Here is a 116746-nt window from a genome sequence, read left to right on the forward strand (position 1 = left end):
TACAGAAATATGAGGTCCAGGCCTAAGCCTGTAGCACTACTGATTTTTTATCAGTATATGCATAAAACTAGGCTACCTACAACGTTTTATGTCTTGGCATCAGTTCTTTATCTATGTCGTGATCTCTTTTAGGTATTTAGTAAAACCTTAAATGCTAATTAGCAATATTTAAAAAAATATGAGAGAGAATGTTGCCTGTGATAAAATCGGCTTGATACAATGTCTGATAGTGTTTTGACAATATCTTTATTGAAAGTTGCGACGGGAATTAAATATGATTAGTAGTAGTCGTTCTATTGTAGGTGATCAGCCGTCTGGGCCGGTTCAAGGTGGGTCGACATGCCGGTTTCCTTGAGATGTTTTCCTTCACCTTACGAGGAAGTGTTGAACGTTTAGTCAGAAAGACCATTGGTGCACAGAAGGGTTTTGAATCGACCAAGGGATGAGTCACACGTTGAGGACACTAGACCACTGCTCCATGATCAGGTTAGATCGATTCATAATCATTTAATTATAAATACAGTTGTTGATTACTTCCTGATATGGCCTAAATTAGTAAACAAATCGTAAATTAGTTACATTATTTACCGTTAGAGGCGCTGGAGTAATGTTTTGTTGGCGCAAAAGGCAGCACAGATTAGGTACACACATAATTCTTTTTAGTCCGTACAGATAGAAAACAGGCTTGCCAGTTATACGAAATAATATAATTCTAAAACGCCATTTCGTTAACAAAATACTTTTTTATATTATCAAGATGACTGAAATACAATGACGTTGTGTTATAAAAAAGTTAATTCAATACTTCTGCGACCTAAAAAAATTTAATACGTTTTTCATATACCAGGCATTTCACGGTCGTAGAATTTGTTCATATTAGCGTTAATCAAACCTATATAATCTAGTACGAACGCAAATATATACGTAACATTTTTTTAGGAGGTTTATTTATCAATACGTGGGCTTTCCTTCAAAGCTAATTGATAATAAAAAAATTGTACATCACTTTGCTGTTGCTGTCCGCATTAAATGAGACTACGAGCCGTGACTAGCATATAAAATCTTTTTATTCTATTTTTATATCAGGAGGCTCGCCTAATGATAAGTCATACCGCCCGCCCATAGGCCGCCCGCACATTGCCAGAAGGCTCGCGAATACGTTGCCGTTGTTGTCTTTTTAAGAATTGGTACGCAATCCTTGACCCTAAGTCGAATTGGTTCGGAAATACTTCAGCTGCTTCCACATAACGATAGTGAAATCTATCAGAATGATGTGTCTTTAATGACAACTGTTTTTTGTATAATATTGTAAGGAATAAATAAAACGAATGAATTTTAATATATATTTAATGAGATTATATACAATATTCAATTACTTACGGGATTTTGAGATCAATTACAGAAGAAATAGTGAAAATATTTTTTTTTGTTTTTGCGTGATCTGTATAACTCTCTTATACGGGCTTTAAATATGCAATTATTTATTGTACTTTAGTTGCTTTGTTCATAGTTGTATCTGAGATTTTTTAATTCTTTTCATTGTACGAGATAAACACACAAGTACTAATTAAAAGGGATTAAATATTTGAAGACACTTAGATCTAAAACGAAGAACATCTAGACTCAATAGTCCAAAACCTCCAACTTTGACTTGAAAACGTTCTCAGAGCCGTTAATTAACAATAAAGTCAATATTGAAGCTCACCTCAAACTATCGGTTTAGTTAACGACATTACAGGTAATTGACGACTCTGAGACGGTCAGGAGTCTAATTAAATTCCCTGTCTGGTAATAAGGCGGGTGCGACCAGGGTCCAAACGTAGAGGCCCACGCAGAGCCACGACGAAGTGACCTTGATCCACATTGACGCCACATTCTGCTTCGACAGTTGTGAGCTTGGACTGAAAATATTTTTTTTTAATTTAACGCAATCCTCCAAAAGCTATAATAAAAATCACGTATTAAATTATATCCTGGCACTGGTACACCTAATAAACAACCATAAATAGAATGTGTAGCGCAAGGACTCGTCAGTACCAATCTAGTCGGTATTATGAAAAATATACAGGATAGCATTGCCTTTGGTTAACATAGCCTTTACACATTGAAAGAAAATAAATTTTTAACCGGATTAAAGCTATTTGTATTATTATAACCTTGAAAAATTGTTTTCTTTCAATATACAGGATGTAGATTTTTAGTAAAAAACTCAATTTTCTTATAAAAAGCAAAATAAATGATAACTCTGCAGGGGTTGAGCTGAAGGACCTCCCGTAGAACATTATTTGCCGCTGATGACCTCATCTAACCTTAAGTTGCGTTTGATCGACGACTTTTTGGCCACCTTGTATAATAAAAGTAAATCAAATATACATACTTGTACCAATTTGTGAGTGTCATCATGACGTAGAGCGTTGCCATTGCGAATACGAAGTGGAAGAAGCTCCAAGAGTAGGCCGTGTCCTCTGCCTCGTTGTCGTAGACCTTCTCCTCTGAATCACCAGCTTCCCCACCGTCTCCCTCTATGGAATCATAACCTGGGCTCAGTGAGCCAGCCGAAATGCATCTATTATGCGATGGTTATAGCATAAATACTGGTTAGCAAATAGCTTTGCCTTTGGAACTCTCTTTTGAACTTAACTGTCAGAACTCAAATCGCCTTTCGCTATAATAATTGGCGTCCTGTCTAGTGTATGCGTATTTAATATTTTTATACAAAAAAAATTACAAATATATTACGTATGGCCAAAGTTCATAGCAGTTGACCTAGTGCATTCAGTTTCTCTCATCCCTGAGGTTATAGGTTCGATCCCGGGCTTTGCACCGATGAACTCTCTGTCTTTGTGCGCATTTAACATTCGTTCGAACGGTGAATCGAAACATCGTGAAGAAATCTTGCCTTAGACGCAAAAACTCGACGGCCTATATCAGGCACAAGATACTGAATTATTTATTATTATATATAAACTTCAAATTTTTCTTAGCATTTACTATCATTTAACGAAAGGCGATATAAAGTTCTGCCAATTAGGTTCATTATTGGTTTCCTCGTGATATGGGTGTCGCAGTAAAGTAGTTAAATCAGAGAGTTAATTGAATCTCTAGACAGTTAATTAAACTTCGATATTCAATCAAGTCGTTAGCGTTTTGATTTAAATAAAGCAGCGTCGAAAACATTTAACTATCTGTCTGGCCGAAAGCCAGCGTGTTGATTAACAATGTAAAACAAAACTCCGCCATTATTATTTGATTTGTTATTGTTATTTCGGTTTGATCGTGAATAACTGAGCTTGGAAATTCCGTGTTTTGCTTTATTGTTAATAGTTAGGTTAGGTTGGTCTTGTTGCCTAGGAGCTTTTAGGAAACTCGTTAAACGTTTCGTTCATTCACTTGTCTGACGGAACTTTAGCGACTTGATTGAATATCGACATATAATTAACTGTCTAGAGATTCAATTAACTCTCTGATTTAACTACTTTACTGCGACATGGGCACTGCTATCGTTATAACAAGCAACGTTTGTGATTTCAACTACGGGCGGGAAGGTAGTTGACAATTCTATTGTTTTTATAATGACATATTTGAAAATATATATTAATATATATTTTTATATCAACACCTTCAAGCTGGTAACTTTAATTTCTAAAGTAGCTAGAATATACTAACATTGCATAACGTCGATTCTCCTAATTTAACTTTGCTGTATATATGTAATACCTTATTACCAATAAGATGGAGGTCATATTGGATATAAAATAACCCTAAAACGTCATAAAATACTGACAGGAAATAAAAATTTATTTGTTTTTTTATGTACAAACTTTTTGGTCAAAGATGTAAAAATATTTTTAACAAAAACCAAAACGGGCTGAGAGAGCGTTCAAGTATTACGTCATGCATTTTTTTTAGATTCTTGACGGGGCTCGGGCATGAAACGCAACGCAACGAATTCTGAACCAAATAGTAAAACGTTTCGTGACCACCCCCAGTGACTCTTTATACCTAAAAGTGACCATTATATGGTGTAAAGTATAGGAAAGTCGAAAATAATATTAACAATGACAAATATTCAATCCCCGTCCCGCATCGTAACGGGAAAAAAATTCGTTACATAATACTTGAACGCTCCCTTACTGATCAAACAAAAGACGAACGCGTCCTAGCCCATGAACCTCTGACTAAATGAACAAAGCTCCAAGTCAGTGGTAGAACTAATGTATACATCTCGAGCAATACAATAAAAACCCTGCATTTGGTAGCTGAATTATTTACATATAGCAACACTAAGTATACATATACATGCAAATTGGTATGACATTTGAGACATTATTAATAGAGTCAATTTACCGACATTCCAACAAATACTTCCTTATAATTCAAATGTTCCATACTTTAACATAGACCACGCACAATCAAATCGACCCTACACTTTGACAGATGACAGTGACAATCTATAATGACATCTCAAACATTGTTGCCATTCAAATAAACAGTTAACCCGCAATATGGCGAGGTTTTTTGTATTCTATTGGGTGTTTTTTCGGACACCATTACATCTATCGCTGTTAAACTAGGAGAATCGAACCTAAGCAAGGCCGTCACCACTACGCTGGTACCTTACCTTCATTATCAATAAGACCTCCTCAGCCGGGTGTAGCGACGCGATATGCGTAAATTAATGTGTGTTAATACAAATATATATATGTCGCGGCCTACTAGCTTTATTAGCCGCTCAATGCCGCCTAGGCTTTTTAAAAACTGCACTGTTTTGAGGCGCCTAAATGATATTTAGCCGTTTGTTAATGTTATTGCATTCAATTGACTGGCTTATGTCGAGTCATTCGTACCATATGACAGGAATAATAAAGCTAAAATATCTGATATAAAAAATTATTGATTGGTCTGGTAGTATTTGTACAGTAGAGACTTATAGGAAGATATAGATAATATATGTAAAATATAACATATTACTATTCGTACACTAAGTGGTAGATTTAATACTCTTTCGTACTATTTTTTATTATATAAAACCATTATGACATTTGATGTTTGCCGACGCTTTTTATAAATTTGACAAATATCGATCCTAATCCTTGGGATTGATTTGCTCCAGTTCAAACAATTTGTATGACTCAAAACTCAGCGATTAAAAAGAGTGGCGGAAAGTTTCTTGCCAGTTTTTCTTGCCCGCTCTACGCTTTTGACTTGCGAACTGGCAGTAAATGTAAATTAAACAATTTAACATCTTTTCTGACGTTAATAAGTATATTTGTTTACTTATATAAATAAAGTTATTTTGCCTCCTACTTATATTGACAGTTTGGTTTAGAAATTGGAACTATATTGAACACGATAGGCGAGTAACGTAACGTCATCGATACAAGTCATATGCCTAACTGTTTGATCATTCAGACCGCTACTTAAACGCTGTTTAGTTAACAAGGCTGTTGATTGAACGGCTAATTAAGCTAGTTAGTTGCGACATATATATGACAACTACAATTTATAGCAAAAAACATAAATTCACAGGTTTTGTGCGTCATTATCATTGGACTACTTCTAATTGTACCAGAGCAGCGAAATTTTTAAAGTTTTGATTACGGGTCCAGATATTAACTAGAGAATGGTTCTCTCGTAACTACTCTTTTTTATCTAACAGGAGGTAAACAGGAGGCTGTCCTGATGTTAAGTGATACCGCCACCCATGGACACTCAAATTGACAGAAGGCTCATAAATGCTGGTATTTTAAGAATTGGTGCAGATACCGGCAAACATCTTGAACAAATGTCTTTGCCTGCGCAGAAGCGATTTTTAGGTATCACTTGAGAGTGACGTGTCGATCGCGTGATTGTCAAATCAGTTGACGTTTGTGTCCCGCGTCGTGTACGATGCGCAAACTTCCCCCACTCCCTCGTTTAATGCTCAAGAAGTTTGCCGGTATCTGTACGCTCTTTTCTTGAAGGACCCTAAGTCGAATTGGTTCGGAAAGGCTTTCAGTGCCTTAAGAATCCCTCAGAAGAATCAGTTGTTGAACGATCACTCTTTCTCTTTCTATTTAGTAGTAGGTAGGTTAAGTGTTAACGCATTAAGTACGACTCACGTTTGTCAAAGCGTGCATGACATAAGGGTGTCAGAACCAAGTCTCGATTGTGAGTTGTTAATTATTTTCTTAAAACATTTTTTTATTAAACAGTAATTCCGTGTATATAATGCTTCTAAATTATTATTTTTTAATTTGGATATGTACACTCTTAAGAAGAAACTTCTTTATGACCTTATTTTTCGAAAAATGATCTACTATATGCAACTTTACAGAAATTGGTTAAATAAAATAAAATTATATAAAGTTTAACCATAGGCTTTTATTATCATAGCCATTAGTATCATTGTTAACGTTGTTAATAATAAAAATAAAAATATTTTTGTTAATAATGGCTTCGAATCTCTTCGAATCAACCGTGGTAGGGACAAAAAAAGATGGCGCGTAACCGAAACATGTGACGCGTAACCGAAAAATGTGACGTTTTTTTTCCAAAGGCAAAAAAGAAGTTTCACTTCAAAAACAAATGGAGTTTTAATATTTATTTAACGAAACGCGATGCGGAATGTAATTTATATGGCATATTAAACGAGCTTTTCGTTAACCTTACAAATCTTACAAAAAGACGTTTCGGAGCCCCAAAAATAATACATTTCTATCAAAAATCTTATTTTTTTTTAACTCTACCTTGCTGCATGGGCCTGAACGTGTCAAGACGGCCTTAGACATTTTTAATTTAAAAGAAATCTGCTCTGGTTAATTCAGATATATTTTAGAAAGATCTATAAACCTCGGTAGTTTGTCTCTGGTATATTTATTCCTTATCATTCACCTCACCTAATGTTAAATGATACCACCATAGACATCAATTCCAGCGCTCGCGACTGCATTACCGGCAAAGTTCTTAAAATTCTCAAAGAATAAATATTATATTATATGTTTACTAGCCAACCCGGCAAACGTATACGTTATAGGAAATATTTTTTTTCCATAAAAATAACTATCTACTATAATAAAAAATGGGGCTCGATCGTAGATGTAGATAGTTGTATGTATTTTGAAAAAAAAATTTGGAGTGTAAACTTAGGGGTTTGAAATATACATATTAGCAGAGTCTCAGACTTACTTAATATGAATAAAATAATTCTTAAAAATCGGTCGAATCGTGACACGAGAATTATATATATATATAGAGATATATTATATTATTTATATTAATATAAATTATTACCTTCTTTCTTAGCCAAAATGTGACCGGACATTGTGATCTTTGACGAAGAGGACGCGGTGCGTACGCACGAATACAGCACGCTGCCCACCCATATAATTAATCCAATCACAGACTCCTTGTCGAATGATGTCTAGAAAAAAAATCGCGTTGAAGCGAAAGTTTTGATATCACTTACTTCGACATAGCTTGGGGCAGCTATGACCGTATGACAAATGCAAAACGTTCGACATACATATGAATCCATTACGAAAGGGATGAAGCCAAAAATGTCATAGACAAATTCATATCTGACAGCTTTTGATAACAGAGTTACGTTCTAGAATTTCTAGATTCAACTCAGGACGACATACACGATAGTTAAATGTCTTTAAATCAGCCAGGTAAATCTTCGTTTAACAGGGCTACGAGTACGAAGTAGTTTATATAAAAAAATGGATCGAAGGACCATTTTGAGTATTTTTTATTATTTCTTGATCTGTAAGCTAGGTTGCTATGGAGAGAAAAATATTGAGTGCTTAGATTTTATTCTGGATAAGCTAACAGTGGGGTAACATATCAATATGTTCTATATGTTGGTATGTACTAAAAGGGTGGGCTAAGAAAAAAAATATATGGCGAAACGTTTACGGTACTTAAGGGAAAATGTGCTAACAGGAATGTTATCAATAATATTTTGTACAATTTCTTTGATGAAAAATACATTCAGATATTAAGACTTAGCGCTGATGTGATGATTGAAAATATAATTAAGTGGAAATGGTCAAATGAACTTTTAAAGAGATACCCATTTTAAAGGACATACAATGCAGTTCCTTCCAAGTAGTTATATAGAGTTAACACTGTATATTACACTCTTGACACAATATGTGATTTAATAAGAAATGATTTTGAATTTTCCGTACATACCCAAACTTCTTTAGGGTCCTTGTGTTGCCATATTAAAATATTAAATATATAAATACATAGTATATATAAAAGTTCGTCAATAGACAAAAATTATATCCTAGAAAATCGGGAATCGAACCAGATCAAATACTAAATTAATTATTTATGGTTTGTAAAATTTAAAAAATCATCAAATTTTTAGGAGTTTGAATTTCCTTGAAATATATACATTTATGTTGAATACTAGTATAGTGACAGATAAACGAATCGATCAGAAATCTCCAATGGATTTATAAATATATTTTTAGTTAATTTAGTTTATAGTACTTCGAAAATTAATCTTAGGATCTTATCAGTAAATTCATATTTTGTCCCTCTCACACCCATGGCACGCGAACGAGACAACTCACATCTTCTGTCCCTATCACACCCATGGCACACGAACGAGACAACTCACATCTCCTGTCCCTATAACACCAATGGCACACGAACGAGACAACTCACATCTTCTGTCCCTCTCACACGCATGGCACGCGAACGAGACAACTCACATCTTTTGTCCCTATCACACCCATGGCACACGAACGAGACAACTCACATCTTCTGTCCCTCTCACACCCATGGCACGCGAACGAGACAACTCACATCTTCTGTCCCTATCACACCCATGGCACGCGAACGAGACAACTCACATCTTCTGTCCCTATCACACAAATGGCACACGAACGAGACAACTCACATCTTCTGTCCCTATCACACCCATGGCACACGAACGAGACAACTCACATCTCCTGTCCCTATCACACAAATGGCACACGAACGAGACAACTCACATCTTCTGTCCCTATCACACCCATGGCACACGAACGAGACAACTCACATCTCCTGTCACTATCACACCCATGGCACACGAACGAGACAACTCACATCTTCTGTCCCTATCACACCCATGGCACGCGAACGAGACAACTCACATCTTCTGTCCCTATCACACCCATGGCACGCGAACGAGACAACTCACATCTTCTGTCCCTATCACACAAATGGCACACGAACGAGACAACTCACATCTTCTGTCCCTATCACACCCATGGCACACGAACGAGACAACTCACATCTCCTGTCCCTATCACACAAATGGCACACGAACGAGACAACTCACATCTTCTGTCCCTATCACACCCATGGCACACGAACGAGACAACTCACATCTCCTGTCACTATCACACCCATGGCACACGAACGAGACAACTCACATCTTCTGTCCCTATCACACCCATGGCACGCGAACGAGACAACTCACATCTTCTGTCCCTATCACACCCATGGCACACGAACGAGACACCTCACATCTCCTGTCCCTATCACACCCATGAGACATGAGCGAGACTACACACATCTTTGTCCCTCTCATAACTTACCTCATTTGTAGCAGAAATACTGGGATTGCACTCCCCAGCTGAGTTGGAAAGGGCGGACCAGGTCAAATACATGACGTATAGAGACACGACAGACGACTGAAGCAGACCAGAGCCTGGTTGGTGTTCCTGAACTGATGGTAGGATGGACACCACACTGGCTATCACCATCAGAATCAGGTTGATTGATATGAAGAATTTTGATAGGTCACATCCATCGGGCTGAAAAAATTAAACGTCTATTAAAAATACCATAGACTAAACTAGGCATGCATCGATAGGCCTTTTTGTCGATACGATACCGATACCTATTGAATAAAAATAAATTACGGTAAAATATATCAAGTTTGATCAAAGAACACATTGCGGACATAAGACATAGACAACACACAAAATCAACGGTCTGTGAACACACACCAGATAGGCCTAATCATTACATACGCTTTGACCAACCGAAAGTACTTGCGAAAGAAAAAAGATTCTTCCCAAGATTGGTACGAAAAAACACCCCAATTTCAATAGAGAAGACGGCCTAAACGGTTGTGTATACTATCGCTAGATGGCGTTATACTAAATTATGCATTCGACTTTTAAGAACTTGGTCTGTTCTTCTTATTTATGATAATTGTCAGTTGTCAATCAAGGACTTACGACAATGTCAGTTTTAGTTTTCGATAGGCGTGACCCACAAACGACTTTGTATGGATATTGTCACGTGACAAAGCATTCTGAAGAATTTTTATTAATACAGAACATTTTTTGTTAATATTACCTTAGTGTAGAAGATAAAGAGAAGTGTAATCCCAGTGATGGTGAGGGCATAGCAGGCCAGCATTCCCAACACGAGAGCCGCGTACCAGCCCTTTGATTGGCTTTCCTCGTAATTTGCTGAAATTTATATAAATTCCTTATTAAAAATATTTCTTAACTATAGAATATTTTTAATAAGGAAACTATTGACAATAGAGCAAAGTGATGTACTACAGTTTTGACAAAATTATGTAACAGTCTTCAGTTTCTTACCTGCTATTTAATATAATAAGCATATTGTATTAGTATAGTTTCTCATATGTCTTAATGAGAAATAAATATCTTAAACCGTAATACTTTTCAAATACAGTGTAAACTCTATATAACGACACTGAAGGAACTGTGAATTTTATGGAGTTATAAAGAGTGATCCTAAAATGGAGGGAAGAAAAACGTATAGATAATCCATGACTCCTACTTATTAGTCATGGCCAACAACAGTCTACTCGTGCAAGCAATCCCAACTTGTAAACAAAGTTCACTGATTTTGATGTTGAAATTCGAGTTTATTGTGGGGTTAGGATGATCAAGCAACAAAAGAACGTACACTATTGCGCAGTTTTTACTAATTTTAGCAAAGTTAAAAAGTACTTTATTACTCAATTGTTGTCGTTATTGAGAGTGGGTGTGATGCTATATAGTGTATCATTGTATGGAGGACAAGCTAATCCAAGCAAAGCGAATTGATTTCGACATTATATATAGTTTGCACTGTATTATATATGTGCATGATTACATAATAGATTTATTCTGTTTGTTCATCATGCAAATCATAAAACATTTACAATACTGTAATAATATCTCTGATTGTAGTGTATCTTGACAAATTTGTATATAATCTGTAATCTGAATTATGTAATACGTAATTAGTTTATAAGCTAGCCTATGTACTACTTTCTATAACTAGTTATATACACTCTCGTAAATGAACGATGTATTAATATTATGTATAAACAGTTTTCCATATAATGTATGTATTGTTACAAATTGAGTTCTAAGACGTCGCAGATATTATTTTATAGGCAAATAGCTGCAGCGCCTGACCTGGGCTTTAGTTACCTCATCCTATTGGTACACAGCACAATTAGACATTTTTTTTTAAATACTTACAAACCCATCTCTCAGCCCAGGAATGTGCAAAATCAATGATAAGTATTAATTGAATGATGATGAAACAGAAGCCTCCAATCATTCCAAACACCATCCATGTCGATGCGAATTGACCTTCCGGTATAAAGAATGCTCCTATGATTCCACCGATCACAACCAGGTATTTTATACCCCAGAAACTGAAATATTTTAAGAGTTTAAGATTAAAAACAACTAGCGCTTATGAAAGATGTTTAAAATTAAATACTCAGTATAAAAATATCACCTAGGACAGATCTTCATAAATAGATAACAACCATTACATCAGTATTCTAACAAAACAACATCATATTTGATCTATTTGTTTAGGAGTTACTTTGCAGATCCGTCAATCTTATTACATGGCTTTTGTGAGGAGGTTTAAAAAGATACATTACGCTCACAACAAATACTAATTAAATAAAAATATGACTTTGAAATAGGATTGTTATACCCAGCAATTAATCCACCTGAATGGTTATAACGGTTTATGGCCAAAATAAAAGGAACTTCGTAATTTTAATCAGTTCAGAGACAACAATCAAATGAATATTTCTAACAATTAAAAATTTCAACAGTTATCACTTCTAAAATTGTGGTTATATTAATGTTGAATTATAATTACCCATTTTGTATACCAGCTCTAGGATCCTTGGAAGACTTGACACCAATTGTCAAAAGCATCATTAAAACGAAAAATAGGCATGTTGCAAAACAAATCCTGGAATATAGTAGAATTCGATTAATTTAAATGTAATGTGGCAACTCCTAGGTATTTAAATTTTAAAATATAATAATCTGCATGAAATGCTTATATGCTCATTAAATTGTATTTACCTGTAAACAGCAAGATATCCAACAGCTTGATCACAATCAAATTTAATATCGCCAGGTATTATGCCTGTTGAATTTTCACAGAATGGCACCTGAAACACAATCAATGTACTAACTAACAAAAGAACAAGTTAAATTATTAGATAATATTTTTTCTATGTTGTTCCTACAATACTATTGACAGCACAGGACAGAAAAAACAGGATGGAGAAAAGGGAAACAAGGTATTTTAAATTTCTATAAGTTGTTTAATATATATAAATATAAGGCTATACATACAAAATTTTGTTCATTATAATAGAAGATGTTACCAGAGAATAATTAATAATTTCAGACATGAATGTCCTAGTTCTATTGTCTATTCTTTTCTTATACAAAAACAAATTCTAAATTTTGATTGTATAAGCTCCACTTACCTTTTTCATAACATCATGTAACCCCGGAGCAAGTGTGATACATGCAACTACTGTCATCAGTAGTAACATAAGTGTATACATGAGACGTGTAGATGTGGAATTTGCACAAGAAGGACATGCTGAACAGCACAAGGAGCATGCTGCACTTCCACAGCAACAGGCCAGCTGTTAATATAATAGAATAGAGCTTATACATCTACGAATCTTTTTATTTGTTTTCTTTTTTACATAAAAAACAATTTAACAAAATACATTCTTAATAATTTGATATTTTAAGACATATTTTGCTAAAAAATAATAGATTAATTGCTGGATTATTCTTCATGAGAAGGAAATTATAATGTAGAATGAGAAAGTCAAAACTGTTTTCTTTTAAGAGACGTTGTACGTAATGAGTCATTGATATCTTGTGTAAGTATGTAATGTAACTTTTACATACATAATATATATTGTTAAGTACGTAGCTACTTCAGTTACTGAGTTATTTAAGGTATTTATATATTATTAAGAAAATCAATAACTATGTCCCTGAACCAATCGGACTCGGTACTATATATAGGTTTTAAATAGGGGCAACTTACCTGGGCTGCAGAACAAAGGCCTAATACGGCACCCATTTTTGTAATTACTTAAAACTGAAAACGTCAGAAAAATTACTTTATCTTTTGGTCAACAATAATTTTTAAACACATAAACTTCGTCACCCGAGGTTTGAACAAAGAAAACAATTTATGAATTATTTCATAAATGACGATTGACATTTGAAAACTATTAAGTTTCAATGTCAAGTATCTGACAAACGACAAATCCTTAAAATATGTTATGTTATTTTTTTAAACATTGTAGCTACATTGTTACATTTTTTACTATGTATGTAATATGTAATAATATTGTTGCATTACAAAACCAGTACAAGGTGCTTTTTAAAAAACAAGACAATATTTAAAAACCATTTCAATTTATATGTGACTATAGAACCTATAAAAATTAATGTTTTTAATGCGGCATCAAACATTCAAATTAAATAATCATAAATTCAAGAATGACATTTTAAGACGACATTTTTGCCGATATAACCGAAGTGCCTACACCTATTCTTACTCAGCTATTTCCTAATCCATCAGAAAATAATTATGACGCTCTACCCTCAATTTCATTTTTGCCTTCAAATCAATCTCCTGCATCCACACCTGCCGGCACACCTTTGACGCACGTTAAAAAAATGAAACGCAAAGCTCCTGCCATCGTTGCTTGAAAAACAAAAAGACAATGTACTATGTACTGTTACAGCAGAAGAATTTATCTTTTCGTTGGCAAAAAGCACAATTTCAACACAAGGCTGTAACAGCAGAACCTAAATTTTTGGTCACCTTTAGATTATTTTTATAGATTTCTTAATGAAGATTTATCAGATATGACTACCACTCACTCAAATTTATACAGCATACAAACAATAGGAAGATCCATAACAGTTTCAAGGGAAGAAATACTAGACTTTATGGCAATAAATGTCATGGGTATAGTAGTTTTGCCATAGTAGATTTTCCAGTAGGAAAAAGTCATTTCGTTATGCAAAGGTAGCCGATATAATTTCCCTAAAAAGATTTGAACAAATCAGGCTATTTTTACATTTTAACAATAATTCTGAAGCTGATACATCAGATTGATAGATATTATAAAATACGTCCTGTAATTGACCACATTCGAACACAGTGTTTATACGTAGAAGAAGAGAATCCTTTTAGAGACAGCTCCACCAAGACAGTTAATGTTATTTACAATAAACTTTTGGTATATGTTAAAAACTACCAGAAACATTCTAACTCTATATAGCAATGAATAATATACATTCCTAAAAATGTGATTATCACTGTACGTGTAGTAATGTATAGAATATTATACATCTTATTTTTCCAACATTTTCATATCACGATTTTTTAATTTATTTTTTTAATGTAATATGATTGTATATGATTGTAATGAAACAGAAACTTATTATAATAGTATTATGTCTTTCTTCGTAGTAAAATTCATTTAGCTATCTATGGGCTGTGTCATTAAACATCAGATGAGACACCTGGCCCACTTCCATGTAGGAAAGGGGCCTGTAGAAAATTCTGTCAAGGAGCCCTTGGTTTGCTAAGGTTAGGTTGTTTTGGGTATTAAATAAAAAAACTGTAACAAATAAACTTTTCTGGATTTAATATGGCGAATTTAGGGATAATAACACTCTCAATATAGACTTCTTTATGCAATCCTGCACCATATTGAACAAGACGTTCTTAGCCCATTGTGTTCCTTTATAAAATTTTTATACGTTTTAATGTTGAATAAGAATGATCGCCACTGCAGTTAGTGATTGTGAGTGAAAAGTAAATGCGCAAGACAATTTCTATGTTTGGAATCTTAATAAAAATTAGTAAAAAAAGTTAATTTTCCACCACCTGTTAAGTTGACCACCTAGTGTCCGATATATATATAATAAAGAAACATGCAAAAATCCCATCGTCATAGTAAAGCCAAACTATATTATAGAAAACTAAATAATGTAAGTAATGTTATTTGTCCCTTTATATAAGTAATTAGGTATGTTGCATTGCGGTAATTATAATACTAGTATTTTTATGGGAATCGAACCCACAACTTTGTGTGTCGCTTTCTACAATCACTATATCAACGAGGCGGTCTTACGTTAGTCCAACTGACTTTTAAATTGTAATAAAATTGATTCAAAATATAGATATATTCACTTCCAATTAAAATTTTATAGTAAAGTCCAAAAAAATATTGTTCCCGTGCAGTTAGCAATGTATATTATCAAACTGCGGCATTGTGTAGTATAATATACGTTAAAAAACACGACAAAAACATGCTAATAATTCTCATAGTGACAACAGCATATATATAAAAATATGTAAGAACAAACATTTAGACATGTGTATTTTATAATAAACATGCATATTTAGGAGTAAACACATAAAAATAAAATAAAGCTAAAAGATAAAGCTGAGCATTTTGACGGTTATTATTCACAACTGATTAAAAATTATGACAGATAAACTACTATAATTATGAAGTATAAATAAACGTCTAGAAATGTCATATGCTTATTAAAAGTAAGTGAACAATTATTTTATAGTGATCACATATTATTATAAAGTTGTAGGTTTGGTATACTATACAAAATGAACATAAGATTTAAGCCGGAATTACATTACGAAATTAGTAGGATGAAATTAATTTCGTGACATAATTTTTACCAACAGTTTCACGTGTAAATTAATATTTTCGTAATGCAAATGAGTTTCGTGCACTGCGCGATTGTGGTGAAATTAGTTTCATTCATGATGGAGATGTGACGTGAAACTAGTGTCGCGAAAGCGCCTGTGCTGTGAGGACGTGTACGTATTTTGCGCGCGCTTCCAGCGTTGACAATGACAAACCAACGATGGAGTGCAGATAAAAATATACAATTCATTAATGAATATCAGCGAGAAGAGTGTCTCTGGGACCCGAATCACCCACAATATAAACTTAGGGATGCCCGAGATGCGGCCTACAAAACAATTATGAAAACTATGGAGATGCAAAATATCAAAGAGGTTGTTGGTAAAATACGCTCCCTTCGAAATACTTACAACAATGAGTTGTTGAAGGCAAAAAAATCTCATACTACGGGTATGGGAACTAATAAACTGTATATTTCTAAAATTTCTTGGCTGTCTCATTTGGATTTTTTGAAAAAAATTGACAGCAACACTAGAGAAAAAACAGAAAATGTAAGTATAATTTATTCTAGAGACTATATTACAATGGATGATTTGCTTTCATCTCCTTGCGTTTAAAAAATCATTCTGGCTTCCATTCTACACGCCCAACTCCAACAAAACGGTCAGTTAAACCTTGTCATATATCTTATGATAGATTTCTAGAATAATTTTTTATCCACATTGCGGAGTGGGTAAAAAGCTTTGTGGGTTCCAGTCCACTATGTATCTTCCACTACTTCTCCTGTTTCTGGATTTTCGATTTTCGTTTCGGAATCAAACCCGGTTCTACATAAATTGATGAAATAGCTCTCAACCAATTATGCAGTTCCAGCATGTTGTTATTATTTTGTCAACAGTTTGTGGCAATTCCGGGACAGGCTTCTCGAATATCCGAAATTTACTAAATAGGACAGCAAATGTATTTTTATAGTTCTTCGAGCAAGGCTTAATCTGTCGTTGAAGAAGAAGAAATACTCTGTTTGATTGATAAGTTTCATCGACGACCTTTTGGTGTCATAAGATATTCGGTTATGGTGCAAGCTTGATCTCCAAACAATTCCTTTAGGAGCCTTCAATAAATGTTCCTGCAATATTTTTTTAAAATTTGATCATGTACAAATTCTCCCATCAGATACACGCCAATAATGACGTTAATTGATTAAACTTTTAAATTACTGACACAGACTGCTAGAAGGATTATATTGAAAGTTCACTTGTTCATAGTAATCGCTGCCTAAATGTGCTGGACAACGGAAAATTACAGTTGTGACTGAAGCCATCAAATGTCTCGCTTTAAGTTTCCTCTGTGTTTGTCATCAGTAAAGAAAAAAAAATTGTTACAGGCACCAAATACCCAGGCAACTTCTACTTCAGAATCCGAGAGCCAAGATTTTATCGTACCATTAATACCTACAAGAAATAAAAGAAAAATAAAAGATCCTCCACCGAAGGCCGTACATGTATTAGAAAAAGCAACACAGCACTTTTCAAATGCTACTAATGATGAATTTGATCTTTTTGGACAAACTATAGCTGAACAGTTACGGCAACTTCCTCTAGAAATGGCTCTGGAGACAGAGGAAATGTTATTGTCAACAGTACGAAGGCAACGAATCAAATTAGCAAAACAACAGACGTCAACTCAACAAGTTCGCCTTCCAGATTCTTGTGCATAAAATTTTGGTTTACCTTAAAAAAAATTCTTCGAAGACTATATCCAGGATCTACTGCCACCCTGTATTCCTATGATAAATAAAGAGAAAAAATATTTATTTATTATATTATTTATGTTGCTGACAAACGCAGTGTAATTTGAAGATTATTTTTTTGCTGGTAAAGCTTCCCGGCATATCGTGTCTTATTTAGATATTTTGTTAGACACTCTTCTCAGTAAAGAAGTAAAATTATCTTCACTCATTCGAAACTTCATTGCACCCAAATGCTTTCTTGTTAACCATCCTCGAACCCAACAAAATCTTTTGACGTCTTATAATTCGATCCAGCCGGTTGCACCTGTTACCTCGCTTTGCGGTGTTACCTCGCTCTGAGGCGTTCCATTTAAGCGCGGAATGATCGACAAAGAGGCACAAACGCGAGAGGAACGCTCGGCAGCGTTCGACATCTGTCTCTTTCCTACTTGAGTGAGAAAAATAATTGACAATAGTATTTATGTGTACAAATAAATGTATCTCGTATCAATTCAATTGTGATTTCCATTTACCTACTTCTCTATATCCATACAAAATATCTATATTTCTTTTTAAAATCCATTTCATCAGTATTTTCTTATGACGTTGTCATGTTCAACTATCGTCAGTAAACCGACTTTACAGACAATCGATTTTTTTAAATAGTCTTTCTTTAAGTTAGATAGAGAAGCATCTCTTTAGCTACAATATAGAAATAATAGCTTTGATGGTTATGGGGCTTATATGGATACTGTAGAATTCAGAACACTAATTATTATACGAAATTACTTTAGCATGTAACGAAACTACTTTCGTAAAACTGATTTCACATGCATGTAATTTCGTAATGGAATTCTGGATTTATGCACGGTCGAGGTTCGCCAATCCAGTAACTAGATTATTACGAGTTATTTTGATGTCTTTTTCATAATTATCTAAATCTGAAGTAGGTATTAAAACACATGTATTAGTTCTAAATGTATATTTGTAAAATAATAAATATATTATATAATATCGTAATATAACATATCCAATAAATTATAAGATCTATTGCTTAATATAATATAATTCTTTACAATTTTTGCAAATCTCATAAAACAATATCGAGAGATAGTACTACATTTTAAATATATTTTTCACAATTAATTTCGGGAAAATTCAATACATTGTTCAAAATTAACATAATCTGTGATTATAATGTTTTATAATCTGTGAAACAATGTATTTTGAATGGCGTTTCACAATTCGACTATTTATAGAGAGCTGAATGTACCTTAAGGAAAATCTTTAGACCGTAAAACGGGGCTACCATGACGTTTTAACTGACCTACTTCACTAAATATGACTTCTGTCATCTGTCAAAAGGCTGTTGACGCTGTCATACGTAGCACTGAGTCTTGACTTTGAATTAGTTCCAATACCTCTACCAGGGGTTTAGACAAGATGCTATGACAGTAGTGTATGTAGAAAGTCGAAAACTAAATTTGTCTGAAAATGACAGTTCGTGTCGACAAATTTAGTTACAATTACGTTTAGTTACAGTACTGTTAAGGCATTTTGTCTATGCCCTCAGGAGTTTGATATGACACACATCACACACATGCGTTATAAAAGGGTACTGTATACTAATTATGTCAATTAGCAGCAAAGCCTCATCAAGAAATCGGTAAGGTCATCCTTATCATGAAGCCCACTTGGTAGGACAGGTTTCATCTATGGGACGTATTCACGGTAGACCCTCAGTTATAATTATTTTTATTCAAAATTTGTTACAAATTGAATCTTTTTCCATAGATAATCTATGGAATGTAGTTTATATATCTGAAAACGGTTTAAGGCTTTTAGGAGGTACTATTTAAAGTAACAATACTTAGCGGCTAGTTCATATAAAAGGTTTAACACAATATTTCATCTACTATACATAAAAAAAATTATAAATATCACAATAGATGAACTGTCAGCAGTTTTGTTTAATAAAAATTGAGGGCAGACAAGCGTGATTATTTGGCATTGTTTTGGTATCTACCGCCAAGGGCCTTAGGGTGAGATTAAAAACGAAACTAAGTATGAACTATGACAAAAATCCAATAAATTTTTGACGTACGGGAGCTGAGCGTTATGTCTCGTCTTTTTAATATCTCCCTGACAAAAACTTACGGAGTGAATAACGATCGCCAATGCTTTTGTTTGGAAGTGGTACGTGACCAGGCGTAACCCATTTACTAATAGGCAATCAACCTTAATGGTGAGGCTGTCTTTAACTATTTTTGACATTATAAGCAAATATTGCAACCAGTCCCAACCAAAAACCCCTCCTCTGACCTCAGTCTGTGTGCACATGATTTGACAATTGACCTTGAAGTTTGGCCATAAACATTTCGCGCCAAAATTCTTACGTATTATTTAAACAGTTGATTCACGAATAAATGTAATGCTGACAGCGGGTTATGCACTTCTGTGATATTGACAATAACAATAATATGGAAAAAGCCTACATAATCGAGAACGTATCGTATCAATGTTCCGATAAAGACACACAATTCTTACATCTACTGGTAACCATCGTAAATATATTAATGATACATTGACGGGACACGCCCAAAAAACTAAAATAAGATAAAATATAAAACAATTAACTACTTAAAAATATGTCATCGTGAACATTGTCTAAATAAATAGAAAATTTAATAATACTAATTATACAAATCAAAGAATAAAATATGAAGACGAATTTCCGAGTTTAACAATTTAAGGTACTTTGATGTAATGCGTCTAACACATAGAACCACACCTATTTCTGTTATTACATAAATTTAGGAGACATATATTCATAAAATTATATTGCCCACAACAATTTACAGATTGTAGTTACACAGATTATAAGCTTACATATAAATACAGATAATAATAGATAAACTTCTTGTTCAAGTTTACCTTGTCTATGGAACGAAATCGGAAATCTATTGGCCGATTAAAGCAATATTCTAATTGGTATATTCTCTCAACTTGTAACAGAAGTCTTATCGGGAAGGTACTTAAGTATCAATTATACATATTTACATTTTTCTCTTATTATATATTATCTTTAAGAAGAGGCACAGTAATTTACATATAGTTTGTATGACAGAAAAGCGGTGATGGGAAACTGTATAAAAATATATGAAAACTTTTTACAGTTGATAGTACGTAAGTACCTTTAGTCTACTAAACAAAAATTATTATTGAGTAATTGTCACAACGTGAATGTATGTCACTAATAAAGATACACTCGAAAATAAAATCTGTGAAAAAATGTTTCAGAATAAGACTTAGTCTAGACTAGCGTTCGTATTACTAACATTATTTTTCGACGATCAAAACCGCCTTTATGATATGAACGCAAGCCGCCAAGTCGGCAATTCACAAATAATTTTTGCGCATTATTATGCTCTTTGTACTGCTATTTTTATTATGACTTTGGTGAGTGTACATTGAGCAAATTCGGCTAAATAAATAAAAAATAAAATCTAATAATACAAATATAAAACTAATAAATAATATTTTTGTAAATAAATCTAATAGCTTCGTGATTGTTGAGATCGGTTTGATTCAGCAAAAGCAGTTCGAGCACCATAGCATTTTTACCATAGACAAAACATAGAGCAACATCGAAATTGTCAAGAGGAACAAGAGAAATATTTGCACGTTATGAAGTTTATTGTACTTAATTAAATACTACTCTATGACTTCCAGCTTAAGCTACTCTATACTGTTTCTATTCCATAGATAACTAATTTCTTAAATTATGGCAGTTGATTAAACGCTAGCTGAGTTGTTATCCTAGCCTAAAGGGGATCATTTGGTTTCTCGCGCACGGCTTTCAACGTGAATTAAAATATCGTAATTTTCATTACAATAATTTGTATCACAACCTTTGATAATAATTGTTATATTTGGTAAACGGTGCAGGCCGTGTTGAACTGCAATTTGGCAAGATAAGCTGAAGATAAGTGTGGCTACAAGGCGTTTGGCCACTACCACAGCTTGTCGCGCAATATATAAAATTCAGTGTGCGTTTTGCAAAAGCACCAATAAGACATTAACACTCTTGAATAAACATTGTATTGGCACTGTTTCGAATTTAACTTAAATGGTAACACCGGAGACATGGAAATGCCGCGCTGATAAATGATTCAATAGACTATATTATTCTTAATTCATAACTTTAATATACTTCGTGTCTATAAAATTATCGTTAACAATCACATTAAGTAACGAACATAAATATTTCACTCCAGGTACCTTATATTACGATTGCTTTTGGTACCTATAATATATACTATTTACATATATATAATACTTATTAAATAATATTGCATCATGCAATAGCCTTTCACGTCCGTTTTCCTTCCTTGAGCCGATCGGTCGTATGGGAAAAATATTCTTAATGAAATTATTATTTATTCCGTAATAAAATCACGTTAAAATGTATTTACGTGTCATACAACGCCTTAGTTGACACATTACATTCCATTAGGTCATGAGTAGGCAGAGACCCAACTTCATAGACAACTGTTTCTAGACGCTTTTTAATAACATTGCGCGATTAATCCGTCATAAAATGTCTTTATCAAATTCGTAACGTAGATGTCAGTTTAAAGCAATTATTATTTATTGCGTTAAGTGCTAATTCTGCCTAAAACTTATTTAATCTATTGGAATATATAGTCTGTAGTGACAGGAAGTGGAAGTTCAAAGTTCAACGAAAGAATGCGTCACATATTTGACATTAGCGTTTGCTGTCAAAGTCGTTCTGTTATCTGTCTGTATTTAAGTTCGTCAGAATTAGCACCAATTCTACGTCACATCAACCGACTCTCCTCCTACAAACTTCTATCCTCAATCCTGAGTATTGTCCTTCATCTCCAGGACCTACATGTATACGTACAGATATGTTTAAAAATTCCAATCTAAATTTTAGTCTTTTAGTCAAACCTGAGAAAACTTATATTAAGTATATTTTCTAATTCAGTCAATACATAAACATATTAACCATTCGTGTATATTTCGACTGGAACGATGGTCACCCCGTCGATATAGATTATAATTTCGCAGTGTGAGAACATTTATTTACTGCGCTCTGTGAACGCGGACGGATTTCACTGACATGTGTCAACTGTCATACGCAAACTTAGTCAATCATCAAAGCTCGTAAGCGACAAATAAATTTGATAAAAAATACGACTAGTTATTACGCTGTTTGACTTTTAGAAGTAAAATGGTCATAAAATATTAATTTCTGCATGTGCAATGTGCTGTACAGGTCAAATGTGGTAGTGAGATTAGGATGTCCAAATGTTTTCACACTAAGCGAAAGTCAGTCTAACATAGGCTTATTTCTAAAATATTCACAGTCTCTGTTCAAGACATTACGTATCCCTAGAAAAATAAGTGGGCAATGTCCGCTGTGGTCAAAACATGAGCCACAGGAAAGGAAATATATGTCTCCAGTAACATTACTTACATTAAAAATATCTCTTAAAATACTTAATGTCCGGATAACCCGTTCCACCATCTCAAAGTTTGGTGATCCCTGGCATCTGTTCTGGCAGTAGAAGTTACTCGACGCTTAACCACGTATGGGAAGTTCAGCGTTTAATCACCAAATCGCGTGCACGCTTTCTTCCATTTGCACTGCGTGCACCATTGGTCACGCTGGTCCATTCCGTACACCTTCCTGCACTTCTTGTTGTCGGAGCGAGGTCTGCGGCCTGGGCTACTGGGCGATGCACCTGATGCTGATATTTTCATGTGCTTCTGAAATTTAATGGTTTTCTTATCTTTCGAGAATTTTCTGATGAATATGCTTTTACAAAGGATTTATTCAGCATCTAGCAGGTATGTTGAGAAGAATTGTCAAGTTTTAGCTAACTTCAGCAAGGGTACTTTAAGTAATTACTTCGTTTAAGAAAAGATCGTACCAATACTTGAAAGGCCGGCAACGCACTCGCGAGCCATCTGGCATTGAGAGTGTCCACGGGCGGCGGTATCACTTAACATTAGGTGAGCCTCCTGCCCGTTTGTTCTATAAAAAAAGGGGAAGACAAAACAGATTCTGAACTGTCTGAAAATTTTGTCTCAAGACCAACAAATACATACCGGGGAGTGTGAGTTAGACCAGGAATGCGTTACGGGAATGCTTATGGACCTCGCTGATATGTTCTGCATAGTTGACAGAAGTCCTTGTCTGGAAAAAAGGATTTATGTGATAAATTTTGATTTTTAAATATACTGTTCTAAATATACTAATATAATAAGAGCGTGCGACTCTCATCCCTGAGGTCGTAGGTTCGATCCCCGACTGTACACCAATGGACTATCTTCCTATGTGCACATTTACCATTCGCTCGAATTTTGATGGGAAACATCTTAAGAAAACCAGCTTGCCTTAGACCCTAAAAGTCGTCGTATATCAGGCACAGAAGGCCGATCACCTACTTGCCTATTCGATTGACAAACAATCATGAAACGCATATAGAAATCCGAGGCCCAGCCCTAAAACAGATGTAGCGCTGCTGATTGATTTAATTATAAGGTTGATTATGATGCTGTGGTCTTCACATTTAACTCTTATCTGTTGGGAGGAAAATTTTGAGACAAACGACATATCATAGACAGACAGACCTCAACGTCCGACGTTGAGCTGCTGAGCGTTTTTACGGAAGTTTTTCCCGCGAGCCACTGGCCAGGAACAAGCTAAATGCCCTTGAGAGCCTTCTGGTATTGAGTGTCCATGGGCGGCGGTATCAGTTAACTATACTTTACTAAAATATACCTGTAAGATCCAACAATCTGTCGTTGATAATCAGGATCTTCATGTGGAGGCCTGCACATGTCTCGGTGGGATAAAGTTGGTGGCGGGGCTGGCGTAGACACTTCACGCTCCGTGTAATAGAACTCCTCTTCATGATCGCTTTCACCTTCTTTCTTTGGCCTGTAATAATAATTGAGTTTAAAACCTCCGCTCAGTTATGAACACAATTGCCACAGATCAAATGTTTTTGTCCAATATGATGTTATCTATATCTCAAAATGTCAGTCTATGAATGACATTTGACGTTTGACATTGGAGTGCTTTTTGTTTCTATTTTGGTTAAATTGACGTGATTTACGTATATCTTATATTTAATGGTAATATTAGCTTAAATCTACATTAATTTAGACTTCCATTTTCGCTTCGAGATCCGGGTAGAAAATTGTTTGCAAAGTGACATTCCTACATCAATATTTCTCATGGTACGTCACTGGAAGTCAGTACTTACGCTTGGTGATGACATGAGTTATGACTGATTCGCTTTTCTCTTGGATTTAATAAAGTACAGGGTTTTATCGTACATTAAAAAAATCTTTAACTTTAAAGCGACCGCCATCGATTGTCACCATAGAAACTTCAACAATTCTCAATGTTGTAAGTTTGACAATGTCTAGTACATTTGTTAGTACGTTTACAATACATTTTTTTTACAGATGATGATGTAGTCGACAAGATTGCTATTTAGTTTCTAAATTGTTGGCAGTTTATGTCACGATCTAGATAAAAATATCTGTTGCAGCATGCAGTTACATAATTAGCGAGGCACACGACCTTGTCCCAGAACGTGTTAGCTAAGCAGCATTATACCAATAAGCTTCGTTGCAATTCTGTTTCCGGGTACAGATTACTAGATCCATTGGAAACAGAAAAGATTTGACCTATTTGGTTAGAATATATTTATTTTTATTAAAAAGATATAAAGTCACAATGATTTTTGTTTTAATCCAAAATTTCGTGTCCATAATAATTTAACTGCAATAATGGACGCGGTGGTTAAATAGTTGTTGATGCCCATAGACAATATTTTATTGCGGGTCTTTTAAGATATTTCCGTAAAGTTTACTCCAATAAGTGACCAAGGTCTTTGTAATTCTGTTAGTTAATTTAATTTAAGATACGCCCTAAGCTTTAAGTACTTTATACTATTTTTAAAAATATTATTTATTCTATGATCTATGGCCTATTAACGAATGATACTTACCCTAAGTGTGTCTGTCTGATATGTGCTTCAATAGAAAAACAGGTGTGTGTGATGTAACCACATCCTCTCCAGGTGCATTCAAACACGACACTGTTTATCTGTAAACAAAGAAAATTCCAATTTAATCTGTATGTTTTTATAATGTGAAATAATTATTTAACTTAGAAAAGATTTTGTGCTAAGGCTGTGTCAAAAACGTGTTGGATTTGACAAACGGAAGACATAGCGACCGTTAAAAGATTGTCAAACAAAGGTAGATTTACAAGAGCTGTCAAACAATTTTATTTTGAAGTTTGACATTGACATCGTAACACGAGCCTTAAGGATTATATAGGAACAGATTTTTATCGTTAAAAAAGTGAAATAACTTTTTGCGCTTTTATAGACATACCATTTCACTTTAGTGATGTGGTAGATCAGTAAATAACCAAAACTGTCAGAAACCTCCATAATGACGCTTAGATGTAAAATTTTCAAACAATTTAACTACGTAGGAAGTTATTCATATGAAGGTGACTAGTACGTAACGCTAGGCCACGGCCTCGTGTTTCCACTTCGCTTTGTGCACACCACGCCCTATTGCATATGCACTGTAGTTTTATAATAAAACGAATACTCAGTGACGTCAGTGAACAAAAATTATCAATGTGGTTTCAACGAGAGATATAGGTCACATTCAAAGTTAGATAAAAAAACAACGAAACGTGTTACTAAGCGACAATAGCAAATTCTTTGTTTAAATAATTGTCAAATAGGATTGAAGTGCGTGACTGCGTGACGTTGGCTCGTGGCTGACGTCACTCGTGTGATATGTCAGGGACGCGAATTGGGTTGCTATCGGACCGACAATGACGCGGCTGTATCAAGTGCATTTTGAACTAGGTTAGGTCAGGGGGGTGCGGCGGGAGGGGAACTAGGTCTCGTACCACGGCCAAGGGTTTGCGAAGGTTGATTTATTTTTCTTTTCCACATAGAAACAATTATGTGAGTGGTGTTTGCAGGAAATGAATCATTTCTCATAAGTGAGTGTCAATGATGTGCCCTTTGTACTCAATTGAATGTGGAATTTGGTGTAATAAATATGGTATGTACTAGATATAGCTTCCAGGGGAGCCGGCGTCCCAACCCTTATTGCAGCACTGACCTAGTTTAGCCCCTCGATTGTAACACATAAATAAAAAGGCTATATACTTTGTTCCTTTAATCTGTGGTTTTATTCCGTGACGTTATCTTAAATTCCATATTTAAAGTGACATAATATATTAGTTATCAAAAAACGATTGTCTTGTTAAAAAAATTCTGTATTAAATTAGTCTAGATCATTGTTTTTACACGCAAAACGCATTAAATAAATGCAATATTGGCTTTAAAATGTTTTATATAATAAACGTCCCTGAGAATCGTTGTGTGCTATCTGTACGAGTTACACGTGCCGGAACTTATGTATGTGTGCCGAGTATTGCAGTATGCAGTATATTAGTGTGCAGATGATTTAATTCGAGTTGGCCGAGTTACAGACTACTATAATATAGTTATTTATGTAGACTGTGTAACTATAATGTTCTATAGTTACTTTTAAGTCATTCCTTTGTTTAATTGTTATAATTCGAGTCAACGCTTAATTGTGTGTGAAATGTTATGAATACGAAGATATGTTAACAAAAACACTGGAACAAAGGGGTTTTATGTAAGAAAATACAATATATAATAAGGTGCATAATTGCGTGCACGTAAAATGCCGGTTTGTTGTTGCGCCATCTCTTTCTACGATGCGAGATGACATATTGATTTGTTTTCATTCTGTCTCGCTCTAACGTATGGATGCAATGTGTTTTTGTCTCGCGTATGCGACCTTCCTTATTTACCTCGCGTATCGAGGCTAGATAAATTGTTTTGGTGTCATCTCGTTCTAACTGTATAACCAGGAAGCTCGAATGTACCGCAATTAGTGAATATCAAATACAAAGTCCACAATAAACTGGTTTCTGACTTCGTTAATATATTAAGACGAGTTTTGCGGATTCGATTATACACATATAATAGTTTTTTCGACGAATATACCTATAAGGTTACGCGTGGCTAATACAGTGTGTAATCACGTGTTGTTTTGCCTAAAAAATTGTTTGGAAAACAAAGCAAGGCATTGCCTTCTAAAAACTAGTTTTATAGTCTTGCTATGTTTAATTTGTTCAAATATATCTTACTATGATATTAAAGAAATTAAATTTAAGAAACATTATTTAATGATGTTTTTTATGGCGGGAATCGTTTGGACATGTTGAAATGACAGTTGACAATTGAAACAAAAACTCTATGGTTATTGCGGAATGCACCCCGGTGTCCCTAGTTGAGGGAATAAATACAGGTCAATGCACTCATGGTGGAGGAATTCTTTTGACCGCTTAACGTTTATTAAATTAAAATCGTGTCATTAATTTACAATACTACTAATTAGTACAATCAAAAATTGAAAATTAATATTGCTTTTAGAAAAATTGATTTTTAAAGAACTGAGGCATTTGACGTTAAATAAAAGACATTTGAGAGAGAAATTGTGTACCGACATTTGAAGTATATTATATGTAATAAATAATAATCATTCATCATAGATAATTTAAACGACTCTGAGGGCTGTTATAGGATAAATGAATAAAAAATAAGCACAAAACAGAATTCTTTGTTATGTTATAATATTTCTATCGTACGGTTTGAAGTTCGATACGTCTAGAGGTGCAATAACCTGGGCCTTTGCCCTCCGACAACAAACCCTTGAGTTTTTTACATACACCCATACGTTTTTACAGAGGTATTCAAATTTGACAGGAAGTGTAGAGCGTTGGCCCATTCAAATCACAGAATAAAATTCCATTCGATTGCCGAAACAGGTGATCGATATATTCTGTAGTGTTTGCGTCAGTAATTAAAAATTAAAATTTATATTATTGACTTATGAAAACATCGTATTTTTATGGTATTATTTATGTACAATAGTTTATATATACTGTGAAAACGTTTTTTTTTAGAACAGACTAACCTTGTAATAATATAAACTCGAAAGTTTGTAGGTATGAATGGATGTTTGTTACTCTTTCACGTTACAATAATACAGCTTATACATCAGAATAACAAAACACTGCCCTGCCAAAACCTACTCCTATATAAGCTACACGAACTACTGCTGCGCAAACGAAGTCGCAGCCACCAGCTAGTAAATTATAAATCTAATATTAGAATACTTATACGTCACAATAATATTTTTGGACTAATTACGATATTTCTTTTGTTGGACAATTCCTTTGTCAATAATGAGTCACTGGTGTCAGCGAAGGTGCAACCAGCGATGATGAATCAGCCAGCCAGTAGTCGCCAATCGGGGTACATGCCTGGTCAGTGAACTCAACTGGTTCTGACTTGTTACAGTTTCACTTTTTCTAACTGCCGCGAACCCCTCAAAGGTTTTTATAAAGCAGGTAGCATACAATACATATGTTGTATGGAATTATAAGGGCGTCGCTTAGGCGTTAATACAATAAATAATAAAAGTTTTTTTATACAAGTCTTTAGTACAGCGAGACAACTCAAGACTGATAAAATCCGAGTTCCAAGTGCACCGCTTATTGGACATTAATGTTGGCGCGAAGTTATGCCGATGTCCACAGAGTTGGTGGGTTTCTCGCTTAACCAATAATTATCGCAATATAGGGATGAAATGCCGGCATTACACAGGGACAAAACTTTTTTCTTTTTATTTAACTTTTAATTAGTACTTTGTTAGTCTAACCTTATTTCCTAATTACTACATACAGTCTTTAAGGGGAAGACACTTATATATAAAAGTCTTAATACATAAGACATAATAAAATTAATAAAGTATAAAATTAATATATAATAGTAAGTAAATTTTGTCGTATTGAATGGAAAGAAGTTGAAATTTAATGTTGATATATAAATGAAAACTGACAATTCAAGTCGTAATTCCTTAAGGATCAGTTTTGTAAATACCTTCCTTTTTTTGTTTTTTGTTTAGGCGTTACAATACGTGGATCCTGTGTACTTAAAGCTAACTTTTTAATTAAAACATCACCCAGGAAAGTCGGATATATTTTTATATACGAAAAATAGTTTATTTTGTAACTACCCTCACTACCGTTTATAGCCTATAGCCTGCTAAAGTAATGGACCATTCAAGATCAATTAGATAATCAACAAACAATATAAGTATAGACTATAGATACGTCCAACTGTCACCTGATTTTGGCAGCTCTTCCACGATAAACTACGTAATTTACAATGCGTTACAGATTTGATGTCGCGGCTTATTTTACTTGCAAAATAGGTTTGTTGAACCCGCGGGACAGCTCATTATCAGGCATGAACTTGCGCCATTGTTTTGTCTATGGCATGAATTGTCAAAATCTATGATTTTAAGCTAATAATACTACATTTAATTTTAATTTTTAGTTTAGTTTTTATGAAATTTTTTTATCGTCAATATTGCCTTCATGAGCATGAGCAGCGCTTTTAATCGAACCTAAAAGGACTAAAAATGACACTCAAAAAAGGGAGAATTATACTATATAGGGGAAGACCAGTTGGCCTAGTCATTAGTGGTTTCAGCGTGCCACTCTCGTCCCTGAGGTTAGTTTGATCTCAGGCTGTGCACCAATGGAGTTTCTTTCTATGTGCGCATTGAATATTCACTCCAACGGTGAAGGAAAACTTCGTAAGGAAACCTGCTGGATTTAGACGGAAAAAATCGACGGCGTGTGTCGGGCATAGATGGCTGATAGACGAACCTATGAGATTGACAAATCATGAAACACATACAGAAATCGGGGGCCCAAAGCTCAGGCTGTGCACCAATTTTCTATGCAAATATGCTAATCTAATCTATATATCAAAGACCGTATATAAAGAAAATTAAATGACCACAAATCTTTAAAGGGTTTAATAATTAGCTGATTAGTTATCATTATCTATTTATGTTTTATGCAAAATATTTATTATTTCCGATTCGGATAGCTACCGGTCATATTGACCAAAATGTATTAGGTACTTAATAACAACGTCATCGGCTGTTACTATTAAATTAAATTATTAACACAAAAACAATAAACATGGTCAGCAATAACAATCGCATAATTTTTGACATAGCCTTTTCTGTACGGAGTCATCAAGGTAAAGGCGATAACAAATAAACATTAAATGATCCTACGAGAAACATTTGAACTGTCAAGAACGGGCACTGCCCCGATCTTGGGAGTCATTGCCCCTCGGGTGCCGGTAAAAAACCTATAGCCCGATGACATTTGAGTCATACACCGGGGAAAATGGAGCACGCATCACACACGGGAGATTTTTAATCTGTATTTTTTGTCTCATTGTAATCTGTGATCCTTGTTCGATTTTTGAATTAGCCGTACGATAACCATAATTTGAAATATTGAGACTTGAGGGGCGCTCTTGGTGGTGTAACATGCAATATTGCATGATTCGGTTTGTGCATAACAGTAGAAATAATACGTTATATAGGATTTATAGTTCATTAAACAATTAAAATTAAGCGCTAATTCTAACGTTAATAATGCTTTCTTATTATGAGTCTTAAATTTTAGGTTAATCCAATTAGAACACAAGTCACAAGTAAAAAAGAGGTTGATTATATATTCGCAAATGTTTGGTGTTTAATTCCTGCCATATTTAACAAACAATGCCACATCGTGATATATCAAGCGATATCCACGGGGTTATTAGTACAGGGAGTAGCGTGGTGGCGGCCGATGACCTGAAGAGCGAGATAGAGAGACAACAAAAATGAAGTTCGTGCGTGTTGAGCGACGCCATTTCGAATACCGAAATTTTTAATGCAATGAAGTTCGTGCGTAGCTTACCGACGCAGCTTTGAACGTCCAACGGCGGCAAAACCGCTCAGATTCAAATGTTTGATTTTGTTATCGATATTAAATTTAATTTTTGAGATCAACGCTTATATGCTTAATGCTATTTGTTATTTTAACTATAATTTTAGTAGTAAGGTGTATTGTAGCAGATATGTAGGTCTGGTCTGAAAAATTTCCAGGATCAGAACATTTGCCTGTCTTATATGTATATTGGCGTAATCTTGGCTCCTTTAAGGCTCTCGGGTAATTTACATTTACTAACGCATTGGTAGGATATACTAGAATTAGCAGTTAAGCGCGGGAATCATTAGGTTATAGAATATTTCTATATCATTATTATTTGCTATGCGTAATCTCATTTTTTTCTAATAATAATATAATCTAAGTTATATACTTAGTAGTATTATTGTCGTACTGACTTACCTCTCAATAGAACAAAAAGATAAATCAGCGCTTCCTATAAAGCCCAAATCTCACTAAAACTGTCTTTCCGCGCACTCTTATTTAAAACAAACTTTTTATTAGAAACAAAAGCGAATTTATTGCATTATAAACACGACAATAGGCATTTTGTATAAATACAGCGTAATATTGCAATTATTTTCGCGGCAAGATATGACATATTTCAATAGACTAATCTGTCAACTTGATGTGTCAGTCTCGCTGACGTTTGAAAAACGGCAATATATAAAAAAATCATACTCTATAGTTTATACTGGTTTAATTAACAATATTTTAAACTGGCATAAAGTTAAAACTATTGCCATTATATATAAAAATACAACTATACAAAAAAATAAAATGACAACATAGAGTTAATTTAAGTTATAGGTTTTATTTCAGGATGTTTCCTTTGACCGTACGTATTACTACACAGAGGATATAGGGCGTTAGTAACCTATTTTGCGATTGCACAACATAAATAGTTAATACCTTTTTCATCAATAGTCGCAATTATGAGAACCATTATGGCGGGTTTTGTACTAATGGTCGAATTCTAGGTATTGTCAAGAATAGGTTGGAAAATTACAGTAAATGTGAAATATGAATATAATTTTACTATATTTTGAGAGTTTGAGTTTATTTATTAAAAAATATATTTCTTATAACTCAATACTCCTCGTAATTAGCTACTACTTATATGTATTAATTGTGAGTCAATTAACCTTTGGCAGAACTTTTACATGTCTGTTTATAAATATTATTTTATTAATTTTAATTAAAATTAATTATGCACTTCTTGTACTTTACCTAAGTGTTTATTTTTTTATCCTCCCATATTAGGGTTGCCTGAAAGAAATCGCTTGTTAGCGATAAGGCTGCCTGTTGCCTAATAACTTATGTAACCGACTTACTTTTTGTTTGTGTAATTATGTATATTATGGTAATAAAAATAAAAAAATAAATATTAGTTTTTGTCGCCGAGAATTGGACGCAATAAAAATCTGGCGACTCAGTCGGGGAGGCAATTAGCCAGTTAGTAATAATTTTACTCATAAAAATATCTTTGATCTATCCATTATCTATCCATTTTCCTTTGTCTCTTGTCTTTGTGTCTTTAAAACACATAAAACCCTAACCGATTAAGACAGGATTTATATAAAATATAAAGTGTGTTACTGTAGATCTTCTGAATTTTTTAAATTATATACATCTTCAGCGTTACAAAATAGATGGACTCTTTTATAATAAAACGGTAACCATAGAAACGAACATGGTACAGACCAAGTTTTTAGAAGCCATATTTTCTTTTATAGGCTAGCGGAAATTAAAACATTACTGTATATAGCGATCGTGCCTATGAAACTAACTGTTTACGGACTCCTGCGCAAGAAATCTGCGCGTCTAACACAATGTCTTCCGTATTTTAAATATAGAATATGAAGGTCGTTTCATCTACCCGTGTACAATACACAACCTTGAAGTCTTAAAGCAAATGACATTTTAATTTTTATCACTGCTGGGACTGATTCTAAACAAGTTATATAGTAGTCCATAATATACTAATAGCCAGGTTGTTGGACCAACTAAAGCTGACGAACTTCGCGACTTTCAGCACTTTTGTTGTTTATTCACTTTCCGGTCAATTTTACGACATTACTGCCTTGGTTTGTGGTTTTACGAATTAATTTGCCTTTAATTTCACAAGTGGCAAATATATTAATTAGCAACGGCCTGACGCAACATTTTTTTTACCACGAACTCAAATTGACAGATGACAGTTGACATTTAATTGACGTCTTAATTAAAATGAATTTCTTCTCGTGTCACGTCAGTATTTAAGCGGCAAAATAACTGTATGATTTGCAAGTCTAATTAGTCTCGTAATTGCTCCGACCGTGAACACGCGGAAGTTTTGCTATCCTGATAACAATTGGCTTATCATTGCTCAACGATAAAGCGGCCTTCAAGTACGCCTTGGACCTCGTGACATACAAAAACACGTAAATTATTAACATAATGTAAGGCCAAGATGTGTAAGATAGAACTGCCATTCCTAACTGTCAAATGTTTGAATAGTTTCGTTGTTGTATATATTTTCTAATTGCAAGTTACAAAACATTAAGGAAATAGGTTTGAATTGATTAGCTAGTATTTATTTTTTAGTGCAACTGTAAAAATTTTGGATCTGTCAAAACTAAGACAGATGCACAGACTTCAATTGGTGGTTTATGTCATTGTCAACAAGATTTATGTCACGTTTATTTCTATGTAAAAACAGTGGCTAATATAGTTTATTATAATAAACGCAGAATAAAGTAAAATGTGGAAAAGTACGAAGATACCCACAAGGTTAAGATCGAGAGAGCTAATTCTTGATCTAGAATGCAATTGTAAACACTAACGATCGTTATGTAACTAATATGTAAAACAATTTACGCATAGTTGTATGTTTTAAAAAAAAATTAAGAATACCAAAGGTTTACTAGTAGAAAAAAACCAGTGGCGCTTCAATCCTTGACCTTGGCTTCATGTTTCTGACTGTCTTGTCATAGGCAAGCATCACTTCGACGTCCGTCGTTGCTGCGTTTTTCAGGCAGTTTCAGGCACTACCGCTATGTGGAACCAGCTGCTCACTGAAGTATTTCCGAACCAATTCGACTTAGGGTCCTTCAAGAAAAGAGCGTACCAATTCTTAATGCCGGCAATGCACTTTATCCCCTGTTATATAAAAAAAGAAAGTAGTTGATCAGCCAATACCTGAAAAATGACTTTGGGTAATGCGGTTGTCTCATGATGATTTCTTTCGCGTTATTACATTTTATTTTACAATTCCTCTTTGGCCTTGTTACAACTGGGCCTGGGGTAGTACTGTATCCATGGTAACGACCTTTCGTTTAAATGGTAACCATAGTAACAAACTCGGTTTGTGTTAATACTAGTTTTGTGTGGGGGATCTATATATCTATGGATTATAGGACTTCTGGCGTTCAGATATTTTGTGACAGGATTACAACCGGAAATATTGTGTCAACGAAAATGGAGCCTTTACGTAGCTTGGCTATAAAAATATACAGTTATCAATCTTAAAGGATTTTATTTAAACAATTTTCTATGGTTGTAAAGATAAATGTTTTTTTTTATTGATTTCTACGCGTTCAGATAACAAGTGAGGCTTGCTCGTGTTTAAACGTCGTTGTTACCATGTCGTTAAGTTACCATAATATTATTTATAGTTTTTGTCACCGGTCAGCATCGGTATTCTGTAACTTTTGTGTAAATTGACTACTGCGCTGGCGTATATGTTTACGTCTCTGTGTGACTATGGCACGCCTGATCCGAAGGGGCTAAAATAGGCCATCATTAAATCCTGGTACATAACGTCCTCCCAATAAAATCATCAATAAAATGAGGTGTACCGCCACTATATCATATCGTTGTGATCGTGATGTAATATTGTGCACTTGAAGCAAAATTGACGATGCGATGACGCGTTCCACGTACGTCATCGTGACAGATGACTCAATGTGCATTGTCAAATATTTGGTTTCTTCCGGTGAATGTAATTTAAAGACTAATTTTTATTATTCGTTTATTTTTTTGAATTACTGTTCTTATTATAACTAAAATATATATTTAAAATGACGACGGGAGTGATAAAACAAAATTTTAACATTCATAACGAAGTTAGTTATTCGAGCACTTAAATAAGCCTTATTTATCATAATTAAGCAGCTGCAATATCAAAATAGGGCATAAATCCTTATTAGTTTCAAATAATTATCAACTATGGTAAGTGCCATAGATACTGGACAATATGCGTTGTTTTAACCACATATAATACCGCAAATGTAGCGCATTATATACCGCAAACACAATTTGTGTGAATTGATGCTCGTTTCCTGCTACGGTTGGGCTGCAAGAACTGGTTTTAAGTTAACATGACGTGTCAGGCATGCGTGAGTTCGGTGAACCCTTGGATAATCCCAGAACTGAGAAAATAAACTCCGATTAACTCTTAAGTGGAGCAAATCAACTGGAAAATTTCGTATCACCTTCTTGAATTTCATTAATTACATTAACATGTGTATGTTACACTATACTTGAGAAGTAAATATAATTTTTATAAAAAAACATAATGCCTAACCGTGCGCAAAGGACATGCCGCTCAAATATAAAGACAAAGGAATAAAGTCAGCGTTTATTTTTAATCTATGAATTTCTACCACAGATACAATATAGCGAGGATATGCTGCCAGCGTTCAAGGTGCAACAGGGACAAAACTTTTAAATTTGTTTTAATTTTCTATTTGTCAATTTTTAATTATTATTATTACAATGTAGGTTAAGAATATTGTAAATACTGTATACTTGTGTATGGCAATTAAAGATTATATATGTCAAACTGATATGTACCTAATATCTACAGTATATGCTACTGCTATATCTTCTAAAATACATGACATATATGTTAAAAAAGTAAAAATAATAATAATACACTAGATTATTCGATTTTACTTATCAATAATTACTAGCAAAACAATTAGTATGAGATAGGAACCTAACAATGCTTTTTTAACATTGTACAGCCCACTTCTGTATATTAAACCCTGGATTATAATTATAATTAAATTAACAACGTCAATGCGAATTAATTTGTAAAGCTTTTAAAAATAAAACTCTGGCAATGCGTAGCGATACAGGAGTCATCGAACTTGTACAATTCTTTGCTATCAATATCCAAATGATTTTCAAGACTTTCAAGACACAAAGGAAGAAGTTCAGTAGGGTTTTTTATAACTGTCCTTACGGAAAGGCCATATTCTTCATGGACCACTCGTGTTAGTAGTACCTTGAAATACGCCCTTTGCTAAAGTTGGGAGGCCGTCCCAAGTCAAACTCCACTGGAAGTTGATTCCAGTCGCCTTGGCAAACAGAAACTCCTAGAGAATTCCTGTTTGGTGTGTGTGTGTTTTATTTTAAGCAAACTATTACGACTGGGTTCAGAGGCGAGATTTTTCGAACACTATGTCAAAAATGTATACGTTTTTGACATATGGACTAATTACTTACATATGGCATACTTTGCTAAGTCGTATATCTGAATCAGAGGCCCGTACTGTCAAATCATTTTTTCTGACATTTGACAGTTTTAACAGGTTAAATTACATATGGACAAATAGTAAGCGGTAAGTCTCTACTTTGATGGTCATCTTTTAAAGTTCAAGACTGATTTTTTAAATGCCGGCAACGCACTCGCAAACCTGCCGGCTATGTGTCCATGAACAGCGGTTCGTTTATAAAGGTGAGCCTCTGCCCGTTTGCCAGCGTTCTGAAAAACACGTTCTACCTCTTTTTAGTTAATATCGGAACAAAAAGTTACATTTAAAAGTACTCGTGTTATGTTAGTAATATACCCGTTTAAATCCGTTAAAGGTTTTATTTAAATACTACGAATTTGCATTCACTACGAGCAATTACGTTTATGAGTTAGCTCTGCCCACGTTATCTGGCGTATAGACAAGGTTAACATAGACACGCGTGGGTATTATTATGAAATATTTGGCGCGGTGTCTTCGGAATTATTTGAACGTAGGAATGGGCTATCCATAGAGATGTCGTTGTATATACAATAGTATTTATATTTTGCAAGGACAAAGGCAGATAAAAACAACTATTTTTTTTAAATTTCGAACGTTATTTACTTAGAGAACGATTATTATTGAAAACACTATTCTGGAACTGCGCAAAAGATTTAAAAACAGAACTGCGATGTGTTCTAGTAAACAAGTGACGTAATTAATAATCTGTGGTGGAAAACAACATAGATAAGTGTATTTTAGGCGGCAAATGTTTAGAATGAAATTCAAATAAAGCGTCTTAGTCCGTCCGATTTGGATGGTTGTATTACAATCATGAATTGATTATAAATTATCATAAGACATACCTTGTATGAAATAGCTGACTCGTAGAACCTGTCGAATGGCCCCTTTGTCTATTACATTCAAGACCAGGAATCAGATTCAAATTAATTTTAACAGTTTCCACAGATTAAATATTAAATTGCAAAACTGACAGTTCACAATAGCGTTGCATAATGCAAGCGCAGTGCTGCACCTTGACATTGTACGACAAGCCAGCCACGTGTATCGTTAATCATAAGTACTTTGTTATATAATGTTATTACGAGCGTACTTTCTAGTACATAAGCGAATTATATTGATTTAAAAATTATTTTGTATGTCATTGATCTCCTCCATGACCTTGAAATGTCAAGTCCATAGTTTGATTAATATTTAGACAATGAAACGTCAGAAAGTAAGTTGTGATGTTTTGTGTTATTTGAAGATAATAGTCAAAAGACCAATTTTGATACAGACGACGCTGATTCAAGATTATATCAAGGCAAAATATTTGTCAAATAATTATCTGTATGATTGTTTACGATTTTTATATATAGCAACACTGATTACGTTTTTTAATACCACAGACTAAAAAAATAATAGGAGTTAGTATAAGTTTTACCAAGCTTTTTTAGTTATTACGTATTTTATTTATGAGCCTTTTTCCTGAAGGGGCAGGCATAGGCCACGGATCTCCACTTGCAAGGGGCAGTTACCTGGCTCGCTTCCACTTGCATGATTCACCATGCTCGGTTATGGGTACTTTTCACCTGTCCCTTCTCTAGTACGCCCACGGTCCAGGTATGACTTGCCCGACTTCACTATACGCTTGCCTAGTATTTCCCACTTGCCAATCATTTATCAATATTTGAACTATTCAAATTCTGAGAAAGGCTTTTATTGAGAGAAAAATATAGGTTTCACTTTAGTTGGGTAGCATAGGAAAGCGTTCTACATATTGGCACGTATTAAGAAGGTAGTAAAACATATTAAAGCGAAACGCGAGTTAACCTAACATTAGTTAAGTTACATAAACGTATATATATATATATATATATATATTAGTTACTAATTTAAAGAGTAAACAAAATGTAAACAATAACACACACTTGAAGCCAAATTGAGTCCTTTAGTTTTTACTACACTCGTAAATTGTAAGTGTTTTAATTGAAGCCACCGAACTTAAGTCTCGGATATATAATATATACATATACATTACCTAAGTACAATAAAAATAATGTAGGTTTATAATTTTAACATATATAGAAATAAACTTGCGTGAATAAGGAAAAGGCCTCTATGTAGTGAAAGTTATGCAAGGCCGACATGTCAGTTAATGCATACAAAACATCTGTGCTTTACTTGCGGATATAAAATTGTTTATCTGCATATAATTTTGACAGAACAGAATACGTAAATGTCAAAATTATTAAATAGAAAAAATACATTTAAAAAGTTTGGTCTCTGTGGCGAATATTAATGGCAGGCGATGTATTGCGATACTAATTCGTTGAGCGAAAGCACCAGCTCTGGGGTCACCGATACTTACAGTTATATTATGTATTATATTTACAAACTTTTATATATATTTGTGTCAATATATGTAAAACATGAGCAGTGATTAGTGGACAAGTTTTCCAGCTAAATAACGAACTGTTTGAACATAATCCGTGTAAAGTTTACTATACGAATACGATCTTGTTTTCAGTTCCAAATAAGCCCAAAGTTTGTCACTATTAATTTTTGAGAAAGTCAGATAAATATATACGCGACTTATATTGAAGAACGTGTTAGAAACTTCGTTATAATCCTTACCAATAATAAAATTATTTATATTAATGCCCACGATATCCTCAGCGTAGATAACCTAGAACGAAATAAAACTCACTTAGCTGTGACCTACCTATCATACAGTATATTATATATACGCCTAACGTTATAGGTAATACATAAAAATATTCGTAATTCATATAATAATATACATTGTATTCGTAGTTTAGACTATGTACTGATCGTGAACTCGAATAGTTAACGTAAAAACTTTCGTTTACGTTAAGTTCCAAATACGCCCATTTAGTTTTCCATTACATTAACTATTCGATACTGCTGAACATGACAGGTTAAAAGTTTTATTAATGATTTAACGGTATTTATAAACCTACGATAAACTTTTAGTTAGTTAGGCAATAGTTTGTTTATTTTAATGACATGAGTATAAGTAAGAACCGGATAAAAACGTTTAATTATTATTAAATTCGGTTTAATAATATAATTGTAATAATTAAGATTGTTACTAATTTAAAATTATAATACATGTATGTCTTAATCAATAGTTAACGATACCTAAGTTAGGAAGCGTTCAAGAAATACGTCACAAATTTTTTGGAGATTCTTGACCCCCCCCCCCCTCCCAATGAAACGCGTCGTAACGTTTCTGTTTCAAATAGTAAAACGTTTCGTGACCAACCCCAGAGACTCTTTATGCCTAAAACTTACCATTATGTGGTGTAAAGTATTGGAAAGTGGAAAATAATATTAACAATATCGCGTAATTTAATCCCCGCCCCGCATTGTAACGTTTTACAAGAGGACCCCCCCCCCCCAAAATTCGTTACGTAATACTTGAACGCTCCCTTAGCCAAGAGACGTTTATAAGTAATACAAAACATACCCTTTTCTTGCGTGGATGATGATCTTCATAGTCCATAGCAATGCCTTCGTCGCTGAATGAGGAGGAGACAGGAGGCGGTGATGGAGTACCAGAGCGCCATGATGAGCCGGAGCTGCTGCTTGCGCCAGGGGACACTGATGACCGACCGCCCCATGCGCCTGTGTGATTTATTACTGACATTAGATAGATCTTAAACGTATGAGAAAAAAACTTACACCGTGAGTGTCTTATCTGAGCCACGTCATCATTATTTAAATTTGTTCTCCGCCTTGGGCTGTATAGTGCCGGATAAATGCTTAACGTACATGGCGGGCACGGAAGAATTTCAAACGGACGCAGTGAGTATATAAAGGTAGACTGTGAGGTGGAAGACCTAATGTATCAATACGATCTAGGCCCGGGGTGGAACTTGCAATAACCACACTTTCACTATTGCTAAGATAAACTGTAAAATTTAGCGACTTTAAAATTAAGCCATTGGAACTGATAAAGTGCTTCCGTTAAATTATGTATATCTAAACAGTCAGCTGTCAAAAGTGAATTGTCAAGTTCTCTCTGACAAGTCATTGACAACGATGTAACTTGTCAGTCTAGAGTTCGATGGAATACAGATTTATTTACAATTATAAATAAAATTTAAATACATTACATTAATACAGATTATTGCAATTGAGATAGCAAGGCACAAAAGTAATTCACTACAAAAATATATGAGATTTTCAAGTCCAGAAAGATGTTATCTGATGTTAAGTTATACAGAACACTCACCAGAAACCTCGCCAATGCATTGCCGGCCACTTATAGCTACGCTCTTTCTTGGAGGACCGTATGTCAAAACAGAGCGGCAAAAATGTCTCGTGGCACGATGGCATACAATGGGACCTGTCTCTCATTTCCAGGAGTATATTTCAAATTTCATCACCTCTAGTATTATTACTGGATCAGTCTCACTTGAATAGTGTTAAACACCGAATACCTGTCTAGACAAAGTCTAGACCGATGTCTAGACTTGTATTCTTACCTAAATCAGATGTAATATTAAATTTAGAATATTCTTCTCAATGAAAGTGGATAGTGGTGGGCGTGGTCATGAACCAAATATACATTATGCAATGGTAACAGGACTTTAGGGAAGCAAAAATTAACTTGAAATTACGAAGCATTTGATTAGAAGAGGAACAAAAATAAAAAATAAAATTGTATACTAAAAATCAATTATAAAATTTTACAATATTTTAAATATTTTTTATTATATCTAACCTAAAACATAGCAAAACTCGCCTGCGTGTTCTGTGATGTTTTTACATAACGAGGGCAATCAACCTGACGTTAAGTGACGCCACCCATGGACACTCAATTCCAGCAGGCGTTGCTGACCGAATGAATTGGTACTTTTATTGAAGTCAAACTGGTTGGTAGCTAAATAGTAACTTCAGTGAGTAGCTAGTTCCACAGTGGTGGTGCACGGGAAAAAACGCTCGTACGTTGAGGTGATACGTTCGTTCGTTGGTGAAACTCAGCTGTAGGTATTTATCCGAACAACTCTGAACTCTCTCCATGGCAAATGCGGTAGAAGATGCAGAGAGACTCCGCGTCTCTACACAACTGCATGAGCAGCAATTTTGTAGTGATAGAAGACTTGAAGCAACGGCTTATTTAATTCGGTAATCGATTAGATGTCCTTCAATTAATGAATTATATGTTATATTGTAAATCTCTCATGGTCTTCTTCATTTTCAGATATACTTTAAAAATCCCTTGGATTTCTTTTAAATTTCCTTTTTTTTATTATTTTACGACAAACCCATTTGGTCCTTCGGAAATTCAGTTTCATTATTTATCTAGAATTAATTCTTATATGCAACAATCTACATGAAAACATTACATCAAGCTAAGTCCTGTTTGTTAAAAACGGGACAAAGGAGGAGTGTTGTCCTAGTGAGTTCAACGTTATCCTCGGCTGTGCTCCGATCGACTATCTATCTGTGCTTTTAACACTCGCTCGTACGAAGGAAACCTTGTGAAGAAATCGACCCTTAGCACAGAAGGCTGACCCATACTTGCCTATTAAAAAAAAACTAACACCAAATAGAAGATTTTAAACAAAATTACGTACTTGGTCGTGGTGAGTTTGGTGAGCAGCTCAGAGACATCAGGACCAAGGCGGCATTGCATTCATTCATCTGATCGTCGCGTTCTCCATAGCCAAGGTCATATGAGCTGCTGGGGCCACGTTTGCGAGACCTGGAACAAAATTTGTGTAAATAACTTGGCTTAGAGCCCAAAGGAGATTCCAGGCGAAGTTATGCAACGCGCAGGTCTTTCGATTGTGGTCACAAATGTTTCCTGTTCGCTTGTTTCATTGGAAAGACACGGGACTTCCATCTATTGGTTGCCGTTCCACCATTATGTGGAATAAGCTATCCATAATAAGGTCCTTCAAAAAAAGAGCGTACACATTCTTAAAATGCGAGCCTGGCATTGAGTGTTTATGGGCGACGACCTCTTATCATGTGAGCAAGCTGCCCGTTTGCCCCCATTGTATAAAAAAATATGTATCACATGAAGTTTTCATCAGCTGCCCAAATACATATAAACCGTAATAACAAGATTTCAGTTAATATTTATGCCACAGTTTAAATATAAAAGTCAAAGAAATCTTCCCGAACAATCCTGAATCATTGAACTCTGTAAAGTTCAATTGCCGATTGTGCCCCGTCTGGGTCTATTCGGTTTTGGATATTGCGTAAGTACGAACGTCTGGCCGATAACCTCTTCAGTCTGAGGTCATAGACTTACAAGTGTAGGTCATGAAAACTCTAGTCTATTATATATACGCATTAAAACCTATCTGAAAGGTAACATTTTTTCGTAATTTAAAATTCAATCTGAAATTCCATATTTGAATTCTTGTTTTATATTCAGACCGGAAGTAGTTTGAAATTATTGTCTATGTCCATAACTTCTTCGTGTTGTACAAATACATTAAAAAAATCTTTGAGTTGTACAAATACATTAAAAAAAATGCGAATCATTTGTCACTTCGATATAGGGTCCCCGTATGTTTGAACATAGACAAAATCGAACGGTAAACTTCTTCCTAAAAAAAGTAAAAATAGAAAATAATCTATGATCGTTTTTGACACATAAAATTTAAATTTTAGTTTAAGCTACATTTGGCGTTTGAATGAAATTTACACAGATAAAAATCAGAACGATTACTGCAATACAATATTGTAGATAACCTTTTTCTACCTTTTGTTTTGACTGATAAGACCAACATTGCATTTGATATTTAAGGTCATTGTTGTTGTGCATTGAACCATATTTTAACAAATGATAAACTATAACGTCATACTAACTTTAAAAACATGTTATTGACTTATTTGAGTTAGTATTTGGCATAGACAGTGAGATAAGGCGATAATGTTATGAAAAACCACTTTTAAAAAGGTCTCCCAACTCGCACTGAGACTTGGGAAACTTGGGAGACTACCCTAAAAAGTGAGATCCATGTAATGACCAAGTCGGTTAATTTTTCGGACCCTACTTAAGGGACATTCTAAGTAATTACGTAATTATATAACCTAACAACATATATATAGACCATATTTTATGTTTAAAGTAAATTGATTGGCAATCGCACTAAACAATCGATTTACATGTGTTATCATTTATTTAAAACATAAAAGATTTTTAATATTGAAATATTTTAGTTCCTAAAAAACTAAACATTAATTGCATTTTTCTATGTCCTCTAGTTTTGATGATTTGTCAGTCAGTGAATGACAAAAGTATAGTTTAATATGATTAGAGGGTTCAAAAATGGCTGGAACTGTTTTGAGATACCTTTATTGCTCGATTTGGCAATGCCGTACCCCCAGATTGCGATTTTTAACTACCTTAATGCCCTGCCTGTATGGTGATATTTTAGAATCACGTTTTTTTGCAATTTCGTAGTTCTCTCAGTATCCAATCCCACTTTGGAAGGACAAACTCCCGTTTGTCAAAGTTCAGTACGTTTTTGACATACAGAAGTCACATAGCATTGAGTTTCTGAATCTCATTCTAAGCGTTATCAACTATATACTGGTTTAATCTTGTTTAATCTATACAAATATTCTAAAGAGGAAACATTTGTGTTTTTGTATGTATGTTTGTTATGTTCATACAAAAACTACTCGACCGCTTTCAAAAATTCTTTCACTATTAGAAAGCTGCATCTTCACTGACTATATCAAATTTTCATTTTCAAAATATAGATAAAAATATGGCATCGTGTGCGCTGTGGAAACTATTGATGACAAAACTAAAAAATATTTACAGTATTATAGAACGTATATATCTACAACAAATATTTTACCCGTTAGCAATTGTATGTTAACCTACCCCGAGTCAGAACTACAATGTTGTGTATAGGGAAGTTCTAAGAAACTGAAGTTCTAGAAATAAATCTCTTCTTTAATAATACAGAAGAAAGGTTTGCAATTTGAATTTTTGTTTTTATTTATAAGAATTTATAAAAATCAACCTAAAAATTATTTCATTACCTACTTGAAATCATTCTTCAATACCTTGTAGAATATTTTGGAATTTACGAATGTCAAACATTCTACGTAAATGTCGTTACGAATTTAAAAATATATTACATATATATTCGTTGTAAATTAAAATCTTTATATTGATTATATTATGAATGCAAGTGTGTATACAATAATCTGAAACTAAGACAACTAAGTATAATAAAACTTTTAAGATAACAAAAATATACAGTATACCTCTGTACATATATATATTTTTTTTATGATATATAAATATTTATCCAATCAGAATTCCAAATTATTTGAAAACGTTAACAAACTGGTCATGCTTTAAAAAACTAAAATTATTCGCGTTCAAACGTCTATTTTTTATACTTATAGTATATTTATGTGTGTGTAAAGGTTCATTGACACACAGATTACTGCATATAGAGAATAGTGACCGTAGAGTTTTATTTATAGATGTAGGCTTCTACTGGAAAAACAACAAACCGGCTTTGTATAAAAATACTAGTCTTACGTTAATACTAAAACATTTACAGAAACAAAAAAGCTGTACTCAAACTCTTGATTTAAATCTAATCTTAATTTAAGCCCGATTCGTCTGAAGAAAGCTAGCTATAATTTTACTTCTATACTTTTGGAAATAAATACATACTATTTTACTAAAGCACAGAGCTTTGTAACAATTAAATAATTTTTAAGAGGTCTGGGCCTCAGATTTCTGTGACTGTTTCATAATCAATTTGATTGATTTGTCAATCTAATAGGCAAGTATGTGATCAGCCTTCTGTGCTTGATGCACGCCGTCGACTTTTTGGGTCTAAGGCAAGCCGGTTTCCTCACGATGTTTTCCTTCACCATTCGAGCGAATATTAAATGCGCACGAAAGAAAATCCATTGGTGCACAGCCGGGGATCGAACCTACGAAGGTCGCACACAGAAGCCACTAGGCCAACACTGCTTAAAGAATCACGCCTTTAGTTGTTTGTATTCAAAGAAAACATCTTTATATTATTGATTTTAACTGCGGGTGTCATAAATGGACTACTAAACTATACAAAAATAAAGAATTAATACGTCCTTTAATTATTAAAAAAGGCCCTATATCCCTATACTCTACAGACAGGCCTAGAGTACTATTAACATTATATATATATACATATATATATAGATCGGCTACCGAACTGTGGAAGGTCGTTCTTGGGGTGAACACTCTTGGGGAGCGCAGATCGTTCGACTATATTATTTGTGCTTGAGTTCAGTTGTTTTTTTTATGATATATAACATTCCTCTTTTTATTAAAATAATATACGTGACATTTGAGCGATCACCATGTTTTTTGATGATCCCTTTTGATGCAGAGAACTGTTATTTTAATTTTATTCATACAATTTCAGATAGTTTAAATCTGTAAAAGTGTAGATTTAAGATTTTCATTAAAGATATAAGTTGGATGGTAGATAGTGCCTGTGAATCCAGAATCAGTTTCCTTGCTCAACTAATCTGTATCGCAATACAGTGAGGAATTGCTGCGAAAACATTTGAAATTTATTTTCTATTTATCAATTTTTAATTATTATTTTTACTATATAGGTTTACTAATTTTGTATGTGTGTTGGAAGTATATGTAGATATCGTTATGTAAATACGGTTATTACTAATATGGAGTAACGTTATAAATGAAAGAACATATAGAGAACCAAGAAATAGTTTCACCGAAATTCTTGATACACAATCATGTTTCTACGAATATATTTAACTATGATGTAATGTCCCTTTAACTGAAGTCACTCAAAATAGATTTCACGTTCGCGATCTTCTCAAATAACACGAATATATGGAAAAGATTATAAAATGAAGTCGAACGCAAAAAAAAAACTCTATTCTAGGCGCATCGGTCCCGAGGTCCTCTGATCCTGCGTTGGAAGGAATATTCCACAATTGCTGGACCATGGCTTCAGGTGACTTATAAAAAACAAAATGTTTGTATTTATCTGCTTCTATAGTCATATTAATTTTAGTAGTGAAGGCTGGAACTGGGGCCAAACGGGCAGGATTCTCACCTGATGTGTTACCGCTGCCCATGGACTATCACTGCTCAAGAAACTAGAACTATCACGCAAGACCTTTTAATAATTGGTACGCTCTATGAAGGTTTCTAATTCGATTGGTTCGGGAACAGTGGGCAGCTGTGGAACGAAGCTCAGTTGTGGAACGACGGACGTCGACGTCGATACTGGAACTATGTGTACATTAGCTGTGTTGCATTATAAAATGTATGTTAAATAAATCTCAATATAATCTTACGACCTCGGAAGCAAGGTTCTAATATGTTCGCCGGTTGCCGGCCGGCAGCTGTATATACCTCGTGACGTCGCTCCCACGTAACATTGAAATCAACCTTGCAGCCTGTTGTTGAGTTAACGCTTTCATATCTCATTAGAACAATTATGACGTGTATGAACTCTAATTACAGCCCTTTTACAAACTAAATCAATGAAGAATAGTTATTTGGTACTTCGTTGCAAGCAATACAAGTACGAATAGGATGATAATCGAATCCAATTTGGGAAATTATAAGTAAGATAACTTAGATGTATTGATAAAATGGTACTGAGGTACCAATTCTTAAAAGGCCAGTAACGCACTTGCGAGCTTTCTGGCAATGTACCCATAGTATCACTTAACATCTGATGAGCCTCCTGCCCGTTCTTCCTAATATTAAAAAAGGTATTTTTTTATATAACATGTATGCCAATGAATACATCATCAATACATCACGATACGAGAGTGATTTCTCGATGTCAGTATGAAAATTAGGGATACAATGCGGATACGGAATGGTACAGTAGAAATTTAAAGAAAGAGAAGAACTACGTAATTAAATGGTCATCATCATCACGCAGCGTAAATCATCATAGATGTCTACTAAACACCGAATACGAATGAGCGTTAGACTCTAAGAAAATCTTCTAGTAAAATGCCAGACAGCAATGGAAAGAAGAAACTAAAAACAAGAAGAATATATCAAGAAAAAAGCGAAAAGATGAAAACGAAAGCATTGCATGATGCCATAAAATTTAAGTGGCATTGGGAATGTAGCAAGAGGCACAGATAAAAGATGGATTTTAAAGACAAAAAGAAAGGACCCAGAGGAAGAAGAGAGCGCCCTAAACGTGAAGAGAAGATAAGATTTAGCTGGAAGAAAGCATATTTGGTCAAAGCTGGAGGAGGCCTTTACCCGTGAAGGGTTCTTGTACTGAAGGATGAGTATGAGAGTGAGATAAGTTAGAGTATCGAGTAACAAGGAAAAAAAAACAGTTTATTCAACGTTTGTGTAGTTTTTTCGTAAAGCGCATTTATTTATTGTGTTTCGCGCCTGGTAATAACAATGCTGTCATCACCTTACGTAATCTGTTATGCGAATTGCGATAAAAATACTGACATCATAGATCTAGTATTCGCAAAAAAAACGATATATTGTCGGCGTTATTCAAATGGAGACTAGTTGAGGCAGGTCATGTAAATTTAGTCACAGTCTAGATTATAAATAGGATTTTTTTGTTACACAGATTATATCTACATTTTTAGATTTATCTATGAAAGGAGGACTAATCAGGGGAGTTGTTTCGATTAATACCAGCAGCTGAGTTTCATCATCAGATGTCGTGGCAGAAATTCCACCAGTATCACCTCGACGTTCCACAACTGGGCGTTTTCCGGGCCGGCAACGCACTCGTGAGCCCTCTTTTACTGAGTGTCAATGGGCGGCGGTATCACTAATCACAGTCTCCTGTTCGTTGGCTCTACATAACACTGTTACTAACTAATAAATATCTATCATTTATTATATATTAGACGCTGTTAATGAAAAATCACGTTTATTGTTAAAAAAAATTAATTAACTTTTTAAATCAGTTTTAATTTATAATATATAATTATTTGTATTATTACTATGTACGTTAAGAAAATTGTATACTGTATGAATGCTAATAAACTTAATATTTATTATACTAGTCAAATACAAAAAAAAATTATATGTATGTAATTCTAAATAATCTAATTATCGGGGTTGCGTCATGTTATACATTGTATTAAGAAACGAATATAAATCGGATTATGGCTATTTTTAATTTAATCCAACAAATTCAAAGGCTTAGTATGTTCAGCATATAACATCAGGGACTCCCAGGGGCAACTTAAAAGCGTCTTCAAACGAATTTCTTACACATGAGATGATCTAGGGTGATCCCCAACACTTCCCCAATATTGCCTCTGATTTTAGAGCCGTATAGACGCTTTAGGACTCCTAAGAATGACGAAAGATTCACGAAATACGAAGTGAACAGGGCGAAAGCTAAGATCACGGATCGCTAACCCACGCCTTGCAGCTGAAATAGAAAATGACAGGCCATATTGCAGGGCAAAAGATGGAATGTTGCCCGAACACCACAAAAAGGTTCGGGGGAGGTTTTTACCTAAAAGGATCCATATTGAACATGAAGTAATGGAAATAACAATAACTAACGTTGACTAAGTGTATAAATACTAACACGAGATTTGTAGTATAGAGTGAAAGTGGCTTTATTTTTTAATTACTATAGAACCTAAATAAATAAATGGAGAGTGTTCAGAGGAGTTGTTCGGATTAATACCTGCAGCTGAGTTTCAGCATCGGACGTCGAGGCAGAATACAAAATTCCACCCGTATCACCTCGACGTCCGACGTTCCACGACTGAGCGTTTTTCAAGGCAATTTTTGCCGCGCACCACCGCTATGTGGAACCGGCTGCCCGCTGAGGTGTTTCCGAACCAATTCGACTTAGGGTCCTTCAAGAAAAGAGCGTACAAATTCTTAAAAGGCCGGCAACGCACTCGCGAGCCCTCTGGCATTGAGAGTGTCCATGGGCGGCGGTATCACTTAACATCAGGTGAGCCTCCTGCCCGTTTGCCCCCTATTTTATAAAAAAAAACAGCTATTTATCATTTTTTGGCTTTAAAAATTCAAAAGTTAACATTCCCAATTTAGGCCGCCAAAACGCTTCTCTAAGCAAAATGGCGCGTAAAACGTCAAAATTTATTTTGATTTTAAATATTTTAATTTTGTTGCGAAATGAAGCAAAACATTCTAAGAATTAGATAGGTCGTATTATTTTGTAAATTAACAAGTTAATGATTACAATTTTGAAACAGTGGTCTAGGCTTTAGCGTGCGTCTCTCATCTCTAAGGGTTCGATGTTCTGTGCACGAATGGAAAACATCGTGAGGAAACCGGCTTGCCTTAGACCCAAAAACGCAACGGCGTGTGTCAATCACAGAGCCTGATTACTTGCCTATTATATTTAAAAAACAGATACACTGATTTATTTATACAGACTAATAGATTATTTTTCATTTTATTAAATAGGTTATTAAACCGCTACAATCATCTTTTGACAGAACTAATTTTACCCGTGTCAAGTACGTCAAAATCACTATTTAAATATAGAATTTCGAATGACATTCATACTGTTGTCCGGGCATAGAGGGTAGAGTGACCTTCTATAATACATCAACCTGTAGCAACTACCGGTAAATGATTTGAGTCTTTTTAAGTATTTAGTACTCAGAGTTGTTCATTAGTTTATCTGTGATTAGTAGCTGAGCTGTATTACGCCTTTGTTAGTGAAATCAACGCTAATTATGTAAGAAACACAAACTCAATATTGAAAGTTGTTGTAGGCACAACAGCTATTATTTCGTAGTTTTTTTAATATAAATTACAATACTTTTACACACCAACTTTATGAATCTTTCTGTCAAATTTATCAATGTGATTTTGTGCCGGCCTATTAAGAATTGGAATGCTCTTTTCCTGAAGGACCCTAAGTCGTATTGGCTCGGAATTACTTCACTGGGCAGCTGGTTCCATATAAAACTGTCTTTAAAAAGGCTCTGTTGTAGAATGACGGACGTTGGGGTGATACGGGTGGAGTTTCGTATTCTGCCTTCCGCTGATGAAACTCAGCTGCAATAGCAGCTGTAATACATAGAATTCAACCGGGACCTTTAAATTTGGTTATGTTGTTCTAAACATGGTGAATTTTTGAAAAAATGTATTATTCAATAAATGATTATGCACGAGAGACACTGTAGATATGTACGATACAAATAATAATAATAATGTAAAATGTAAAACCTCCTTTAAAGACAAATTTGCGTGCCATTGTATAGCAGAATATGCGAACTTACTATTGTACCACCATTTTGTACCATATTCTTGCAATCAATTATTATTATTATTATATCGTTGTTAACGATTTTGACTGTACATATTACCTTAATCAGCAATTATATAACTTCAAATGTTCCTTAAGCTAATGAACAAATGTGACTGCATCGCTAAAATTTAGTAGGAATTAAAATGCGCGCGTAAATAAATTGTTAATGAGTTATAATTCATTAGGGTTAGTGACTTTAGTTCGACCGATGGGTTATTCCACCTTCAGAACAAAAACGTTCATCAATTATTCTCAGAAATTCAAAGTTTTTTTTCTTCTACGTAATTTATGTTTTGAGCTTCGATTATATTGCATGAGCAGTGTTGGCTTTAGTATGCGACTCTCATCTATGAGGTTCGATACCCGCCTGTGCACAAATGGACTTTCTATGTGCGCATTTAATATGCGCTCGAACGGTGAAGGAAAATATCGTGAGGAAACCGGCTTGCCTTAGACCCTAAATGTCGGCGTGTGTCAGGCACAAGAGGCTTCACTACTTGCCTATTAGATTGAAAATGTATCATGATATAGATTCAGAAATCTGAGCTGAGCTGAGTAACCTTGGAGTTTCTTTAACGCGGCCATGTAGGAACTACCTGAGGTGATTTTAGTGGGTATCGCTAACCCAGTCTCTGAATAGCAGAGATACCACATACCCAAGATATATTAACAAACAATTAATTGTTCTGTGTCTGATAAACGACAAAATTTTCGTTTTTCCTTTTAACGGTAAAATACAGGTGTTCTGGCAATATTGGGGTTTTAATAACCTCTTTTATAAACGACACTATGCATATAGAAAAATCTAGGACCCAACCAAGGTTTGAACTGGGTTGAGCACTCTTCTTATGTATGTCGCAGCCAACTAGCTTAAGTAGCCGTTCAATTAACAGCCTAGCCGTTTAACTAGCGGCCTGAAAGATGTTCAGCCAGTTGATCAAACAGCTAGGCAAATAACTGGGATCGATGAAGTTTCATTACTTGCCTGTGGACTGTTAATATAAATTTAGTTCCACTTTCAGCCACTCTTAAACTCTTCAAACTGTCAATTGGTCGTCGGTTAACCACAACTTTGATGGTGTTTACCAAAGTTCCATGAAAAACAATACGTCAATTCAAGCGTGTGTTGACAATAATAATGTGAATTTGATTTAAGCAATTTAATTTTAAAAGAAATATATTTTATGTCATATGTTTAATGCTTTTTAATTCTGCCAAAAAATGACTGTATCGTACGAATGGCCTAAGCATTAGCCAGTTTATTAAATGTTGTAACAAACGCTACGGCTGAATATCTTTCAGGCCGTTAGTTAAACGGCTAGGCTGTTAATTGAAGAACCAATTAAGCTAGCTGCGACGTATATGCGGTATAAGTTAAATGAAATAGAAAACACTGACGTATAATGTATGTGCATATTATGTGTTTTGGTGTGCATAATTAATGTAACACTTTCTATACGCTGTCTGCATACACCTGCGAAATTGTAACGGAATTCCAGCAAGAGAAAGAGAAAGTTACATTCTCCGTACTTTAAAAAAAAAAACTATCGAAGTATGTACTACATATTATACGTTTAAATGAAACAGGCCAAACAGCAAGTTTGTGCAGATTCCAACCGTCACTTAATGTGTGATATTAGCGACCAGTTGATTTCATGTTCGCAATCAGTGGCTGTCTTCACACTATACGTATGCGTTTTGCAAGTTAGAATCATTTGAATTGGAATCATTACGACATGGTTCACAGTAGGTTCTTTAGTATGTGGTCTACTTCATGAATACTTGACTATTCGTCTGTTTTACTCAATTAGTATTTAGCTGTAATGGAAAGGGATATACAGTACTGATTTTAATAATTATAACAACTACTAGTCTAAGACTTGTTTTAATATCTAATGTGGTTAAAAGCAACATTAAAAAGACGAAAGACATTTAAGACACTAATAAAGCTGTTCAGAATGTGTATCCCAAAAATTATTTAGAATTATATAATAATTTCGGCTTTTCACTATGTTTTGAAAACTTAGTTCCTACGATTCTTTATCAATTTGCTAGTGATCTCAACTTAAGTGGGCAATCCTTTTAAATTAAAAATTATATATGTTACGTAGAGGGGGCTAAGGGACAAGGCACAAAATGGTTGAGAAATTGAGAAAAATAACCGCTATAGATTTATGCAAATAAATTATACGATAATTTTTAATCAAGGTTCTGTCCGAAAATAATGTCAACTTCATAGCTATTTATTGGCGCTTTCCTAGTGTGTTGTGTGTTTCATTTTGAAACTAGGTTAGTATGTCATGGCGGCAGCGAGCGCTGCGCGACAGGGGCGCCATCTTTATATTTGTTATTCAACGAAGCATTATCATTTTTAAATAACGTTTATTGGTAATCACAATCAAATATACAGTATTTACAATTTTCTTCTACATACTAATAATATATATAATTAATAAAAATGAAATTAAAAGAAATTTATAAAGTTTGTTTCTGTGGCAGTGTTTCGTCGCTGCATAATACATTTTAGATGTTAGAAATAATTTAATATTACGTATTTAATTATTTAAGATTTAAAATACTTTCAAGAACGTTAATTTCGAGTTTGTTTGTTAGTGAAGGAAATACCTTATAAAATAATAAAAAAGGGTGTTTAGTTACAAGAAAATATTAATGATTTTAGGTACTCATAATAATTTCTACATAGCACAATATCTGTTGCACAATATGAATATTTTCTGTTTCTATATGTCAGATTGATAATGTATAAATGCTTGAATCGATAGTGAAAATTTAGTTGTTTTGGGTAGATATAATGTTATTTAATTATTATTATTTTCCGTTATTTATAACAGATTTGTAATGGAGATTTTATTTTAGAAAGTCTTTAGTAACATCTTATTAACTTTTACTTTCATCACGTCAAAGTTTGCGATAATCACGACGGAATCGAATGAAAGTGTCTTAATACAAATGATTAGAACTTGTGACCCCAAGTGAATCGACAAGCTCAATTATGAAAACATGAAGACAGTCGAAAATTTTTGACGATTTAAAGTATATATTATATGACTCTCATCACTGGGGTTCGAACCCAGGTTTTCCGTTCGTTTGGGAGGACAAAGGCATGCTTTAGAAACAAAAATGCATCCATGGCGTATCAGTCACAGAAGGCTGATCGCCTACTTGCCTAATGGAAGAAAATGAAGCCCAGACCTAAAATGTTGTAGCGCTATTGTATTTCTTCCAAATAACATGAAACCGCGACGTCCACCTAGTAATAACTTTTACATTACCATTGCCTTGTAATAAAACAATCTCCGCGCTGGTTTTTTGGCAATTGTGAAATTTATAGAGGTCTCGCCTCTCACCGCCATTATGAAAAGTGAAACTCCGTCGCCATTTTGTTCCGGTTTCAAAGCAGAACATCTAAGTACCTTGTGTTTGCCACTGACATAATATATTGAATGTTGTTAATTTATATTAACTTACCTCAATCTATCTTTTTTATGTAATTGAAGCAAACGGAGGCAGAAAGCTCACCTGATGGTAAGTGATTACGCCCCACATTGCCAGAAGGCCGTTGCCGGCCTTTTAAGACTCGGTACGCTCTTTTCTTGAAGGACCCTGAGTCGAATTGGGTACGGAAATACTTCTGTGGGCTGGTAATTCCACATAGTGGTTGTGCGTGGCAATAACTGCTTTAAGCTCATTTTGAATTAATTGTTTATTGCTACTAGATTATTATAATATATGTTTATTAATAAACGAAAAGATGACATACCATAGCAGAAAAATGGCAAAATACATAACAATAATAAGCAGCAGTTAAGTAAACAATATAATATTTCAACATATAGATTTGAATGTTACATTGGTGTTTTTTAAGTGCATTGTTCCTTGCGGTGTGGCTGCAGAATGTAGGCAAGTGTGACAAGGACACGCCCGTACTCCATCTAGTTTCTAACGTTTCGTAATTCGCAACTACCTCGCGCCTAAGCACAGATTCACTCTAAATAGATGTACTAGTTAATCCGTTTCATCATCGAGGCAGAATACTATATTCCACCCGTATCACCTCCACTCCACTGCGCGTTTCTTGAGGTAGTTTTTGCCACGCACCACCACTATGTGGAACCAGTTACCTACTGAAGTATCTTCAAACCATTTCGACTGAGCGTCCTTCAAGAACGTGCCAATTCTTAAAAGGCTGGAAAAGCAATTGCGAGACTTCTGGCAATGTATTCATGGGCGGCGCTATGAACCTCCTGCCCGTTTGTATCTTGGTATATAAAAAATGATAAATATAAATTACGATAATTTAAGATAAGTCTCACATCAGTTAGTAGTTGGAAAGAAAGTTAGGGATACGATGTGAACAGGTAATGTTATAGGATATAATGTAATGAATAGGGACGGGAAGTGAATTCCATAGCCTAACTGCGAAGACCTTAAAGGAATCGCCAAGAAAGGTGGAGTTATGACATGGGATTTCAAGAGTATAGTTTTCGGAAGAGCGTAAGCTATAGTTATGGGCTCTCAAAAAATTTAAATCATTTTTGAGACAGGAAGGAGTTTTAGGGTTGAACAGGATGGAATATATATATGTACAGAGATTATGTGGTTTCCTCAAGTCAAGTGTATGCTTCCCAGCAATCCTCGGAGCAGTGAGGTCACTCCGTTAAGCCTGCAAAGTACCCGGGAAACTTCTAAGTTTCTGCCAGGTGAGCTTACTTACTTTACTTTTCGAATATACCAAATGGGCGTCTAATTCCGGAAACTGAGTCCATACATACATACAAGTGTTAAACAATTATTCGTAGAGTTTTGTCAAATTGACACAGGATTGACTTTACATCATCCACGGAATTTCTATAGATATACACTTCATGGATTCGTTACTTGCAAATCTCAGTTTCCGCTTAACAAAAGCCGGGATGCACCGATAATTGAATGTAACACGCGAAATAGATAAGGGAAACAACAAGGTTGAATTGCAATAGAAAAGATACGACCTTCTTGCGAGGTGAGCCGCTAATTCAAGGCGAAATAACATTGGATAATCAGTAGATTCTACCGCGGTTATCTGTCAGGTTCCTTGATCTTTATGCAGACAAAAACGTATTTATAACAGGGAGGAATCGGAAGGATCATCAGATGTGATGTCCATTTAGGAATTGGTACGCTCTCGTTCGTAAAAATCTATAGACATCGTATGTCTATTTGCGGGTACTTTTATTACCCAGTAGTGTTTGCGATTCCAAAAACAATGTTAAGTAGTTGTTTCACGCAATTCCAAGGTTCCGACAACAGTTACCGGCGTCGGTTTGCGAGACAACGTTTGAACAAACATGGCAAATCTTTTAAAAGCAAGAAATCAAAACAGTTATTGATAGTTGCGTTAAATTATTAGAAATAAATACAAATGGATTTCCCAAGCAACTTGAACTTGGAACAGGAAATGCGAGGTGATAGCCAACTTATGCAATGACGCAAACAGCTATTCGTGATTTAGCATGTGTTTGTTTGAAAGAGTTCGTTGTCACCAGATTTTACGTGAGCGAGTACGTTGTATGGGCGGAATTCTAAGATATACTACGCATCTAACGTTATATTTTTATGCAGAAATCGTAATGCATATAGATTTAAGTGTTTTGTTACTAATATATTCAAAAACTACCGACATTATTCTTATGAACCGTTAAAGTGGGTGGTTTTTTAACATAAATAAAACAGAAAGACAAAGAAGGCTGATCACCTACTTGGCTATTCGATTAATAAATGATCATGAAACAGATACTGAAATCTGAGGCCCGGACCTAAAAAGATTGTAGTGCTATTGATTAATTTATATTTAAAACAGAAAGATACCAAACTAATTTACAACAATAAAATTCATTTAGATTTTAGTAAGTTTATATAAATATTAGAACACCTTACTCAGATGATTTAGAGTCGAAAGAGCGCAATTGTCAAAATCCAATACTTAATTCCCGTTATTTAAAGTAGTAAGGTCTTTTTTTTTAGTTAAAATAAAACCGAAAGACATCAAAGTAATTTACAGAAATAAAACTCATTTAGATTTTAAGTAAGTTTAAATAAATATTATAACGCCTTACTCACATGTGGAGTCAAAAGAGCGCAAATGTCAAAATCCAATACGTAATTCCCGTTATTTAAAGTGCTCAGCGTAAATATAGTTTGATAGAAAGATACCAAAGTACTTTTCAGCATTAAGACTTACCTTTGAGGAATAAATAAATAAAGTTTCTATTAAAATTACTGAGAAGGTTACTAACAACTTACTCAGAAGATTAAGAGTCGACATATGACAAAATGCAAAACGTAATTCCAAATCAATCTAACTTTATTCATATAGGTGAATAGGTACACGTATGAACGTCAGAAAAGAAGTTAAATCAATTGTAAATTTACATTTTCCATCAGGTCGCAAGTCGAGGACGTAGAGATGGCAAGAAGAACTGTCAATAAACTCTCCGCCACTCTTTTTGAGTTATACAAATTGTTTGAACTGGAGCAAATAATATCATATTTGTCAAACTTATAAAAGGCTTTATTGATTAATTTACGTTTAACGAGGGCTTTGTATATAGGGATAGGTACCGAAATAAACTTATGAACGTCAACAGAACAGTTGGTAAACTGATTCTAAATTTACATTTACTACCAGTTCGTAAAGCGGGCAAGAAAGTCTCGACCACTCGTTTTAATCCCTGAACTGAAGCAAATTAATCCTTGGGGATTAGGATCATTTAAATGATCGTCACGTATATAAAAGAGCTTTCAATCCTCATGAAGCCTCAGTCAACTTACCCCTGCATATGATGTGCCGGTACTTCAATGGTAGCGGAGGCTCTACGGCGGTCTCCTGCCATATCTGCAAGCCTTGCGAAGTCTGTATCAACATCAGCCAGTCTCGCTGATTTACGCGACTCCAAAAGTCTTATCTCATCCAGCCTTTTCTTGAGTTCTATTGGGACCTGAAAGAAGAAAAACATTAAATTGTAGATAATAGAAGTTTAGTAGTTCTGTTCTGGTCTCGGGATAGGTTTTAGACTTAACTTAATTAATGAACAATAGAACAATTGCTCGTTTAACACTTTGAGATAGACATTTTCTTTTGCGTACTAGCGAGCTGTAGAATCGACTCCCGGTGAGATTCTTCCCTGGGAGATAGACCTCCAATTAATTAAAGAAAGAGTGTAGGTCTTTCAAAGCTAGGCCACGGATCCACTAAAATAGGAGGCCATAGGCTGCGATGACTGCCTTTACTACTGTAAAATAAAATAAAAATCATGTTTCGTACAGCAGTCTGCCTGTTGAGGTCCATGATATATGAAAAGTTTTTAAGGTTATATTTCAAGAATGAGTCTGTGTAAAATCGATATGTTCGACCTTCGCAGCGGATGTGACGTCATGGCAACACGGAACTCGTAAGTGGAGCGATGCGTTTCGTGTCACAAACTTTGTTCTTAAGCAACTTCACAAAAAGCTTGCAATCAATAATTACGAATTTTCGATACCGATGTCGTAGATTTAGAACCGTAATATTTATGTTGAAGTATTAAGAATATCCAAAGCTCATAAAAGGTGTCTAGAAAAAATAGAGGCGTTACAGTTCTTTGTGGGTATATTCTATAGCTACTTAGAGGACGTGTCTGCCTGGGAAGACCTGGCTAATTCAAGAAACTGTCTAGTGATAGCCATGAATGATTCCTGAAATGATTATGTTTAAATTTAACTGTATAACGAAGCCAGGTTTACAAGGTGAACAATACTATAAAACTCTGACTAAATGAATACCATATATGGTATACCGCCATCTGAGATTGGGTGGATTACAAATAATCAGTGGCGCTTCAACCTTTTCATTGAATTAAAGATTTAAGTTGGCGCCAGAGCCAGAACCAAATGCTGCCAGATTTAAAGGTACACTGCCATAAGGTCTGCACTTTTTAAAATTGTTTTAATTGTCTATTTATCAAATGTATCAACTATGTAGGTTAAGAATATTGTTAATACTGTATATTTGTTTATTAAAAAACAATTCCTATCCCTCTCTGTGCGGGAAGGAAAGGGATATATGCCAATAGTGGTTTGAGACAGGTTTAAGTCTATGATGAAGTTTAAGGTCGCAAAATCTAAAGATGTAGGAAATCCTAGCGGCTAATTTACTATTTAAAAATCTTTAATTCTTCTTCTCTCATTTTCATTTATTAAGTTGTTCTATAATATAACGCTTTATATAGGAAGGAGTGATCTCCTTATAGAGCTTATTTGAGACCCACCCACAAAACGAAACGCTTCACGTCCGTCACGCTTGTTTTCAGCGGGAAAGTGGTTTCCGTGTCGGCTGATTTGGCTCATGCAGCATGAAACTGTTTGCATTGTTTTGATTAACTTGCGTACGTCAATACTATTTGCGATCTAAAGTACGCTTAACGTCATTTGTTTTTGTTCTATGCGTCATTTTGCGTCGACATTTTCCTCTTATTGGGAAATACGTTTTACAATGTGTTCGTTGACACGTCAATGTATTATCGCTGGCACGGGAAAACCTCGTGTGCCGTCCAAAAGGATGACCAGAGAGGAGTCTGAGAAACAGAGAAACCGGGTTCTAGATTCTCCAGTAGTATTAAGATATTGTATGTATCTGTTTTGGATAATGAGCAATTCTGGCAGATTATGAAATCAAGAGAAGTTGCACCTTATAAAACAATATGAGAGAACGGTGAATAGAGAGTTGCTAGTGGCATGTAGATGTGTGTCTAGTACAAAAACTGATCAGAGATCTGAGAATGGTTGCCTGGAAGAGAGCGCTCGATGATAAGGCCGCCAGATGTCCTCATTTTTATTTCATTACAGTGTAAAATCTCTATAACGACACCGAAGGGACTGTGCACTTCATGGCGTTTGATTGATAAGAGATTTTTCGTTAAATGGAGAGAAAAACGTATAGATAATGACTCCTACTTATTAGTCATGGTCAACAACAGTCTACACGTGCAAGCAATCCCACTTTGTAAACAAAAGAACGAATTTCTTAGAAAGTTCGTATGCATGATGCCAACGGTCATGTCATGTGGTCATCTGCTTCATGATCATTTGTTAATTAATAGGTGATCAGCGTTCTGTGCCTGACGCACGCCGTCGACTTTTTGGGTCTAAGGCAAGCCGGTTTCCTCACGATGTTTTCCTTCACCTTTCGAGCGACTGTTAATTGCGCACATTAAAAGTCCATGCAGCCGGGGATCCTACGACCTCAGAGATGAGAGTCGCACGCTGAAGCCACTAAGCCGACACTGCTCTTTGTGTAATATAAGTATAATAGCAGTAGTATTGTCTTTTGTTAAAATAGCTTTTACACATCGAAAATTTTAATTACTGCTATTATGAAAAACACTTTTTGAACGGATTAAAGCTACTGGTCACGGTAACTACGCACGCTGAAAAAGCACGCGAAACGTCGAAAAAAAAAATAGAATTATGTAAATAATTATAAGTTTTTAATAATAATACATAGGTTCAATCCGTTCAAAAAGTGTTTTTCATAATAGCAGTAATTAAAATTTTCGATTGCGTCATTTATACGTCGATTATATTTGTATAATATTTTCGAAAATGAACGCCAAACTGTCATGGTTAACCTCAATTTTTGTATCATTAGCCCTAAATTGTAATTGTAAAAACGTTTACTTATCTTAGTCTAGAGCAGGCCGGATACACTTTCACTTTTTTTTTTACATGGGAAAGACGCGATAAAAACAGTGAACAAATAAAATTAGACCGCTGTACATTGGTTATTTTTATAACTTTCTAATTGTGTAACGTGTGTGCTTAACTTGCGCAAACGACTGCTTTGTGATCGCCTTAGATCTAAAATGGACTGCGTGTAAGTTCCCTCAATTAAAACTCCAAATTCAAAATTCGTAACATATGAATAGATAGCAATTATTACGGGATTTGTCTTGTTCGAGATGTAGTCTGTGCGTTGACTACTGTCACATTGTTAACGAGTGCGTCACACTCGATAATCCAAAGACAATGATTACACAAATAGTAGAACGAATTTAAATTCCAATATAAAAAAAATATAGTTTCGTTAATTGTGGTAGTGTACTCTATAATATATAACATTTTTATCTGTATTTTACGTTGTTTTATTTTCTAACCAGTGAATATTTTGTCCATATCATTCCCCTGACAAATGAACGGGACAAAATATTCTAAAAGAATGTCTTGTATTTGTTTATAATTAATTGTAATTGATATATAAGTGTTATATAAAATTTAATAACAAAACTGTTATCTTTCACGTCATTAACTAATGCGTTCTATCAATTTAGGACTAGGGCATAGACATTAGACATCCTAATAACATTTCTCTTATCTCTGTGTACAAATTCATTTAATATTCTATAACAAGAAAATAATTTTTAAATTACTGATAAAAAAATTATCGCATAACGTAGTGTGTACGTAGAGCTACGTACAGCGCGCGCGCAAGCCACGCACGTCACACGCACCCAGCCAATGACACGATGCGGCGTCAATGCCACTTGGTAATAACTTTCGCTCAATATTAATTACTATGAACAAGTGTTATATGTTGACAATATATTAATACATATTTGTACACAGATTCTTTAATTGTTTTCATTTTTTTCAAATGGCAATAGTGTTAACTTTATGCCAGTTTATTGTTTTACTTAATACTAAAATTATATAAAAAATCTATAGCAAGTATAGTGTTCCTCACCGTGGGGCCCCCACAATTTATGTTTGATTCAAAGAGTATAAGAATTTTAGAAAGGCTTAGGTGGGGCATGGCGCAAAAATGTTGGGCATCACTGGTATGGAGCATAGTTTCGTTTTGTTAAAGTTGATAACTATAGATAGTCATAAAAAAAGTTGATAAGTCTTGGATCAAAATTCAGTATTCCTTGTTGTGTTTATGTAAATTAAATGTATAAACAAAAACCAGTCTTGCAACAATCACAACAATTGGCCATGAACCTCACATACAAATTGTATAATTTCAAAAATAGCAATGTTATAAAAGACAACAAATATAGAGAAATACTTCTGTTGAATTACTTCAATATTTGCAACGAACCGAATGAAACCACAGAGTGTCTATAGTTTATGCATGAAACATCCGTTAATTTGGTCAAGTGTCAAGTGCCATAGAGTATAGAATGACGCCAGCGTGTCAAAGTCACTTGGTGACTTTCACTGGCATTTGCAGGCGGCCAAGTTTCGCCATCGCATTGAGCAATTGTGCAATTCACACTTTTTACATAACGACCGTGCACGATTTAGATTGTTTAGATATCTAATTTTTCGCGCTCAGAGTCGTACATTAAGACTAGTATCTATTAAATGTTTTAATAACTATCCGATGAATCACAAATTGTTGCTAAGTGCTACGAAAAAGTATTTTTTTATTCTGAGGAAGGGCTTTGAAACAGAATACTCGAAAAGCAGGTGATGAGCCGGTGTCTTATTATACTATCGACTTTTGGTTCTAATGATATCCTCTCGAAAATCCTCAAAAATGGGATGATTAAGGCATCTGTAAAGCCCTCTTTAAATTTAATATAAAATAGTATTTTAACACACTTTATATTCAATACCTCAATGTCAAGAATTATAAATTACGCAATACGGAAGGCGTTGTATCAACATAGATATCATTATAAATGCGCAGTAACTATTATGTAAAATTCCTCTTATGTACATAATAATACATAAACTATAGGTTTTTGAATTTTCTTACTGAGCAGTGTTAGTGGCTTCAGTGTGTGACTCTCATCCCTGAGGTCAACTTCGATTTCCCGCTGTGCACTGGACTTTCTATGAGCGCATTTTATATTCTCTCAAACGGTGAAGGAAAACATCGTGAGGAAAACTTTGCCTATTAGATTGAAAAATTAAACATATTTAGAAATCTGAGGCCCAGAACTGAAAGGTTGTAGCGCCACTGATTTTTTAACGTTACAAAATGAAAAATAATTTACCCTAAGTTGAATTAAAGAAAATGTCTTTAGCGTATAAATTATTGTCCTATCTACAGGTAGCCGATAACTGTTATTGATAATACAATCACAAGATGTTAATGTAATCATACGTTTCAATGACAAATGATTGTATTTCTGTTAAGTGTAATTCATCTTTTGTTTACACTGAGGGTTACTACAAGAAACATAACCGATGAATGTTGCTAGAAGTTAAAAAGTATCTTACAGATTCGTAGAGATTTTCCCTAATCTAGTTATACATTTCTCGCTTTCTATATAGTTTGTTAGTTATAGTTATAAACCAAACGTTTTTTAAAGGATGTAGTACAATTAGTTATTATTATGTTTCTCAGTGTATTTTATTTTACTACTTAGCAAACCTTTTTTAAATAAATAAATGTATTAAAAATTATAATACAATGCTCAGAGGCGATGATAACTTCGTGAAATTGATTATTAACACAAAAGGCAAAACATCACGTAGCCGTTAACCGACCAGATGGAACGATCAAAAAAAAGCTGATCGTCCCCAAAACTGTAATTAGAGAGACGCTGAACAGAAATCAGTGGAAACAGATTGTCTTCTCCAGATGTTTCCTTGCTGACCACGTCGCACAGAAATGAGCTACCGAGAGAAAATTTAGTAAAACATATTGTATTGTATGATTTAAAACCTCCTTATCTGTAATATATCTGTAACGTTACAGATATATAGATACAGATAGCAAAATATCAAAAAAAGTAACCAAATTGTTAAAATATATTTTAGGCCCAACGACAGAGGCCCTTTAGCTTGCTTGTCTATGGATTTTGAAGTCCAAAAAAGGTACATGCATAATGCATAAGAGATTTCTAAATGTCCCAAATAACGTTTTTAGTGATGTGAATGTTTAAATTGACAAGTAGATTTAGTAAAAAGATTTCTCTTATTTAACATAGATTCGCTCGTGTAACACAGGTCGCCATTTTGTGTTACCTCTATAATGGTCTATCATTTATAGGTTACATCACTTTTCAATTCAAGTGTCAGTTATCAAGATAGATTATGTAAATTAAAAGACTTTGAATAAAAATGTTTGTTTCAGATATTTCTTAATATTTTCTATGTTAAACTTGTGATATTTACTTGTGTGATTAAACTTCACCTTCTAGGTAACCATTTTAATCGATTTTTATATACATATTGACCGAAATCTTTGTCGAAATTAACAGGGTTCAAATTACTCATGTCAATCTTTGAAGCCATTAAAAACCTACAACATTCGCCCATGTTTCGGGTTTTATCTAACTATGACACTAATATGAAGATATTGATATTTTCCACTTCACCAAAGATGTGAGGGAGTACTTGAAGAGGCGGGAAGACTTTGACAGTAACAATCTAGTTTTTTTTTAAATATTAACTATTAATTGTTGTTTTTTATGTTCAATTTGATTTTGAGTTTTCATTAATTTGTTAAATATATTTTTGTCTATTAATGTACTTTTGTTTTCTGTTACATATATATTGGTTATCCATCTGTTTTGGCTTTGTATGTTGTCGAAGTGTTTTTCATTTATAACATATATATTAACTGTAAGATTACTAACATGTGTAAGATCTATATTCGCCTGAACTAATGCCGTAAATGTCAAATCACGATGTGTCTTACGCGCAAACTGTGATTCCAATGGTTCAAAGTACAGTTTAAACTAGATAAGCTGGTCTGCAATTCAGCCTTGTATTGATCATTAATGCAAGCGGATACGAATTGCGATGGTAACAAACACGCGAATGCCCAGTTGCAATACAACCTTGCCCCAAAAGTTGTGACCTACATTTCAAAACGCGAGCTGTCAGTGAAATTTTGCTTGAGAGCGGTTTTTATAGAGCAACCATGGTAACGAAGACTCTCATATTTAAGAGGTAGAGTTACAGGTTGTAAGGGGTGGTGTACTGGACCGATTTCGAAAGTTCTCTTACCAAAAGAGAGATAAATTATTTGTGGTAGGTAGGATTTTAGTCTTCAAGAGCTGGCATATCTCAATTTTTTATATAAAACTCAAGTCAAACTCTAAAACAACTGCACGGAATTTATTGCAGTTTTCACGTATATTTTGCCTGTGCGAAGTCTGAGCGCTGGTTTTTTTTATAAATTGTCGTAAAAGACATGTCGGAGCAATGGCGCTTCTGTCATTATATGTCACAGAGTATGTAAACTTACAAGTTTATTAGATTTGCCAATATTTAATTAACAAATTAACGAATATTTGCTAGTCTATAATAATAATGGCAATGACAGCTACATAACTAATGTCTGGCCGCTTTTACAGTAACCTTTTTAAGCTTGGATATTTTTTTTATAAATCTATTCAAATGTTTAAACGAATCGCTAGACTCGAACACTTTAAAGCATGGAACATTTTGCGCGATCGGAAAAAATTGTAACAAAATAGACTATGCGAAAACAGGTTACCTAGATCCAGCCTGCAGGACGAAGTATGACCTATTTGGCTCAGATACAGGCCACGACTCGCGACCCTATCGGTTTGGCCTAGTTTAAGTGCATTTATGGATAATACAATTATCTGGCACGGTTTTTTTATTTCCCTTCCAGCCAGGCTTTTTTTTTCTGGATACAATATTTTGTAAAATATATGCACAACTCGAAAATATTATTATTAAAAATAAATACTAGTCGAAAAACCAAAAAAATAATGAAATTTGAAAATCGAACTTAAATTTCTGTTCTCTGTGACAATCTTCAAGACTATACTTATTTTCACATAATGTAAAACTTGAAGCATATTTAAATTTCGAATTCACCAAATTAGAACGGAATGCCTCGTATTCCTATTTTAAATTATAAAATTGCTACAATCAATCATAGTATGAATGAATGGAAGAATTGTAGTCAACATTATACTCGTACGCAAATTTGAGCTGAACGTGACGTCAATTTCGTAATTTCAGAATGTTCGTCACTTTACGTAGGCGATCGCGTAGGCATCGATGACGTCACAGGCTTTAAAAAAGCTTCAATGTTAACAGTATATCTAGGCGATTTCAACACGTCACCCAAGAATGCATTTAAATGTTGAGCGTTTGCCTTGGATTAGGCTTGCCTCTCTATTCTTCGTATTGAAAGTGTTTGAGCCATCAGATCACGCAGGCGTCGTGACCTAGCCTGACCCAAAAACGGGGCCCACCGCGCCCCAACACTAGTTGATAACGGGCACGAGGAACTTGTTCAACGCAACGTAACATTAAACACAGCTATTACCTATAACAGTTACACGAGCCGGTAGCTTTCTTCGCCGACTTGATTAATATTCTAAGAATGCGGTTTTCTTTTAAATCAATATATTATTCTGCTATATGCAATGTTTTGTTTCGTTTGAGCTTTTTGTTTTTAAAATGACCATATGACCTATATTTTTTAATGTATAATAGAGGCCGCTTGTGCGATTTTTCTAAATTTAAACATTCGTATTTCGAATATTTAAATGATTATTAATACTTTTGAAAACGTTCAGTAATCGCAGATTGTTTTTGCGTTCCCGCGAAATTTCGAGATTTGAATTTGGAATCTTTTAAAGATTATAAATACATAAAATATTTTTGAAAGCATTCGCTAGCCACAGACTGCTTGTGCAATCCCTCGAATTGTCAAAATTAGAATCAGTTACTAATACTAAATACATCAATAGTAGTCATCATTTAAATACTAAAGACATATTTAATAACGGAACTAGTCTAATGAAGTCAACAAACTCTACGGATTTAATTTTTTTACCACGTTTAATCACGTGAATAGAATAGCAATTCCGAACTAGTATTTCAAATTTGGAATGCCGCAATAAATATGTTATGTCATACGAAACTTGTCTTGGATTATGGCTGAATATTCAAGGTATGCAATTGTCATTTAAAAGGAAAACGCAAGTGGAGGTTTTTGATGCGAGCCGTGCGTTCAATATCAGCGAATTCTAGGTTAGTGGGTCAGCGTGTCGGAGGCCCGCGCAGTCAGCGGGTTGCTAATAATAACTTGATCGTGTGTATGAGATTCTGTGTGTCAGAATTGACCTTAGCCTTCGGCATTTTAACACACAACTTAACGGTTCTTACAGTTACGCCAAATCTAAAACAGGTTTACTTCACGTCTGACGTTAAACGCGGAAATGTGAAATTAAAAAAAAAATGATTTGCCAAGAGTTAGATAAGTGAATCATGAAACTATTCCAAGGCAAACGCAATGAGGTCATCCACAAAGGGCCGGCCTTGCCTTCGCCAGCGGTGGGAGGACAATTCTATCGTTGACGAAAATACTGTAGTTATATTTTATAATAAAAAATCTGTATTAATGTATTAATCTATTTATAATCTTCACCTTACACAGCTGGTTTTAGAGCTGTCAGTGTCAAACTTACAACAGCACCATACATTTTGACAGTTCTTAAAGTTTCTTCATATATTGTCTATTTCGTGTCTTTAGTTTGCGGAATTCTTTACTTAATGAATATTTACTGATTAACACTTAATAAGATATTTGAAACGTCTGAGATCATACGCTTACTTTTGTAAGTAGGTCAAAGTGTTCATTAAGAATTTTACGTTTTAAACGAAGTAACAATAACACTGTTAATATACAATCTTGTAAATTCGGGGAAACATATTGTTATATTAGCAATGTGAACGAATCTGTACATAGACTAAGACGACACAGATTAAATGTAACTGTCAAATTTAGTTTACGTATTGCTATTATTTATGGATTATGTGTAATATACATTATTGTATCATTAACGTGCTTCTGATGTAATATTTTTTTTATATTCTATAAGTACATAGTAGTGCTATGTTCTTTTGTAATGGTCTATGCAAGCGATTGTGTAATAAATATTTATTGTAACACTGTGGTGTAATTCAGTTTAGTCTGTATTAAGCATTTTTGTATCCATATAATGACACCATTTTTTATATGTTTTGCTGTACATATTTTGTCCCAAAAAACATTGACTAAGAAGGTATTTAAAACAAATCCATATCTTAACAGAATTGTCCGGTTATTTATATTCTTTATAGGCGCGTAGGTGATCACCCTGAAACATGGCGTCTATTTGTGACTTCTATATGTCAAAAACATATTATGACATAGAAGAAGAGTCCTCGCTGTCTGTGAGGCGTCGAGACGCAGTTTGTTTTTGTAAATTTTCATTATTAAACTTAAAGCATACAAGACCATTATAATATAAAATTAGAGGCCATTTCCTATGCCTATACTTAACTTTCACTTTCACAGCAAACATTATTTTGAAGGTGCGTCTTTTTTCTTGGGAAAATACCTTAAACTGTGCATACCCACTAAATCCCCGCACGTCAAGCAATCGCTAACAGCATAGCCATGGGTACGTCTTGACCTAACTTCGCGTTTCGTAATCGACTGGCACTTAGTGATACAGTGTCTAAATAAATCAAGTAAGATAAGATAGCTTTGTTGGTTTGTGAGAAAACAACGTTAAGATTCCGATAGTCAACAATATCGGCCGCAAGCCGGATTTAGCTGAGTTTTTACCGCACAAAAATTACATTAAAAAAATGTATTATCCCTGAGTGTGTTGGCCGTTTAAAGGTGGCTGTGTTCAGAGGCAAACGAAGCTCGAACTGTGACTCCTATGTCAAAATCTGACATGAATCGTAGCCAAGTCTTGACTCTGAATCTGGACTTTGGATTTACTTAGTAACATCGGCTTAATTCACTGTCAAATTCTACGAGTACTCGACAGAGCCTTCTAAGCTAAACAATTTTCTTAAGTCATCTAATTGCGGTGAAAGCAACGCTCACTTTCGCATAGGATTCAGAATACAGCTTTGTTAACGCATAAACAGGAATTCAAAACAAATATTTTAGTGAAATTGACAAAGCACGCGATGTTACCACGCAACGCTTGCCGTGAGCGCAAGTGTCTTGGTTATAATATGGAAAATTGGAGCGAGTCAAGTGGAAACACTATCATTATTTTACAGTATACTACAACATTTATGTGAGGGGGGGAGAATATAAAAAAAGAGAAAACGGACGTAATATGACGGATCACGTCGCGTCACTGTTGACCAATCAAAATCGAACGGAGCGTACCATCGTTTCGTTTTCATTTACGGATCTCTTTTCAGCAAAGCGTAAACCCAATTTGATAGAAAGAGACGAGACTATCGTATATTGGGTATATCTATTCGTGTGCGTAGTCTATTTCTATTACAAATTAATTTTTGTGTTTATATTAAGAAAGTGTATCTATATTATGATTGCTTAACATTTTTATTGTCAATTGCTTTATTATACGCAATTGTACAAATAAATCATGTAATAAATCTTGATACATCCCAATGCGTTCAAATGTGTGCTTCATTTGAACGCATCTGTACATAGACAACGATACCACAGATTATGACACACATTAAATACAAGAGTAAATCTAATATAGATGTGTCAATAACAAAATCGCGTTTTATTAGGTAAATGTGTAGTCACTATTAAATAACATTCACTTTGGCGTTCCTCATAAATTTTAAATCGATATTTCATAATGTAAATTATATTCACAATGCAGACTCAATACATGTCATACAAGATAATGAACCTGTTCTGTTTGCTCTAATTAGATATTGTTGAAATACGGGCGTTTACTAAGCCATAAACTATAGAACAAGGGGCAAACGGGCAGGATCATCTGATGATAAGTAATAAACGGATGGACGCTTTCAATACTCAGGGGTTTGCCAGCACGTTGGCGGCCATTTTTGAATAGGTACCATCATTTCTTGAAGGACCTTAAGTTATATGACGTGTATTTTGTATTATCAATTGGAATGTCTCATGATCTAAGCCAAAGGAAATCGCGCAAACTATGACTTCCGTATGTCAAAATCCGGGAGTTGACATACAGTACTCATAAAACAAACAGAGAATGTGTACTCTATGTTTGTTTAATCTTTGTTATTAACCGTAAAGGAATTTGTACTGTGGTGTGACTCTATAGGCACCAATATTTTTAATATTAAAGTAATAAAACACATGGTCAACTCTGAATGACATTTAGATTTGTATGGACTGATAGAGATATTGTACTATCAGAATACTACATTATTCAGTAGTTATTTCTTTAGCCAGGCGAAGCCGGGAGACAGCTAGTCTTATAATAAGTTTCGGAGGTGCGAAGTTTCGTCCCTCTGAGAATATAAATCTATTGTTAGCGAGATGTTGAACGTGTCGTAATTCGTTGTGTAAAAGTGAGTGAATCTAAAACGGTACACGGTCATCGGCGCAGGTGTGCGAGGCACTTTCACATTGTGGGATTGGCCACAGCGAATCGCAATGGCTTAACACTCGACAGAATATGAAAGGTGAGCCGGTTTCATAGGGAAATCACTGCCGATTACATAACTGTTAATTTAGTGCAATTGTAGGACCTACCTCAAACAAATCATAAATTCGTAATTTGTTTTTTTTATTATGAGGATTTATTTTTTAAATTTTAGAACCGGATTCTAAATTCGTTTTTTTTGTAATAAAGCTGCCAGTGTTATAAAATTACCACAAACACATTCTTAATTTGTTTTTTTTAATCTAATCTGCCAGTGTTATAGAATACCACAGGAAATATATTTTAATTCAACAAACGCATTCTAAATTTGTTTTTTTCAACATGATCTGCCATTGTTATAATGCCATATTTTTTAATTTTACCGTCTCATAATGTTCACTCTGTATATTTCCACTGAAAAGTTATTAGATTCTAAATATCTTATGTATAGGATTCAATCTATTATAGTCAATATCAGTCGTTTGTAGAAAGACAAATAGTTGTATATTACGTAAGCATACTGTAAACCGACTTCTCAAGGTAACAGTAAAGTAATTAGTTAAGGAAATTAAGCCGAATTCGGATTGGGTGACGTCGATTGTTGTGTGCCACCGAGTAACGGTCCGGATGGCCGCGCGCACGTGAAAATAATTCTTGACGCAATTTTGTAACGCATACCGTTACACTGTTCCGGGCTTGTCACTGACCTTATTTCGCTCGTACGTTAAGAACGAGATATTAATTTCGAACTTTTTAAACCTATCATTTCCGCTGCTCTCGTCTGTAAGACAAAATTTAAAACTCGAACATTTTTAAAGCTTATTTTTTTGCTGCCTTTGTTCGTTAAGAGAAAAAGATTCGAAAATCGAATTTTAAAGAGATAATTGCTCTAAATGATATTGCGGAAGTACGGAAAGGTCTCTTGCACCTTGATATGTCTTGCACATATAACTTGTATATGTATGAGTCATATATGCGCCTGATTTACAAAAGCAACACAAAATGGGGAATACCACATCATATTTATATATTTTTAGACACATGATCATGTAGGTCCTTGAACTGCGAATTTCGAGAAATAAAAATAGTGTATACTATAGTAAATTGTATAAACATATATAGTTCCCGAGTCTGGAAAAGCAGTCAATCCAGCCTACCTATTTTCATATATCATTATCAGACTTTGTAAGGTCTGCAATAAATGCGGAATGTAATGTAAATATTGTTAAAGGCCAACCACTTGTTTATTAAAGGCCTAAAATCAAAATTGAAAAATGAATATTTATATTCCTTGTTCATGACATTTATCTGTAATACACACATTGCCAAGATCGAAATTAGGAGCTCCAAATACACAACAATTAGGTCGCTCACCGTTACGATGTGCGCATACGCACTTATGGAATTTCAATTTCTCCAGCGTGACGTGACGTTTGTCGATGGAAGACATGCAATTATAACGCGTCATGTATACAGAAAGTAAATGGTCTTAATAATGGTATAATCAATAAGCTTTAGCGATTCATCCCTGAAGTCTAGGGTTCGATGCCGGCTGTGCAACAATCGGCTTTCTTTCTATGTGCGCATTTAAAATTCGCTCGACTGGCGAAGGAAAAAACATCGAGAGCAAACCGGCTTGCCTTAGACCGAAAACGTTGGTGGCGTGTATCAGCCACAGGATCACCTACTTGCCAATTAGATTGACAAATGATCATGAAACAGATACCCAGACTAAGCATATATACTTCTGGACCTAAGGGCCAGTCAGTGGTCACCATTTTTACATTGGTGACCCCGGAGTGGAGCACTCTACTTCAGTAAATGATTCAGCGTCCATGAACAGCAAGCGATGATTTCTGTGATATCTTCGCTCTATTTCGCGTCTATTTGTAATGATGGCTTCCCCCGTTCAACACTTATCTAACCCAATGCAATAGTACCGATTAGATACACCAGTTCACACGTGTAACGAAATAGCGATAAGTCTGCACGTATCGAAAACTAATTAAATATAACTTGTAAAACACATTATTCAACACGACAACAATACAATTCCAACTAAAAAAAGATTCCGACATCCGACTCACTCGCGCTAATGAAACAAAATCAACCGCAACCTAATAAGCAATTAAAATGTATTAAATTAGTAAAGTTGATCTAGTGGCTTCTGCATCTCACATCGCCTGAGGTCTGAACCAGTGGATTATAATAATTTAACACTCGTGGCACTGAAACCTTGCCTTAGGTGGAAAAGTTAGCGTGTGTTACATAAAGCCCACGTAATAAGACAAACAAATGACGAGACAGAAATCGAAGGATCAAAACTAAAAACGTTTATAATATATGACGAATATAGCCTCGCATTGTAGCTATTGAGTTCTTAGAGAAAGAAGAAAACGAGCGCAAACAAACAAAGATGGAGATGTATGATAGCCACGAAAGGAATAGATAAAATAAAGAATAATAATAATTAAGAAGATTAAGGTACCAGATGTCACAATGAAAATAAATAAACTTAAACAAAAAACTAATGCCCACCAAGGTATAATAAACGCAAAAGATGACGACAATTAAGAAGGAGGGAAGGCAGACAGTGGCACAGTGCAGATCGAAATAGCGGGATTTGGGGTAGGCCTTTGATAAAATAGGGCACACATATCTAGGAATTAATTACTTGATAGAGATATAATCAATGTTGAAATAGAAGGCTTTTATTATTATTATTAATCCCGCATAGTGAACAATAAATCTAACGGAAGCGTAATTGAAACGACGTTGTGGTTGCATCAATCAGCACTGGATTACCAGTTACTGCGCAACTGGCAAGTAAAAGTACGTGAAGCAAATATGTTCTATATACAAGGTGTTACTTTTGTATTAAATCTGGGCCTCAGATTTCTGTATCTTTCATGATCATTTGTCAAGTAGGTGATCGGCCTTTGGCTGACACACGCCGTCGACTTTTTGGGTCTAAGGCAAGCCGGTTTGCTCACGCAGTTTTCGTTCACCGTTCGGGCGAATGTTATATGCGCACTTAGAAAGTACATTGGTGCACAGATGGGAAACCTACGACCTCGGGGATCAGAGTCGCACGCTGAAGCCACTAGGCCAACACTGTACTTTGTAGTACACAATACTTGTGTACAGGCAGTTTGATTATACAATGTTTTAAGAAGCTATTAATAAATCTGTAGATCAAATTTTTACGTGCTGGATAGAAAACTAGATTGCAGACGTGCTATCTTCCTTTAAATTTCTTCTGTACAAACATTACTTGTCCACATCGTATCCCTAGCTTTCTTACTAACTACTAACTGACGTGAGACTTATCTTAAATTATCGTGATTTATGTGTCTTTTTGCTTTTTATTTTTAATGTATCGTCGTTTTAGTTTAGTTTGTTTTTTTTGTTCCTGTTTAGTTTTGTCTTAATAAATGTGTATAACATGTATTTTTGCACTTCTTGCATATCTTATGTAATTTAAAACATTTTTATTTTTTCTTTATTCACAGTGGTTGCCTGGAAGAGATCGCCCCAGTTGCCCTCCTTTTAATTGAATTATGTTCAATTTTTTTATATTGTAGTGTAACGAAGTGTAAATAAATAAAATAAAAATAAGTTAACGTCCATATAATTGGAGAATCGTACAAATTGATTGTATTGTTTGCGTTTAAGATATTTAAGCGTAAGGATGATTGTCCCAACCCGAATTTTCGTGTACCCTCTAGATACTCCAGGCATTTGTCGTTCCTTTCAGTAACATCTCAGGTAACCAGACTGAGCATAATAAACGAGCTAGGTCTGGATATCAAAAGTTGGTATCACACTTTGAAATCAAATTTCTTTTAGTTTTTTTATATGTCCTAGTAATCTTATAAAATATACCTATGGGGAGATTAAGTACAGCATGAGGCCTAAGCCTTGTTGTTAATCTAAGTGTCTATTAATAGCGATAGGGAACCATTGTTATCAACTGCATCCTTTGTCTGAAAGTTTCACTTTCGATCAACATCTGAAAACCTTATTTCCTCAGTAAACAAAGTTCGTTGTTATGTATGAAAATTAGGTCCTGCACGTGGATGCATGTATCCACGTGCAAGAGAGGTCATTATCCCCCCCCCCCCTGCAGAAACCTTTGTCTACAAGTGTCATGACGGAGTCATGAATTAATTTAATACCGCGGTGCCGTTGATGTCTTTTCTTCGAGGGAAACGGCCAGTAAAGCCTTATTTGCTTGGTGCATTTCTAGTAATAAACTCTCTCCTACATACAACTCTTACCTCAGCTGAAGGTGAATGCACCTGGACGCGCAGTTCGTCAGAGTCGTGGTCGTGTTCCAGCACGTCAGCGCGCACCTCGCGCCCATTGTACGTGAGGAAAACGCGCTGACCGGCCTTCAAACGCACTCCGGTCAGGCCCCGGAAACCGGGCCCGATCAGCTCAGCGTCTCTATATTCCCTGGTCAGCTTTCCGCCGTCAAACCGCACAGTGTATCGAGTATTAGGAGTCAAGTTAATACAGTTATTATTCTCCGGAAAAGGTGCCGGCGTTTTCACTGCCTGAATCATCCCCGAATTGTACAGTCCATCATCACCTAGAGCCGCAACACGCGTTCCGATTATAGAGCGCTTCGCAAGACGCTTGCCGGTCGACATTGTTACAAAAGTTAAAAACAACACAGGCACAACGTCTCTCGGATCGTCCTCACACACAACACTTTAAGTATTTCAAATCGCTCGGCGCACGCGTTTCGCTGGATATCCGTCACAGAATTTGGGTAAGTTATGAGAACTTCGACGCGATATAGAACGTACACGCTTCGGCACCACAATACGCCGAGATTGTTCGCAGCTCTCGCGCGGACTCATAATACGACAGGATCCGTGCGGATCGGGACAAAGGAAAATCCTTTCGCGGTTGTAAACTTTCTGGAGCTCGCCACAGACAACCACGATAGTCACGGTTCAAACGAGAACTGGCATGTCGGCGAGGCCGGCCGGCCGGCGAGCGGGAGCGGCGACCGCCCGTCTCGCTTCTTTGTTTTGATACTCAGCTGTTTGTGTGACGGTGACGGCGCTTCGGGGCGTGCGCGGGTGGGAGGGAGTGAGTAAACTCGCGCTCGGGGATTGTCGGCTTCGGCCCGGCGTTTGTTCGGGCCTCCTCGCTATTTTCGGCGGAAAGCCGCCCACGAACGATCGCGCCGGTTTCGTTCGCACGTGTAGTGGAGGAGCGTTAACGGGATTGCACAACGCACCTCGCCGCGCCGACAAGGGCTCGCTTCGCCTGCCGGCTACATGACACAGTTTCTATTCGGATTTTGGGTCAATTCAAATGTCAAGCAGATGCACCCACTTATGCAACGCTATTAAAGCGACCTCATTACATCTACGCACATTGTAAATTGAATGATTGGACTGTTAGAACTACAAGAGACATTATAACTCCTTTACCTCTGTTAACGTACAAATAGAAATTCAATAGACAGTTACTCTAGTCAGTAGGGCTACCACATATTAATAAATATAACAACACTTTATTTGAGTTTAAAATAAATGAGAATAATGTCGTTAAATTCGCAATCAAAACAGGAAAAATACGTAAATTAACATGCATTTACCTTTGTGAATTATTTAATATAGAATATATTTATTCATATTATCTTTCTACAGAAGAGACACGATACGAAGAGACAACAGCATACGATATTTTAATAATAATATCAAACACGAAACGTAAAAGGAAAACTACAGTGAAAAAGACGATAAAAAATACCGTGTCCAGCTTTGTACACAATACTAAATTTGGCGCCATAATTTATCTCCACATTTCTGATATCTTGAGATAATAAAACTAAACATAATATGTATGTATACTTAGATCTTTTAATCTACACAAAATTATTTAATACAGTTGTCAAACTTGTATGGAACAAAATGGTTGTTTAGATATTATTTATTAACAAGTGTAACGTAAAATGAATGTCTATACTTAATTGACACATTAATTAGATAATAATTGTATATCATTGGCACAGTGTAATAATTAAATTAAAGGAATTGTATTGCAACACTGTGGTAGAGCTTTATTGTGAAATAATCTTCAAAGACATATCATAAAGTGAAATAAAACCTTTTTTGAGAATAAAAGCGCGAATTTACATTATTATTTATATATTTTTTTACATTTATTAAATAATAAAATAGATTATTGTATAATTTTTAATGAATATTAATAATAGATCGTTTATTTGCAAAGAAATACCACTACCTCAGATTGATTAATTTAAAAAAAACGCACAATCAAATTTATAAAAATAAGCATGCAAATGTCATAATAATTATCATAATGTCATAATTATAAGAACAGTTAAGTTATTTATAATTGTTGTCAAAACTTATGCTCTAAATACTGTCCCAGGCTATAAATGCACCTTGTTTTTAAAAATGTAATCACTATTTAATTAATTAAATCATAATTAATGGTAATTTGGGTGGTAATGTAGTCTGTGGTATCCTTGTCTATGGCACATATCCGTTCAAATGTTTGTCATTAGGGAAATAATAAAAAACAAAGCGAGAGACTCACATCAAATCAAGTTAATAAATTATTGTGATAACAGCGCCATCTATTGACGCAGTGTGGTACGTTTCCACGACTCATTCAACAGTCTTGATATTTTCTGCATTGTTGTATAAAAACCTAATTCTTTTTTAAACATACATAGCCATAATGGAGAATTTTGTAACAGCTCTTTTAAGTTCTAAATTGATATTATGAGGAAACAGAATTTTTTTATCCATTTCAGTTAGATATTTTGTTACTTTAGTTTACTAGACATATAATATTACATAAAACGTTGAATATTTTCTATCCACGATAAAAGGATAATGTCACTACAGTATTTCTGGGTCATCGCTCATGCTTTAAATAAAAGAAGATTTTATTTTGACTTTATATTAAATCGCGTACAACAATAGAATATATGCGAAATAATGAAACGACTGAATGTTAAGTCGTAGAGAGTGCCTACGTCTGGCTATACTCTCTGGGCGTAATTCCGAACATTTAGGTAATTGCAACGCTTATAAAGCTAAGAAAAGTGAGCCAAATGTACAGCCTTGTCATATACATTCCTAATGTATGCTTTTCGTATATATATTATGTAAACTGAAGCAACAAATAAACTTATACGGTATACGCGTTGCTAAATTCACGTTTACTAAATTAAATTATAACAAATACCCAAGAATGTTGATGAACTAACTTCCATGTCGTGTTAATTAATGCAATCGCTATTTAATGAAAGGTCACGTTTTTAAATATATCACGTTTTCCTATCATTAAAAATAAGGCACGTAATTGTTTTCATATGTAATTTAACGAAATTGAGAATTTTAATCTAGAAAGATGTATCAGTGCGGTTACCAATACATATTTCTATTATTGAGGAATAAATTTAAAGACCACCGCGCGCGGCAATATTATATTTATAACATATTTCGCTTGAGAAATTGGAGAAACTGATCGTTTTTATACACCAACTAGATGTATCGATGATGTGTCTTCATCGTCATCAAAACACTGTTCGAAATCGGTGGAAAAAGATTGTCCACTCCAGATGTTTTCTTGTCGATCACGCTCTGGCATGAGCTGCCGAGTGAAGAGAGATAAATTGATTGAAATTCAAAACATGAAAAACTTTAGTAAATTTTCAAAATAGGAAAAACTGAAATTCCTATTGCAATTATGTTTAGTAAATTGTTCTATATTAATTTAATATTACAATTCTGTAAGATCCTTGCGCTTATTGCTTGTACAGGGGTTGTTTATTAGGTTCCAATTTTGTTAGATTCAGTCTCGTAAAATCCCACTTTAAAAATTCCACAAGGGGCTGTATATTTATTTATTCATTTAGGAAACCAAACAGATACATCCCTATACAATAACAATAAATAAAAAATCATAAAATATATAGATATATCCACAAAAAGTACTGATAAAATAACATACAAAGCAAAACACACATGACAGCAGAATTTTATTTAAGTAGACAATACAAAACAAAATTTATAAATCAGGAGAACGACAATCTTACTAGCAGCTATAATAAAGAAGAAAGACGCAAGACTTGTGACATTAATAGTTGTTTTAACCTAGTCCTACCTACATTGATGAGGATGATTACACGTGCCAAAACAGATAATCTCTTCTTTAATTAGCGCCACTCCATTACTGGAAGTTGCACAGTATCTTGAAGCGTGTCTTGTCCTGTGCCAGATGCACCAACGCTTCCGCAATATCCGTCCATTAACGCTGAGAAACCATGATTTCTTCCTTCTACCAATACGACGTTTATCCTGGATTTTACCGCATCTTTTACTTTTTTCGACATTCCAACTTTTAGTACCTTCTCGTCAGAGTCCTTCTGGATCAGACTCAAACTGATAACCATTTTTTTATGTTTAATAATTAACTTACTCTTCTTAATTAACTTAACTTTAACATTCTAATTTGTATCACATTCACTAATTAGCTAATTAATTCTAAGAAGCTTTTTAAATTGCAATTAATTTTAAGTTATCTAATTACGAATGATATTTGGGTCTGACTTGACTTTTGTGAGTTCAAAACATTGTGACACAAATATCAACAATAAATTTGTGTCGTATGTGTTCGTTCGATAAGCTTATACGTTAAATGATTATACAAAAGGAAGAAGTAACTATTTGTTACCTTCTACGTTCCTTCTAAAAATTCTTAAGGACCTATACGGTCGCCAAACTCCAAATAAATAAATTGTAACTTTCCATTTATGGCCTCGTTTCATGAAGTATATAGCAAATGGAAAAAATATGTGGTGGAGTTGTTTATGTATCCATTTTGAAAGATTTAAATAACTTCACTCGATGGAAAAAACAAACCAAACATACCCAATGTTTGATACTTTGAATTCATTTTATGACGAAAATGTATATAGAACATGATTTTGAAATTTACACGATATTATTGCAAGCCAAGTAATCCATTTCAGAAAAAACATTGATTTAATGTTTTACATAACCAATTGTTATTACGGGCCGGCGCGCCTCACCGCTCCAGCTCTCCATTGCGTACAGCTGTTCACTCCGAGACACTGACACAGCAATTCGCCCTATTCCTTTATTTTAAATTCTTAATACCAGTTTTTTAATAGTTATACAGGGCAAGTGATAACATTAATTTAACAAATGTTTCACGTTCAATATACCCTGGAATCTCAGTTTGATAATAATAAGAATATAATTACACAATACATTAAGGGGTAACAAAATATAGTATCGTATCCTAGCTTTCTTACTAACTTACTGACGTGAGACTTATCTTAAATTATCGTGATTTATGTGTCTTTTTACTTTTTATTTTTAATGTATCATCTTTTTAGTTTAGTTTATATTTTTTGTTTCTTGTTTCATATAACTGTGTAGAACATGTATTTTTGCACTTCTTGCCTATCTGTTGTAAATTTTTCTTTCTTTACTCACAGTGGTTGCCTGGAAGTTGTCCTCCTTTTAATTTAATTATGTTCAATTTTTTTATATATTGTAATGTAACGAAGTGTTAATAAATAAATTAAATAAATATATTATCTCATCAACTACCTGACACATGTAAATATTACGTGGGACAGAAGCTCAAGGACCTTTAAAGAAATGGTATGTCTTTTTTCTTGCTTTGGTAGTCCTGTTCTCTCGGATACTGATCCAACGACTTTAAGTCCAAGAGAATGCCTCTAAGTGGCCTTCGAGAAATCGAACCATTTCTTTGATTGCTTTTCCAGGTTAGACACAGGTCGTTGATATTTGTGTCTGGCGTATGCCAGTTTCCTTACGATGTTTTGAACTCACAAAAGTTATGTCGGAAAATATTACTCGTAATTAGATAATTTATGATTGATTGCAATTTAAAAAGCTTCCTTGAATCGATTAGTTAATTAGAAAAACCAGTGTTTTAACCGAGATAATTGTAATTTGAGAATGATAACACGTAATAAACTTAACGTTTGTTTACGCATGGTAGGTGCGCCATCTTGTCTAGCAAGCGTTTTGGCGGGATCTTGAAATTATTAATTTTAAAAGACAATACACACAGAGAACAAATTAAAATAACAATTTGTATAAGATCTATAGTCACTAATAAATAATCTGAAATGTTTTTAAAAATCTTATCAAATAGTTTATTATTGGTTTGCGTAAGTATGACTTTCGTGTATTAGAAGAGAAAAAAGTTCCAATACGAATCTAATGTACCGGAAACATAATTGGTTCTATAGACCTTAAGACGCCGTTAGTCTCATTTGTATAACGCCATCTAGTGGTGTAAAAAAACATTACCTAACAACGTTATGGAATAGGAAACATTTCATTTTTTTATAAGTAATCTTTCAGCTATAATATATATAAGAAAACAAAACACTTAGACAATATACAAAGCCTAAACAGATTACATAGATAAACAATATATATGGAACAGAAAACATAAGAAAGTACGTTAATGGACAAAAATATTTAAAAATAAAAAAAAACTGAAATTTCACATTAAACAAACGACAATTTATAGTTATAATTAAATAAAAAACTAGATTGTTGCTACTATACAAAGTGAAAGTTTTGCCGTTTTTCTAATTAGGTATTTATCTAGGTATGTATTTAAAACTTTGAGAAAGGGATGATGAACTGACTTGATCAGTCATCACGTCTGACGACTCATCGTCATCAAAACTGTACACCGTTGCAGGCGCTGGGAAGAAACCGGTGGAAACACATTGTTCGCTCCAGATGTTTTGTCGCTGATCATGACGCTCAGACATGAGCTGCCGACTGGAGGGAGAGTGCCCCCGCGAACTACGTTTCTCCTTAATGTGGTTTTAGTTAGCCTTAATGCCGTGATACGAAAAAATAATTTCACTGTATTATCGTCACTATAATTTGAATTTGATTTACACTTCGGTCTAAGTAACACGTGGTTGGCTATGCTAACACCAAAAATTAAAAAGTAGAAATAATTGAATTTCACGGTATTTCGTTTACTACACAATAAATTTAATTTATACTTTAGCCTCAATAACACGTGGTAATAATTATGATATTGAATTGTAGCTTATATGACACGTATGTCGGTTTACCATAGCAGTGCCATCTATTGATTACTTACTCAATCCAGTCGAAAAGTATCGACATCTGTTAGAATCTTTTGGAGTTAACAAGTCAATTAATTATAGACAAATAATTTGCAATAAATAAAGTTGAGATCTAAGCTATCCTATCTCTTAAGTTGGACCAGACTGCTCACGGTGTGCCAATTTAATTTAAAGTCGGTTAAGTAGTTTAGGAGTATATTAAGATATATTAAGTATATAGTATATATATATTAAGATATAATTGTATACTTATCCTAGTACATTAAAATGTGACTAGCAACTAATCGGCAAGCTGGTTAATTTCTATTTTACAGCTTGTCCTTGGACATAGGCCTCCTGTAAGAGATTCCAGTTATCTCGATGTCTAGCTTTACGTAGTCACATAGGGCCAGCCGCTCTGCATCTATCATCCATTTATATTTGTCTTCATCGTTTTCTTTTGTTATAGCGAGGAAGCCATTCCGTCGCTATCGTCCATTTATCTTTGTCTTCTCTCATTATGTGTTCTGTACATTTCAATTCCGTCTTCTACTAGAAGTAACAGCATTTCCAAACTTTGTCATTTTCTTTATTACTTCTAGTTTTACTCTCTTTCAATTTCAGAACTAGAGCACTTCTTTCGATACTATTTTGATATACTCTTAGTTTGTTGTCTTGTTTGTCAGTCAGGTTTGAAATGTTTCGTATAATTTCTATTAAAATTTACTGTAATACAGTGCTTAAACCTGCGTTCATTGTTTAAAATGTAATTAATTGTGAATTTGAAAAAAGTCTTCCTCATTATTGTAATAAATAGGTATTGCATCTCTACATTGAGTGTTCAAATACTTAATATACGTGAAATCGAAGTCACCGAGGGAGTAGGAATCGTGAATATTTTGATTTCAATTTTGGTCCAATAAAAATAAATCCCTTAGATTTGTGTATTTGTTTGTCTAATAAACAAATAGGTTATCAGCCTCATGTGCCTGACACACGCCATCTCCTTTTTTTGGGTCTAAGGCACGCCGGTTTCCTCACGATGCTTTTCTTTGTACTAGCGAGTGTTAAATGCGCACATAGAAAGAAAGTTATTGCATAGCCGGGAATCGAACCTACTACCTCAGGGGTGGGAGTCACAGAGCTGTGTTGGCCTAGTGTCTTCAGCGTGCGACCGATGTATTCTTGTGTTTTTTTCATTATTCTCCCTTTCATGATTACATATATGTATATATGTTTTAATAGCTTGTTCCATTAGTTTATTTATTGTATGTCTTATGTAGTTTTGCACTTCCAGCGCTCTTTTTATTTATTTTTTTCTCAGAGTAGTCGCCTGGAAGAGATCGCTCGAAGCGATAACTTAATTATTTTAATTGTCCTGTATTGTTAATAAATAATACTAACAATAATGTGACTATCGTTTTTTGTTCTCAAACATCACGTTAAAACGGAGACAAAAAATTATGATGTGAAACAATTATAATATAGTTTCGTAATTATGGACAAAATTTTTTTTTATATCAATGATTATTAGCGTGAAACATTATAATTTATTTTATTAATGTAATATTTTACAGCTACAAATAAAGGAATTAACTGACTCATAATGTATTCATTTTAAGACAAACAAGACAAATTTACGCTATGTGTGGCAGAACATGCGAAGTTTTGATTAAACCACTCTAAGATCTTATAACATATTCTTGTAAATAAATAAATATTATAATTGCAAGATATCATTTAACAATATAGATAGTCCGTCTTAAAAGATAGCTTTTAAGACAAAGTTCGGTTAAACAGGTAAGTTGTATATTATTATAAGTCTAGGGGAAGTACTTAGTACTCATTAAGTTAATTATTTAATCACATAGAAACTTAACTTGCTAGAAGGATCGTGAGTGTAAAAAAATCATAATTAAGAAAAACACTTTTTGAACGCTATAATCTCAAAAAATCATGAATGAATAATTATTGAACGGTTTATATGGAAGGTTTAGTAAGTATAATTCATGTCGATTTTATTTTTGTAATGGTAAATGATAAGTGATACCGCCCATGGAAACTCATTTAACCAGAAGACTCGCAAGTGCGTTGACGGTCTTTTAAGAATTGTGTGATGTTTGTTTAAAGGTCCCTAAGTCGTGTCTTAGATAAAGTAGTTTCATAATTAGATGTGCAAATTTTTTAAATTTAAATGTATAAAAATATATATTTTTCAATACTACTTGTGGTAATGATATCTTTTAAAGATAACTACCGCAAGGAAACCACTGTTGATAATGATAACAAGTTCAAATATAAAATAAATTAAACATATTTGCTTTAGCAACACTTAATAAATCTTTATATAAAAAAGTATTAATTGAAATTATAGTTATGTTATTTAAATAAAAAACAAAAAGCTTCTTTATTGGAGGCGCCGGGTATCGATCCCGGTACCTCTCGCATGCTAAGCGAGCGCTCTACCATCTGAGCTACGCCCCCATGTCTAAACTTAGCGAAAATAAAGCACATATACATCAAAATTAAAACAACTTTCTATTCAACTTGTGAAGGCTGTTATCCTAAAAGATATTGCGAAGTAGGTCGTTCCAATTCTAGTGACACCATAATTACGTAGTGAATATCAATTACCTTCGTAAATCACTGTTAAACGCTGCGTTTAATGAATTCAAAGCAGCACTAAAAATGCATATTGCATACCTATTATACAGGTTCTTCATAAATTAAACTAAAATTTTGCATTAATTATATCATAATAATGAATCATATTCGATTTCAGATAGCAAATTAGGATAATTATTAGTCTATAATGTGATTTCATTATTTGGGAAACGTCAAAACGATAATCTATATTCAATATGGTCAATTCTGAGTTTTTGTCAACTATAATCAATGAGTTTCTATTCCGATTTAAGGAAGCGCGCCAATTCAACGAGATCTTTACTCTATGACATATTTTTTCACGCCATTCGTACAATATATTAAATTCAATAAAAATTTAAAATATAAAGTACTCGTTTATTAAAAACATAATTATATTAATAACCGTCACCAAGGTACAGTTCTAATAAAGAAATTGTTGGAAGGTCGCGATGCTGTCCACTTATACTTGTCTATGAAGCACTGGATTTGAATTATTTTTTTTTACTTTTGATATACGGTGTCATTAGAAATTATATTTTCTCTTATACAAGTAAACACCATGTTTTCAAGTATTATTGACGTTTTAATTAATTACTTCAGCCGCTAGTACTCCCTATCATAAATATCCAGAGTATACCTTCCAGTCGAAAATTAATTATCATGGTATAGAAAACTGAATTTCTTAATAATTTTGTTATAGTGTCAATCTATGGGGACTTTCTGTCATTTTAATGCCGTTTGTCATCAATGTTACGAGATTAGATTCAGATGTTTACGTTATGTAAGGTTAAGTGAACTTGTACTTTAAACTAACGCAATTGTTAAGTCTTAAATCCAGAGACTTGATATACAGTTTGATCTGTTAACTTAATTACTCGTGCTGCAACCTTCGGATTTGTTCAGAATTTTAACAATCATGGCCGGGCATAAAATAAACCTGATTTAACTTTCATATAAATTCTCATCAGAACTTAACTTTAAAAAAAATTGTATCCACTTAAGTATTAAAAAAATATATATTCATAACGTATTCTTTAAAAAAAAATTCTAAATCTATGCATGTCATGATGAACAAAATAGCTACACCGGCGCCTCTAACAGTGAATAATATAACTATTTTATAGCCAGTGATGCCAACTTGAGGACTGCCCCCCGAATTTAGGGAGAATCAAGATTTAACGAAGTACATTTATTTATGGGTAATTTATGCAAGATGTTTTTTAAAACCTTTTAAACCGAACAACAAAAACTTAAGGGGTTTTAAAACGATATAAAGTGTATTTGAAATGATATTGTTTACGTGATAATTTTGATTGATAAAGCAGATGATCAGCCTTCTGTGCCTACGCGTTCGACTTTTCTCTAAGACCGGTTTCATTACAGTATTTCTTTTATCTTATGAGATATTGTTAAATGTTCTCATAGAAGGTCCATTGGTGCACAGTCACTGGCAGAACCTTTGTAATATCATTCGAATGCTGAAGCCAGTTCGCTCCAGCCATATTCCTGATGATTTGTCTGAAAAAACAAGTACTAGTAATGCTGGTTTTCTCATTTGCCTTACCGTAATATGATGTATAAAATAATTAAAACACATTTTAGAAAATATATTTATTGAGATAATTCTTCCTGCAATGATACCACCACAGCACCCTTTCCAACAGCATCACCTTGTTTTAAGTCCGCAACTGTTGAGATAACTCCATCCCTCGGTGACCGAACAACATACTCCATTTTCATAGCAATTACTACGAATAGGGGCTGACTTTTGACCACCTATAAAGCATATTATTAAAGAATTTTCAACAAAAACTGTGTTTTAAGAAAATATAGAAAATTTTGTTGACGATTAAATTTTTTTTTAATTAAGACTTTCTAATCAATGTGTCAATCTTGGATTGTCAAAGTCTTAATATGACAATTCAATAGTGGACGTTAACTTGACATAAATGTTTCGTGTGTCAGTTACAACTATTGCCATAATAAAAAATGTTTCGTTTGAAAAAAATATATAAAAAAGTTTTCGTTAATTTTCATTATGGATTGTGTAATTTTGTTTTTGTAGCCATAAAAAAAAAGATTCTTTAACAATATTTTGGATTTTGTTAATAGTAAGCAATATCCCAATCTATATGTCAAAACTGTCATGATTCCGATGAACCGATTCCCGGTGTGACCACATTGAATTTTTTTGTTGAAAGGTTACTTGTATTTTTGAATTACACTTTAACAAAGTGGATATGTTTGTAACTCTGAATAAATTATAATTCCCTGAGATAAACGCTATTTATTTCCAAATTTCAAAAATACAATCCATAATCAAAACTCATTATCAAACAACATATTCTGATTTAGCTAAGTTATTTTAAAAAAATCAAGTCGAACCAAGCCAAAGTTTCATAGTCATCAACGAGTACTATCAGATGTTGAACAAATAAGGCAATGAGTACAATATTTGCATAAAAATATTGAAAAAAGACCTTTATTAACTGATATTAACGCGATTTTTTAACTCAACTCAACATAACTTTATTCATATAGGTTAACAAGTACACTTATGAACGTCAGAAAAGAAGTTAAATTAATTGTTATTTACATTTACTACCAGTTCGCAAGTCAAGGGCGTAGAGCGGGCAAGAACTGGCAAGAAACTTTCCGCCACTCTTTTTAATCGCCAAGATTTGAGTCATACAAATTGTTTGAACTGGAGCAAATCAATCCCAAGGATTAGGTCATTTAAATCGTCAAATTTAAAAATTTTGCGTTTAAATAATAATAATTCGAACGCTTTTTTATAGAACAAGGGACAAACAGGCAGGAGGCTCTGATGTTAAGTGATACCATCGCCCATGGGCACTGCCAGAGGGCTCGCTAGTTACTAGTGTGCTTTAAACTGTCCCCCTATTACTCTAAAATAATAGTCTCCTTGAAAATATTCTAATAACTTCAAGAACCTGTCAAAACAAGATGGCGTCGCGCCTGTGACGTACAATGCTTGTAAACACGTAAACAAATTTTATTAAAACACTCTTAAATCATAATGTAATATACCTTATCGCCTGCAGTGACTAATATTTTCTCAAGAACGCCAGGTGTTGGCGAAGAAGCACTGTCTGATGATAGACTGTCGCCAGCCCCGACTTTACTCTCATATTTAGGGACTGGGAGATGTAAAACTGTTTGGCCATTCTAGAAAAAAAAAATCAATGGCGCTACAACCTTTTTAAGTCTGGGCCTCAGATTTCTGTATCTGTTTCATGATCATTTGTAAATTGAGTAGGCGAGCAGATGATCAGCCCTCTGTGCCTGACATACCTCGACTTTTTGGGTCTGTTTCCGGTTCCGGTCTGCCGGTTTCCTCACGATGTTTTCCTTCACCGTTCCAGCGAATGATAAATGCGCACATAGACAGAAAATCCATTGGTGCACAGCCGGGGATCGAACCTACGACGTCAGGAATGAGAGTCGCACCTGCAGCCACTAGGCCAACACGACTCAGAAAAAAAAACACTTTATTAAATTCTTCAGGGAATTTATTTTCCCAATAGAAAGCCACATTAGTTATAGTAGTGACTATAGTATATATATCAACACAAATAATGAAAACACAATTTTTTTCTTATGTAATAGGAGGCAAACCAGGCTCATCTGATGTCAAGTGATACATTGCCAATCTCGCAAATGCGTTGCCGGCCTTTCGTGAATCGGTACGCTCTTCTCTTGAAGTCGAATTGGTTCAGAAAGATATTCCTGGTAGTCCCATCTGTTAAGTCCAAGAAAACGCTTCTTACGAACGCTGCCTAAATGAGATATGATTGAGCTCTGGAGAAGAGTTGAACAATGCCATCAAAATCCAGCATGTCTAACCTTTAAAGACAAATCAATCTCAGAAGCTAATGAACTCGGAACTGAGCACGGAATTTATTGCGGACCCTAATAATTGGGAATTACAAGACCTATCAATCTACTTACTAAATGTTTTGAGGGTTAGAACGGAACAGAACAAAGTGCATTGGCCTGTTTCCAGAATTTCTTATATGGCGAATGTGTACGTACGTATTACGTGTAGTACGTAATAAATGGCCGTTAAGCAACATAAAAACAATGTTGAAAAACCATTTTATACGCATTTGTGGCGATCCTACATTCAGACCACAATGTATTTCTAATGGAACATTTCGTGATTTAATAAATAATTCCGAAACATAACTATGAATCCCGGAGGCAGGCCTTGCTGTATGGAGCTAACTAGAAGTTCACCAATTTCACACCAGAACTGGTATTAGATAGGTTTGGAAAGAAAGGTTTAAGTAGAATTAAAAATTGTTAGATTTTAATATAATTAAGTTGCCGGGTTGATAGTAGCCTATTAACTAATTTAAAATATTTGTTTTCGTCTTAAGAGGAAAAGGACATGATTCAGCTAATTGCAGCAAAGGAACCTACCTCATCATAAACATGAATTTCCCGGTCATATGTCAAAAACCCAACGTTACTGGTCTTGTCATTGACTTTCGTGATTAGCCTCAAACCATTTTGAGATGTCAAAAACGCTTCAGCTGACAACCATTGACCATCATTCACCGACACTGAATATGAATTTGGGGCTGCTTCAAATTTGACAGCAACTCTGACATCTGAAAGTGAGTTGTATAAATGTTACTTACATGTGAACATACTGAGCTAAGGAGTACGGAAGGATTCATGGATTTTTAAGACCAGCCTGAAACTGCACTCACACACTTACACACGCACAAATTATACATTATCACACACTCATACACGAGAACACGACAACGATATACATTCTCACATACTCACACACAGGCCCACATAATACATTCTCACACACAACATACATTTACACACGCCCCCTTTATACACTCTTTCTCACACATACACACACTTACACTGGCCCACGTTATACATTTCACACACCCATGTACACTTACACACACATACACTTACACACGCCCACTTTATACATTCTGACAAACACTTACATACGCTCACTTTATACACCCTCTCACACACACTTACATACGCTCACTTTATACACCCTCTCACACACACTTACACTTGCCCACTTTATTACACACACACATGCAATTTATTACAATGTCTTTATTACATAATGTTCGCCTGTATTTGGTGTAATCCGTTTTGGCTATATTTTAAATCAAAAATTTGTAAATTTCATATTTTTAAATGCTACAATATATAAAAAAAAAACAGGTGCATCTCGTAAATGGTCTCTGTTCTGTTTCTAATAGGCTGCTGGTTTCCACACAATTATTAAAAGAGCACACAGAAAGTCGCTCTCGGGGTTGAGATCGAGTGAACGATCAAGGCTCACAAGGTGACTCTGCTCTTAAATGTTAATTTATTAAAAAAAAACATATTTTTGTTGGTAAATCTTCAGCAGCGCTCCGTGGGTGAATTTGGAACTAAACACGAATGAAGTTTATGATTGCTATAGCGTAGTTTAAAACCGGAAAAAAATTCAATCCTATTATTAAAGGTCCTAAAGTATTGTTTTTTTTAGATAGAAGTATCACCTGATGTTAAGTGACACCGCCGCTAATAGACACTCACATTGTTTGCAAGTGCGTTGCTGGCCCATTAAAAATTAGTACGCTTTTTTCGTAAAGGACCTTAAGTCGCATTGGTTCGTACATAATTGGCAACTCGTCTTAAGACCATGCAGGGACACCTACAATTTGCGCTTACAAATTACTGCGATGACGTCATACCCTGAACGAAGTATTTCCCGGTATATATAACTTCTCGATCAGCTAATGACCGCCAGAAGGATGAAATTGGCGTCCACACACCACTTCGACGAGGCTAAAGAAAATCCCAACCCGTTGGATGGGGTTGTTATAACCCCTTCCAGACAAAACAGACCCGTAGAAGGGCCCCGTAGTCAGACTAGAGTAAAAAACCGTGTACTCTGGGGACAACGTGGACCTATACATCGATGAGTGAGCTTCCATCTTGCCTTCTGGCAATGACTACGCTGTGACGGCCCAAGCCAAGGTCCGAGACTTGCGCTAGTAGTAGTAGAAGTAGCAATAGCCAATTCCAAAAAACTGGTCTTTCCAGTCATAGGTTGAACTGGCAGCTACTTCCTTTACGTTGGATGATACAACTTCCTTTCTCCACACTATTTGAAGATTAAAGAAGTTGCAAAAAATCTTATAAAATACAAGAAATTTAGGTGGAAGCTGGTAAGCAGTTAGAGTTGATATATATTTTAGTTACCTTTCTCGCCGAACTTCAAGTTAATCGTCTTCTGAAGCTGATAATTCGATCTCCATGATGTTGGCGTTACAGAAATTCCCTTCCATGTGTCGTTCGGTGAACTCTCTAACTGAGATTTTATTATCTAAAAACATATTTCTTCTTAAAAACTTTAATTATTCGCCTTCCACCAAACCGCCTAAACAAGAGGAAGCCCGCCATTTTGGATTTATCTCAAATGTTGTGCGAACACTAAAATAGTTTTCAATGTAATTTGAATTTAGAATGCTTTATGTTTTTAAGTTGTTATGGCCTAATCACCAATCGAACGAACATAAGAAACGTTACTGGCTGTCAACAATTAGCCAGCTTTTAAAAAAAAACATGTAACAAAACGCGCGAAACGCATTCTTTTCTTCGTTTAAATAAGGATTTACGGTAATACTTAAAAATTGGAGACGTAACCTAATTAATTTGAGGTAGATAACGACTGAAGTAGTTGGTCCAAAACGATTCACTGTTACAAATTTTATTCAAAATAAATAAAACTTGTTAATTATTTATAGGAATATCTTTATATTTTTTATATAAAATATACAGAAAAATGTAATGTAAAAAAGCACCCAGTTTTTTAATGCAATGAAAATAAAAGTCGATTGCGTTTTCAATGACAATTGTCAATTTAGACGTGTATTAATGAAAATGTTGCTGTACTTTTAAAATATCAATGAAATACCTAAATACATGCAAAGAACATGCATTTATTCTTTAGCATAGTCTGTGCTAGTTGACACATAACAATGAATTATGGCGGTTAATGTGTTAAGTGAATTAAATTTATTAATTTAATTTCGTATACTTGTAGATATATATATAAATAAAATCTGTAACTAGCAACATGTTCGACAATTTCCATCTTCTTATATATTTGAAATAATATTATATTATTTGAAATAGATAAATAAAGAATCCAACTTTAAGAAAAATATCTAAGAAAGCACATAGCACAATGGAAATGGGCGGGGCATATGACGAATGGTGCCCAAGGTACAAATGTGAAATAATTTAGAAAGTGGGTCCAGAAGAAAAATCGGTAGACAGAGACTTGAACTAGGCCTTTGATAAAAACGAGCACACACACCTATAAATGATACCGATACAAAGATAATAGAACGATAATTGTATTTACTTACATATCCAAGTGCCGCTTGCACAGCTTTCTCTTCAGTCAATTCCAAATCTGATTCCGGGAACAATTCCGCTTCATGTTGTGGAATGAACGCGGTGTGTACGTCACCCGATACGAACGCGTTCGCACCGCTTAGACGTAGGAGGAAATTCACGTTCGTTTCCAAGCCTGCTACCTGAAATTTAACAATGATATTTACAATTTTTATTTTATTTTCACTAAACAAGAATTACTGGACTCGAAAAATTCAGTAATTAAACGCGTTTATATTTCATAGAACCAGGGAAAATAATAGCAAGGTCATCCGATGTTAAGTGATACGCGCCCACACTGCCAGAAGGCAACTTATGGGTCTTCAAGAACAGAGCGTACCAATTCTAAAACTGAGCCTCCTATCTGTTATTTCTATTAAAAAAAGTGCTTTGCCATATCAAAACAACTATTTTTATATTTATATCTTCTTCATTTTGTTTTTATTTATAGTCTTTTAGTATTAAATACAAGTTACAATACGAACATAATATTCGCCATAATATTCTTGATATTTTTAATTTTTATTAGAATTCATTGGAACTAGCAGAAAAATCGTTGGTGTACAACAGGTATCCAAACTTTTGCCATATTGGTTGACAATCGCATAATTAATAGCTATAAAGTACCTCAACTATAAACAAATATAAAGGAAACAAAATACGACACATTAATAACTAAATAAAATAATAAATACTTGGTATTCCGATAGTTTTCGGCGTGTCTTGGCCAATGCTTCATTCCTGTCTTGGCCCCAAACAACCAGCTTCGCTATCATTGGATCATAATGTACGGACACTTCCTGTCCCTGGCGCACTCCTGTTTCTATCTGAAATATTCCAATACGAAGAAAACCTCTAAGAATTCTACAATCAAACAAGAAACTGTTGCAAATTCTGTATATTTTTAACAATTTTTTTATGACCTATTGGTGTGGTATTTAAATTACATAAAACCGTAATATCATACTGCTGAACGTACAAAAATCCGGTAACTTGATACAGATACCGGCAAACATCTTGAACAAATGTCCTTGCCTGAAGCGATTTTTAGGTATCACTTGGTGGTGCGCGGCGGCAGGAGAGTGACGTGTCGATCGCGTGATCGGTAAATCAGTTGACGTTTGTGTCCCGCAAACTTTCCCCCACTCCCTTGTTGAATGTTCAAGAAGTTTGCCGGTATCTGTACTTTAACTTGGAATAGCTTCATGTTCCTGGTTAACGGATGCTAAACTAAGCCAACTGAGCTGTTATTTTTTTGATAGAAAATTTGTGCAATATTCTTGAAATTATTATTAAGTCCGTTTAATACAGAAGTAATTTTTAATCTAAGCAATTCATTGAAACGAAAGCAAACTTGTTCAAAATTATATACTTAAGATGAACGTATTTGGTAGTATGAAAAATGAAGCGTTAAAATTAAAAAAGGCGTTAAAAAGCCTTATGGAATTTATTCCATAAGGAATCTTGAAGAAGAACTAAAGAACGTCACACCCAGAAGCTAGTACAGTATTTTCCAAATAAATTATGGGTAAAGACTTTTTAAGAAAAAATATTTTTAAGTTTTGAGGTACCGATTTGTCAGACCCTGTGCACATTACTCAAAGTAATAGAATTTGGATACAAAAAATAGTTCTAGTCAAAAATTTCGATAACAATTATAGGTAGCACACTCACTCGAACATTTTCTTCAGCAACGGGCTGTGTGAGTCTATGAAGAGTTCCGGCCCTGGGAAGAAACCCTGCGCGAGGCTCCTCTGCATATATCCTACATTCGACTGCGTGGCCTTTTCTAAGTATTTCTTCCTGGGTAAATGGTAAAGGCTCGCCTGATGCTATACGAAGCTGCCATTCTACTAAATCAGTACCTGTGAATTTAAGTTATAATATGGATGACTTAATTAGAAGCTAGAGAAAAGTCAATTTACATTGTTTCTAACACCAGTGAGTGTTTTATATTATGTTTGAATCGCAACTTGATTGAATATATTTAGCTAGATTAAATTTAAGTTTTTGTGATATACCTCTTATTTTAAATAAAAATATTTGTTGTATTTAGAGTAACTTTGATAAAAAGTAAAGACGAACATAAATGAAATTTTGTCACAAAATCAAATTCTTATACAGAAAGCGTTAAGTAAATTAATACGAACATCTACCCACTATTCTTAAAAGGCCGGCAACGCACTCGCGAACCCACTGTCATTGAGAATATACATGGCGGTACCACTTAACATAACACGAGCTTCCTGCTCCTTTGTTATATAAATAAACTAACAATAAAATCCCACCTGTAATCATCTCTGTGATCGGGTGTTCGACTTGCAACCTTGTGTTCATCTCCATAAAGTGAAATTCGTGTGTCTGTCTATGTAAGATAAACTCTACGGTACCAGCTCCAACGTAACCTACAGCTTTTGCAGCTCTCACAGCCGCTTCACCTAGCGACCTACGTGTTTCTTCGGACAGACCTGGCTGAAATTAATATAACTTAGATAATCTCTGACGAAGACCTGTCACCGTTAATTACCTAGATGATGAGTTTCATTATCGTCCGATCAAGGCAAAATACAAAATACCATCCGTATCACCTCGACGTCCGTCGTTCCACAACTGAGCGTTTTCTAAGGCAGTTTTTGCCGCGCACCACCACTATGTGGAACCAGCTGCCCACTAAAGTATTTCCGAACCAATTCGACTTAGGGTCCTTCAAGAAAAGAGCGTACCAATTCTTGAAAGGCCGGCAACGCACTTGCGAGCCTTCTGGCAATGTGAGTGTCCATGGGCGGCGGTATCGCTTCACATCAGGTGAGCCTCTTGCCCGTTTGCCTGCTATTACATAGGCATGCTATTACATATACAAAAAAAATGATGTATCTAACAACTGAATCTTTGAAAAAACTTGAACTGGTCCAAACTGAACTATATGACTTTAGGTTTCCGGGAAATTCGGAGAAAAACATACAAACTTTACCGGTGCCGTTCAAGTATTACGTAAGCCCTATAGGGGTTAACATTCACAAGAAAATGTTTCGCGTAACGGAAAAATGTGACGCGTAACGAAAAAATGTGACGCGTAACGGAAAAATGTGACGGTATTTTTTTACAACGCCAATAAAGAAGTTTCAAAAATCAATCACGCTAAAAGCACAGTCAATTAGTCTAAAAAAGTTAAACCATGTGACATACCGCTGGTGCCTCTTCAATAATCTTTTGATGCCGCCTTTGTACTGAACAGTCCCTCTCAAATAAATGCACAGCATTTCCATGCATGTCTGCGAACACCTGCAAATTATAGCTCTCGATAGTAATGAATGTTTTGTCCCTTTCGTTTATACGCAAGGTTATACGAGACTGTTAGGGACAAAATATATATCTGGTGTAGGGTTGTATAGTCATTCATTAATCCTGTGGAGGTGCAGTAGGTGATGTACGGTTCCTCAAACTTAAAAGGTTCCTCGAACATTTGAACCACTAAAGAAAAATAAATAAATAAATCAGTTGCACTACAGCCCTTTTAGGTCTGGGCCTCAGATTTTTGTATTTGATTCGTGATAATTTGCAAGTCTAATAGGCAAATAGGTGATCGACCTGTGCCTGACACACGCCGTCGACTAAGGCAAGCCGGTTTCCTCAGGATGTTTTCCTTCACCGTTCGAGCGAATGTTAAGTGAACAGCCGAGGATCGATCAGGGATGAGAGTCGCTGAAGCCACTAGGCCAACCACTATAAAGCACAAAAAAATTCGTGAAACGTATTCCTAGGAGTATAAAGTGAAAGTCACAGGAAAGCAAGCTGCAATTTATATATACCTGAACTTCAACATGTCTAGGATCTGTAATATACTGTTCTAGCAACATATTATCGTCACCAAATGATTTCAGAGATTCCCTTTTAGCAGACTCCAGTTGCGTCTCAAATTCCGCTTCTGTCATTGCAATCCTCATACCCTGTAAAAAAAAGATTGATACTGAAATTTTAATGTAGCGGGATTTAACTAAACGTTTTCTAAAAAGTCGGATAACACTTTGACCCTTGTGTAAGTATGTCCATATACTATGGCTAAAAAAAGTATGAAAAATATTGTTAGATAGAGACAAGCCATGGCTTTAAAAAGCGTTCGAGTAATTTGAAGTAATATGTCTGTCACGTGACACAAGACGGTCACAGATTAGTGTAATCGACGATGACGTAGCATGCTTGTAAATAATATTTCAAATATTGTCATGGAGTTTCAGACTAGCAACACATAAAAACATTGACGTCTTTTTACGTGTTTACAAGCATGGTACGTCATAGGGACTCCGCCATCTTGCTTTGAGAAGGTTTTTGATGGGTTCTTGAATTATGTTTAGTTTGAAATTTTAAAGCCAATATGTAACACTAACACAAATAAAACTAACAAATTGTAAAGGTTCTAAGAACCTTAAAAAATATACACACATAAATAATATAAAGTGGTTTTTAAAATCTTGTCTATTTGACAATTTGTCAGGGTATATCTTACCTTTCCGCCACCTCCCCTCACCGCTTTGATCATTAAAGGAAAACCTATTCTTTTAGCCTCGGACAATAGTCTGTCAAAGCTTTGGCCTTCACCATGGTATCCCTTCACTATTGGCACACCTGCATTTGCCATTATTGCCTTTGATGTACTGCAAATTTTATTAATATTACAATGGGACACACAGGAATAGTGAAACCGTTTTTTAGAAATGACTTTTCAACCAAGTTCAAAAATCATGTAGAAGCCACTAAAATATGTATACACTAAAATCTACGATTCCTACATATCCAACTGAATGTTACTAATTAAGTAATAATGACTGCCCACAATAAGTAATTGATTATTCAAATATTGTGTTCCATAAATTAAATATCAACCTATAAATATGAGGTTGCCCTGATATTTGAGCAAGGAGACTTCATTATAATCCATTACATACACTTTAATAGCTACCTTTTTATTCCCATATCCCTTATAGCTGATGTTGGTGGTCCAACAAAAATAACTCCTTCATTAGCACATCTCTCACAAAATTCCACATTTTCCGATAAGAATCCATAGCCAGGATGAATAGCTTGGCTTTTTGACCTTTTGGCTACTTCTAAAATCTTCTCTGCATTTAAATAACTCAGGGCTGTAGGTGATGGCCCTATGTGATATGCTTCGTCTGCCTGGAATAGGACAGAAAATCTACTAAAATCTGCTTTACTTATGATACTAATTAATTAACATTGTTCATTTTAACTTTTAGTTTTTTAATTTTGGGTTTTATTCTCAGACAACTGTTTAGGTTGCCTGGCACAGACAATTGATGATTTACATGTGAGAAACTTTTTTATGTTATCATGTGCATAGAAATGTGAGTAGAGAACAGTAGATGACACCTTGATAACATTGTGATCTAAGTTGCAAGATGGATATTTTATGATATCTTGAAGATTTATATAAAAAATAAATTATATATACCATTTCAACATGCATGGCATGCTTATCCGCATCTGAGTACACAGCTACTGTTTGAATCCCTAATTTTTTTGCAGTTCTCATAACCCTGCAGGCTATTTCTCCACGATTTGCTATTAAAACCTTGTTAATATTTCGCTTTATATCTGCTTTTCTTTCTACATGGCTTGACCGTCTTGTAATTTGAAAACATTGAAATTGCCTGAAAACATTATAAACTCAATTATTTTAATAAGCAGCTATACATTTTAAAAATCTTTATATGCAATAAAATAATATAAAACTTGTTAGATATTCTAAGACGTTAGAAAAACATGTATTTTTATTTTAAATAAAGACCTTTAATATCATTAAGTTTTCAAATAATAACTTACCAAAGTTTATTCATTTTATTTAAATACATTTTCTTAAAGCTTAATCAATGGGTTGGGTACAGATGAATGTATTATCGGATGCGAGCGTAATTCTTATTACTTAGCAACATTACTTAATTTAAAGTATAACAAAATTATACTGATAACGCCACAGTTACGCCGTTTGTGTGGCTTGATTAAACTGACGTAATTATACATTTTATTCCTTATCACATAAATGAATAAACATGATAACAGACAAGAATGATAATGAATGTTAATTAGTTATTGTTTCAATCTCAGCATAACGGAATGACCACGTATTAAAAATAATCATTAATACGTAATCGATATTTTAAATACGTTAATCGCAAATTCTTTTGGAAGAATGAGGGACTTACATTTTTGTTTAAATCAATTGGGCAATAAATAATGCTAGAAAACATTTTGGAAAAATGAAAGATATTTATATTTTGAAAACCTCCAAATTTTAATATTAAACTAAATTGATACTATCGGTTTTACTCAGAATACAAAATTCTTAACGCCAAGTACAAGTCAACATTCAAATCCACATTGACATTTCTTACGATATAATGTCCGATTGTTTACTGACAATTGACAAAATGTTTATTCAGGAAAACGTTTATTTTCAAAATAACGAGAGAAATTTCATCTAAGTTACTATGGATATAAATAAAATTATTAGTACACAGCTAATTTAGGAACTAACTAACACAGGAAATTAGATACTTATTTATTAGTTATCATTATTGAAAGGATAAAGTACATTTTCTTTAATGATTTCATAATCATAATAAGGGCTGTTGGAAAAAGGAATATGGGCATTAAAGGCTTATGGAACGTACTATCGCCCTATTGTGAAAAAAAGTCCCTTCATGAGGTATGTCAGGTTTAAAAAAATCCACTACAAGCACTCTTTTTTTCTTATTTGACTCTTTCTTCATTCAGATAAGAGGCGAAACAGTGGCTGTGGATCTGGCTGGCTGGGTATGTGATAGCCAAAATGTAACAGATTACTATATCCAGCCTAAACTATATTTAAGGTAGTTAGACACACCATATTTATTCACAAATACCAATAATTTATTTTACATATTCTGATCTTGTACTGATTTTTACAGAAATTTATTTTTCCGCACTGTCTACCTTTTGTTAGCAGACATAAATCCAATTTTTATACTTGAGGGCGATGCGCCCGAATTGAAGAGGGATGTAATGGCAGCAAGGAATGCTATTCAGTTCAGAGGAGCTGCACCAAAATCACAAGCTAAAAGCCAAGCTCCAAGTGTGTCTAGGAAAAGGTTTAAAGGTGTTTTAAAAGAGGTATCCTTACTAAAATTATTATCGCTTTAAATTTGTATGTACTTCTGAGTGAAACACATTCTTGTAAACTGACCGATGTTTAACCGGTAACAAATGTAGCTAAATAGAACAGAAAAGCATATAATGTCAAGTGGTAAATAAAATATAAATTTCATTAAAATCTATTAAAGAAGTGTGTTGTGCTCACTAGACAAGACTATTTGACTTTAGGCTAGGTTAAAATTATTACAATGGATAATAATTTTACTTTCTAATACACAATGGTATCCTAAACCTCAAATTCTTGTAAAGAAAATTATGCAAGTATAAAGTCCTGGCACATAAGCTTGAAGATATTGTTCTATTTATCTTGTCCATCGACTTTCACCAACTAATTTATCTGATTACATTAATTTTGTATTGTAATTATGTATACTGAAAAAGAAATATTCATCTCTATAATTAAAGAAAGTCATATAAAAGTTACACTACTGAATATATCCTAGAACAGTATCACATATTGCAAATTTTATAACTGTAATTGTTTTAGTGTGAAACTCTGTTGAAGAGTATGGGTGTTCGATGTGTAAAAGGATCTGGAGAGGCAGAAGCCACTTGTGCTAGTTTAAATTCAAAACGGGTAAGCATATAATAATAAATACCTTCTCATCTATCCACCAACTCCAAGGCTTAGTGGTAAGCTTATAACCTCAAGGTCTTGGGTTGGATTTCCTAGCCAACAATTATTATTTTGTGTTGTGCCATTGAATAGTACCATTAAGTTCACCATTGATTGTAAGACCTATGAAAATACATATTTTGTTAAAGCCTTTGATTTTTTAAATTGCATTTCATGCATATTAAGGACATACATTTGTATGTTTCTCGAACTAAATAGCTGTTCTGATTCAGTATGTTATCTATTTCATTTGTGTATATTGTTTTGTGTATTCATTTCCTTGATAGTTTTTGTTATCAAGGTAGGAGATTACAGACATTGTTGATTTTCTTATTTTATGAAATCATTTACTATGAAAATGTTAATCATTTTATAAAAATCAGATATATTACCAATAGAAACATGAATAATTCAATTAAAACATCTGTTTAGAGTCCTGGGTGTATCCTAAAACATTAAAATTGGAAGCTCACAACTATTATTTTTTGCTTACCCGACTTGAAAAATTGACTACAAGATTTTTCTATATAACATAGTTGGTTGACGCGGTTGTGTCTCAAGATTCCGACTGTTTTGCATACGGGGCGAGACGGGTGTATCGCAACTTTAGCGTGTCCAGCTCAGCGGGTGGTGGCGCCATGCAGGGTTCAGTGGATTGCTATGATGCAGAAAAAATGTTCCAGGCTAATGGTATGAGATTTTCGTTTATGGAATTCGCTTAGATGCCATACTTTTGATTATGTTGGTCTCAAGATAAGAAGGGTTAATATGTCCATTATTATTTATTTGTACATAAGAGACTGTACTAGGAAAGTTTATTAAGGTAATGCAATGGCGCTACAATATCTAGGTCTTGTCTTTGGATTTCTCTATCGGTTTCGTAATAGTTTTTTGTTACAGGCAAGTGAGTATATTGTGCTTGACATAGGCTGTCCATTATTAAATATTGGCATGATTTTTCACGATGTTTTCCTTCACCGTTAGTAGCGATACATGCGCACAAACTAACACTGTTCTTTTTGATATTTAATAATAATAATAATAATTTCTGTATTTTCTCAACAAACAACAAAATTACAATTAATAAAGTATTGGGATACTGGTTTCGAAACTAGACCCTGTGATATGGTAACCAGGCTTCCATTCCACAGCAAAGTCATATTGATTGGTAAGAAAAGGTACATACCATGTAGGCAAAGAAATTGAACTTAACACTCAACTAGTTAGAAGTAAGTAGAGATAAAGTTGTATGGGTGCATGCGAGGGTTTGCGTGTGAGTGAATTTATGTGTGTGTGTGATAGAGAGAGAGGGTGTGTACGTGTGTGTGTGTGAGTGAGTGTTAGGAGGGTGTGCGTGGGTACATACCCACGCACTGATACATATCAGGCACACGCCATTTGTTCGTTGATTGGAATATCTTTTGTGGGTTAGAGACATCGATGTAAACTTTTAAAATTATCGTATTTTATACTTATTGATGCACAGACTACGTATTCTAAAAAAAAATCCTACCTACAACCTCAGGGATGAGAGTCGCACGTTAAAGCCACTGGGCTAGGCAGCCAAGACTGTTCTACATATTCTAGAGTTTATGAAACTATTCTGTGGGCTGTAAGCTGTCATTTTAAATGTTCTTAGGATTCGGACGTAAAAAAATGATTGCGTTGGCCCTTCTATGCGGCTGTGACTACGGAGTTGGTGCCTGTGGCTCATCTATTAACACTGTCGTGACTTTTCTTCACACTGTTAAGGACGAGGATATTATTCCTAGGTAATATTACATGTTTTATTAAAAAAATATTGATGTGAAACTTCTTTATCGGCATTGGCGTAAAAAATACCGTCAAATTTTTCCGTTAAGCGCCATCTTTTTCTTGTCCCTACCACGGTTGATCGAAGATATTCGAAGCCATTAATAACAAAAATATATAATAACGACAACAATGATAGTAATAATTCTATTAAAATTACTGAAATTTTGTAAACTTTGCAATCTTAGTATTAATAAGGTAAAATGAAATAACTGTGTTATTTGTATTCATGTCTATGATAATAAAAGCCTTTTCTTAAACTTTATCTAATTTAACTTTATTTAAGCAATTTCTGTTAAGTTGCATAATATAGTAGATAATTTTTCTAAAAATAAGGTCATAAAGAAGTTTCACTTACGTGTGTACACACACACATTTTTATTTATTTAAAGAGATTTACCAACAGGCATTGCAATACTTCTAGGAATATACAAATGTAATTAAAACTCATTGTGTTATCTTTAACAAGCAAACGCAGCATGCTTTATACTTAATAACTTTTGCTAACAGATTTCTAGATTATATCTTTAAAAAATATCAAAGGCGCTACAACCTTTTTTAGGTCTGGGCCTCAGATTTCTGTATATGTTTCATGATCATTTGTAAATCGAATAGGCAAGTATGTGATCAGCCTTCTGTGACTGACACACACACACCGTCGACGTTTTTGGGTCTAAGGCAAGCCGGTTTCCTCACGATGTTTTCCTTCACCGTTTGAGGTAATGTTAAATGCGCACATAGAAAGAAAGTCCATTGGTGCACAGACGGGGATCGACCTCAGAGATGAGAGTCGCACGCTGTAGCCACTAGGCCAACACTGCTCGATCGAGATCATATCTTAGATAAAATGAAATTCATCAACATCACCTTGTGGCTGGAAGGCTTCCACAGTGCGTTTCACAAGGCACTTTCTTTTGCGAACTAGCGGACGGTGGAATCGAAACTCTGGCAGGTCTACCCTCCAATAATTCAAAGTTTGAGTGCACTCTGCCTAAGCCGACTACGCACCCACTACACACCCACCCCTGTGATGACTGCCCCTTAGGGGCGTCCAGTAGACCCTCTGTTATATATTAAAAAAAATCATAAGATTTTGGTAAACGTAACTCTGGCGATATTTTGAGTAAAATAAGTGAAATGGTTCATCTTTACGGGAAAATTAAATAGTTAACATATCTTAATAAAAGCAGGGGTTACAGGACCGCAAGGAAATGACATGATATTTGTGATCGAAACACCTTTTTTGTCGAATCGGTTGAGACTTAAGAGTCACTGTGACAGTAGACAATGTGATAAAAACGTAGAATATATATTATTTGAAAATCTGAAAATATACAATTCTACTGTAGGTGTGTATGTCACTGAACTCCTCGTAAACGACTGAACCAATTTGAATGAATTTTAATTTGGTTTAGATTCACAAATTTTTTGTGTGTTCAAGTGGAGTCGGTAATGATTTGAATTATTAGATATTTTTTTGTATGTAAGACGTCTGTTGGATCCGCTAGTTTTTTATATTATGTTTATTTTTAATTTTTTAATATTAAACACAATGTCGTAACCATGAACTGGCAATACTAACAGCGTTTTTAGAGATTCCTAATCTTAATTTTTAATAATTTACGCATTTTTCTACGTTCTATTTTGTGTTTCGTAAATAAGTCTTTATTTGAACAGATTAAAAATTATATATTTTTTTAAAATTAGTAATTAATTATCCGTTCAAGGCTTTTATCATGGGTCACTGATACGAAAGAGTACGAGGAGCGCGCACGTTGGGCCTCACAGCCGGGACGTTGTGACAAGTGCGGGCATGTTGGACGTACGCATATTAAAAATGGCTGCCCCATGTGTAACACGCATCGAAGCTGCAATGATTTGGGACATAAGTATGTATTATCTGGCTAATAGGTAATAATATATATGTGTCACGATATTGATTGATTGTTCTTGCTTTTATATAAAAATTTGTTTAGTCAAAGGTGTGGATCATTTCATGATTTATTGCATAATAATGAGTTTTTTTTTATCATATTTCATTAAAACAATGTTTTCAATTTAGAATTATATATACAGCGTAAACTCCCTAGAGTGTCGAAATCTAGTTTAGCTACAAAGCCCACTCAATAAGAACAACTATTGAGTAATAAAGTACTTTTTATGTTTTTAAAATTAGTAAAAACTGCGCAGTTGTGTATGTTCTTATGTTGCTTTATTATGCTAGCCCGCAATAAACTCGACTGTCGGCATCATGCATTCGAACTTTCTAAGAAATTCGTTCTTTTGTTTACAAATTGGGATTGCTACCACGTGTAGACTGTTGTTGACTAATAAGTAGGAGTCAAAGATTATCTATACGTTTTTCTGCTCTCCATTTAACGACTACTCTCTATAACGCCATAAATCACACAGTTGAGTGTCGTTATAGTATGTTAACAGTTTACACTGTAATAATTTTATATTTGTAAATGATAGCGATCTATAGCCAGCATATAAAATTTTATTTATTCTTCATTACATCAATAAGCAGCTTATATAAGTTATTGGATAACGGGTGGCCTTCGTTAATAAGCGATTCCTTGGTTATTCTGGTATGGAAAAAAATATTGTAGGAACCAAGTGTAACGTGTATTGTACTTAGTCTGGCCATAAATACTGTTACAATTGAAAATTAACATAATGAATTGAAAATCTGGCATTTTTATATCATTTGGTTTTCTCATTTTGGTGTAAACACACTGTACAATATTTTGCAACATTAAAATGGAGTGTGGTGATAAAGAGAGCCGAATGACTGTGATTGCATTACACAAAGTAGGTATGGAGCCAAATGCAATTTTTAAAACTGCATGTGTACCCTACCAGGGTATTAATAGGTGTTTGTGACAAAAAGATCTGGTCGTCCACGTAGTGTTCGAACGAATAAGGTGGTCCAAGCAGTGCGGGAAAGAATTCGCAAAAGATTTTATCTCTGGAGTTGAAGAAAACACTTAGAAGCATGTGGCGTATTTAAAAAGATGACTTAGGACTAGTCTTTAAGAGACGTACTAGTCATTTCTTAAGTGATATTGAGGTAAAACCGAAAAAAACTAACGAAGCGGTCACAGAATTTTTTTATTCTTTTTTTTATTCAAGAATCTCTAAAATTGTGACGTAATACTTGAACGCTCCCTAAGATAGGATATGGTTATGAAGTGTTTATATGTAGAAGAGGTTAGGGAGGTAGCTAATCTCATGGATTAGGGGACTGTAGTCCACAACATAATGGCGGAGGTCGTAAATGAATTGCTTACACACGTCATGCCTGTGAACGGGTTCCGCTTCTGGAGGTCTCTGTTCTGTTTTGTAATTTAATACATATAAATAGCGGACCATATCTCCCTCCCTTCTGGTTCTTTTATTTATGTTTACCATAGTCATTTTGTATGATAATTTAGTATTTTAAAAGAGTATTTTACGAGGGAATTTTCTTTCGGCCAACTTCTTTTTGATGTATCTTATATCATAATTAACATATTTTTTTTAAAGGATGAAAATGTGTAATGCAACTTCCAAAAGGTAACTGTAAGAACGTGTAGAGAGAATTGTAAACCTGTGAATAGGAATTCATTTAGATCTTTAATAAAAGATTCATTCTTCATACTCATTATTACCTTATCTGTCAATTGTCACTGAGTAATAAATTTCACGTATACAACGTTTCCAGTACGAACAATATAAACGTTATATTTTATAATGTATACCATTCATTATTATTTCCTAAGTCTACTCTAAGCAGGGACTCAATCTAATAGTTAAAAACATAAAATCAGGGGTAATGGAGTTGAGAAGCTGGGCTAACAAAAACTGTAAGAAAACACTTTATTACCGGATTGAAGCTATATAGCTTTATTTCTATTATTTTTCCGACGTTTCGCGTGCTTTACAGCGTGCGTGGTCACGGTTACTGATGACAAAAGGTGTTGAATGTCAAAAAGTATCACAGCTGTAGAGAAAGTTGTATTATCTGTATCCCCGGAGTTGATATCAACTAAAAGATGACGGGTTTTTGCAGAATTTTCTCACAATGTCCTCTATTTTCGCGGATTGTTTGCCTTGGGGTTTTATCTTGGATATTATTAGATCTCAGGTGTTTGATAATTTTAGGCCCTCTTCTCTATTGAAATTGGGGTGTTTTTTATTTAAATGGCTTCGCGTACCAAAAAAGTGTTTTCTTTCAATGTGTAAAAGCTATATAAACAAAAGACAATACTAAAAAACTGTAAATTGACTTATGGGATCTTAAAACTAACTGACACATCTGTTACCTATAAAGGATATATATATGTTGGACATTATCGGATACGATCGGATAATTTACGAGTGTATGAAAAACGAAAAGCTTTTATTACTATCTGAAACTGATGTTTTGATACAATTTATTGGCCACAAGTGTAAGGTTCCACATTTGGTTTCCGCTTTAAATTATTATATATATGTAACTTAACTAACGTTAGGTTACATAACCCAAGGTTACCGCATCATACAGAATAGTATATCTACAGTATGAGTTACAAACTCTTTTACACATTTTAAATTTGAGACCATTTCGGTAAACATAAATGTTACGAAATTTCTGTTAAGCAGAAAAAAAACCAGCAAACAGCGGATTAACGAGATAGGCACTTACCAATGACCATTCTTTTAATAAAGCTTTTTTTCTAACAAACACAGCATAACCGGTCATAAAGCTCGGTCTACTCAGTCTTGGTTAATCGTTTCAGACTTAATCATGGCCTTCGTCTAGTGCCGATCTTTACCCGCTGGATTATGATTTATGGTCAGTTTTAGAGAGTACGGAATGCTCAAACGCCATCTTCTCAATAATCTGTACGATTGGCAGTGAAAAATTTTCCCATGGAAAGATGCGTTCTTCTATTGATATCTGGCCTCAACGTTTAAAAGGCTGTATTGAAGCCAATAGATACTTGTTGTATAAATTGTTTTATATTTATTAAACTGAAAATTGATTAAATGTTATTTGCAATAGATTTTTTACAGAATAGTATATCTACGGTATAAGTTACAAAAGTCTTTTATTATAAATGTTTAGGAATTTTTCGTGAATTCCAAATTCCGTTGCAGGTCAAAAGTGTTGGAATCAAAACGTGAGTTGTCGTTACGCGATCGGGCTTTATCGTGCGGGATGCCATTTCCAGAGCCAAAAGTTATGAAGGAATTCCTCAATGCTACGTCGGATGTAGGCCTCGGCACCATACCGCAACCCAGTTTAATACAATTCGTGGTATTTTTATTGAGAATTTCGTTAGGGCTTTAAAGCAAGCATTGTTGGCAGTAGGCGTTTTGTAAGTTCGAACCTCGTTGGCACTATGGGCGCAACACTCGCTCGTTATAGAAAACATCGTGAGGAAGGTTGATCGCTTTAGACTATCACGAAATAGATGACTAATGTCGTGAAGGACTCCTCTGGTTTGTTTGTAAAAGGCTAAGCTATTTTGGTTTTAAGGTATTTCATAGAACAAGGGGGAAACGGAGGGTAGGCTCATCTAAGTGATACGGCCTACGGACACAGTGCCAGTTTTGCAAATAAGTTGCTGGCCTTTAAACCTTTTTGTTTCTGAAAATAATGTGCTTAACTCATTTGTGTTGTAAAGGGTGTTAAAAAGTTGCGGGTAGACTGTTTATGACACTACCCTCAGCAAACTAAAAATCTTATATAGGCATTACTTCTATAATTTGCAAGTTTTGTAAGGTACTATGCCAATAAAGTAAACTCTTTAACCGATTATAAAAAAACGTGTTTTATGTGTATTGCTGGAATTTATTCTAGAAGTCAAGCACGGATGTTAAATTGTCGTGGTTATAACGGTTTTCCTTGAGAACAGTCCAAGTTTCATCAAAATCTGATCAGTAGTTTTGGTGACATCCATTTCCGAACATTTATATTCATAAATAGAAAGTGTTAATTGTTTTAATTAAAAATAAAATAAATCAATGGCGCTTCAACCTTTTTAAGTCTCGGCCTCAGATTTCTGTATGTTTCATGATCATTTGTTAATCTAATAGCCAAGTAGTTAAATAGCCTCCTGTGCCTGACACACGCCTTCGTATTTTGGATCTAAAGCAACCCGGTTTCCTCACGATGTTTTCCTTCACCGTTCGAGCGAATGTTAAATGCGCACATATAAATAAAATTGGTGCACAGCCGGGGATCGAACCTACGACCTCAGGGATGAGAGTCGCACGCTGAAGCCACTAGGCCAACACTGCTCATAATAATTGTTTTGAATATATGAGTAAATATTTTTCGTAGAAAATAATGTCTAAGAAATTGGATTGGACGGAGCGGTACTGTGTGGAGAAATTTCTGCCTTTGCTTACAAAGTGGCATCTACAAACATGTGTACCTTGCAAAACTATTCAACCTGTCGAAATTAAGAAGAAAAGGAATCCCAGAGGTAAGAATATTCACAACAACGAAACGTTTTATATGTTGGTATGTATTGGAACAAAATTTAAAACTTCAAAGGATTAAAAACAATTTTTGACAGGAGTACCAAGTTACGAAGTTGTATGGAGCGATATAAGCGGGCAATATGAGGCATTGATTCCCGATGAACAAATTAAAGGTATATTATTGTATGTCAAGTCCTATTTACTATATGTATGTATTTACATTGTATAATAGCGGAAATGCTATATATATATATTTATAGCTCCACTTGGCGGAGCCATACGTCTTCAATACAAAGAGTGCCGTCGAGTGTCGAATATCGCGGGCTACTGTTAGGAAATCCCAAGGATCTGGTCTGTCGCCTTAAGTTCTAATGTCATTTCACACGTGTATATCCTTTCTATATCACATTTTCATACTGAATATATTCGTTTTAACATGTGCGAGAAATAAAATTATAGATTTTGGGAGACGTAAGCGCTGAGTCACTTAGATTTATGAATGAATAATAATAAATTCGTGGCGCTAGAACCCTATATCGGTCTTGGCCTGAGATCGCATCCAATTCTTTGATAACGATCATGCTTCTGTGTCTGACACGTCGATATTTGGGTCTAAGATATGCTCTAAGATGGAGAAAGAAAATTCCATACACAGTTCGAGTTTAAGAAATTTTACTCTAAAACATAACGTCTTAACAACTTAAACAATTAATTTAATACATAATGTTAACTAAACTGTTATTTTATTTCATTTTTTTAAAATTAACCGTTATAAGCTATTCCAGAACGGTTATCAATATTATACATTTACAAGGTTAAAAGCCGACAGAAAGTCATTATTATTTTGAATAATTTAATTTTTTTCTAGATGGTGAAGTAATGGCAGATATATGGATGACGCTTGAGAGGCAAGATTTGATGAAAGAGTTTTATCCAGAACTAGTTGAAAGATACGAAGAATCTATCAAGAAACCACCAAAAGTGAAAAAGACAAGAGAAAAGAAACCAGCAGATCCAAAAACAGATAAACCAAAACGAAAGTATACGCGTAAACAAAAAATATCAAACTTAAATAGTTCCATGAAAAATCTAAGTTTATCTAAAAGCTTAAACTTAAGTGTCAGTGTCAATAAATTAAAACGAAAAATTAAGAGAAGTGCTAAAGGCACAATCGAGAACTATCTGAAAAAAAGAAAGTCCAGTTTAAACTCATTATCACGAAATGAGTCCAGAAAAAAACTCGATAAAGGAAGTAAAATTGCACAAGGTGATCAATCTGCAGATATAGTATCAAGAGATTACGAAAGAAATCTAGAAACTATACGTGGTCTATCCGGTCATGGTTCCAAATCAAGACTAGTTTATGAAGCAAAAGAAGTTGACTACAAAAAAGAAAGAAAATCAATAAATGATCTAAGCAATATAGAATATGATAAATCTGTTAATTATAATGTAGTGTCAACAGACTCTGAAGGAAAATATTTCGAAAAAGGTAACACGTACGGAATCAATGCAATAAATAAAGAAATCGATATATCTGCAGCTGAGGACGTAGTAAACAAAAGAAGTTTTGCAAAAGACAATTTTGACAATAAAGAAAATTTAATACATATTCTTGATACAGATATCGAAAGTGATTTATCTGGAATAGTTGACGATATAGTGTCGAAAGCGCCTATTTTTACTACAGCGAAAGTTAATAATAACCTCGTTAAGTTGGTATTTCAGAAGAGAATGGATATTAACTGTTCGACCCCCAAAAATAGCCCCCAAAAATCGCGAAACACAAGTTACTTCTTTGATAAATTGGTTGAAGGGGACGCGTTTGAAATGTCGCTTGATAATGATACAGTTGATTATAGTTTACCTGACATTCAAATATAATTTCGCCTTTACTACCTTGAATATAAAATTAAATTTAAACAGAGTTTTATTTCAATCAACACGTACGTCACGTATAAATAGATGCCTTGTCTCATCTATATCTCCGCTAATATGATAAAGGACTAATAAATACTAGTAGACTCGTGGACACTGATAGAAGCTATGTCAAAAATTAGAAGCTCGCTTTTTTACGTAATAGCAGTCTCTTATAACGGTTAAGTGATACCGCACATGGACACTTTTCATCCACGTCCGCAGTGGTTGGAGATCCGCAGCCTTTGTAACATACATATATTTATGTAAAAAATCTGTAAGGTTAGGGTTGCATCCGCGCGCTCTGCGATCGGTTGGCGGGCGACCACAGTGGGCAGTGGTTCGGGAGGGGTAACTTGTTATTACTCATTGCGTAGTAAACTTCCATGCCTTAATGTTACTGCCAACATTCCCTCTGGTGATATAGGATCTCGCATATGAAGAGCAGTTTCTGTTTTTCTTAAAAGTTGTAAATAATTAGAAAATAATTAAAGAACTTTTCTTCATCATTCTTTAACACATTTATTACAAATAATACATAATGATGTCTTTCCGCAATCAGTGGATGCACCTAGAACCTTTTTCTGTGAAGTAAGTATAACGCAACATCTAGTTTTTGGTGTGTCCATGGCGGTCTGGAACTCAACTAATCGTTTAACCGCTCGTATTGCGATGCCAAGCTCACGAGCGATAATCGCAACCGCGACGGCTGCGGAACCGCACAAAACTCCGGTCTCGTGAGTTTTGAAAATTAAACTCCATTCCGCCACCGAAAACCGCTTCGTGAGTCCTTAGTGTAACATTGCCGGAAAGCTCGCAAGTGCGTTGCCGGCATTTCAAGAATAGGGTCTCTCTTAAAGGACCCTAAGTCGAATTGGCTCGGAAAGGCTTCAGTGGGTACCTGGTTCCACATCTCTGCAAATCTGCCTTAAAAAACGTCCGTGTCACCTCGACTCTGGTAGCTCTGGGTTTACAGTAGTATGCTTAAAATATCAGGGGAACAAAGAAGTGCTTATGTTTAAAGAGTCTTCAGCAAAGGTTTGTTCAGAAGCATCTTCGAAAGGTTTTAAGAAAAAAGCATTATCAGCGAGTACATCGATTATAGATCAAGCTTTGACCAATATGATTGGGGTATCAATGAAAAATCCTTTTGATATCTGCCCTTTATATGCGTTTAACTGAGGACCTAAGTTTCAATTGAGATTGTTTTTTTTGTGCTGAAAATATTTTATAACATGTAATTAATTCAATTTACGTAGAAGTGTACGTATACCTTAATGACCTACTTCTCCAACTAGTTTCGTAAATACTCTATACTTCACAGATTCATTTAGCTGGCTCTGTGACCCAAAATTTGTCACGGTATAAATTTAATGCCTATAGTTGTCGAAAATATACAAAAAATGTTTGTGAAATTTAATTTCAAAGATTACCAATGTTTCGATAGTTATGCAGATTCTTGTTATATTGTAACTTAGAATGTTGGTGGAGTCAGCAAGACTTATTATTTTTGGACGATATTCTTAATGGGCAGATAGCCAGGGGCGTAACTATACCATCTGGGGCCCGTGGCATTTCCTTTTGACAGGGCCCTATCATTAAAAATCGTCACATTGTACTCAGTTTAATTTTAATAAACTTCGAGATTTTCAGCGTACACAATTACACGTTGTATATGTCCCACTAATACCACAATAATAATAATAATACATAGCTTCAATCCATTCAAAAAGTGTTTTTCTTAATGTGTAAAAGCGATGTAAACAAAAGACAATACTATTTCCCATCTCATCAAAGAGGATGTGAGGAAATAGTTGAAGAGGCGGGAAGACTTTGACTTTGACAGTAACAAACTAGTTTTCTTTGAAATATTAATAATTAATTGACCTTTGTTTGATGTTCAATTTCAGTTTTCTTTTATTTTGTGTCTCATCTATCAATGGACTTACTTATGATTTCTGTTTCATATATATTGTTTATCTATGTAATCTGTTTTAGCTTTGTATATTGTTTAAGTGTTTGGTTTTATAATATGTATGTTATCTGTAAAATTACTAATAAATAAATAAACATGGAATGTAATATCGTACAAATTATGCCAATTAAATTATGACAATATTATCGTATTTTATTTTAAACTAGATATAAATAGTTTATGTAACTGTTGTATAATAGTTAAAATCAAATATAAAACATAATCGATACAAGAAATACTTTTTCTTTTAAAATATTATGCCAATACACCTCTTGGATAACGCTAGTGGCGCGGCGTTGTGGCAGATTTAGGCAACTCGTGGGCGTTTCGCGTGCGATCAGTTGTACGTCTGACGTTATTCAACCAGTTGAATGTTCAACCAGATGTTTCTTACCTGGGAACAATTGAGCGATAGTGCCTACCTTTTTTATATTTATCTACTTGACTTTCTCGAGGCTGATTCCAACATTGCGGTTGATAGGTTTTCGATTTCGACATTCATTATTTATAAAAATGCAGACAGCTGCTACATGTTGGCAACCTCGAACCGATAAACCCGCCTTGCAAGTGCATTCTGTCCTTCGTACCGTACGATCTAGGTTCACCTGAAAAACAATCAGTTCCTATAGGAAACAAACGGGAAGAGCGGGAAAAGACACACCAACACTAACGTGTATGTACAAACATGAATTGCTAAACAAAATATGCCGTATTAAAAATTCATTGTATTGACGGTATTTCATGTTTTAAGGTAATACAAGCTTAAAAACCAGCAAAACCAATCGAAACCAACATGCAGAATAATAATCGTGATTAATTATAAATCTTGCATTTTTTAGAGTTATGTGCAAGTTATTTTTTATTTCATTGTATTAGTATCTATAATATTTTCTAGATGCAAAACGATAAAATAATAAATAAGTAAATAAATGAAATTATTATCGGTTCCACATTTCCGAACAATACTTATTCCTTCAATAAATATATTTATTTAAAGAAATATATGTTTATTTTCCGTTTATAAATTGCATGGTTGGTTGAAAAGTTGCTGAAAATATATTTGTTTAGATTATTATTCAACTATGAATTCATTTTATTTTTAATACATACCTCCACTTTCACGTCGTACGATCGATTACTTACTCTGGTCTGTGGTATTACTTTTCCACGGATGATTCCTTCTCCACCATCACGGATTTCGACGACCTCGTGAACATAATGGCTTTGGAAAAGTTTATGCTCTATATTTTTTAAATAAATTGAACACCCCGTTACTAGGAATACGACAATCTATCTTACAATTAAATAAATACGTAGTAAATATAATATATGCGGTGAATTTGAAAGAATATTTAATGGTTCATGTAATTACTTACGAAAGTAAATATTCTGAAATCCACACTTAATAATAGTTTGGCTCATGATATCGATTATTCTCTTTTGAATAAACAAACATCCAAAACGTGCAGTGATTTTTATTCGAATCATATGTTCACGTCTATGAGAAAAACGACCTCGAGTTGCCGCAGTTAACCGACAGATGGCGCTGACGTAGATTCGCCACGATATCCAAGAGGCGTATAGTTTTAACATTATGCCAGTTTCAAGTTAAAAAGAAATAAGTTAAGTACAAAAACCAAACGTCTAGTTTAATGCTTAATGTGGCCATAGACTAAACATTGTGTTAATTTCTATATTCTGTGTAATTTTATACACCATTTTAAATTTGTCGTTCGACATTCATACTCAAACTAAAAATAACTTTACTGTAAACAAGTATACTTATGAACGTCAGAAGAGAAGTTAAATTAATTGTAAATTTACATTTACTACCAGTTCGCAAGTCAAGGGCGGAGCGGGCAAGGACTGGCAAGAAACTCTCCGCCACTCTTTTTGAGTTATACAAATTGTTTGAATTAGAGCAAATAATATCATATTTGTCAAATTTATAAAAGGCTTTATTGATCAATTTACGTTTAACGAGGGCTTTGTGTATAGGGATAGGTACCGAAATAAACTTATGAACGTCAACAGAACAGTTGGTAAACTGATTCTAAATTTACATTTGCTACCAATTCGTAAAGCGGGCAAAAAGAACTGGCAAGAAAATCTCCGCCACTCTTTTTAATCGTTTTTGAGTCATACAAATTGTTTGAACTGGAGCAAATCAATCCTAAGGATTAGGATCATTTTAAGTATTATATATAAAAGTATTTCAATTCAAATATGTGTTTCAATAAGAACTATTTAGAAATCATGTTTAAACTATAAATGTCAGTTAGTTTAACCATCACAAATATATTATTTAATTACAGACAATAATTGGCCTCAAATTTCAGTATAGATGTCATCATATCTATTTATAGACAAAATTACCTAGCCCTAGTTCGACCTTATAATAATCTTCTACATATGACTCATGTACCCGTAAAACCCAAACATTTTTGACGTTCAGAAGTCATAGAGCTAAATGTTGTTTTTAAATCTTAACTTTACGGTCGCTTTCTGTACTCAATGCCAATCCAATTTTTACTAACAGAGATTGATATTTCAATCCATTGCTCATAAAATACTTTTCAATAACTGATGGATAAAAATATCTTTGAAATATCTGAATATATCTGTAAAATATCTTTGAATTTGACAAATCGAATCTAGACATTTATCGATTTAAATTTGCGAAAATCTGTAGGCCGTTTATCCTTCTAAATGTTACCCTAGTTGCTAATACCATGGCAACGAGCACCTATGGACCATGTTTTAAATCAAATAGGGCTTTAAAAATTCAAATTGAAAATCCTTTAAGCGTTGCATTCACGTGACTGTTAATAGCTTTGTACGAAAGCTTCGAACAAAAAGGAAATAGAGACTCGAGTAAACTTTAATAAACTTTTTGGGAAAGTGTATTTTTCACCAATTTAAACCGTTTTGTTTGAATTATATCTCTAAATATAGTTACTTTTTCAAGCGCTCTTTACTGTGTTTCTCATGTGTTGGTACTGTAGAAAGATGGTAAACAGTACATTGATTTAAAGGGAGGATCCTTAGCTAATTAATCTACTGACAGGCTCGAAGACCTATAGGTGTTTAGGTGAAGTAGTTGTATATATCCTTAGCGGGTAATGCTTCGTTTGCGTGCTGTATGACGATATCGCAGTTACTGTAAGTATGTATTATAAGTATATTTCTATTAATTTTAATTGTTTGTTCTTCATTACTTTAATAAAAAGAATATTATCTATGAATCAATGTAAGGGGACTTCTTAATTATAATCTGTAACCTGTAGTTTTCATTATCTGTGATGTCTTGCCCACTTGAATTAATATAGAAGTCAATGTTAAGCAATTTAATCCCTCATGGGCAACTAGGGAACGCATCTGGTGTTAACTGATACCGCCGCCCTTGGCAGAAGGCTCGCAAGTGCCTTGCCGGCCTTTTAAGAATTAGTACGCTCTTTTCTTGAAGGCGAATTGGTTCGGAAATAGTTCAAAGGACAAGTTCCACATAGTGGTGGTGCGAGGCAAATATTTTCTTAAGCAACGCTTAGTTGTGGAATCCCTCATAACGATTGATGTTAAGTATATGCTCGTAGACGCCATTGAATCGATTGTATTATAATGATATATATATATTATGTGAAAGATTTTTTTAATGTAAATATTGGTTTAAATATATTTTCAGTTGCGAAGTAAACCGTTAAAAATAGATATATAATATTCACGTTTGTGTCCGATTAAAATAAATAAATTCGTTGTTTATATATACAACCACAACATAATTCTTACGTCGGGTTATCACACTATTTAATCACCTTGCCAGAAATTATAGAAATGCCGTGTAATACGTTCAAGGGGAAGGTGATAATTTTTTTATAGGCAAGGTCCCTTTATAGTATTGGAGAGTATTTAGACGATACTTACAATTTATATGACATTTGCTTGCTTATTTTTATATGGATTGTGCGGATTTCTTATAACGAAGCAATCTGAATATATCACCTTCTTAGCAAATAAATGATTTATTATTATTATTTATTACCTTAATATACCTGTATTCTAATTCTTAAACTAAGTATCTTAAAGAAAACTAGTTCTAACAACGCGCAGAAATCCTCGGAGCAGTGAGGTCGCTCTGTGAAGCCGGTGAAGTGCCCAGGAGACATCTGTGCTTCTTAGAGGTGTCAGTGTAAGTCGGTAAGAAGTGAAACTTCTTTATGACTTTATTTTTCGAAAAATGATCTACTATATGCAACTTTACAGAAATTGGTTACATAAAGTTAAATTAGATTAAGTTTAACAAAAGGCTTTTATCATCATAGACGTGAATACAAATCATACAATTATTTCATTTTACCTTATTACTAAGATTACTACAGAATTTCATTAATTATAATACATGTATTACTATCATTGTTATCGTTATTATATGTTTTTGTTAAAAATGGCTTAGAATCTTTTCGAATCAACCGTGGTAGGGACAAGAAAAGATGGCGCGAAACCGAAGAATGTGACGCGTAATCGAAAAGGTGATTTTTTTTTCAACGCCAATACAGAAGTTTCCCTTCAAAAATCTTTTTCCAGGTTTGATGAATCAAAAAGTAATTAAACCACTTTGAATTTT

The 116746-nt window shown here is 34.4% G+C and overlaps 5 protein-coding genes and 1 non-coding gene across 11 annotated transcripts; 2 read left to right on the forward strand and 4 right to left on the reverse strand.

Moving 5' to 3' along the window:
• Window positions 1–1331: 1331 nt before the first annotated feature.
• On the reverse strand, window positions 1332–13488 carry LOC123717754 (probable serine incorporator). 5 transcript variants are annotated; one of them, XM_045673903.1, is made up of 12 exons: window positions 13345–13488; window positions 12764–12928; window positions 12351–12439; window positions 12139–12234; window positions 11496–11674; window positions 10348–10463; window positions 9579–9797; window positions 8179–8196; window positions 7273–7402; window positions 4622–4639; window positions 2378–2522; window positions 1332–1901 (listed from the first exon to the last, which is right to left on the reverse strand). In XM_045673903.1, exons 1-12 carry the CDS (start codon window positions 13378–13380, stop codon window positions 1769–1771), a joined length of 1344 nt encoding a protein of 447 aa, XP_045529859.1. In that variant the 5' UTR covers window positions 13381–13488; the 3' UTR covers window positions 1332–1768. The 5 variants fall into 5 exon arrangements, with proteins under 5 accessions (XP_045529859.1, XP_045529861.1, XP_045529862.1 ...); XM_045673905.1 differs by lacking the exon at window positions 8179–8196; XM_045673906.1 differs by lacking the exon at window positions 4622–4639.
• Window positions 13489–16172: 2684 nt separating this feature from the next.
• LOC123717799 lies at window positions 16173–18178 on the forward strand. The gene is made up of 2 exons (XM_045674005.1): window positions 16173–16542; window positions 17376–18178. Exons 1-2 carry the CDS (start codon window positions 16198–16200, stop codon window positions 17706–17708), a joined length of 678 nt encoding a protein of 225 aa, XP_045529961.1. The 5' UTR covers window positions 16173–16197; the 3' UTR covers window positions 17709–18178.
• A 1281-nt stretch (window positions 18179–19459) lies between these two features.
• LOC123717647 (zinc finger protein 395) lies at window positions 19460–76004 on the reverse strand. The gene is made up of 8 exons (XM_045673731.1): window positions 75156–76004; window positions 58325–58491; window positions 42806–42933; window positions 40690–40847; window positions 25775–25872; window positions 24535–24693; window positions 23859–23946; window positions 19460–23516 (listed from the first exon to the last, which is right to left on the reverse strand). The coding sequence occupies exons 1-8, from the start codon at window positions 75528–75530 to the stop codon at window positions 23355–23357; spliced, it is 1335 nt and encodes a 444-aa protein (XP_045529687.1). The 5' UTR covers window positions 75531–76004; the 3' UTR covers window positions 19460–23354.
• An 8437-nt stretch (window positions 76005–84441) lies between these two features.
• Trnaa-agc lies at window positions 84442–84514 on the reverse strand. The gene has a single exon. It is a non-coding gene; the product is annotated as a tRNA-Ala (tRNA).
• Window positions 84515–86272: 1758 nt separating this feature from the next.
• Window positions 86273–98172, reverse strand: LOC123717689 (methylcrotonoyl-CoA carboxylase subunit alpha, mitochondrial). Its single transcript, XM_045673830.1, has 14 exons — window positions 97982–98172; window positions 97611–97809; window positions 97098–97315; window positions 96645–96792; window positions 95950–96087; window positions 95327–95422; window positions 94429–94612; window positions 93815–94005; window positions 92836–92967; window positions 92113–92283; window positions 90941–91064; window positions 89123–89313; window positions 87728–87865; window positions 86273–86452 (listed from the first exon to the last, which is right to left on the reverse strand). The coding sequence occupies exons 1-14, from the start codon at window positions 98008–98010 to the stop codon at window positions 86288–86290; spliced, it is 2124 nt and encodes a 707-aa protein (XP_045529786.1). The 5' UTR covers window positions 98011–98172; the 3' UTR covers window positions 86273–86287.
• Window positions 98173–98599: 427 nt separating this feature from the next.
• LOC123717688 (flap endonuclease GEN) lies at window positions 98600–110144 on the forward strand. 2 transcript variants are annotated; one of them, XM_045673828.1, is made up of 11 exons: window positions 98600–98864; window positions 98933–99027; window positions 99106–99307; window positions 99837–99926; window positions 100502–100655; window positions 101605–101737; window positions 103505–103666; window positions 106902–107061; window positions 108091–108235; window positions 108329–108406; window positions 109102–110144. In XM_045673828.1, the coding sequence occupies exons 1-11, from the start codon at window positions 98802–98804 to the stop codon at window positions 110115–110117; spliced, it is 2298 nt and encodes a 765-aa protein (XP_045529784.1). In that variant the 5' UTR covers window positions 98600–98801; the 3' UTR covers window positions 110118–110144. The 2 variants fall into 2 exon arrangements, with proteins under 2 accessions (XP_045529784.1, XP_045529785.1); XM_045673829.1 differs by lacking the exon at window positions 108329–108406.
• The last annotated feature ends 6602 nt before the right edge of the window (window positions 110145–116746 follow it).

The sequence above is a fragment of the Pieris brassicae genome, chromosome 13 (assembly GCF_905147105.1).
Source record: "Pieris brassicae chromosome 13, ilPieBrab1.1, whole genome shotgun sequence".
Taxonomy (NCBI): domain Eukaryota; kingdom Metazoa; phylum Arthropoda; class Insecta; order Lepidoptera; family Pieridae; genus Pieris; species Pieris brassicae.

Coding starts and splice junctions, on each gene's coding strand:
- LOC123717647 (XM_045673731.1), bottom strand. CDS start 75,530: ATGTCGACCGGCAAGCGTCTTGCGAAGCGCTCTATAATCGGAACGCGT. Junction 58,492..75,155: donor TGCATTCACCTTCAGCTGAG/GTAAGAGTTGTA, acceptor TTCTTCTTTCAG/GTCCCAATAGAACTCAAGAA. Junction 42,934..58,324: donor CCGGCACATCATATGCAGGG/GTAAGTTGACTG, acceptor ATTTTGTTCCAG/GTCTCGCAAACGTGGCCCCA.
- LOC123717799 (XM_045674005.1), top strand. CDS start 16,198: ATGACAAACCAACGATGGAGTGCAGATAAAAATATACAATTCATTAAT. Junction 16,543..17,375: donor CTAGAGAAAAAACAGAAAAT/GTAAGTATAATT, acceptor AAATTGTTACAG/GCACCAAATACCCAGGCAAC.
- LOC123717688 (XM_045673828.1), top strand. CDS start 98,802: ATGGGCATTAAAGGCTTATGGAACGTACTATCGCCCTATTGTGAAAAA. Junction 99,028..99,105: donor CAGCCTAAACTATATTTAAG/GTAGTTAGACAC, acceptor TGATTTTTACAG/AAATTTATTTTTCCGCACTG. Junction 108,236..108,328: donor GAAGAAAAGGAATCCCAGAG/GTAAGAATATTC, acceptor AATTTTTGACAG/GAGTACCAAGTTACGAAGTT.
- LOC123717754 (XM_045673903.1), bottom strand. CDS start 13,380: ATGGGTGCCGTATTAGGCCTTTGTTCTGCAGCCCAG. Junction 9,798..10,347: donor TCTTTATCTTCTACACTAAG/GTAATATTAACA, acceptor TAATTTTTTCAG/CCCGATGGATGTGACCTATC. Junction 1,902..2,377: donor ACACTCACAAATTGGTACAA/GTATGTATATTT, acceptor AAATATTTTCAG/TCCAAGCTCACAACTGTCGA.
- LOC123717689 (XM_045673830.1), bottom strand. CDS start 98,010: ATGTATTTAAATAAAATGAATAAACTTTG. Junction 97,810..97,981: donor AATAAAATGAATAAACTTTG/GTAAGTTATTAT, acceptor TAATGTTTTCAG/GCAATTTCAATGTTTTCAAA. Junction 94,006..94,428: donor GATCACAGAGATGATTACAG/GTGGGATTTTAT, acceptor TTAAATTCACAG/GTACTGATTTAGTAGAATGG.